General features: G+C 43.1%; 1 protein-coding gene, 1 non-coding gene and 1 pseudogene across 2 annotated transcripts; 1 reads left to right on the top strand and 2 right to left on the bottom strand.

The window, feature by feature from the left end:
- Positions 1-29152: 29152 nt before the first annotated feature.
- LOC124796077 (phospholipase B1, membrane-associated-like) lies at positions 29153-131518 on the bottom strand. The gene is made up of 7 exons (XM_047260166.1): positions 131247-131518; positions 112763-112976; positions 87296-87522; positions 70816-70978; positions 50989-51143; positions 37427-37583; positions 29153-29903 (listed from the first exon to the last, which is right to left on the bottom strand). The coding sequence occupies exons 1-7, from the start codon at positions 131457-131459 to the stop codon at positions 29767-29769; spliced, it is 1266 nt and encodes a 421-aa protein (XP_047116122.1). The 5' UTR covers positions 131460-131518; the 3' UTR covers positions 29153-29766.
- LOC124727360 lies at positions 50674-50791 on the bottom strand (annotated as a pseudogene).
- Positions 120886-120960, top strand: Trnat-ggu. Its single transcript has one exon. It is a non-coding gene; the product is annotated as a tRNA-Thr (tRNA).
- Positions 131519-144179: the final 12661 nt, after the last annotated feature.

Here is a 144179-nt window from a genome sequence, read left to right as displayed (position 1 = left end):
AAGATGTGAAGAACTTAATAAGACGATAAGTCAGGAGCAAGATATTATATAAGGCACACAATCCACAGTGGAGTGGCATACCACTCAACTAACGAAACTGGAACGCAATGTACTAAATAATATGAGAGTCATACTGGAAGTTGCTAAGGAATTCAAGGAATGTGCGCGCGGTGCAGTAGCAACAGCCAGCAACTACCTTACAGTCATTCAGAAACGACTGCGTTTCTTAGATGAGATGAATATCGCTAGACTGCTATAGATACTGGCACACGTTATTAATGACGCAAGACATCACGTTGCAGGAATGCAAGACGCTATATAGGATGCAGTACGTGGGCAATTAAGTTCGGCGTTGATACCGCTGCAACAATTGTTTGCAACAAAAAATTTAGCATTTAGTCAGTTTGACACAAAGGTATTAAGCGCTATTTTATAGCACCGCTATCGCCAAAGTTACAGTATATAAGCCACACTATTAATGCTACACCATTCATCCGTAGCTGAGGAAGTGGGCAGTCATGAGTAAATGTGTGCATCTATGGACCAAACACGTGCTGATAATTGCGGAACGAGGTGACGCGCATACTATCACGACAATAAAGGGCTTACAGTAGTGTAAAACAGGGTGTGTTACTATTTGTCCAGCTAAGATGAAACGAACAGGTTCACGCTCATGGGTGGTAAAACTGTTCAGAGGTGAACATGTCACCATACAGTGTCACAGAGAACTGTTGAAGCTAAATCACTTTTTCATAAATTAGGAACGCACTGAATTTACTCAGGCTGTTCAGTATACTTTAATGATCAATTGTTACGATGGGATATGGAATGGATGGAACTACAGAACCTGTGGTATTTTCATCAATGGCACAACTTGTGATGTAGCAGGAGGTCCTATTGTTTACTTACAACCATTACTGGTATGACCATGATTAAGTTGTCAACATTACTGCTGTACTAGTCAGACAAAACTTTGATTGTTCTACCCATTCCGAATCCAAACGTTCTTAATCACATCTTGAATCCAGAACTCCTACCCTCGATCGATGACCTAATCACAGAAGGAAAAAGTACTGTTACTACGGAACAGGTGTCCAGGTATAACCAACATCGTTTAGATGTTATTATCATAAGTGTTTTACTACTAGCATCGCCGTGTTTCTTATGACATCTTGTATGCTCTAACTATTCTTATGGCATTAAGCTGCCAAGAACTAGGCTTACTAGCCAAAATACTTGCCATAATACTTACTACCACGTTATAGCAATTAGAGATTAAAATAAGATTTTAAGAAAAGGAGTGGCAATAAGCAGTAAAACCCACCCTCCTGGGTCATTAAACAACAAATAATACATACAAACCTTTGTAAATATAACCTAATTATATGAAGTTGTTCTAGGATGACACCAACCCCAAAAATTTGGGGCGAATTTCTGGAAGAAGAGAGAGCTGTTGCGCAGCAAGTCTGTTCTTGGGTACATTAATAAATTTTCTAAGTTATTGCTCGACACAGACGGTAAATGAATCAAATCAGACTCAGACTATGTATCACAATCATAATCTAGATCATATTAATATTGCAAATATTGCAAAAGCAGAGCAATACTCCTCTTTGCCACACAGGGAGCAGAGGCACAGCAAGGAGTACAAACAGTGCAGTATGACAGCAGCCAGAAAACTCTACAGCACCTGCAAACCCTACATTATAAAGCAAGAACATGACACATCCTAGCTCCGCTGCTCCGATGTCTTCTAGTATTGATGAGAAATGCAGAGGCAGAAAAAACCGTCTGTAATTGAGACACCTTGGTGCGACAGGACATCTGACACTTCTGGTTAAAGGAGGGCAAATGGCCATCTGACCTACTTCAACGACGTGATGTCTGGCTTTAAATAACCCTACTTCGGAAATACCTACCTTGGTGTCTGGTCATTACGTGTGCGTCACTGATCCCGATGGAATGACAGTCTGGCTAATAACAGGTTAAGTCTACTGGCAAACTATGATGTGCTGCTTGCTGCTTGTTTGAGGACTTCAAGGCTGCATCCTGCCGGCTTTGGGTGGACTTCATCGCTCCACGCTGCCATTACTGACGGGTCACAGCCGTCACTGATAGAAGATGTGGACTTGCTCGCCTTTTCCAAGAGTAATAGGTTCCATCATCCCAACGTGTTTTTTCATATCGTCAAGTTGTTTTTGAGCACTCTGTACATATTTCATTGTTGAGCGACTGCTTCTGCTGCTCTGGCAAATGATCCAATAGTTGAATGTCCTAGCAGTTAGGAATGGGATAATAACACCTGATGTCTTGGGTAATGGTAGGAGCCTAGGTGTTTTAACTGACCGTCTTTGCGACCTTCTATCTGTAAGTGCTGTAACTGTTCGTTCGCACATTTTTGAGATGACTTTTGCATTTTTGGGAATACCATTTTTGACTATGTTACGATGATCTGAAATTGGGTCCTGGTCCGAAACTAGCCATCTAGTGAACAAAAAAAAGTGAAATTTGCAACTTCGTCTGGTTTTTCATTGTACTGATCCTCTTTTTCCTTTCTGCTTGGGGGCACCTTTAGCTGCTGACATTGCTTATTGCATGAAACTGTTTAAACATTCTATTGGCTGTTTATTTTTTATTGTAGGATCAGTGATATTCATAATCAAAATATCCACGGGTGTACTGCCGATCTACAGTGTCCAACGGACACAATATTTCGGCGATCATACATGTTGCCATCATCAGGTGAGCTGACGGCCTGAGCTCCTGTGAACGTGCCGGCACGGAGATCCGTACGCTATGGCTGCTCAGAGGGAACTGGGTTCGGTCGCGGTGGCGGCCAATTTAAATACCCTCCGCTGTCCGCGCCCCGCGCCACGGTCGCGCGGTGGAACAGATTGCGACGGTGTCTGAGATGACGTCGGAGTGATGGCTCTGTCCGCCGTGGTCGTCACAACTATACGTTTGCTCGATTTACTCTTGATTAACCCAATCGCTGGTTCCCAAGCCTTGCTAAGATTATAGCCACAGTCACGATTTATGAGGTCGTCATTGGTGCGAATTTCGATGGCCTCTCTAACAACGCTGTCCCAGTATCTCGACGTCTGTACCAGAATCCTCGTGCGTTCATACTCCATAGCGTGATTTTCCGTTTTTCGGCGTACGGATCTCCGTGCTGGCACGTTCACAGGAGCTCAGTCCGTCAGTTCACCTGATGATGGCAACATGTATGATCGACAAAATATTGTGCCCGTTGGGCACTGTAGACCGGCTGTACGCCCGTGGATATTTTGATTATTAAATACGCCGGGAGAAACTCAAGAATCACAGTGATATTCATAATTTGTCGTTAATTTTTTCCAGCAAGCAATTTAAGTTTTGTGTGCATTGTTTTGTCAACTGCAAATGCTGCAATACTCTGCCCTATGCCGTTGTTGCACTATAATAATACTGTAGTGCAACTAAATGACCGCGGCTTCTCGTAGAGCGTTTACACAACATTCATATCTATAGTAATGTCTATTCTTGTATGTATCTGCTGTTATCAGCTGAAATTCGATTTGTAGCATGACGTTCTGCCAACTTTTTATTATCAGCGTAAATAGTATTATGCTCTTTGCAAACCTCATTCAACAGGTTAAGTTCATCATCGGCACATCCTAGCCACTTTTCCTCCTTTGTCCCTGACCTGCAACAGTTGTATGTAAGAATGTGTAATTCTACAGGTAGCTTGCTGAGAATACTGCCTCTACCATGTATGATATGCATCCTACCAAATACTTTTTTCTACTGCGTTGTTGGAGTGTTTGCACGTCTTATCATATATATATACTACATCTCTAACAGTCACCTAGCAGCTGTGCCACGAAGGGAAGCGAAGCCATTCAACCAAGAACTAATTACCCGTTGTCTTACGAAATATTCTATGAGAAACATATATGGTTCACTGCATCACCACAATTCTTCTGTGTAAAAAGTAACAGCTATTTCGCTACCACCGTCCTTCGCCCATGTTTACATGGAAAGATCAACGCAACAAAAGTCAATCACCCAGTACGATATCACGGAGACTTCTAGGCAGCAATATCTTAGAGTTTCTTGTCTAATCGATACCTAGTTCATTTAGATATCCTACATCATGAAAATAGGATGTCCTCTAGGATGGCAGCACCACGATCACCACCAGGGTCATCATCACCACAGATTGTCAGCTGCTTTGCTGCCTCCTTAGAATGTATCTATAACACTTGCAGAAATAATTAACAAAGTATTTTGACGGTGAACTGATTTTGTGAGTCTTTATATCCTAGGTCAGAACAGAGTATTATCTAATTTGTTACTCTGTATACACCTTGAGTAAAGGTCATGTTATTTTGTCGATGATACATTGCTAGTCTTTCAAGACTTCGTTCAATTATAGCTGAACATCTGAACACGAATGGGAAGATTCGCAAATACACCAATGATGATTTTGAGCTGTGCTTCCTGCCTCGTGACGCATAGTGTTGAGCTTCTCCAGTAGTTGCGGCACTGATAACCTTCAGAGAGCTGATCCATTACCGTGAGGTAAGAGGATGGATCAGAGCAGTGCATGAGGCTTGTGACGGTACAAACTCCCCGTTACTAGGTGAATATTTCTAGTATGCAAGGACTGCTTTGTGGAGAGCGAGCGCGCTACATGGTGCGCGATTCGCAGAAAAGTGTGGCGCTCCTGCGCTAGATTTGCAACGGTCGGTCTCCGCGGCCACGTGGCCTGCAGCTTGGGGCATTGTTTGGCTTTTCGCGCATTACGCGAAAACTATGTAACTTACGGTGAAGAGCGATGCGGCAGTGGTTTGTGGTCAGCAATATGCACCTTCTGAAAGATCGATCTGTATTTCAAGTCACGAGACGCAAAAGTTATAGTGACCTCAAAATCGGTTAATATCACGAATGCTGAAAGATTAATAAAAGTAGTAAACACCAACTTACAGGGATGAGCGAGCATTCATTAAAAACGGTTCTTCATAGCGGATCGAGTACCGTAGTCATACGGATCGAGTGCCGTAGTCATATGTTAAGATTCATAAATAATTAAGCCCGTAAAGAGCAATAAACAAAGTTTGAGAGAAAATTGTTTATAAAATTCAATAGAAAATTCATGACGTAAAGAACGGCACTGTATAATATTTTGGGTAGCATCACACGTATTTTAAACCCGTTAAGTTCTACTATACATGTAACCTGCAATAGTTTTCACTGTTTGCAAATTATTATTAACATTTTTCGCCTGTAATTAATTAATTATTATGGATACAAAGATTTTGAGCAGCGCAATGTGTAGATCGCTATATATTACGTCTAAAAACAGTGCTATATGCAGTTCCATGTTAAAACTTTGCAGCACAGATGTAAACAAACAAATTTGCGCTAAGTGGCAAAATTTTGCAAAAACTAAAACTTGATTTACGGGTGACAGAATAATGCTAGATATTAATGTAAAATAGTAAATAAAATGTACTTTTTAGCGCGGTTCCAGTGGTTACTTATTTCTGTCGAGGGATGTATGAATCACCATTTTTAACCTTAACTGGTGAGATTGGTACTTAAATAACCAGGGGGGTTGACGTCCGAGCCTATATAAGTGAGCGGCCATCTTGGCCAGGGGGTCAGTCGTTGGTCAGTCGTTTTGGAGGGTGGGTGGCGAGCAAGCCCCACTTGAGGGTGGCCCATGTGGTCATTTGAGTAAGAATTTTTCGCGCCGATTTATATCGACAAAGAGTATTGTTTAATAATGCAAGTGTGCAAGCATGTATTTGGTGAACTGCAAGTGCTACGACTATTTGTGTGAGTGCGATTTACGAGGTATACATCGTCGTAAGTGAACATGTGGCGAACTGTGATTTCGCGCCAAAACTGTTAGAATAAAGAGGACAGTGGGACTTGTGGTTCTGTTCGAATTGATTGAACAACTTACGATCATAGCAGCCTACATTACTGCTATTGGGGGCTCGGAGTCAAATTATTATTAAAGTAAAACTGTAAACCGTCTCACCAGTGATAATTTCATTGTGTGAAAGAAAAGAACGACGCCAATAAATAGTGATTGAACTGTGTCATGAAAAGCTGATTTTAATATAATAATCGCCCAATTCTTGTTCCCTAGCATAAACTGTACTTATGTCTGAGTGAATAATTAATTCAAAACTGTAACAAATGCGCGGATGTGGAAGTGTAGTAATGCACCAGGTGTGGAAATCATCCCCTGTGACTCACGTGAGAGCCAAAAATTTGCAATAACATTTTTTAACCAACATTTGTATATGCACATTCGTGTGAAAACGTTGCAACTGCACTTCTTCTTTTTACCGTCCCGTCGCAGGCTCCTGAGTTATCTCGGCATCAACTCAGTTGGGATTAACTGCGCCATGCTGAGGTCAATTTTGTAAATAAATACCCATAAGTCAGCGGAATATTTACCCGCTTGTGTATCACTGTCAGAACTCATGTTTGTGAAGTAGCACTCCAGTCGAGGTTAACCATTTCCAATGCAGCTAAAGAAAATCTTTTCATCACCACTATTGGCCAACAAGGAAAGGAAGATGTTTGCTGAAATACCTCGTTATCAGTCTTTACGCTGGTGTCCAAGCTTAAATTCCAAACCTTTGCCTAATACATCATAAGATGATGGCTTATGTCACTGTTGCAGGTGATGGGACATGGGAACATTAAGCTCAGCCACCCACTTGGTGCTATTTGAAAAAGATCAGTTACGTGCCAACATCCTCTCTCTTCGGTTTCATTAGTGCAAACATTCCATCTGTAGTTATCGCTGTCGTAACATGAGACATTAACAATGCAATACAGGCGTATACCAGTCCATGAGCCATACGATTCATTAAAAAACTGGAGTGTTCATACACCACGTCGGTAGAATTAAGAATTAATGGAGCTTCGTAATCCGCTTCTGTAACTGGTCGGTCAGGATGTCTGACTGCCAGACTGGTGACCTGGTATCCGAAGCACTTAATGTCGATTAGAGGATTATAACGAGGTCCACTCAACCTCTGTAAGACATCTGAGGAGCAGCCTCCTGTACATTAACTCCAGAAAGACAGTACACTTACTATAAGCCCCCATCGTATCTCCCAGAGTTGGCATCTCAGCCACAGAATGAAGATTCTGACAATAAGGTATTCCGGGCGACAGCACCGAGAACTTCGTTACAACTTATTTTATTAGGATTCTTTTGCATAACTCAATTTCAGTAGCAAGCTGGAGACCAGCAAAATATACTCTTACCTAATCAGCCACCTGTGAGTCAGATAGCGTATAAAACATCGGTTCTATATCATGCCACCAGTAACATTTCCTACATAAAGATACCAATAGTAGATTAGACTATAACCTTATGAACAAATAATTCAACATCTCTGGTAGCCTTCAACGCACTCACTCTCTGTCATACCTATGTTACGCGCCGAAGCAGAGAGAGATACTCATGCGGTTTGGGTGTGGTGGGGGGTGGGGGATGGGGGGGAGGAGAAGGATTTTCAGTGCCCCACGTGATTCTGGATAGCGTGTTCTCTTCTCTTGTTGTTGCTCTTCGCATCTACAGCGTCTGGTGCCATTCTGCAATGTAGACCGTCTATTTTCTATTACAACTCTAGCCTACAGGTGACATCGCTTTATAGTCAAATGTTGTGACAGCTAAACTTGGTGGGGATTGTGATATGGTACCACAGTAGAGACATGAGATGGTGGCTAATGAAAACCTTTGTATCTGTACCACACTTCAGTACTGGCTGTCGATGATTCTAAACCAGTGTTATGGCCGGACTCATACGCGCAGAACCCTAAATCACCCGTTCTGCTTACGTTAGAAGGGTAATACTAGTGTGACGTCATGGTCACGTACGATAGTCTATTTCATTTGACGAGGTGACAAGCCCTCTATTCGTTCAACAGAGTGCTCTAACACATTTTCTCATCAGGATTTAAGTTTTGCCCAGGGAAGAGTCAGAGCATCAGGAAAATATTGCGCTGCACTGTCCAAATAATGGGAGATAACTTTGAAACCCTTTTCTAAATGATCTTCATCAAAAAACCCGAAGTGAGTTGCAACCTATATGAATAATTAAGGGGGACAGTTCATCCGAAAATAGTTATGTTGGTAGTTTGTTTAGCTATCTTACGAGGACTTCTGAATTTCCGAAACTAGGCACATTCACAGTACTCTGGAGGCAGGGCTCAATTTTTGTAGCAGCAGCCTAATGACACGTAAACTTTTCCTTGCGGTCGACTGCGTAGTTGAATAGCAACACAACAATATGCTTTAGCGGATGTCTTGGCAGAGCGAATACACTTACGTTACGATCTTAAAAGGTGTCAGAGTAGTGTGGATCCATTCGTAAAATCGGGGAGTATGGCTACTTTTTACTTGCAATTAAGAGTGATTTGAAAATGACATGAAATACAGATGTTGGAAATGTGCTTGACAACGACGAATTGTCGAAATTAGGTAATCGCACGACTGAACAAACATCGCATTACAACCTACATGTTTACATTTATTAATTATGATTCACCTACTTAACAATCTCATTTTCGCGACAGTAGGTTCTCCGATCACTGTCCTGTGTTTTTCAGGGTCTTCCCTTCAGGCAGGAGTATAAAGGTTCCTGACTCAGCAGTTGGCCTTCACCGAGAGCACTAAAAGAATCCAAACACCTTGATACCGTTCACATCTATACACTCGATCACTTAAGTGACTACGTGTATCTTTATAGGCTTATTTATCAGACAAATCTCTTGCAAATGTCTTCCTCTGTTTATGTAGCTATTCATTCTGATACCTGATGTCACATTCTACTGGGGCAGACCTAAATATCTATGACGGTACCAGCTGTCGACGTGCGATTTTCCGTCATGTATTCCCTTTTGATTCTAGTAACACACTTTTCTACTACTGTACGAGTTCTCCTAAAGCTGTTATTTGTTGATGAAACGCTCTTCTACTCGATGAATGGTTGTGCCTGAATCGGTCAAGGGCGCATGTTCCTAATTGTCAGTAATACAATACAAGACGTCGAGGCTGTCTCCGAAAATCGATCTGATCCCTACTATGTTTACCCATTCGCTTTATTCTCTACTCACTTTGGGATGCAGCATTTGATAGTAATAACCCAAATTTTGTACTAGGATCGTCCAGTAATGGTTGGTTTTATTCAAAATTGGAATGCACGATATTATTCCCCACTCTTTTGGCTACAATACCTGCTTCTGAACATAATCTCCGTTCAATGAGACGGCCTTACGCCACCTTACTGAGAAGGCCCGTATGCCCACAAGGTACCATTCTACTGTTCGACGTCGGAGTCAACATCTTTCTGCATTAGTAACCTCCAGGCACTGCTTCCCACGGAGTGCGTCCTTCATCGTACCCAACAGAAGGAAGACGCAAGGTGGATGAGGAATAACACTCCCATGTAGTTTCGTGAGCCCCTCTCTGGTGCGAAGACTTGTGTGACGCCTTGCATTGTGATGATGCAGGAGAAGTTCGTTTGCGTTTCTGTGGCGACTAACACGCTTCTTCAATTTTCTGAGGATAGCACAACATATTTTAGAGTCGATCGTTGCACCCTGAGGGAGGACATCAGAATAACCGCTTCAGAGTCCCAGATGACCGTTCCAGATTAGCGTCGCCTTGACTTTACCGGTTGAGGGTCTGCTTTGAAATTTTTATTCGGAGGAGAGGCGGTGTGGCACCACTCCATCGAGTGCCGTTTCATTTTCGGGTGAAAGTGATGAGCCTAAATTTCATCGCCTGTGACGATCTTCGCCAAAAATTGTAACGATCAGCCTCGTGACGCGCAAGCAATTCCGCACAGAAGGTCCTTCTTTGCTCTCTATATTTTTCTGCTAGGCGGAGAGGAACCCAGGAGGGCACACATCCTTGAATACTCCAACTGGTGGGCGAATGTGTAAGCCTACCAACAAAGACGTGCAGCTGAGCAGCGACGTATTTGATTGTAATCTGTCCTTCACCTCGAATGAGAGTGTCCGCACGTTCCAAGACTGCACGAGCGCACAACTGAATGCGACCAGCCCGCACACGGGATATCGGACAAGTTTGGGCGACCTTGTCGCGAAGACTGTAGACCCCTCTTCCAACGACTCAACGTGCTTTTGTTCACTGCCAGGTGTCTAGAATTTCTGCAAACGCCTATGAATATCTGCCACGATCTGGTCTTGCACCTCAAGAAATTCAGTGACGGCTTTGTGCTTGGAACGCACCTCCGTTAGAGACGCCAATTGGAAGTGTACGTATAGCGCCGCCACATACTGGAACTTCATGAAACTACAGGGGCTGAAGTGGGAATGACCCACGATATCCTACAAAAATGTCACATTTTTTCAGCGAAATTCACCGAGAAAAAAAATGTGTTGCATTACTTACAGAACACCACTCGTATATGCACTACTGGCCTGCTCTATAACGCTCATGTTTGTACATTCATACTGACCAATAACTTGCAAGATATCTCTGACTTAGCTTTGATGAAATTTTACAAGCAATGTCCTGTAGTTCCTATTATGTTGTTTACATCTCATAGTTAGACAGGAGTCTTGGAGGCACAACGCATTACAACGTTAGGAATGTGGTACAGCTGTATATATCATGGTTCTTAAATTTTATCATACAAATAATTCCAAATTGCGCTCCGCTACATTTCAGTGTCTGTTGTAACTCATAAATATTGACTTTCTTAGACTGCTTCCCAGGTATACAGGGTGAAACGTATTTAAACCGACAAGCTCTGGAGGTAGTAGGGGACATCAAAACGAATATTTTTCCCTAATATCATTTTTTCTTATGATGATTATTTAAACCAGTGGAGGCCGTATTACGCTCTCCAGTTATTAGAGCCCGTATTACGATCTGCAGTTGTCAGAAGGCGTATTACGCTCTTCAGTTGTAGGCAACTACCGTACACCAGTGTAGTAGTGCATTGTCTCTGCTTACTAATAGAGCGATACACCTGGAGTCAGTACACTGAAATGGTTGGTGTGTACTACGTAGCGCACCACAATGGACGAACTGCACAGTGGGTTTATCAACAACAATATCCTAATCACCGTATCCCTCATCATACGACCCTTGCTGCTGTGTACCAACGTCTGCGTGAGACCGGGTCATTTAGCAGATTACCTGGACAGGGACGCCGTTGCACGGTAAGAACGTTGTAATTTGTGGAAGTTGTCTTGCAGCGTGTGGAGCGGGATCCTTCAATCAGCACTCTTGCAATTGCACGTAACGTGGGGACGAATCAGATGAATGTAAGAACAGTCGAGAGCAATTGTTACGTCCATTTCACCTACAGCGTGTCCACAACCTGGAACCAGTTGATTATCCACCCAGAGCACAGTTTTCGCAGTGGTACCTGGAACAGTGTGAAATGCATCCTACATTTCCATCCTCTGTGTTGTTTACCGATGAAGCAACTTTCGGGCGTGATGGAGTCTTCAACATGCACAATTCGCAAGTTTGGAGTGAGGATAACCACATACCACAGTTACTAGCGCTCATCAAGTGCGGTTCTTCGTTAATGTGTGGGTCGGTGTTGTTGGGGACTGTTTAATTGGGCCGTTTCTGCTATCTAGTCCATTAAATGGCAAGCACTATTATAATTTTCTCGTCAGAGCATTGCCAGAATTGCTGGAAGACGTCCCGCTCCCTACAAGACAGCGCATGTGGTTCCAACATGATGGGGAGCCTGCACATTTCAGTCGTCGTGTGCGTCGATTCCTGGACCGACGGTTCCCAGAAACGTGGATTGGCAGAGGTGGTCCTGTACCATGGCCTGTTCGATCCCCAGATCTGTCCCCTCTGGACTCTGTGTGGGGAGAGTTGCGCAACCTTGTTTACGCAACTCCTGTTGCATCAGAAGAGCATCTGGTTGCCCGGATAGTAGCAGCAGCAGCAGGAACAATTCAGAACACTCCTGGAGTTTTTGCCCGTGTCAGGCAGAACATGATCCGACGGTGTAACCTTTGTTTACGTGTCAATGGAGGCATTTTTGAAAATCTACTGTAATTGAAATTGGGTTGTGTTAATGTGTCGTCTCTTGGTCATCAAAAAATGTAAGTGTTTGTTGGTTTAATTAATTTGCCGCCAGAGAAATCTTCCTGTACCGGTTTAAATACTCCTCATAGGAAAAAATGACATTAGGGAAAAATATTTGTTTTGATGTCACCTACAACCTCACAGAGTTTGTCGGTTTAAGTACTTTTCACCCTGTATAAAGTATTCTTCATTATCGACAGACGTCCGATTTACTGGTTACGTCAGGCGCTCGGCCATGAGTTCCTCAGGCAGTTTGTTACGAAAGTCTGTTCTTCTGGAATTTCTATCTCGGCTTGTGCTTTGATCGGTAAATGCATTTCGAAATATCCGTACCTCATTAACTACACAATAATGACGTAATTAGTAAAATATTGCAACTCTGTGAAGTATGTAATTATTGTTTCTGATTCTTTCTTCAGCATTTTAATACTGATAGTTCCCCATCCAAATGGTACGTATTTTTTATTCGCCATGAAATCTAGTACTAACCTATAGATCAGATCAAAAGTAAACATTGACTAACGCTGTTTCACGTCTGTCTTCACAGTAACCTAATCGACCCCTCACAAAAATGTATGAGTAATCGTATGGAATTGAAATCATATTAACTGATTTTTACCATACTTTATAGCAATAAGCACTATGAAAAATTTGTTTTCATGAAACCATCTCGGACTGCAGTCTGCAGGCTTTTTCCTTACCTCGGCTGTCACTGTTTCAACATAGTCTGGATTTTGTGATGGGTATTTTGCATTTCCTGATAACGCTTTTCGGGTACCAACACAGCTCGACTTTTAAATAACTGGTTTTTGGACAGTCCTTTCTCAAAGACATACTAAGGCTTGTCTGACTGGATGCCACGACACATAGAGAATCTGTAGGATCACAAAACACTGTTTCTGCACGTACTGGCGTGTTAATAGTCTGTCCGTGTTACTGTAGGACGCATATCACTTAAATTTCACTCACTTGAATGATGACTTTATGTTAGTTGTGACTTCTGTGTAACTGAAGATCTTCTATATCATAAGGTCTATTATCGTGTGCACACTAGATTTTCTTGTACATTTTCATGGTAATTTCTCACAATTAGAAGGTAATGAGGCTTTGTCAGTTTCTCCTCTTGTTACATTTACTTTGTATCTGGTACAGAATAATGCATAATTCTCTCTGTATGTTGATTTTTTTCTGGTCACACTGATTGATGTAATCTACGAACGTTAATGTTCTGTATATACACTTTATCTTACGTTTTCATGCAGTGCTCTTGTACTATTTCACATATTTGCTAGAAATAAGTCATTTCTCAGAGAGACAATGCTACATGTGCAGTTCAGATTTTTGTGCAATACTATAAAAATCATAAATTCAATGAAGTTACCAGGGATTTAACTAATTTTTGCACACTATCAGTCATCAAAGTGTCGTTAGTGATGGACATTTGAAAGGGTCCTGTTGCCACCTTTCATTAGTCCGGTAGCCCATTTTCACTAGCATTTCTCCTTCTTTTCCTTGTTTCTCGTTCCTCATAAATCTCATAACGGTGCGATTGAATGAATGTGGTTGTGTGTCACGTTGCTAGACGGTGGCGTAGTCAGCTGCAGAAAGTCTGCAATAGCTAACTATCGTAGTGGTCAAGTAGGCAAAGAGGATTTCGCTACTTGTGAGAAATGTACCTACGTTAGGTTGGTGGCGGAAATGGCATCTTTGGGTTTTCCGGGACACGCGGAGCGTGGAAGAGGCTGGAGAAGTAAAAGGGAGGCAGTCTGCCGCCGGTACGGGAAGCTTCCACAGCTGTGCTCTAGTCGAAGAAGGGTGAGTTAGACTGACCGCGTGGCGCGTTGTTACTTGGCGAGGGGAGAGCTGTTAGCTTTTGGTCTCGCTTTTCAACTCTGAAAGATTGCTTTGCCTTGTCGCAGCAAGGAATGCAAAACTTTGGCAGATTTTTCTTTTAGTAAATTTCTATAGCAGACTTAGATCCACCGGAAGAGTGCCACACGAAGGTGTCGATAAGAAGTGAGCACTCGCTTCTGTATGAATGTCTGTTTGCCTTCAGCTGTGCCTGTATAAGCTTCCATTTTTCTAAATATTAATAGCTTTGCCTTCTCGTAAATTTCCCTTGCTTTATGTGTCTTTCGTCCGTGGGGAACCGACCACGTGGTTGAACATTAAAGTGTGTTGGGCTACCATCATCACTAACTGTCCGGTCTCGTGTTTGTTTTAAAGAAAGTTAACTGTTCATGATTGTGTGATGAGATATTGTTGCAACTTGGCCACGATACCTAGAAATTGCGTCTCCACAAACCACGTGGGCACGCGGGTGTACTGCGAAACGTGTACCGTTTCACGAGTTATTGGAATCAGTTATCAGGCAACAGCAGTTGTATGAATGATTCACACCAATGATTTTAGGTGTAGATTTTAGCGGTGTATGTTTCGATGCTTCTCTTTAATGTTTTAGGAATTAATGTTATCAGGAATTGTGTACATTCCTCACATCCACATCTTAGGAATAAATGATTTTATACACAATTTTCTCTTGCACTCCGAGGTTACGTTTTTGCACCTAAGCCACTCACCTCGTAGCTTTCCTGTTAGCACATCCAACGCGTTTCCTTACGCAAAGGTCCAGTGATTAGTTTCCCCTTTTATTTTAAAACAAATGCTTTAGATTAAGTCTTATTTTCAGGTGTGTTGCTGGGAGCTGATCTTCTGCACAGTGTTCATGCATGTACTATTTTATTTTAAATGGTTGATTCTCGTGGACAGTGCACGGGAAATATTATTAATTACATCGCATCCCCTATGAGCGATATCATGACGTACGTATTTTTATGAGTTTTTGGTCTATGATCAAATTAATTTATTTTCCGACTCGGCCAAACCTTTGATTAGTTGTATGGTTAGAGTCGGTAGCGACCCTAATGTTCTCACGTTAATTTCACAATCAATAAGCATTTCCATTCCCACTCTTAACGTAATAACCCGTAGAAACAGGTTAGTTACACATTCAATTGCCTTACTGGCTGCCCCTAAGCCTGAAAGTTACCTTCTTCATACTAGTTGGCGTTGCTCACCTTTGAGTTCAGTACTGCTGAGTCAGCAACCTCATCGGTGGCCGTTCTAACGTATATGCAGCAAATATGTAACGTAGATGCTGGCCGGAGTGGCCGAGCGGTTCTAGGCGCTACAGTCTGGAACCGCGCGACCGCTACGGTCGCAGGTTCGAATCCCGCTTCGGGCATGGATGTGTGTGATGTCCTTAGGTTAGCTAGGTTTAAGTAGTTCTCAGTTCTAGGAGACTGATGACCTAAACAGTTAAGTCCCATAGTGCTCAGAGCCATTTGAACCATTTTTGTAACGTAGATGGAACAAATATAGCCTATGTTCGTCTGTGAAAATAGACTCTGATAAGCAACCTGAGCTGACAGTAAACGGAATCTAACTTGCATAACATTGTGTGCGTGTTGTATGAGTGTCATTTCATTGTCATTTAACCCCTCAACAGATCGTTACATGAAAAACTTAAAACATTTGGATAAGCTATCTGACTGCGTATTTGAATTTGAAAAACTACAGGAACAAGTGAACCTGTAACTATGAATATCTAAGCTATATGACTGCGTTTTTGACAAGAATTTTCAAGTGATACGGAATCTAACTTGTGCAACGGAATTTACTGGACTAGAGTACATGACATTTTGTGGTGTGTCAATGTCTCTGTTTTGGCCCTAAGTTTTGCACTCATCTCTTTAGATGACTGCCGTTTTCCAAGTGGTTTACAGCAATTCGCAGCAGCAGCATGCAGCAGCAGCGCTAAAGCTTATTGTTACTAAGAATGAATTTAATAAAAAGGAGTTTGCTCTTTTTCGGACGCAGCAGCAATCCGATGGGCGTAAACTGAGAAACCCTCATTATCCTCCGTGCTCAACATTTCATCAAACAGAATTCTCGGAGGTAATGTCTGCAGAAATTTCACTTTGTCACAAACCAACTGGAAACAGCAGTTTCGACCACTCATCTGTGAAGTGTCTGCAGATCACCACCCACGTTATTTCTAACAGTGCTAGGAAATACACATTACGTTAAGAAGTTTACATGAATGAATTATTTGATGATTTGGGGTACATTTCTTCTTCTTCTTCTTCTTCTGCACTTCCCGTATTAGGCCAGCTGTAGTCTGGTATCTGCTCTACCTTTTCTCGATCTCACAGCACCTCTTTTCCCTTTCGATTTAAAGTTCTTTATGTAGCATCATAATCTCTCTAGATTCACGCTTTGTAGACGTTCATTACATATCTTTATTTCGTCCAGTTTTTCTTTCACATTCCAGACTTTCAACTCCGTTCGAATATCTTCATTTCGTAATTAATCTGTTCCATGAATTTTGTTGTAAATAATCCACTATACTTCAAGAGGAACAATGGGGTACATGACTATAATGCCAGAAGGAAAAATGACATTCATTACTCCACATTAAGGTTGTCTTCAGTACAAAAAGGGCTGCGCAATGGTGCAACAAAAAGTGTTTTATCAATTACCCAGCGATATAAAATGTCGACAGGCAGCAAAGTAAAATTTGATAACGAACTGAGAAAGTTTCTCCTTGCGAACTCCTACCCCGTAGAAGAATTTCTGTGATTTTAGTGGGTACAAGGTGGTGGGTAGGAATTGTTAACTCACATTTGCATATCTTTCTTTTCTTTTTGTAAAAAAAAAAAAAAAAATTAGGAGTACCCAGAATGCAACCGTATGTAGAAATTGATTTATGATGTGAATGTCCAATGACTCGTTCCACGTCATTACCATTTATAGTGCAAAATGACACATGGAGCATGTTACTAATTATACTACAAAAAATTCATATACCTTAGTAGAGGCAACATAAAAATAAAAATTCTATAGAATGAAATATACCAACATTCCAGAACAAGAAATAATAGAAATCATAAAACAGAAGCTTTTACAGCGTAGCAAAACTTCTACTGCAGGAACTTACAAAATCAGAGGTCTCCTTAAAACTACTTTATCCCAAAATTATATTGAATTTACTGGAAAATTTACACCCATGCAGATGGAGTAGTTATGGGAAACAATGTAGCTGCCACAGTTGCAGATATATTTCTCAACGTATTAGAAGAGAATTTTTTCAGTTCTCAGTGGCCATTACTTAATAGAATCATCTACTATTATAGATACGTAGATGACACTGATGGAAACAATATTATCCATTATTATTAACAGTCTCCATCCCAATGTCAAATTTACTATAGAATCGGAAGTAGATGATTCAATAAACTGTCTTGAGGTGAAAAGTAGCAAACACATACAGTAAAGCTACCACAACAGGTAATATGATACGTACCAACTCTTGCTATCCTAAAACACAATAACATGCCTTCTCCAAATCAATGACTGACAGAGTAATCAATTTACCTCTAGAACAACCGGATATACGAAACTAACTAAAAACTCCCTGTTACATAGCCCACAAAAATAATTTTGATCCATATATGAGGAAAAACTATATAAAAAATACAAAATACCGGAACCCATCATGGTGTACAATGAAATACATCTTACTAGAGATACCTTAGCAAAACATAAAACAATCTATACACCTACAATTTACGTAGGACGAATATCAAATGAGATAAATGCACTATTTAAATCCACACACATACAACTGGTTTTCCCTATAAATAACAAACTTATCACGAAATTGCAATCAAGCGCAACCAGAATCTTAGAATATGCTTCTTATGGAGTATAAAAAGTCACCTGTGACGATTGCAACAAACTTTTTACTGCCCAAACTGGGTGAAACTTTAACACCAGATTTAAAGAACGCACTAGAAACAGTGATAGTAATCCATCAGTTTCCTATTTACATCTGAAATCTCAACATCACACAGCCGAGAAAACCGAAATGCGTTAGAAATATTACACAGAATACCTTAGGTACTTACCAAGAACATTCTAGAAGAGGTGGAAATATACATTCACACAAGGAAATACCCGAACGAAATGCTAAATGAACACACAGATTTTAAACATAAATACTATCTCGTAAACTTCATTGACGTAACAGAATACGAAAAAGGATAGTCATATGGAAAACAAAGCATACGCAGACAGTAGACAAAATTCATAAGAAGATAACACGGAGAAGTGAGGTGTTATTACGTCACAAACATGAAGCCGATGTCCGTCATCTTAACGAGCCCAAAACATTAGGTTCACCGCATTCATACCTCCATGGATCACTGAGGTGATACTTACCCGTGACGTCACTCTGACGTGCCCATGTCCAGTTTCGACAGTGTTGGGTGCTTTGATTGTGTGGAGATATAGTTGTTTCATCAAAAATGCCAGCTTGCGTTGTGTACGGGTGTAGTAATAGATCCGACAGTAATGTAAAGTTTTAAAGAGATCACATTTCATTCATAATTGGAGCAATTCGAGCAATATTTTCTTTTGTGTACATGAATTATTGTTACACTGTTTAGTTTTATTCTAATGGTTTTATTTCTGCCATTTTTGCCTTACTTTACGCGGTGTCCGTTCTTCATCTTCTTTCTTGTGTTTTTGATTGCCTTCCAAATCGCAAACGCTCCTACATCCGAGCCACACTGCATCAGCGGTCTCGCCTCAGCAGAACACACTGCTACCGGCTACGTAACTGCGCTGATTTTTGGGGTAGCATCTAATGCCCTAATTTCCTCTTGCCGAAAATTATGGTATTCATTGTTCACATTTCCTCTCCCCTCAGAAAAGATTTTGGCTAGAACTGCCTTAGACAGCGGTCATGTGTGCGTGAGTTTCGCGTGTATGATTGTGTGAATGAGATGTGCTGTCCTTTCCTTCTGAAGAAGGCTCTGGCTAAAAATTTACGTAAACACTCTTTTCATCGTGCTGCCTTGTGCTCTGCGTGTGAGTAAAAATCTATCCGTTTCACAGTATACGTATTTCTTTTAGAAGTTTGTTGTAAATAATCTACTGCACTCCAACAGCAACAATAATGTACATAATTATACTACCAGAAGTAAAAAAATGACTTTCTTTACACCACATTAAGGTTGTTTATAGCACAAAAAGGGGTTCACAATGCTGCAACCAAAAGTTTTGAACACTACCCCGTCGATATAAAATGCCTAGTACACAGCAAAGTAAAATTTGAAACTAAATTAAAATCGTTTCTCTTTGATAATTTCTCCTGTTCCGAAGAAGATTACCTATTAATGTAACGTGTAAATGGTGATGGGTAGGAATTACTAATTAACCTCTGTCTGTCTTAAATTGAAAGACTAATAAATGATCAGTCTGGATGTAGGAATATCTACAAAAAAAATTGATGTCAATGTATAATGACTCGTTCCACATCATTACGATTTATCGTGTAAATGATACATGGAACATCAGACTAACAAACTAAGTAAACAACTAGCTATTGGTACATCACAAAGCGTGATATAGGCTTATATATTTCGAAAAACTCAAAATGAAAATGAAAAGTAAAACCAAGCAGATGATCAAAGTAGACGTACATTTCAGTTGTGCTATATTTGGTTATCCCTGAAAAACTGATGGAGTTACTGGCCAGAAAAACAGCTAATAGGCTACTGTTTGAAAGGATAAACCTAATCTTACACGGGTTGACTATCATTACTAAAAAGTTACTCTCATACATGTGAAAGGGAAATATGCATTTTACGACATATGTTTGAGACCGTTCCCTTAACAACATTTACAGTATTCCGAAATGCTGTAAAATGTTTAATAAGTTATATCATTTCTTTTACCCTGTAAATTACTATTATTGGCCACACAATGAATTGTGCATAATAGATAGTATTTCAAAGAGAGAAGATGTGTGAACTACAGTGACTAATGCACTGACAGTCTACTAAAACAACTCTTACCTGTACGGAGTTGCAGTTACGTTTCTTTGACATGTCGATAACCGTTAACTTTGTTGACATGCACAAGACACGATAATATGTCTTGTTTCTTTCCTCATTGCAGAGGTTATGGGCTAACAAAGAACACGTAGGAAAGCATTTGCAAACGTGAACATTAAAAATGAGTACATCGAGTTTAAAGCTGAAAATATGACGAACAAGAAGCAAATACCAGTAACCAAACAACCATTCGTTTCGTTCAGGTTCATTTGTTATCAACACAAACATGGAGAAAGTGGAATAAAATGCAATATGAAAACATCCTTTTCACATTACATTCTTCTCTTATTGGTTATTCGAGATATATCTACCAAAATAAGTTACATTAATGGGACCTAATGTGTCGTGTTTCTAAAGGAAGTACTCATTCAAGAACAGAAAAACTTTCAAAATTGCCTTCCTAATATTATGTTATTCATTTTAGATCTACAATTTTTGATTTTTAAAGTAGTTACTGATGGCACACGACTAAAATAATGAACAAGAAGCAATCGTTAACAGTAGTCTGCTAATGTTTTGGGCTACTTAAAATAGCGACAGACCCCATCCATTCAGGCTTCAAAGCAACGTACAGTGTAAGTCTATAGTGCCATCTCCCTTCCTTTTTAACCTCCATGGAAAATAAGAGCAAAAATGCAACATCATACTTCGCAAACATGTAGAGTCATAGTAAAGAACTGTAAAAATACTGAACTGCCAAAAAGTATTTGTTACGTTTTGTAACTACAAAAAATATTATACTTACCAAAACTTGTCTGAACAGATTTACTATAAATTTAATACAATAGTTACTTCCAACTACACGCCAGTACCAACGCAAAAGAAAACATACACTGAAGAGCCAAAGAAACTGGTACACCTGACTAATATCGCGTAGGGCCCCCATGAGTACGCAGAAGTGCCGCAAGACGACGTAATATGGACTCGACTAATGTCTGAAGTATTGCTGGACGGAACTGGCACCATGAATCCTCCAGGGCTGTCCATAAATCCGTAAGAGTAAGAGGGGGTGGAGATCTCTTCTGAACTGCACGTCGCAAGGCATCCCAGATATGTTTAATAATGCTCATGTCTGGTGAGTTTGGAGGCCAGCGGATGTGTTCAACATCAGTAGAGCATTCCTGTAGCCACTCAGTAGCAATTCTGGACGTGTGGAGTGTCGCTTTGTCCTGTTGCAATTGCCCAAGTCCGTCGGAATGCACAATGGACATGAACGGATGCATGTGATCAGAGAGGATGCTTACATAGGTACCACCTGTCAGAGTCGTATCTAGACGTATCAGGGGGTCCCATACCACTCCACCTGCACATGCCCCACACCATTACAGAGCCTCCAACAGCTTGAACAATCCTCTGCTGACATGCAGGGTCCAAGGATTCTTGAGGTTGTCTCCTTACCCGTACACGTCCATCAACTCGACACAATTTGAAACGAGATTCGTCCAACCAGACAACATGTTTCCAGTCATCAAAAGCCCAATGTCGGTGTTGACGGGCCCAGGCAAACCGTAAAGATTTATGTCGTGCACTCATCAAAGGTACACGAGCGGGCCTTCAGCTCCGAAAGCCCATATCGATGATGTTTCGTTGAATAGTTCGCACGCTGACTTTTGTTGATGGCCCAGCACTAAAATCTGCAACAATTTCCAGAAGGGTTGCACTTTTGTCACGTTGAACGATTCTCTTCAGTCGTCGTTGGTCCTCGTTCTAACAGGATCTTTTTCCAGCCTCAGCGATGTCGGAGATTTGATGTTTTACATGATTCCTGATATCCACGGTACAGTCATGAAATGGTCGTACGGGAAAATTCCCATTTCATCGCTATCTCGGAGATGATTTGCCCCATCGCTCGTGCGCCTACTGTAACACCAAGCTCAAATTCACTTAAATCTCGATAACCCGCCAGTGTAGCTGCAGTAACTGGCTAACAACTGCGCCAGGCACTTCTTGTCTTATATAGGCGTTGCCGAACGCAGCACCGTATTCTGCCTGTGTATATATCTCTGTATTTGAATACGCATACCTATAGCAGTTTCTTTGGCGCTTAAATGTAAAACAGCCAGGATTTACCTATATATAATCTTACCAGTGTTATTTTCACAGGTCACTTGCTAATAGCAATAAACGAAACAGGCCTGTTGGGTAAAATACTGAAAGTATCACCTTATTGCAGCTAGTTTTGAAGCTTTCGTTTTCAGACTATTTGTGTCCTGACTTTAACACAACTCGGCAACATGAAGACGTTCTGTAAACGAGATCTGTCGTAACACAATTAATATGTAATAATACAGTCCAGGTGTTCTTCATTAATAATTAACATTGGTGTGACCTGTGGTGCTCTACATGATCAATATTATTTTTGCATATCATCTTCTCATTAAAAAATCGATGTAAAGTCATCAGCATATGGGAGCAATTTTAACTTTACCGAATTGTTTAGCTATACCCCACAGTTTAACCTATAACTCCATCGATGAGCTGCATCACACTAAAGAGGGTAGGGAATAAACCACAGCCATGACTCACTCGTTCATTTATTTGTATCAGCTATGTATATATGCCTTCTGTGTCTAAGATTACTTATGTTTCCTTACACAAACTTTTTTTTATAGATACTTTTTGATAACTGATATAGCTTTGGCTCCTATTGTTCGATCTGGACATCGAGAAAGCAATGATCGAAAGAAAAGAAAGGTTCAGGAGTATAATCAAAATTCAAGGCGAAAGGCTATCAATGACACGATTCACTGACGACATTGCTATCCTGAGTGAAAGTAATGAGAGGTAGCAGGAATGAGAACAGCGAGAAACTTAACATCAGGATTGATGGTCCCGAAGTAGATGAAATTAGGAATTCTGCTACCTAGGCAGCGAAATAATCAATGACGGACGGAGCGAGGAGGAAATCAAAAGCAGACTACCACTGGCAAAAAGAGCATCCCTGGCCAAGGGAAGTCTACTGGCATCAAACATAGGCCTTGATTTAAGGAAGATGTTTCTGAGAATATACGTTTGAAGCACTGCATTGTATGGATGTGAAATATGGACTGTGAGAAAACCAGAAAAGTAGAGAATCGAACCATATCAGATGAGGTGCTACAAACGAATTTTGAATATTAGGTGGACTGATAAGGTGAAGAATGAGGAGGTTCTGCGCAGAATCAGAGAGGAAAGGAATATGTGAAAAATGCTGACAAGGAGAAGGCACATCTATTAAAACATCAGGGAATAACTTCCATGGTGCTGTAGAGAGCCGTAGAGGTCGAAAACTGTAAAGGAAGACAGAGATTGGAATACATCCAGCAAGTAATTGAGGACGTAGGTTGGAAACGCTACCCTGTGCCGAAGAGGCTGGCACAGAGCAGAAATTCGTAGCGGGCCGCATCAATCCAGTCAGAATACTGCTAACTCAAAAGAAAAGAATGGTGACAAAATTGTTTGCAGTGGATATATAATGTATATTGCCATGATGTATCGAAGTGAGTTGTTTCCAGCGCCACATGACAACTGTAATCCAATTCCTTGAAAGAGGGGTGTGATTTTACAGACGAGGCTAAAGCAATAAGAAAGTACAACTATGCCAAGAGGATGATAGGCAGGTGCATGTTCTATGTGGGGGCAGCAGCAGATAAAACCACCATAATAAGTGGCCGAACAGAGGTCATTATGAAGAGTCAGAAAAAAATCAACATAGTCTGAAAGTCCCATTGAACTAAACAGCGTCTTAATAGGGTGTTTGGCTGAGACAAGGAGATGTGCAACATCAACATTACGAACAACATGGGCTAAGAATAACACAGATATGTGAAGGAATGAAATACAGGGCGATGATGTCACAGCTGAGTGTGGAGTGAGGCAGAGGCATCCAGAGACACTAGAGCGCTGTTGCTGGGGTATTTGAGCATGCCGGTACAACACAGAGACAGTGTTGACCTTGAAGCGTGGAGGTTCCACACAGCACCCATCCAAACATTTAGCAGTGAGAAGTTTGATTGCCACAGCAGGAATTCGACCCATTCCGATATTGTTGATGCGCTTAGAGTAGATAACACTGTTGGCATTGCTAGGATATTTACAACACTGGAACTGCATGTAGTTGGAACAGCAGAGAATAATATTGTGCATTTAGTTGGCGAGTAGGGGGATTGTGAGATCTTGAATGGCATCTTCGTAAGAATAAGGTTGGAAATAGTTCTGAAGTATACACAAACGAATATCAACGATCAAAGTGATTAAAAAACACACAGTGCCTCTGGGAGAAAGCGGCATTATCTCTAAATTCATATTCCATACAATTTCCGAATATGAACTGACCTCCCGCCGGAGGTTCGAGTCCTCCCTAGAGTATGGGTGTGTGTGTGTGTGTGTGTGTGTGTGTGTGTATGTGTGTGTGTGTGTGTGTGTGTGTGTTGTTGTTCTTAGTATAAGTTAGTTTAAGTTAGCTCAAATAGTGTGTAAGTCTAGGGACCTATGGCCTCAGCAGTTTGGTCCCTTAGAAATTAACACACTTTTTTATGAACTGACCTTAATGCTAGGTAATGATAATGCACTGCTTTTGGACTCACAGGCCATGTGCTGATAGCACAGAGCATATGTGGCTTATTGATTCATGACAGGATGCTTCATGCAGTTGTTTGTTTCCCTGTAGGAAGAGAGGAATGTGAAACTCCATGGGGTAAGCTGCAATTTGATGCCCATATTGTTATAGGAACTGAAAGCTAGCTAAAGCCGGAGATAAGTTCAGCCGAAATTTTTGCGAAGAACCTAACGGTGTTCCCAAATGACAGGCTAAACACAGTTGGCGATGGCGTGTTTGTTGCTGTTAGAAATAGTTTATCGTGTAGCGAAATTGAAGTAGATAGCTCCTGTGAGTTAGTATGGACAGAGGTCATTGTTTGCAATCGGAATAAAATAATAATTTGATCCTTTTACAGACTTCCCAATTCAGATGATACATTGCTGAAAGGTTCAAAGAAAGCTCGAGTTTGATTTCAAACACATACCCGACTCATACAATTAAAGTTGGTGATGACTTCAATTTACGCTAGATATATTGGCGAACATACGTGTTTAATTCCAGAGGTACGCATAAACCATCATCCGAAATTGTGCTAAACGCATTCTCTGAAAATTATTTTGAGCAGTTCGGTCATGATCCCACGCGAATAGTAAAGGGTTCTGAAAACACGCTTGAGCTCTTAGCAAGAAATAATCCTGAGTTAGTAACGAGCATCAAAACGGATACAGGGAATAGTGAACACAGTGTTGTCGTAGCGAGACTGAATACTGCAACCCCCAAATTCTGCAAAAATAAACAAAAAATACACCTATCCCAAAAATCAGATAAAAATTCACTTGACGTCTTCCTGAGAGACAATCTCCCCTCCTTCCAGGTTAACAATATAAGTGCAGACCAGACGTGGCTAGAATTCAAAGAAATAGTATCGGCAGCAATTGAGAGATATATACAAAATAAATTAACAAACGATGGAGCTGATCCTCCTTGGCACACAAAACAGGTCAGAAGACTGTTGCAGAAACAGCGAAAAAACACGCCAAATTTAAACAGAAGCAAAATCTCCGATATTGGCGATCTTTTACAAAAGCTGGAAATTTAGCGCGGACTTCAATGCGAGATGCTTATAACAGTTTCCACAACGAAAATTTGTCTCCAAACCTGGCATAAAAGACTCTGGAGACTCTGGTCGTGTGTGAAGCATGCTAGCGGCAAGCACAGTCAGTGTCTTCTCTACGCGATAGCAACGGAAATACTATCGAAGACAGTGCTACCAAGGCTGAGTTACTAAAAACAGCCTTCCGAAGTGCCTTCACAAAAAAAGATGAAGTAAATATTCCAGAATTCGAATCAAGAACAGCTGCCAACATCAGTAACTTACAAGTAGATACCATAGGAGCAGTGAAGCAACTTAAATCACTTAATAAAAGCAAGTCTTCTGGTCAAGACTTTACACCAATAGCTCCATACTTACCAGTCACATAGAACCGTTCGCTCGACGAAAGATCCGTACCCAAAGACTGGGAAGTTGCACATCTCACACCAATATTCGAGAAAGGTAGTAGGAGTAATCGACAAAATTACAGGCCCTTATCATTAATGTCGATATGCAGCAGGATTTTGGAACATATATTGTGTTCAAACATTATGAATTAATTACCTCGAAGGAAACGGTCTACTGACACACAATAAACATGGATTTAGAAAACATCGTTCTTGTGAAACACAATTAGCTCTTTACTCGCATGAAGTGTTAAGTGCTATTGACAAGGGATTTCAACTTGATTCTGCATTTCTGGACTTCCGGAAGGCTTTTGACACTGTATGTCGTAAGCGGCTTGTAGTGAATTGCATGCTTATGGATTCATGATTTTCTGTCAGAGAGGTCACAGTTAGTAGTAATGAGGGAAAGTCATCGAGTAAAACAGAAGTGATAATCCCCAAGGTAGTTTTATAGGCCCTTTGCTGTTCCTTATCTATATAAACGATTTGGGATACAGTCTGAGCAGCCGTCTTAGATTGTTTGCAGATGACGCTGTCGTTTATCGACTAGTTAAGTCATCACGAGATCAAAACAAATCGGAAAACTATTTAGAAAAGATATCTGTATGGTTCGAAAATTGGTAACTGACCCTAAATAACGAAAAGTGTGGGATCATCTACATGAGTACTTAAAGGAATCCATTAAACTTCCTTTACACGATAAATCGGTCAAATCGAAAGGTTGTAAGTTAAACTAAATACCTAGCAATTACAATTACGCACAACTTAAATTGAAAGGAATACATAGATAATGTTATGGGGCAAGCTAACCAAAGACTGCGTTTCCTTGGCAGGACACTTAGAAAATGTAACAGAACTACTGGGTGCCTACACTACGCTTGTCTGCCCTCTTTTAGAATATTGCTGCTCGGTGTGGAATCCTTACCAGATAGCATTGGCAGAGTACATCGAAAAAGTTCAAAGAAGGGCAGCACGTTTTGTTTTATCGCGAAACAGGGGAGAGAGTGTCATTGAAATGATACAGGACTTGGGGTGGACACCATTAAAACAAAGGCATTTTTCTTTGCGGAGGAATCTTCTCATGAAATTCCAGTCACCAACTTTCTCCTCCGTATGCGAAAATATTTTGTTGACGCCGACCTACATAGGTAGAAACGGTCACCATGATAAAATAGGCGAAATCAGAGCTCATACGGAAATATATAGGTGTTCGTTCTTTCCTCGCGCTGTGCGAGATTGGAATAATAGAGAATTGTGAAACTGGTTCGAGGAACCCTCTGCCAGGCACTAAAATGTGATTTGCAGAGAATCCACGTAGATTTAGTAGTAGATGATATAAAGGAATAATTAAAAATCTGTTGTATATCGGAGCCAGCGCTAACACTAGCCGACATTAGTCCTATTGTGTGGCTATTAGTAGGGGACAGCAGAATGAATTACATGTGAAAAGCAGTTAGGCAAGAAATCACACTACCTACAAAATTGAGTAACTAGTTAACTGAAAATAAGTTTTAATTATTCCTCAGCAAAGCGATAACAGGATCGTAGGGTTTTTTTATGTGTTGTTGTGATGTGAATATTGTTATGGGTTATGTACAGCTTTACATGAAGAAAAAGGGAGGTGGTGTCTTTTGTAAAGCAAAGGGATAAGGAAATGAGAACCTTGGATATTGTGTATTGAGAAGAAATAGATGGAGAGCAAATGAGAAAGAACAAAGGTGTGTGAGGACAGAGAAAGGAAACAGGTGATAGCAGGAGTAAATCTGTGTAGAACTGGAACAAGTCAGTTCCTTCGTATCATGTATGAGTGATTCTCGTGGCATGGCTGAAGTTAGCACAACAAAAATCTAAAATCGATTTATATGTTACTTACAGTAAGGCCTAGTAGAGATCCATTTATTAAAATAAATAGGCAATAATTCAAATGGATACCTTCAGTTGTTGTTTAGGTGTGTAGCTAGACAAGCACTGGAGATTCAGTGTCCCGTTAGAATATGTAGTCTAGAAAGGGAGTTGCATAATGAATAAAATTATTAATGTGGGACAAACGAGGTTTCGTTTGTCCCAGAATGTAATGAAATTGTATCCCGAGTCTGTATTAACTGAAATTGTGAGCTATGCTCCCAGTGTTTGACTGCAAAGGTTGTGACTGGTCAGACAAGCTGCTCCAATGAGGAAAGTACAGCGAAGAATTCTGCATAATGTTGTGGAGCCTTCAGTTCAGCCATTGCTGACATTAGAACCATATCAAAGGGACAGTGGACAATAGTCCTACAAACAAACAAAAAATAAAATAAAACGCCTGCCACATATGGCTGAAGAAGGAAAATATTAAAAAATACACGAAATTTTTGTGTAACCAGCAACAAATCCGTTAGTAATAAGAAATTTAATTTTTGCAGCATGGAAGCAGAGATATAATTTATCAGACACAGGAAGGAGAAAGTTTCAGTTTTCCTGAATCGCTTCAGACAACACATTTTAGATGAGTAGGGGACTGGTCCATTACCTTTCTGGTTATGGGCCATTTCTATAAATCTGAAGGGAACTTGTAAGAGAGCAACCATCAGCTACAACTGTGGCGAAATCAGCACACTAGATCATTCCTATGGGAATTAACGTTCCCTATTTGTAAATATAGCAAGGACTGCTAGGCTGTAAGAGGTAAAACTGGTTACGACATAATTACAGTAAAAGAGGAGTTTGATACCCTAAATCTTGTAGATGAAGCTGTCTCATAAAACGCGAGGTCTAACCACAGCCAACAAACATCACAGCAGAAACAAGCAAGGCCTGTAGATGACTATAGGGAGCGAGCATGAATAGTTACCAGATGAATCTGTGAAACATAAGCGATGCACTATGCTCGGCCGCCATGATGTTCGGAAGGAACACACAAGATAGTACATCGTTTAACTGTTGTCCAAGGGTTATTGACCGTCATAATGTTAGTGTTAGGATTAGTAACATAATATTCAATGGTAGCAGTTGCTGTTGAAAAATCAAAATGGTAGTAATAGGGGCTTTCCATACTTGTAGAAGTGGCAGGTATAAGGTTAATTGTAAAATTAGTCAAAATAGACTGAAATAACTAAAACCTATGGCTCTTTCTCTGACGCAGTAAAGGAACACCCGATCGTGAGTGTATAAGGTGCAATAGGAAAATCAGTGCAACATTTATGAAGTAAAAAAGTTGAAAAAATATATTATGAAGTTCTCATGAACGTAATTTTATATATAACAGTCCATTATTGTCATCAAGAAAGTGGACTACGATAAATAAATAAAACACAGCATGAATAGCATTGACACGCATATTGCTGTATTATAATCGTTATTATGTTCTAATATACGGATTTGTACAGAATGAAATAAACTCTTCATCACTGTATAACTGGTATCAGTCTTAAATACGTGCTCCATTGACGCTGCTACATATGAGCACATCCAAGTGAAATGAAATCATATTGCAACTAGGGTTCTCAACGGGCCGAGAAATGCCACATTGCTCCTCTAACACATGATGAGAGTTTGTGTCATATTAATTTCTTATGCCCTAAGGCGATAACTGTTTGAACCACATATGAAACAAATTGGCGTATTAGGCTAAAGAAGTGTGGCACCATTCTTTCATTCCGTTTTTGATTACTTGAATTAGCAAGCACCGACTAAGCGACGTGTGGTCACAGATCGCTGTTGCCGCCGGTGTAAATGTACGGCCGCTCTTCGGATGGGCACAGGAATCTCGTGAAGGGCTCCTCCCAATCAACAGATTTGTAGCCCACCGGCTCCAGCATGTTGTTCCAAAGGGCGTTCGCAGCTGTGGGCAGAAAATCACAATTTAGTAGGTACTTCATAAAATGGATACATTTGCAGTCGCTGAAAAGCATCACTGAACTATGTTTTATTTCTCACCGTAGGATGATCGCTCTCACACGGTTACAAATGTCTGGAAGTGGTAAACAGCGAGATATCGAGAATAATGAAAGCTGCTGTTACCATAGCAACAACTGCTCATAGCTGTAATGTAAATTGGGAAAATGTGCTACAGCTAGAGAAAAACTAGACGCAACCAAACTAATGAAAGAGGCAAGTCTGTCCCTTGTGCGATACACCGTTTCGCACTTCCCCTCTGCTACGTATAAATAATAATGAGATATGATATTGCGACGGTAATAAATGAAAATGTAATTTGATTAATTCTAGAAGTATTTGCTAATTACATACACAATACATTGGGGTGGAAATAGAAAAGTATATCATCTGAAACAAATCCATAAGCTAGTTCGAAAATTATTGTCTTAAGGTATTAACTTCTGCCTATAGACTGCTGCCAGATCATTACTGGTTACAAGCATTATCAGAATATAATGAACAACTAAAAGAAGACTGTACCGAAGATAATAAAACAATAACGATTACAGAGTTGAATCACATAGCAAAGTCGTATTATATAAGTTTAAATTAAGCCACAGCAACACCAAAATGTGATTCATTAAAAAAGTTCTTCGCTAACAGTAAAGAATGTAGTAAAAAATGAGGCAGAGAAAATAAATGACGGAAATGAAACATAACAAAAATATACAGTATTGAAAGTTTTCTCGTTCGTTTATTATAATGTTCTTATTACTGTGTTGCCTTTATTATCGTTCTCATGCTTTCCCAAACACAGACCGAGAATTCAATAAATGAAATCAAAATTCTTCAAAAGCAAATACTGAACACATCACTTGGTTTTCTTGAACGCTTATTATTATGTTCTTATCATTATGCTAGTTTATTATTGTTAGTTCTGCCAAACATAGATCGAGAATTCAATAAATGAAAACAAAATACTTCAAAAGTAAATAATGAATAGATCACTTATAGCCCCCAAATTACTGACATTTTTATTTTTTTCTGTCAATTACCAGGTAATTTACACTTTAATAGTTATATATTACTGGGAGCTTCTAGGAATGTATTCTTAAACGATAAAATTCAAAATTTTATTGTTTATGATCCCTTTTCTTAATGCTGACTCTAATAAGATGGCCTGGAGTTATTTACTGTTATTTGATTTCCTTCGTCGTCAAGTTGTTTGCCAGTAGATCATTTAAATACATACAACATAGGAATTTCAGAACTGGATACATGGAGTACTTAAGGGCACTAAAAAGTGACAGCTGTCACAGCAGATTTGCAGGGCAGTATATGGATATGGCCCACAAGCCAACAGACATTAATACTGAAATAAAAGTTAGTAAGCTATGTTCCACAGAAACTAATCAATGAGGTCAATACTCACCTACAAATAGCCGTAGTAGCAGATCAGGTCTCAGTAATAGAACTCTGTTCGTTGCTCTGAAAGAACTGTCAGTGAAAACAAAACTGAAGCTTGTATATAAAGGGTATATATATATATATATATATATATATATATATATATATATATATATATATATATGATGTATACACGGGATGTATATACAGGCCTTTTCCTCTCTGTTAATGCTGCCACAAATTCACGTCCAATTTTATCCGGTCGTCCGAGCGACTTTTATTTGCCGTGCCCTATATATAGACAAGCAGGGTGTTTCACAATTCATGTTATGCACTTCTGACGTTGTAGAGAGGACTGAATAGATCACGTTTTTCACAGGAACCCACGTCTGGAAACGACACCCAACGACCCTACAAAGCGTCAAAGCTTCAGACGAAGGTGCCTGTAAATGTATGTATATGCAGGGTAATTCTGTGTTGATGGAGAAGGATAAATGTATCAATTTGAGGGGAGGGTCCCTGTATCATAAACGAACTAATCGTAAGTTATAAGCAAAAACCGTTCTGATACCTCTGTCAGAATGGTACATGTACTGGTTCTGTTATTGCTAAGATTACAGGTTAGGAAACTTTCAGAGGTGGTAGAGTGGACCAAAATAAGAAAAATGTCTAGTAAACATGAGCCGTGTGCGGCTCGCGTTAATGCCGTTTGTTCTTTGGCATTTTGTCACATCGAATCTTGTTTCTTCCTTACTTACTGGCATTACAAAGTTGCTAGCTTGCCTCCATGAGTGGCAGCAGCAGCGCTTATCGATACTAGTACTGTCGTACTATCTTTGGTGCGACCGCTAGTATTTACGGGTGGTGGTGGTGTGTGTGGTGGTCAGTCGATTGGGACGGAGCAGCGAGGAAGTCTCTGCGGCGAGAGGCCAGGCTGGGACCGCTGGCGGCGTGCACGCGCTGTCGGATCCTGAGGCGCTAGCTGCGAGAGCGACAAAGTTCGTATCCCACCGAATCTGGATGCTGATGTTGAGTGATCAGTTAACCTGTTATGAAACCTCAACTAATGTGACATCTCTTCGTTCATTTGCGGGTTGTTGCTCCTTGGGCCATTCGGGATAGCAGCAACGTATGATGTGTTGGGGTCGGCGAAATCTTGCAGCCGTGTTCCTATATTGTGATTAATTATTAAATTGACTGTTACTTGCCAGTGAAGTGCACCAGCGGTATTTTCTGCCCTGTGGCCGTTAACGCCCAAGTTACCTGCCCTGGTCCTTAGCGTACTTTTCCAGCATTGTGCCTTTCCTCGTCGTGTTGATGCTGTGCGGCATGGCGTGTAGTTCGACAGCCTTTTAAGTTGTTTGGTTCATAGTTTCCTTAGCCTGGTTATTGTTCCCTTGGCTGTTTTTAGACGCCAATTTCTGAAGACATAGCGCTGTTCATATCCTCATTCTCAGCCGATAATTTCCATCGTTGTACCGTGGTCGGACGGAAGTGAATTGGTTAAATTAATGGTCGGTCTTTGGGCCGTCCCTAGTTTCGGATGCCATCCGATTATTTAACTCCAACTCTTGGCTGCCTGTCTCACCTCACCTTACGTTTGAGCTACCTTCTCAGGCCGACCCTTGGAACACTTCTGAGCACCACTTGTCCTGTTTGTTTTAGATTGTGATTTTCATTTTAGTTTGAAGTATTGTGCGAGACCTTCAGCTATGTATTAATTCAGTTCTTTTTAAATTTTACATAAAGGTTTCAGCCATGTTCAATTAAAATTTTGAATATTGATTTTATTTAAAAAATATTTTTTTCTTAAAATTTGTTGTATCTGAAATTGTTTGTAATCCAGGCCCTAAGCCGTTAGTTGTTCAATGTGTTATGTGTGGCCTTCAGTTGAGGACTTAAGTGAACCCTTTTTAATAAGACTTTCAGCCGTGTGTATTCTTTAAAGGAAAACTTTTTATAAGAAGGAAGGGGCTTATTTTAAATTGTTTCTCTGACTTGTTGTTCAGGCCTTCAGTCATTATTTCAGATTTTTTTGTGGCCTTCAGCGGTGCAGTAAGTTCATATTTCTTTAATTAAGCTTTCGGGCGTTCTGTTGTGAGTTTAAAAAGAAATTTCTTGGTTAAAAAATTGTTTATTGTGTTTTAATTATAGTTTTCCTTCAGATGTCCAGTGTAGGCGTTCAGTCGCTAATTTTTTTCAGTTGCATGTTTTTTTTAATTTACCTTCTAGTTTTAATTGCTTTTTGATTTCTAAGCCAGGTCTTCAGCCGTTTTTGTTTTTTGTGTGGTTTTGGGCTTTCAGCCTAGAAAGAATCTCAAGTTTTCTTTAACTAGGCCTTCAGCCGTATTGTCTAATTGTGATCTTTTAAAGCAGTGTGTAAATAAGTGGTTCTTAGAAAAATAAAGTTGTGTGCTTGATTGTGCAACTCACAGTAACTGTTTACGGTCCCATTCACAATCGTAACCTTATCCTGTGCGTGCTCTGAGTACCTGCCAACCTGGTTTGAAAACATTGGCTCTAAAATTCATACCTTAAGAGCAATGAGCACTTGTTCATTAGAGAAGACGTGTTTGACAGTAGCGAAGATGAACACGTGCTAATAGGTTAGGTCATTCATTATTGAGCCATCTACCGTCCATTCGTCACGTACCACGTCTCGATCTGCACCATTTAATTTTCATTGCAGTCATAATTACATCTTTCCCCGTATGCCTCAAGATGCATCTCTCCGTTAATGACCGAGTAACCCGTACCTTTCGGATAGTTTCCGCACCTACAGTCCATGCCTCATTGCCATGCGTAAAAAATGGTAATGCACATTAAATAAATGTCGTGTGACACCACGGCGAGGTGCATGTCTTTGAATTGGACGCCGCTTAGGTGAATTGCATGTCTTTTAAACCAACGGCACCCGGTTTTCCCTGGAGGGTCACCCATCCGAGTAGTAGCCGGCTCCATTGTTACTAAAGTTCGGTGATCGTGCGGGAACCGCTGTTACCAACATGACAAGGCAATTTGTTGTAATATATCTGCAAGTTAATGACAATTTCTGTTTTTTAGAATTATTTTGTTAGTTTATTCTCTTTCGTTTAATATTTGTATGTTATATGAAGGTATATGATAACAAAATAACTGTCTATAAAATACTGCAAGTGTCAAGCTTTTAAAATAGAAAGATGCATTACACAGTCTACTACAGGCAACAAAGGATTATGTCATGGATATCAAAGGCCCAACAACATTTTAGGAAATATTGTTATTATGCATTATCGTCGCAATTTAAGAGTAATTCTAGGCAACATAATGTTTCTGTCTGTCCGTTTTGTTAGGGGATGGCGGGAGAAGGGAGGGAGGGGGGGGGGGGCGCCATCTGCAAGGATAAAAAATTTTCAGTCATCTCTCATGCAGTTGGCCCAGAACAGAGCCCTGGGGGCTATAAGTTCTCATACGATCTTAATTAGACTTTCACTCTTGAGACAAACATTATGACAAAGAATATCTTAGGCGCAGCTTACAGGTTATTTCTAGAAAGATTATTACCCTCAACAGATGAGTGAATGTAGAAATTTTTAACTTTCTGCTCACTGAATCGTTATCGTAAAACGGTCCTTTGCCTTTCGAAGCAACGATCTGTAGCTCGATCGTCTCTGACGGTCGGTCTCAAAGCTTCGATCATCCACATCTCCATAGAAACACAGCGAACGAGTTGCAGCAGTGATCAGAAAGTGCACTCATTTTTTTTTGGGGGGGGGGGGGGGGAGGAGGACGAAATTCAAATTCCCGCAAGGCCACACAGATTTAAGTTTTCCCTAATTTTCCAAAATTATCTAAGGCGAATGCCGGGATGACGCGACACATTTCCTTCCCCCATTCTGAGTGTCCGCTCTGGCTGTAATGACTTGGTTCTTCTACCTTCCATCCTAAAAACTAACAAATTAAGCTACTTCATTCTTCTTTTCTAAATGTACAGGGCGATGCCATGATGATGTTACCAACTTTCACGCCGGCCAGAGAGGCCGAGTGGTCCTAGGCGCTTGTCTGGAACCGCGCGACAGCTACGGTCGCAGGTTCGAATCCTGCCTCGGGCATGGGTGTGTGTGATGTCCTTAGGTTAATTACGTTTAAGTAGTTCTAAGTTCTAGGGGACTGATGACCTCAGAAGTTAAGTCCCACAGTGCTCAGAGCCATTTGAACCATTTGAACCAACTTTCCGGATGATGCAGAAGGGTAAATGTATAAATTTTAGGTGACTTACCACGGTCTGGAAACGACTGAGTCGATAGTTATAATCAAATATCCTTCCGATATCTCTGATAGTAGAATACGTGTGCCGGTACTGTAGTGTAGGCAACTTTCAGAAGCGGTAGTATCGATCAACACAAGAAAAAAATGTCAAGTAGACATAGGCTCTAAAATTCATACCTTAAGAGCTTTCAGCACTAGTTTCATCTTCGTTAATGTGAAATATACCTCTTCCACTGAACAAGTATCTATACTTCTTAAGTATGAATTTTAGAGCCCATATGGTGTTCGGAAATTCCCGCTACAAATTTCTAGGACGTGTAAAGGGACATGAGTAGAAAATATTTTGGATTGGAATCCATGTCCAGAAACCTACCGTTTCCGTGCTACATCCATTTGAAAACATGTTGGTAACGCGACGAATTTTACAAGTTATTTATTAGGCGTGAACCAGACCATCACCTGTTGTACAATTCCACTCATTAATACCCAAAGAAACAAAAAGGAAAAGTGATGAAGCACGGTCTCTTCCAGTTCTGACGTACGGAGTCTCCTTCGAGCACCACAGTTACGCCTGCTGACGTTGGAGGTATCCTTTTCTCAAAGCCGTTGCGTAAATGTGGCACAAAGTGTATGCGATGGAGTTGGACGTTGTGGGTAACGATCTTGATTACTGTGAGCTTCCCCATACAGAAGAATCATGTCACTGTATTCTGCAAATGTGTACTCAATCTTGTTGCTCTAATACTCATAAACACGTGAATGAGGTTCGACTCAGATCAGAGAGGTAGGATGGACGTCGAATTACATTAGCCGATCCGACGTAAGAATCCCCTCCCACCATGACTACCCTGTTGCATATCTGCCTAGCAGCAACGTGCTTTTAAACGGCTGTAGTACGGAAACGATACGTTTCCGGACGTACGTTCCTAGTCAAAACAAAAATATTGAAACCAAAGAGCCTGCAGTAGAACAGTCGTGTTCCATAGTACTGAAGATGGAACATGTGATCATCTCTCTTCACTTGATGATGATGATGATGATGATGATGGTGGTGGTTTATGGGGTGCTCAACGTCGTGGTCATTAGATCCACTACAAGTGCCAATCCTGCCATTTCCAGTCTAGCCACTGCCGGAATGATTATGAGATAATGAGAACAACACAATCACTCAGTCCCCGGGCAGAGAAAGTCCTGACCCGTCCGGGAATCGAATCCGCGGCCCCGTGACCCAGGGGCAGCAACGCTAGCCACTAGACCACGAGCTGCGGACTCATCGATCTTGAGGTATGCATTTTACGCCCATGTTTGCTTGGCATTTTTTTCTTGTTTTGCCCCGTAGCACCGCTTCTGAAAGTTGCCTACCGTATAATCGTAGTAGCAGTACTGCCAGCTACATGTATTCCACTGTCAGACGTATCAGAACTATTTTTGCTTGAATGTTTCAACCCGGTCGTTTTTGGACCAGGGTCCCTTACCGAAAACTGATACATCTACCCTTCTCCATTATCCCTGAATGTGATATTATCACGGAATCGCCCTATATATGTCTTTCGTTTCCATTGGTAACTACGCGTTGATAGTTCTGTAATGTTAATTAGTTAATTTCAATGTTGTGCTGTCGCCTTACATCGTTGAATGTGCTCGACTGTAAGATATTGTATATTTTAGCAGCACTTGAACAGCTGTGACAAGGAATAAAACGTAGTCCTGTGTAAAAAAAAGATAGTCACACTGTCATGCGTGCTTCGGTTCTGGTGAAGTCTAGTTTACAGCTAGGTCACATACGATCTGGATATCTTAGTAATTAACGGGAAACCGATACTTTTCACTCACCTCTGGCATGCGCTTTTTGTATGAAGTGGAAACAGTCAGGCGAAAAGTAAGAGAAATCCGTGTAGCCAAGGCTGACCGTAGGAAATGTAGCGTTCTTCGCGAACGGCTGGCTCACCACGGCGAAGTCACTAAGCCCATCATATCTGCTGTCCGCCGCCTGCAGCAAAGATGAAACTATCAGAAGAGTACAGGAAAATAATGTGCTTCATCCGCTTTTTTTCAAAAATGAGTTATGTATGCAATGAGATGTAGGATCCCTTGTTGTTCAATATAGTTAACAAACCAGTCTGATAATATGAGTAGTGCACGTTCTACAAATTATTTTAGATAAGGCATTCCGGAAAAGAACATGCTTATGTCCCTCGCTACAGGTAATAAATGTGCTTTTTCCAATGTTGTGAATTCAATTTTACATTCCTTGTGGGTTGACAAGTAATGTTAAAGCAAGAAATAGAGTATTTTAGCTTTTTGTGCATTGTTGAAACTAGCGAAAACTTTGCTTTTTTTCGAGACATTCTGTTTAGTAATGCACGTGTTGTAAGCGATTCATTTCAGTTTTAATAGTTTATAATTTATACCGAACTATGAGTTCTTCATCTGGGAATGAAAGGCAGAGACCTGCAGATTCTAACAGTATTAAGAAAAGGCAAGTACGAGGACGAATGAGCACTATCATCAAAAAGGTGAGGATTCAGTCGCATGTACCAGGAGAAGACTGCAACAGTATTTTAAAGTGTCTTGAAGAAGTAAATGCAGAAGAAGGATCAAATAGTATAAGAAAATTTAATAGTATGAAAAACTGAAATGAACAATCACTGCATCTGACAGATTTTGTTGCAATACTTTCAGTTCGCAGAAGGCAATCAAGGAATAATGAAAATGAAGCATTGCTTCGAAAGCGTAATTACAAGTACAGACTGCGAGTGAAACATGATGACATTGCACATGAAATTCTTAGACGCGGAAAAACCTTCATCGTAGTACATGGAATAACAAGTTGACGATTAATGACAATTTAGAAATTTATGAAGCTGGACAAGTCTTCTCGTGACGGAAGTGGTAAGCATGGAATTAGGTCATGGAAAATTGAGGCAGTAGCAGGAAAGGAAGTTTATGATCACCCTGATTCATTTGAGGGTATATCAAGTCATTACAGCAATGACAAGACCAAGAAGTTGTAGCTCCCAGAGGAACTTTTGGTGAAAAGAAATTGTGAAATGCTCCAGGAAAAATAACAGAATTTCGATATTTCATACGAAAAGTATAGAACAGTACTCGACAGCAATCAGTACGGCTATTGTGGAGCCAAGGAGAGACCCATGTTCACCCTGGGATAAGTACACCGCTGATATGAAAGTGTTGAGTGCAAGATTATCTGAAATTTAGATGATGACATGAAGCAACAAGTCCTGAAAGAAGGTACACAAAGTCAGAGCTGAAACATTTCATTCCAGAAAGAGAAATGCTCGTTTAAGAAGCCTAAAGTGTAATGAAACAGAATCAAGCTACATGGATTCCCAAAAAAATTATACTTATCAACTATAAGTACTAATGGTGTCTATTATACAATATTCATCAGCTTTCAGACGCAACTTCAGTACATTTACATTAAACCTATTGGAAGAAAAGTGACCAGTGAAGTTATTTCCTTTTTAAATTACTTTGCGACAGGATTATTGCGCAAGAAAGTCGAACATCTTAAAGTCTCTTTTTTTTATTATTGTTCAGGCCAGAACAAAGTAACACATCTAAAATATCTTAACTATCTTGTGAGTGAGCTGAATCTTCTCGAGACGTTGACAGTAATTTACTCAATTAGAGAAACTCTTGTTGTACGAAAAAAATATAGAACTGTTTGACACAAAAGCAGTAACAAAACTTCCAATGTACTGGGTGTGAATCATGACTGAAGCTTGATGGAAACCTAAACTTTTCAGTTTTGTAGAGGCCTATCAAGATTAAAAAAATTGGAAGTTATTTCTGGACAAGAAGCAACTGAGAAAATGTCATCAGAAAAAAAAGAAAATTCCCAAACTCATTCGACATCGAAGAACTTACAATGGAGGTTGCGTTTCTTCGCTGGTGAGAGCCTCACAGTGACTTCAAGACCAGCAATCTTCAGAATACCAATTTCCTGCTTTACAGACGTACAATATAAAAATACAATACAATATTATTTTAGAATAATTTTGTATAATGCTAAAATAAATAATAATGATAATAACGTTGATGTCTGCCGAGTAGGCAACCCGGCAGACCAGGTTGTATTGCAGGAGGGCATACGTCTCAGGATACATCATAAACTAACACAACTGGCTCCCAGCTGTAGCCACCACAAGCTGGTGAGAACGTAATAAAGTAAACGTATAGGAGGTGAAGCCGAACTCGACCGACAATATTTCGGAGGTTGTTCAGGGGTACTTCCTGAAAATTCTGCTATGAGAAGTTAGTGGTCTCCGCTCACTCGTAACAGGATGCGTTTCGTTGGATTTCTCATCTTTCTATCTGTATTGCACTGAAAATATCTGCAAAACCGTGCAAATGTTGGCGGTAAGCATTCTGTGTCTCATTTGGGACCAAATTCGTTCCATTAACTTACGGGACTTGCTGATCACTACAGTAACGCCCACTTTACTTTTTGCCTTCAAGCTCGAATTCAGTATTGTTCGGTTCTGGATCGGGCCTGTTTGAAACGTTAGTTCTCGTCCTTACCCCTTCTGTAGTGTCGGGCGAATACCCAGCCGCAGCCAGGGCCAGAATCTAGCAGTTTGCGGCACTCGAGACAATTAACGCGACTTACTGCCCCGTAGACCTTCTCAGAACCGCTTCTTGGCGTACCTCAGGGTCGGCCAGAAATTCTGCACGCGTGCGGTGCTCCTGCACATGTGCAACTTCCGGGTCACAGCGTGCACGCCGCAGCCGTCAGCATTCATGTAGTGCATGTTTCTACGCACGGATGTCGCTTTATCGACTTGCTGGGATACTCTATACAGGCGCATTCTAGTGCTCTTTCCACAGCTTGCAAGCCAACCATGGGAGGATATTTCACGTATTAAACATTTAAAATACTGTCACAGTCTACTCATTGATAAGTCTACTCTTATGTTAACAGCTTAACCCAGTAAGATAAGTAATACAGTTAACAACTGTGGGCTTTTATTAAGGCAGCCTGACTGACGGCACGTAAATATGCGTAATGTTTTTGATCCAGTATTTAAGAAAGAGAGCACTTAGCAACTTCCAACGAACCTTATTCATGATTTCAAATAACATTAAACTAATGCAAGGTTTCCTATAACTAATTCTCGGTGCCCTCAAATACACCCACACAATTTCTGTCTCACTGACCTCTGAACAGAATGATAACCGCAGACCTCTCGATGATAATTTGTTATTTCAGTACCATTATTGCTATATCTTTCATCAGTTCCGTCTGAAATCTGCATAATAAACGACAATTAGATGAATGTTATGTTTTGTCGACTTCAACTGAGCGTAGCCATTCACACATTAAAAAGAAACCCTAAATGTAAGTATACATTGGAACAATCGGTTTAATGACCAATTTTCCTGATAATAATGTAACATGGAGCAGAATGAGGCAATAATGCACAGTTAGTAAACAATAATTTTTAATTATGAAAGGAATAAATCCAAACACGTTTATCATTGGTCATGAGAAATGATATAGTTAATATCGGGCACAATAACACGGATCATTGACAAATGCAAACAGTTGCGAAGATTTTCATCACTTATGATTGATCGAAACCTTGATTTATTCATTTTCATCGCCGAGAAAAATCTTTCACAAACATATGTCGACGCGAACGTGGACATAACTCTCGCGGCTTCTCGGTGCAGGTGTGGAAAATCATGTTGTGAAAAATTTTCGTAGAATTCTTTTGTACTTCGCACTGCAAAGAACTTGTCCTTCAGTCTCGTATTGCACTGTTGGTCGATCAGTTCCATATGTAGATCAAATGGTTCAAATGGCTCTGAGCCCTATGGGACTTAACATCTATGGTCATCAGTCCCCTAGAACTACTTAAACCTAACTAACCTAAGGACATCACACAACACCCAGTCATCACGAGGCAGAGAAAATCCCTGACCCCGTCGGGTATGTAGATCATTCGGAGCATCTTCAACTGACGACGAGAACGGCCGAGCAAAGAGGCGAATGACAGGAGACAAACTCGTAACATCTGAAAATCGTGCTCGAAATTGTTCCTTAATTTTTACAGTTATTGACATGTATTCTTGAAATCTAGCACCTTCATGGACCAGTCCAAGAGTCGGGAAATGTGCAGTGTTCTCTGTCAATAGTTGGCTCTCCCAAAGGGCAAGCTTCCTTTCAAAGGCATTTACTTTTTCCAACATGCCAGAAATTAAATTATTTTCACCTTGCAAACTGACGTTCAGGCTGTTCATGTGAGACGTAATGTCCACGGGAAATCCAAGGTCTGATATCCAACAAGGGTCCTCCAACATAGTTTCACTTTTTCCCTTCTCATGTAAGAATGTTACTATGACCAAAAGTAAATCAAAAAATATTTTCAGCATTTTACCTCGACTGAGACAGGGTACTTCGCTATAGTAAGGTATGTCGCCGTACTCCGCTCCTAATTCCTCCAAGAACCCCCGAAACTGGCGATGCGTAAGCCCATGTGTCTTCAGATAGTTTACAGTACGCACAACAATTTGCATGACGTTTGATAACGTTACTGATTTGCACAAACCGACTCTCGATGCAGAATGCAGTGAATTCCATACAACGTCTCGACTGTGCGCCCTAGCTTTTTGCGCATCCGTAGTATGAGTCCTCTCTGATGGCCTTGCATTGATGGTGCTCCATCTGTGGTCACTGAGACTAACCGATTCCAGTCCATATCGACACCATCAATCGCTTGCTCGACAGCTTGGAGTAAGTCCGCACATGCAGTAGTCCCATTCAAAGGTGCTAAGTCCAAAACATCCTCTGTTACACAAAGTGCGTTATCGACATCGCGTATGTATATCACAACCTGGGCTGTATCTGTAAGATCTGTTGCTTCATTGAGCGCAATAGAGAAAGCAACAAAGTATTTAGCCTTATTTAATAGCTGCCTGTGTATATCGCCGGCCATAGCACTGATACGTCTTATCACTGTTTGTTTGGATAGACTGATTTCTTGAAACCTGCTAACATTCGTAGGCCACATAAGTTCTGCAGCATCAATCAGACACCCTTTCACAAACTCCTCTTCGGAAAAGGGTTTCCCAGATTGTGCAATTCTTAATGCGATTTTAAAACTTGCTCGCAGTGAAGATTTAGTGTGGTTGTCATTCTGGAAAATTGAAAACAGTACATTGTACAGCGTACAGTAAAATAGACATAAATGTAACACAAGAAACTAAGAGTTCAAGAAGTATCAGTTACTTTGAGGTACAGTAAAATCGAGTTGATATGTCTCATCCATTTTCTTAAGGACATTTAATTTTGCTTGCCGTTCTTCACTGTTGAGTACACTACACTCGTCTTTGTGATATGTACTGTAGTGTCTTACAATTGAAAACTTACGCTGGCCACATATTATTCGGCGGCACAGGAACACTGTGAGTTTTCGCCAATGGCTAAAAAAAAGAATTGCAGTTCCCAGTCATTTTTAAAAGACTGAGAACATAGATCTCCTGTCCTTTGCTTTTTCACAGTACCTGCCATTTCTCAGTACTTCTCTGTTAAGGTTACGGTCACCAGGGGTAAACGAGACTGAATATGTTGCGCTCTTGCTTGTACCACATAAACAGGCAAGTGGAGCCGCCGCCGTTCATTTAGGACACATGTCTAATAACAGATGTCGCTGTCGCTCGCTGTCGCAGACGTGCGCACATGTGCAGCACTTCCGCACGTCTGCCATTGTGCAGCGTTTGGCTGGCCCTGGCGTACCTGGATTAATTCTCCGCACTGCTACACATATACTGTCACTTTAATTGAGGGACACTAGCCTCATTTTGACCAGCGAAACAGAGCTATTATTATTATTATTATTATTATTATTATTATTATTATTGCTTCTGTACCTCTATTCCATGCCCTGTACTAACCCAAATGCTCTCAGAAGATTCACAGTTCCAATCGGTAGACTGGTAAACAAGCATCGCAAACAGTCAGTTACCCAGACACTGGTCCTCTAATAAACAATAGGTAAATAGGACGCGCAGGCAAGTGCGGCCAGGAAAGGAAATGTAACATGTTTCTTTCCGATATTGTGGGAGGGACTCTAAGTACTGCGTAAATTTTTCTTTTGAAAGGAGGTTAGTTTTATTCGGGATTTCAACACATCATATGATTCCCTTTTATTTTGCCTCTGAACCCCCCCTTGTTCATTGTAATCTCCGTTCAATGCGACTGCCTTACTGGGAGGGCCTCTTCGCCCTCATAGTACTACTCTGGTTGACGTCGGATCCAACGTCTTGATGCATCAATATCCTCCCCATTATCCACGTACTGAGTCCCGCGAAGTGCTTTCCTCATGGCACCAAACAGATAGAGGTAGGAAGTGCGAGATCTGGACTGTAGGGGTGGATGAGGAAGCGCAGCTCAATGAAGCTGCATAATCTCCTCTCGGGTGCACAGGCTTGTGTGAGGTCTTGCGTTGCCATGGAAAAGGAGAAGTTCGTTTGCATTTTTGTGGCGAAGAACACGCTGACGTCGTTTCTTCAGTTACATGAGGGTAGCACAATACAGGATGAGCCACTAACTATTGCCACCAAGAATAACTCCGAAATTATGATAGGAGCTGAAAAGTTTGTGGGACAAATGTTGCATGGGACAACGGGGGCCATAGTATGACGTTGGTTTTTTGTTACTAGCTGGGGTCGCGTCAGAGATATGAAGGTCAACTTTGTTTTTCTTTGTAAATGGGATGCTATAGTTTGGTACCTATTTTCTGAGATCGGCTATCGAGACGAGTCCAATGATGTGTAACAGTAAGATGTTTGAAGTTCAACGAAGGTCAAAAAGGTGGCATGAACGTCCATTTACGGAAAGTGTTCGAAGTGATGGCCATTGGTATCAATGCAGTGCTGCAATCTTCCGTTCATGGATTGAGTGGTATTCCTTAGCATACCGGCACTTATCGAAGGACATGCTCTGTCAATTCTCTCTCGCAAATCCTACAATTTGGGAATTGTCTCTGCATGTCATTTCTAGCCATCAGCAGCCGGCCGGAGTGGCCGTGCGGTTAAAGGCGCTGCAGTCTGGAACCGCAAGACCGCTACGGTCGCAGGTTCGAATCCTGCCTGGGGCATGGATGTGTGTGATGTCCTTAGGTTAGTTAGGTTTAACTAGTTCTAAGTTCTAGGGGACTAATGACCTCAGCAGTTGAGTCCCATAGTGCTCAGAGCCATTTTGAACCTAGCCATCAGCGAAAAATGTGCCGGACACCTATCGTGTTGACACCACATCCTGTTCCTTGTTCCTGAAGGTATTTCTTCCAATAGCAGACCTAATGTTTCTTGCGGGAATGTGGTGTACTTCCGACCATTAACATTTCCTTCGATGAAATAGGGGCCTATAATTCTCTCCTCCAGAATCCCACACCATACATTCACCGACCACGGTTTCTGGTGCGCAACTTGCCGCAGCCAACATGGATTTTCACTTGCCCAACAATGCATGTTATGCAAATTAACATTTCTATAGTTCGAGAATGTAGCCTCGTTAGTAATTAAAATCAAATTAATAAATGTGTAATCCCTCTAAATCTGGAGTTGAGCCCTTCGGCGGAATTCAACGCGACGCATACAATCCGTACCAGTTAATTCTTGATGGAGACTGATATGGTAAGGATGATATTTACGGCGATGCAGAACAAGAACAACACTACTCTGGCTCATGCCAAATTCCCTTGCGATTTGACGTGAACTAAAACAAGGATCTCTAACCACAGTGGCAAGAGTACCAATTTCCGTTTCCTCATTAGTAACTTTCTTTTGCCAGATATGTTTCCAATGCGTTAAAGATCCAGTTGTTCTCAGTTTATCATATACATATTTTACACGTGCGATGTATAGGGTGAGTACGTTGACGATATATTTCAGCGTATAAGTCTCTGGCTCTCACTGAATTTCGTTGGCCTTCTCGGTAAATGAGAAGCATATCGACTTGTTCTTCGAAGGAATACATCATTCATATTCACTTGATTCGACGATACTTGTCTTACGGTTCCTGTAAGTGTTGTACTGCGAAACCGGCGAATGGTGTTTACATGTCAGTGGTAAGTTAGACGGATACGCCGTATTCAGCGAATATTTACTATTTGCACGATATACAAGAGAGAATTGTCAGAGCATGTGCTTCGATAAGTACCGAAGTGATTAGGAATACCACTCAATCCATAATAAGAAGGTTGCAGCACTGTATTGATACCAATGGTCATCATGTTAGCAGGCTGTTTAGGTTTTTATATTGGTAACGCCATGTAGCGCTCTGTATGAAAATCACTGGCTGTGCTGTGTGCAGTCTGTGACTGGGTGGCATTGTTGGAATAGTCGCTATTGTAGTGTTGGCCAGTTGGCTGTTAACAGCGCGTAGCGTTGCGCAGTTGGAGGTGAACCGCCAGCAGTGGTGGATGTGGGGAGAGAGATGGCGGAGCTTTGAGAGCGGATGATCTGGACGTGTGTCCATCAGGGACAGTAAATTTGTAAGACTGGATGTCATGAACTGCTATATATATTATGACTTTTGAACACTATTAAGGTAAATACATTGTTTGTTCTTTATGAAAACCCTTTCATTTGCTAATTATTCCTATCAGTAGTTAGTGCCTTCAGTAGTTTGAATCCTTTATTTAGCTGGCAGTAGTGGGGCTCGCTGTAATGAGTAGTTCGAGTAACGAAGATTTTTGTGAGGTAAGTGATTCATGAAAGGTGTAGGTTATTGTTAGTCAGGGCCATTCTTTTGTAGGGATTATTGAAAGTCAGATTGCGTTGCGCTAAAAATACTAAAAATATTGTGTGTCAGTTTAGTGTTGATCAGGATAAGTAAAGAGCGAAATGTCTGAATACGTTCAGTTCTGTTCAGCTGTTTGAAAATCTAATAACGTAAGGGGCTTACCAGCATAGTAATTCATTAATTTTTCTAAGGGGACGTTTCAGTCATTTCGAACACCTTCTTTAAATGGACGTTCATGCCACCTATTTGACCTTCAAATATCTTACTGTTACGGATCATTGGATTCGTCTCGATAGCCGCTTTCAGAAAATAAGTACCAAACTATAGTATCTCATTTTAAAAAAAGTTGACCTTTATATCTCTGACGCGACCCCACCTAGCGACAAAAAATGAACGTCATATTATGGCCCCTGTTGTCTCATGCAACATTTGTCCCACAAACTTTTCAGCTACCATCATTCTTTTGGAGTTATTCTAGGTGGCAATAGTTAGTGACTCGCCCTGTATACTTCAGAGTTGATCGTTGCACCGTCAGGGAGGACATAAAACTGGAGAACCCTTTCAGAGTACCAGAAGACCGTCGCAATGACTTTACCAGCTGAGGGTGCGGCTTTGAACTTTTTCTTCAGAGGAGGGGTGGCGTGGCGCCACGCCATCGATTGCTGTTTTGTTTCCGGCTCGAAGTGATGACCCCATGTTTCATCGCCTATGACGATTTTCGTTAAGAAATTATCACGATCAGCCTCGTAACGCAAAAGCAATATCGCGCAGATGATCCTTCGTGGCTCTTTGTGGTGTTCTGTTAGGCGGCGACGAATCCGGCAGGCCACACCTTTGAGTACCTCAGCTGCTGTGAGCAGTACCAACAGCGACGTCCAGTTGTGCAGCGAAGTGTTGTATTGTGACCTGTGGATCACCTCGAATGACAGTGTCCGCACTTTCCAACAATGCAGGAGTCACAGCTGCGTGCAGCGGGCCGGCACGTGGGAGATCGGACAGGTTTGCGCAACCTTGTTGCCATGGTAACAAATGCCTCTCCCAACGACCCACCGTGCTTTTGTACACTGCCAGGTCTCCGTATATATTTTGAAGCGCCTATGAATATCTGTGATGTTTTGGTTTTCCCCCAGAAGAAACTCAATGACAACTCTCTGGTTGGAACGGCCCTCCGTATAGCGCCGCCACCTATCGGAACTCCATGAAACTTTAGGGGCTGAAGCAGGGATATTCCACGATGGCCCACAACAAAATCCGCTTTTTTTAACCGAAACTGGCTGAGAAAAACTATGTTTCATTACTTATTAAACGCCCCTCGTACGTTTCCTGTGATACACAACAGGGTCGAATACTTTTAATGACGAAGAGTTGGCCGATATGAACCTCTCGTATAGGTTAACTAAACGCAGTGTAAAAGCGGCATAACGGTGCTATGCTGAGCTGTTCCCCCAACAAGGACAACAACATCACAGTACAGTGTTCTCATTACTCTGTGTTTCCTGTTGTACATTTTAATGATTGCATACTATAGTCTTTTCACTTGTAAAGCTATTTTTAAGAAACCGAATAAATCATAATTAAATTATAACGCTTTAATAATCCACCGGAGGCCATTGGTCCCTTATACCAAAGTATTTAGAAAATATCCCTGAACAACCATCGAAATTAGGTCGGTTGAGTTTAGGTTCATCCTTTAAGGTTACTTCCAAATAGCTGTAACTATCTCCATTCTAAAATTGTTCGATAACATCATTAAAATTTCATAAACTAATATGTCAAATGGTTCAGTATGTTTGAAATTCTGAGGAAAAATAGGGGTAAGCTTCAGGAAAAACGGGCCGGCCGGGGTGACCGAGCGGTTCTAGGCTCTACAGTCTGGAACCTCGCGACCGCTACGGTCTCAGGTTCGAATTCTGCCTCAGGCATGGATGTGTGTGATGCACTTAGGTTAGTTAGATTTAAGTAGTTCTAAGTTCTAGGGGAATGATGACCTCAGATGTTAAGTCCGGTCGTGCGGTAGCGTTCTTGCTTCCCACGCCCGGGTTCCCGGGTTCGATTCCCGGCGGGGTGGGGGATTTTCTCTGCCTCGTGATGACTGGGTGTTGTGTGATGTCCTTAGGTTAGTTAGGTTTAAGTAGTTCTAAGTTCTAGGGGACTGATGACCATAGATGTTAAGTCCCATAGTGATCAGAGCCATTTGAACCATTTTGTTAAGTCCCATAGTGCTCAGAGCCATTTTTCAGGAAAAGCGAGTGACGTACCGTATGTTCAAGAACCAAGACGGATCAATAAGACTGGAAGACCAAGACTGAAATGCAAGTGTTCAATCTTCCTCCAAGACACAGTAAGAAGCCTCATGCTGTTCTCTGTACCATCCATTCTCATAATGTGAAAAACTCAGGCGCAAAATTACAACTACAAAGAAGAAGAAGAGACCCAAAATGAATTTTCAGTGTGGAGCGAAGTGTGCGCTGAGTTGAGCTTCCTGGCAGATTAAAACTGTATGCCGCAGCGGGACCCAAACCTAGATCCTTTGCCTTTCGCAAGCAAGTGCTCTGCCGACTCCTCCCTATCGAAGCACGACTCACAATGCACCTCTCCTCTCCCCCCCCCCCCCCCCCCCCCCCCCCGCCAAAATGAATTTTCACTGTGTAGCGAAGTGTGCGCTGAGTTGAAACTTCGTGACAGATTAAAACTGTATGCCGCAGCGGGACTCGAACCTAGATCATTTGCCTTTCGCAGGCAAGTGCTCTGCCGACTCGCTATCGAAGCACGACTCACAATCCGCCTCCCCTCCCCCCCCCCCACCGCCCCGACAGCTTTACCTCAACTACCGTAGTATCTCATCTCGTACCTTCCAGAACTCTTAAAACTGCGGAGACATCGTTAGGAAACAGCCTGGGAAGTTCTTTCCTGAATAAAGCTAGGAGGTGAGGTACTTGTCTAAATGTAGCTGTGAGCTGTGAGTGTGTGTTTGGGAGGGGGGGGGGGGGCAGCTTGGGTAGGGTTTGGAGGGCGAAGAAGTGTGACTCGGCCTTCGATAGGGCAGTCCGCAGAGCACTTGCCTGCAAAAGGCAAAGGATCTAGGTTCGAGACCCGGTGCGGCATACAATTTTGATCTGCCAGGAAGATTTTTTATACGTAAGTAGACTATCAAATAATGAAACTACTTGTAGAGAAAACACTATGAAAACAAACAATACTCGCCAATGCGACAAGACAGGTAAGCAAACAATTAGAAATTATGGAAAAACAAATAAAAGAACTTGGACAAAAGAACACAGACTTGCAGGATCGTCTATCGCTGACTTACTTGAAATAAAACATTTTCAGAAAGCGGTTGAGAATTCTTTTTCTGACTGTCAACAACAAGCAGTTACGAAAAGGCAATGTGTTAAATGGCCATCTGAAGGATTGCGACTTTACACCGTCCATCTTACGAAGCGTTTTTAAACCAGAGCAAATATATTTCTTCATTTGGCTGATAATTAAGTTAATAATGATAACAAAAGCATAACATGGAAAACACCAGTTATATTCACAATAGTGCATGAGTGAGACGTATGCGTGCACGAGCGCGCCTTGTGCCTGTAAGCGTCTACGCGGTTCAGTAAGGCTGGATGGTCAGCAGTCACACCAGCCATTCCTCGCAGCATGTCTGTTGGTGATAACCAACCGTTCATTCCAGTAATCGTATCGTAACCTATAGGAATCATAGTCAATCATAATCGGTTTCAAACCCGACAGGAGCTGCTGATGTCTCTGAATGCAGGTCCATCTCAACCTGTTTCCGTCCGAACCTTGCGAAGAGGACTGCACGCATTGTACATCTGGAACTCGGAACCTTGCAAAAGGCTATTGCTACTGTGAGCTACTCTGAGCATAAAAATACATAGTTCTCCATCAGAGATGGCGAGAGCTAGTGGAAAGCGTAATGGTACAACAAACAAGCGACTCGTGAAGAAAATTTGTTTAACTGACTTTATTTATTTTGAGTGCGAGCTTCCAGTCTTTATGCCAAGTGCTGGCCCTCTGCAGGTCTTCGTGCATTCTAAAAATTTTACGTTCCTGAACTTCTTTGTAACAGCCAGGTCTACTTTATTTGCTACAGCACTCCGTCGTCAAGCAACGAGTTGCCCATCAGGACCATCCGACCGCCGTGTCATCCTCAGCTGAGGATGCGGATGGGAGGGGCGTGTGGTCAGTACACCGCTCTCCCGGTCGTTACGATGGTTTTCTGTGACCGGATCCGGTACTATTCGGTCGAGTAGCTCCTCAATTGGCATCACGAGGCTGAGTGCACCCCGGAGAACGGCAACAGCGCATGGCGGCCCGAATGGTCACCCATCCAAGTGCCGGCCGCACCCGACAGCGCTTAACTGCGGTGATCTGACGGGAACCGGTGTATCCACTGCGGCAAGGCCGTTGCCCTTATTTGCTATAAATGGCCCATAATGCCAATAACATTTATATCATCAGTCATGCAGGTGCTCGTTGTTTTTGTCCTAAGCCCTACTAAATGAGTCTTCATAGTGTTTTGTACTGCTTCTGTTCATAGCGACCTTACTCTAGTTTCCGTCAGATGAATTCTTAAAAGGAGTGCGTAATTAATGAAGAGAGGGCTTACCACGTCTACTTCGACTTGCTGCCAGCGACGCATCACCTCGATGAACTCCGGAAGGCGGTGCTGCTGCCGCGACTGGAAGATGCAGGGACACAGCAGTGCGACGAGCGCAGCGCATTCTGACGTCCGGCCCGTGAAGTTTCTCAGCAGTTCCAAATCTGCGGGAACGCATTCAGTAAATGAACCGCAACCCGGTACGTTCCGATAGTTTTAAGAGGAAATATGAAAGAACACAGCCTTCTCTGCTGCGCTTATGCGCAGTTCACTAGAGCAATAGACACAAGAATGAAATGATTTGTTGTAGAAATACTTCAGCACTCTCAAAAGGAGGGATATCAGAAAAAACAACCGTATGGAAGAAGACTCTCCTTGGGCTTGGTGGCGAAAGGAAGTAAATAAATCAATCACGAAATCTTCATAACATTTGTTCCATCTCCACAAACGTAATAGAGAGCAGTACAAAAACAGAGGAGTTGAATAACTTCGAAAACGAAATGGTGGTAATGAAAGTGCAACGTGGAGGCTGAACGAGCCATGTTAAGAAGGATGTGAGACCGATCTGTTTCAATCACTAATCCCTTTGCATAACTTTAGCGTGCTGGGTGTAATGGGACAAGACTCATTTTATATTTTGATGTGAAATGAGAAAGCCAGAAATGGATGTTCATTTAGTCAGGGATCGGTTTCGGGCTACGACAATTCTCAGACCAATCTGTTTACAAAAGACAAAATTACGATATATCAAAACACTTGTTTATCTTACATACGAGTGCAAAGCATAAATGGATAGAATATCACAACCAGTACATACCAATATTTGCCAAGTAAAATCTCTGTCCAAAGTAGTAGCAAAAAAAGTTGGTACATATGTGTATGGTCTCAATTAATGTTCTTTAAGAAACTTAACAAACGATACAGGTCAATATGGAAACTACCAGGGAACCTAGGAGACGTCACGCCCTCTTCGGGACGTGATTATTTTATTCCTGGAAAAGTTGTTTCCAGAGCAATCCTCAATCTTAAATAAAGGAGTGTAAAAAAACGATGACATGCTTATTAAGAAGATGTATTCCACCATTCCCACTGATGTGACTTTAGCATTACCAGGAGTAATGTATTACGTAATACCATCTTGAACAAGGGTGAAATTGAATTTCTGGAGCTACTCTGTTTTAGTTTATCTTACAATTACTCTAGCTCCGACGCTATGAATATTAGTAGCCATATGACCTGGTTGTAGGTAACTCTCAGGATTGCTCGCAAATATTTTCACGAATGATTTAGAGAACAGAGCCTTCGATTTGCGTTTGAAACCTCTCAGCGACGTAGTCTTCCATCAAAGGTAAATCTATTATGTTTTTATTATCGTAAAAGGTAACCATATTTTCAAAACTTCCATGAGGAGCATCCAGAAATCAGATATACATTAGAACTAGAAGAGGATAGTAAGGTCACTTTTGTGTTACTAGGACAGATCAGAGCCTTCGTTTTTCTATTTTCCGAAAAACTACTATGTCAGACGCGATCGCTTGCAATGATTCGAACCATCCAGTTAGACACAAAACTGATTATATTCACTCCTTCATTAAGCGTTTATTGAAGTCACCATTGTACTACGAGGGCTTTGATAGATAGCTCAATATTTTGAAACAAGAAAGCTTTAACCACTGGCCACGAGCAGTCTTTGGTCATTAGGCTTTAAAATAAACATAGGTAGGAAGGGCGCCACGGGATAATGGAGCTAAGAAATATCTGTTAATGCAATACAAGGGTTCATGTCAGATTCATTCGCCAGTGCTTTTCCAAAAAGACTTAAAGATGTGTTTCGTACAAGCCACCAACTTAAACTCAAAATAAAACACGAGTTGGATGCTCAGGGAAGGCGAAGAAATTTGGTTCCTCGGGGGTGTATCAGTTACAACTTCATTCTTGTGAGTCCTTGTACATAGGCCAAATAGGTAAAAATTTTATCTCCGTTATAAAGAGTATGTTAATCCGAACAATAAGACAGCATTCGGTCATCATCTTCAAAAGGAGCGCTATTCTGTCGGAAATATATATTCAAAATCCTCCGTTATACAACAAAGTGTTTGCAAATGGACATCTTGGAATAATTGGAGATTTTCAAGAACAAAATAAAAGAACGTGATAAAATTTTAAATGAACAGGTAGATTTTCATTTTAACAGATTCTTTTCTCTCTTTAGGAATGTGCTGTAATCCACACTTCTGCATTTATTTAGAATGTTGCAGTCTCTCGTCTCCCTCCCCCCCCCCCAATCATCGCTGTCCCCTCCCAGTTTTCCTTTCCCCTCCATTCCAAAACTTTTCGTTCTTGATACGCCCCCTCACCTTAACTGCAACTCCAATTTGCCCTCCCTTTCTATTTGTACTTGCCCCCTTCTTTCCTTTCTTTAATCTCATCCCTGTCCTTTCTCCACATCCTCTCTGCTCACCCCCTACTATTTTTAGCCAAGAGAGCGGTTCATACGCGTTGGGTTGCATAGCGGTCACTGTAGTGTGTTACTTCATCCAAATTACTGTTTTCATTGTATTCAGGTTGTAATTTAAGGGCCGGCCGCGGTGGCCGTGCGGTTCTAGGCGCTGCAGTCCGGATCCGCGGGACTGCTACGGTCGCAGGTTCGAATCCTGCCTCGGGCATGGATGTGTGTGATGTCCTTAGGTTAGTTAGGTTTAAGTAGTTCTAAGTTCTAGGGGACTGATGACCTAAGATGTTAAGTCCCATAGTGCTCAGAGCCATTTGAACAATTTTTTTTTGTAATTTAAGGTCCTTTATATTCCGTATGTTTGAAAGACTGATGATCTTCATCCTAAATGTCTTTTGCGCTTTAGCCTTCCTCACCCCTTCCCCTATGTCCACCCTTTCACGAATTACACAGCCGTGGTTGCCTCTCGGTAAGTCTGTTTTTGATAAGACTATTGCTTCTCTAAAAGATTTGTGTGCTTAGACTACTCATACAAGATTTGGCCGTTCACAGTATCGTTTGAAACGTTTGTCCTATGTGTCTCGAGAGTTCGCTACGCTTGATAAAGTTAATTCCCAGATCCTAGGTTTTCTAATTTTATTTTATGGTACAAATTTTCCGATAGCAATTTTCTGTATAATTATGGAAAATATTTATTGTAATGCAAAGCTTGTAATTTTTGCTCATCATTGGTTTGCACATTTGTAAATAAGCATTACAGGTTACTTTGCTATAGTTCTCAGTCTAGAGTCTCCTTAGCCTCCTATCATCCCCCTCTTCTCCCTTGCCTTTCCTTCTTTGTTGCTTCCCACCTCTCTCTACTCCTTTCATCCCATCGACCTCATCCACTTCCTTTCCTTCTGCTTTTCTTCAGACTACCAAATAAGTAATTATGGTCATTGTTGATGAGATAAGGATTTCATTCCCAATACTTTCAGTTTGTATGCGCAATTCTTCATTACATAAAATAATACTTTCACTTTTGTTAGCGTCATTCTGGAATACTGGCTGCATAAATCACGAAAATTTAGCTGAAACGTAGTATAAACCATTTACTGTTATTCATCATTCACACATGATTATTAACCGTAACCACTTGTGTCCCTTTAAACTCTAATGCCACTTTAAACTCGAATTTTACTTCCCTAATAACAAATTATAACAATTTTTTCCTCTGTATCACGAAGTGATAGTCTTTCATTCATCGCATTTCCGTTGATTAGTTATCGCCCATATAAATTTCACATTTTATATTCACAATGATTCAACGTAACTCCTCTCCTCATTATCCAGACTGCTTTCACTGACCCCATTGCTCGAATCAGAATCGTCGCACTGTATACACTACAACGCCCATCGTACATGCGTCCCCCAAAGCTATAACCCTGATAGATACGCTGCATTTAAACGAAGAAATAATAATAAAACCGAACAATAGTTTTCATAACAAAGCTTTTAAGAGGAGACATATTACCATCCGATACTTCACAAGTTTAGGAGCGACGTGGATTTCTAAGAGGTGGTTCAAAGGAGTGAAATTCCAGTCCTGAGGAGAGATGAGCAGAGGTCTAGGAGAAAGCTTGGTGACACTTGGCAGGCCGTATTTCGTATCTCCAGTGTATCCCAGGCATTTTCTATATGCTTCAAATTGCTGACCTGTCCGTGTGTTAGATAATTTCACCGGCGAAAACTTCATCCATTAGAGCAACTGATAGGATGGACATTATAGTCCATGAAGAGGACGTTTCTCGTCCTGACCTTGTTGCAAAGTTATAAGCATAACACAACCGGTAATTCTGATTGTACAAAATGATCATAACTACAGAATAAAAGCACTTACAACAAACAACACACTGTCATTGCATGCAAAAAGAATTAGAAAGAAACTAAACTGCGTAGTTCTAGTGTGTTGCTAACAAATGAAAAGCTACATGTCTGTGCAATAAAACAACAGATGATGAAGCTTGCATAAGGCTGCCCGGCATTAGACGGATGAAATCTTGGGTAACTCGTTACACCAATGAGCATGAAGTATTTACATAGAACGTAGCAAAACACAGTAAATGTGTTCACACATTGGGCGTGAACAACGAATTACTAAACATCGTGTTATCATTGATCATGAGGAAGACTAAAATAGCTAAAATGGATAATTTCAGTCTTGTGTTGACAATTAAAACCTGCCTGTGTCAAAACTACTACTATTTTGTTTATGTACGGAAACGAGATTAAAGAGCAGAAACACTTACACAATTAATCAAATCAACTGAAATATAGGTACGAAGAGAAGTTAACAACTACGCGCAGTAACAAGGGAACGGGTAACAGTGCTTACAACGAACTGCATCATCATTTGATAGAAGTGACAGTAAGTCAAGAATAAATATAAAATAAAGTGGCAAAGTAACGGTGTAAAGTCGGTGTAAACATTGTTTCCCGCTGTTGTTGTACGTAACTACGTTGTTAACCTTTGTTCGAATTTATTATTCAGTTGTTTTGGTTAACGGTGTAGCGGTTTTTTACTCTTTCACGTAAGTTCTGCACGTCAGGTTTTGTCATTCCTTATGAAGATTATAATCGCACAATCGACTTTCGCACTCGAAAGAGGCCAAGTACTCTGTTGTTAGCCAACATTTGGACCACTGCAGCAGGTGGCCTTCACGATCGGGATAAGCGCCGCCTTTTGATCTTACATAGTCATCCAGAAACGGCAACAATTTCCATCTGAACTGTTACCGACCTGATTTATCTCACAATCACAGTTTCGACATAGATGCCATTTGCTGATGATAACTTACCCTTAAGTGCGTCAAAACTTTATTCATTAGCGTTAAGAAGACATAGTCTTCGGGTTCAACAAAACTGATATATTTCACATGACGTGTGTAAAAATAAAGTTACCGTTTAAAGTTAAACAGATGTGTGAATATGTTTCGGCACGGGCACGATGTCCTTTTAACAGTTAAGAATATGTATCGACGTATGTCACGTTGAGTTGCCATTTGAAAATGTCACACGCTCAATTACCGCTTGAAAATGGCACATTCGTCGAAATCACGATTGTAATTCTAATTAATCTAGTAACAGTCCAAGCAGAACACGTAATTGCTAAGATTCTGTACGAGAGTAGATTTTAGGAAACAGAATTCTATGATACACAATGGGTGGCAAGAATTTATATGTCAAATCAACATACGGTTGAAAGCTAGTTACAAAATTTATCGAAGGTGAAATTACTTGAAAACTTCATAAATTAATCTGGCTAGCGATTAAGGCGTTTTCGTATTGTGTAACTTCAATTAGTTGTATGTGTGCTATGCGAATGCAAATGGAACAGAACTTATGTTACTGTTAGAAGAATTTGACAGAGCACTGAAAGACATAGGTCGAAACAAGGCCCCAGGTGTAGACAACGTTCCATTAGAGCTACTAATTGTTTTGGGAGAGCCAGCCATGACAAAACCGTTCCATCTGGTGAACAAGATGTATGAGACAGGCGAAATACCCTCAGACTTCAAGAAGAATATAAAATCCTAACACAAATTCTTTACAGAAGAAATTCTAAACGTGGTAGGGGTAAAACACAGGGAGCATTAAAATTAATGCTTCATGCTATCTGATATACAAAATCAGAATTAAATTGATCTTTCATGCAACTAATTAACTGTGAAGTAATCTCAGCCCCAACAACTGCATGCCTGTAGAAACAATATGGGTCGACGTATTTTCTTTTTCATTCTTATGTGGACGTCCTGTGTTCTTATTTCCGTTTTTTTCGCCCTTCCTTAAGGGGTGTGGTCATGTGTGAGTGATTTGAATGTAGTAGCAGACGAAATCGGGTGGGTTTCTTAATCTTCTACCAACCTAAACGGCGTCAGTGGAAGGCATAGAGCAGGAACAGGAGGATTTGGCCAAAGATGTGTAAAGCTAAACGTTTTCCTAGCAGAGGTTGGTCATGGGCCTCCACCACCATCTCGGGCTGCTCGGGAGGAGAGCTCCGCGCGACGGTTAGTCAAGAGTTTTTTTGAAGACAGGTAAGCGACCAGATGTTCCCTCAGAACGGCTGCGTCGAATACGGGATAAAAGGTATTTGAATATGTTACTTATTTATTACACTCAACAATTTTGCTCGTAGCTATTTTTGCAATGATAATTTTTAGTTCAATTAATCGGGTGCAGAAAACGTGATTTCCGTTAGGCGTGACCACGCGGTCTATAAATTCAAATCTCAACCCAAACCTTAAAAGTTACAGCTTGGCTCCTTATTTTTATTTGTGGTGAACATTTTTAAATTACAAAAAAAAACCTGTATCGAGTGTGCATGTTGCAAGATATGTCGATTTGTTTCCAAGCGCTTCACGCTAAAAATATGCCACCACCAAACCCTGCTCGATGCCAGCCACGAGGTGTATACAATTCTTGTGACTAAAAATGCTGTGGACATTCGCTTGCCCGTGTGAATTTAGTGTATGTGAATGTCTGTGTTTTAAAATAGAGCAGTGACCACGTGCTCCCCAGATCTTCCGATCCCTACAGGACTATGCAGATTAAAACCAACGTGGCTTGTAATTCTCAAGTGGGAAGACATAGGATCCCGTATAAAAATATCATGAATGTTTGTTCATCTGTTAAATGCAAAAAGGTTACTGTTAAAATTGCAAAAGATTAGTCGAAAATAAAGATTTTGTCATTTGAAGCCAATTTCCGTTGCGCTAATTTATTTCTCAACATGCCGGAAAAAGTGTCATATTAGTAGCATTTGATGAATAAGCTCCCCAAATCTAAAGTTCTTGGCACAAACTTAGTCCACAGCACGTAGTTTTCTCTGACTGCCCCCAAAAATATTTTTGCGTTATCCGTTGCGACCTTATATCTGTAGGTGAAAGGAACACCCAGAAATGATAAATTCAATCGGTATAAAGCTTGTTCTGAAAACTTAGGTGGGCCTAAACCTTAATCAAATAATGGGCAAAACATTCAGAGAAGACTACGTCGCCAAAAATAAGAATGTGCCAAGATGTTACATCACAGCAGACCGGTACAAAAAGAATAAAAGTAAAACCTACTAGCAAAAATAAGAAACCCCTTCACAGCCTGCCAATACGAATTCTATAATATTCAATACAGGTGAGTTGCAAGGCTATTTACAATTTGGCCGAAAAAAAAGTTCAAATGGCTCTGACAAGGGAACCTCCCCATCGCACCCCCCTCAGATTTAGTTATAAGTTGGCACAGTGAATAGTCCTTGAAAAACTGAACACAGATCAATCGAGAAAACAGGAAGAAGTTGTGTGGAACTATGAAAAATTAAACAAAATATACAAACTGAGTAGTTCATATCGAACATATGCAACATCAGGGAAAGGGGACCCAAGAGCGCCGTGGTCCCGTGGTTAGCGTGAGCAGCTAAAGAACTAGAAGCCCTTGGTTCAAGTCTTCCCCCGAGTGAAAAGTTTTAATTTCTTATTTTCAGTTTATGTGACAAACTCTTACGTTTTCATCACTTTTTTTGGGAGTGATTATCACATCCACAAGAAAATCTAAATCGGCAAGGTAGAAGAATCTTTTTACCCATTCGCCTAGTGTACAAGTTAGGAGGGTCGACAACATATTCCTGTCATGTGACGCACATGCCGTTACCAGTGTCGTATAGAATATATCGGATATGTTTTCCTGTGGAGGAATCGGTTGACCTATGAACTTGCGATCAAATGTTTTCGGTTCCCATTGGAGAGGCACGTCCTTCCGTCTACTAATCGCACGGTTTTGCGGTGCGGTCGCAAAACACAGACACTAAACTTATTACAGTGAACAGAGACGTCTATGAACGAACCGACAGATCATAACTTTGCGAAAATAAAGAAAGTAAACTTTTCATTCGAGGAAAGACTTGAACCGAAGACCTCTGGCTCCGCATGCTGCTCACGCTAACCACAGTGCCACGGCGCTTCTAAGCTCAGATTGTCCTTCATGTTGCCTATCTTCCACGTGAACTACTCAGTTTGTATATTTTGCTTATTTTTTAATAGTTCCACACAACTTCTTCCTGTTTTCTCGATTGATCTGTGTTCAGTTTTACAAGGCCTATCCACTGTGCCAACTTATAAATAAATCTGAGGGTGCGATGGGGAGGTTCCCTTGTGAGCACTATGGGACTTAACTTCTGAGGTCATCAGTCCCCTAGAACTTAGAACTACTTAAACCTAACTAACCTAAGGACATCACACACATCCATGCCCGAGGCAGGATTCGAACCTGCGACCGTAGCGGTCGCGCGGTTCCAGATTGTAGCGCCTAGAACCGCTCGGCCTCCCCGGCGGGCTTTGGTCGGAAACCAGACGGCAGTTTTAAGAATCCGGGAGCCACGAAATGGAAGCATTGATTGAGAAGGGAGTCAGACTGGCTTGTAGCCTACCCACGATGCTATGAAATCTGTATATTGAGCAAGCAGTTAAGGAAACAAAGAAAAAATTGGAGTATTAATTAAAGTTCCATGGAGAAGACACAAAAACTTTGAGGTTTGCCAATTGATATAAGATGAACATCAACAAAAGCAAAACGAGGATAATAGAATGTAGTCGAATTAAATCAGGAGATGCTGAGGGAATTAGATTAGGAAATGAGACATTTAACGTAGGAGATGTGTTTTGCTATCTGGGGAGCAAAATAACTGTTGGTGGTAGAAGTAGAGAGGATATAAAAGGTATACTGGCAGTGGCAAGGAAAGCGTTTCTGAGGAAGAGATATTTGTTAACATCAAGTATAAATTTAAGTGTCAGGAAGTCTTTTCTGAAAGTATTTGTATGGTGTGTTGCCATGTATGGAAGTGAAACGTGGACGACAAATAGTTAGACAAGAAGAGAATAGAAGCTTTCGAAATGTGGTGCTACAGAAGAATGGTGAAGGTCAGATGGCTATATCACGTAACTAATGAGGAGGTACTGAACAGAATTGGGGAGAAAAGAAATTTGTGACACTACCTGACTAGAAGAAGGGACCTGTTGGTAGGACACATTCTGAGGCATCAAGAGATTTCCAGTTTAGTACTGGATGGAAGCGTGGGAGGGTAAAAATGGTAGAGGGAGGCCAAGAGATGAATACAGTAAGCAGATTCAGAAGGATGTAGGTTGCTGTAGTTACTCAGAGACGAAGAGGCTTGCACAGGATAGAGTAGCATGGAGAGCTGCATCAAACGAGACTTTGGACTGAAGACTCCAACAACAACAACTGTATTATGTAATATACAACATGTAAATAGCATCAAATTGTTATGTAACGTTCGCTGAGAAAAAAATTTCCAAACCATTAAATAATTAATTAACGACATGTAGTTGTGTAAATTTCTAACAGAGACGTTATGTTACGTAACGTACTCAAGTGCGGATGTTGTCTACTTGGACGGATTTCATATGTGTTTTGCTTATTCAGTTTTACACCGAAGCCAAGATTATCAGCGGGAGTGCTATTTTATCAGCAGCAAAGACAATAAAGACAGTACTACAGTACTATTACAGACTGATTGAGGAGGTGATTGAGGGTGGCCACGCATTGCCCTTCGTGTGCACTTCATGCCACCACTTCCCGCCGACATCCGTGTGAAGTATGGTTTTACGCGCTATAGGGCTGCAGTAGAACACAGTTTTTCATGAATGTAAAATGATTTGCTTCGACGAAGCAATTTTTGTAAGTAGTACAGTTCTCTTTTAAGTGGACTTTAGTGAGAGGGCTTCAGAAAGAAAGCTTAAATTATGAAGGCAGGCCAAGTAATCCTGCATTACACTTCAGAGTAGCGCAGATACATGACACTATATCTCAGTATAGTCACGAAAGTCTCTGTAAGCAACGGTCGGAACGTTCTATGAATCGTTCAGTTCCTCGACGACAGAAAAGCTTTTCGCAGGCAGTGGCGTAACTGAAAACAATGGAGTTTGTTCTCACATCTGCTAATTTTCATTACTTCTGTCACTCTCGAGCCATATCCTGTGGTCATTAGACTGTACATTACATTCGTTTGGTTATTATTCACTCTCATTTTCAATAAGGATAATAGTATCATTAGCGAATCTTATCACTGATAAATCTTCCACCCTGACTTTTAATCCCAATCGCCGGCCGAAGTGGCCGTGCGCTTCTAGGCGCTACAGTCTGGAACCGCGAGACCGCCTCGGGCATGGATGTGTGTGATGTCCTTAGGCTAGTTAGGTTTAAGTAGTTCTAAGTTCTAGGGGACTGATGACCTCAGAAGCTGAGTCCCGTAGTGCTCAGAGCCATTTGAACCATTTTTTAATCTCAATCCGTAACCTTTATTTCCGTCAATGCTTTAACGAAGTACAGGTTGAACATGAGGGGAAAAGGACTGAATCCCTGCCTTAACTCCTTTTTATTTCTAATACTTGTCTCTTGACATTTCATTTCTACTGTCTCTTCTAGGTTCTTGTACATGCCCATGTTTCGTTAAAGCTTCTACAATTTTTTGAAACATATTTTTCAAATATAGTGTACTATTTTATGTTTTAAACACTTTTTCTGAGTGGATAATTCCTGTGAAAGTTTTTTTTAAGTTCTTATCCAGGAGACACTTATGATGATTCTGGACTTCTGTGCTATTACACTGCGCAAAAATTAGCGGACCACTTTTTCGAAACTCCATTACTCCCACCTGTGGCGACGCTTAAGTTTGAAAGTTTGCTCAAAGGTGCGTAGAACGTTCCTCCGTAACGGTACAAAAGCGTGGAGCCCCGTGCGACGCTTCAAACAGCAAGATGTCAACAGGTGAAAAAAAAGAGCCATACCTCAAAAGTTCATGTGATGTGTTAGGTTGGTTAATGATGTCACATTGGCCCCGAATTTCACCAAAATTCTTCCCAAAGCCACCTTGGACGTGTCATACAATGGGAAGACTGTCGCATCCCCTTTTACCCACATTTCACCCCTTCTTTTGACGCATCTCCGATGGAAGTCAGAACCACGACGCCCAGCCAAATCATTCGGTTTTCTTGTCAGTGGCGGAGGAAAATACTTCACACACACCGTGCTCAGAATCGCCACGCATAGACAGCAGCGGGTGGCATAAAGGGCATCAATGAGACCACCCTTACGACTGGGGCGTTAATTGCCACACATTTTGCTGTCGAAAACGACAGTTCGCAGTGGGGTGAGCACAGGAAGACGTTCTTTCAACCTTTGACACTGGTGACATCCTCGGGCTGCATCCCCACTGAACATGATCGCACCCGATTGGAGCACAGCTCCCTGTTCTATCTGAAGTTTTCTAAAGAATCTATATCAAACATCTCATGGAGCACTTGGACAGGGAAGGGCTGATCCCCGCAGAACAGTTCGGTTTCCGGCACGGCCACAGCACGCAGCACCAACTACTGCGTTTTGTCGAGGACGCGACGGGAGCTCTGGAGCGCCGAGAGCACTCAGGGGCGGTATTTCTTGACGGCTCCAAGGCCATTTACTGCAAGTGGCCCGAGGGTCTTCTATACAAACCTTTTATACTGGTGTTCCGACGCCGCACGTCAGACTCATGGCGTCATATCTGCGTGACCGGACGTTTCACGTTTGTGCCGAAGACGGCATCTCAACAAATAGGCCTACACGAGCGGGAGTGCCACAGGGGTCGGTTCTCGGCCCCCTGCTGTACTCCTTGCACACACCCGACGTGCCACGCACCAACAGGGTATCACTTGCACTATACGCGAATGACACCGCACACTAAGCGCATTCCCTAAGCATTAACGTCGTTCGCCGCAGCTTACAGGACGCATGCAACGTCCTCTGGGCCTGGGCTACAAAATGGCGGCGTAAGTTCAGTGCTAATAACAGCCAGGCCGTCATAATAACGCTACGTAGAGAGCCCATGGACCTTCAGTCTTTGCGAATCATGGGAGGCCCCATCCCCTGTCTCGCACGACTATATATCTAGGGATAACTGTCGACAGGCACATCACCTGGAAACCGCACATCCGTGACTTCTGGGGGAAAACCCATGGACGTTTTAAGGCGCTATATCCCCTACTCAGTCCACAATCGACGCTTCCTCCACACTGCTGAATTACGCTGTATCTGTCACTGATCCGACCAGTGCTACAATACGCGTCTACATTGTGGGGGAACGCAGCCGATACACACATACGTCGACTCCAAGGAGTGCTAGGAAGAGCTCTGCGACTCGCCTTGCTAAGGGTTCCTCTAAGACACATCATTTCGGAAAAACCCGCGGTGGCACCCGTCTAATTTTATTGAGAATCTTATATACCTGTACAGACAGAACCCGTCAAGAAGTTCTAGGCGCTGGCAGACCAGCAACTCCTTCGACACTCTTCGATTTGGGGTGGTCTACTATCAAGTGCAAGAGCAGCAGTCTGGTGGCGAAAAAGCCGCAGTGAAGCCTGCCTGAAAGCTCCTGGGACTTTCGCAGCTCTACGTTTATAAATTCTCGTTAAAGGAGGGCGGGTGCCACTGGAGTTTTGGCGATCAGGGGGTGGGGGGTGGGGGCTTAGAGAGTCCTTCTGCCGTTTTATTCACGCTAGTGTCAATGTCGCATCCCCCTGTGATCACGCCACAGCAGGACACAAAGTAGAAGCGCTGAAAAAGTAGAAGTGCTGAAAAACTATAAGTGCTCTTAGCCGCTTCGGCTCAGGTTCAAATTTCGTCGAATATACAGTCCCTAGTGGTTCCAACCTGAACACGATAGTAAAAAATGCGGTCGCGCTGCGCTCCAAACAGGTGTGATTACATCCAGTGTGATTACATTTAGTGGGAATGCACCTCCACAATGTCCTCAGAGATGGGTTGAAACGCCCGAGGGCGTCAGCAGTGTCAAAGATTGAGTAGAAAGTCTTCCTGCGCTCATCGCACTGCGAAGTATCACATTCGACAATGAAATGTGTGGGAATCAATGCCGCAGGGAAAGAGGTGGTTTCATTGACGCCCTCTTATACCACCGCCTGCGATCTTTCCATGCCGAGTATGGGTGGCGGTGTATCTGGAATATTTCCATCTGCCACTCATAAGAACACTGAGTAACCGAGTGATTTGAACGCTGGGCGTCGCGATTCCGACCTCCGTGATGGAGACGTCAAAAGAGGGGGTGGAATGTGAGCAAGAAGGCTGTGTGTCTTCCTATCGTGTGACACGTCCACGGTGGCATTGGGCAAAATTTTGATGACATATGGTGCCGACGTGATATCATTAACCGACCTTACACGTCAGTCGAACTTCTGAGCTATGTCCCATTTTCGCATGTAACAACACCTCGCGGTATAAATCGTCATCGAGTCCGAGGGTGACGTAGCAGAGCCCCACGCTCTTGCACCATTATAGAGGAAGATTGTTCGCATCTTTGAGCTAAGTTTCAGACTTAAGCGTCACAATGGATTGGAATTATGGGTTTTGCAAAAGTGATCGTTTTAATTTTTTTAGGCTGTGGCGTGCGGTAGTACGCTGCGGCTGTTGGTAGCGGAGCGTTTGTTCACTGGGGAGTGTCGTTTGTATGCAGAAAGGTGTCAACTGAACTGTACGTAATACGTCTTCCTCGAGGAGGGAAACCTTGAAATTTAGTTTTGAATGGAACACCGGGAGGCTGATCCGTCTCCCAGTTCGGATATGGAGTATTAATAATATGGTTTGATCGGAGAGGAAGTGACATTCTAATTAATAATGTAGTGAATAGTGTATATGCCAAATGTATAAATAACGACGTTTGTGAGAGAATAATCAGGAATAACAGTGGTAGCGTCAAATTTAAGTATAATGATGGTTCTGTCAGCACAGAATCAATAACATGGGGACAAGGAAGGAGCCCCCTCGCAGTCCTTATTTCAGATTGTTAGAAAACAGTCGGCAACCCCCGGGTGATACTTGTCTACTCCTTACAACACAGGAGCATCAACTGCATCAAAAATAGCTGAGCCTGTTACAAGAGCCGGCCGGTGTGGCCGAGCGGTTCTAGGCGCTTCATGTCTGTCACCGCGCGACCGCTGAGGTCGCAGGTTCGAATCCCGCCTCGGGCATGGATGTGTCTGATGTCCTTAGGTTAGGTTTAAGTAGTTATAAGTTCTAGGGGACTGATGACCTCAGATGTCAAGTCTCATAGTGCTCAGAGTCATTTGAATATCTTCGTTAGTGGCAAAATCAGTGGCCAGACCTAAAAAAATATGGGAAACTCGTTCCTACGGACGCAACACAGACCAATAAATTGCGAATTCATTGCTGCTGTCAGATCCGAAGTAGTTCCCTCTAACAGATGCTTTCATTTTTAAAAAAGCAAACTGACTGTGTTTTATAGAAGAACTCGACGTAGAAATCATGCAATTGGAACCACGTACTGGCTCTTACGACAACTTTGTTGTGGCGGCAAGGCAACAAAAAAAGAATTTCAGAAAGAACATAGCGATCGATGTACGACTCAGATAACACTGTTCAAGCAGGCGGGGTGCTGACAGGTCTTGGTATGAAGCACTAGTGAAACGATTGAATTCACGACACCCAGGGATTTATGGTACTATATGGCACTATCGTTTATTTGGAGAGCTGTATATGGGTCCTGGAGATGGTGTAGTGAAATGTCGAAACTGGTAGCCTTCAAAATAAAATAAAATAACATCTCAGTTACACGGCTGTTGGAGAGTTTCATTGATACTGACGATTACTTAACTAGCCGATGTCCCCCGTCCATGATGGATCAAGAAAGACTAGACAAATAGGTCCAACGTTTCAGGGGACTAGTAAAAAAATGACAAGGTTCTCTGCAGAATCGGCAAGAAAAGAAAGATGTATAAACACTAACAAGAACGAGGGACAATATTATAGGACATTTGTTAAATCATCAGGGAATAACTTCCACGACACTAGAAGGAGCTGTAGATGGCGTAAACTGAAGGGGAAGACAGAGACTGGAATACTGGGTGGTTGTAATAATACCGACAGTGTTCAGAGTGCTGCAGTGTGGGCTGTGTATAACGCAGTCCGCTGAAACATCATAGGTACGTTCATTGATCGGCGCACTCGCTGTGTACCAGTATGCTGAAAAAAATAACTCCACTTTCTTCCTCGAGGTGAAAATATGACGATGTAAGCAGTCATAATGTACTGTGGATGCAGGAAAAGGGGAGGTACGATCAAACACACAACGGTACTTCTGGCTCATTTATTAGGATATAACCATAAGGTACAACATGTGTTAAATTTATCTCCCGACTCTGCAACATGCTGCAACCGTAATACAGTATGGTCGACAGTTGCCCGCAGTGTATCCGGTGTAATCAGAGCCATACGACGTTGTACGTGTCCTTCAGATCAGTAAGAGACCGGACACATCCCAGATAGGCATGATGCTTCAGGTACCTCCACAAACAGAAGTCACATACATTTAGATCAGGGGGTCTCGGAAGTCACACTCTTGAAATTACCTCGAGACGATGCAGTCGTTACGGCAAGTTTCTCGAAGAAAAACTTTCACCTGCCGAGCGAAGTATGGTGTCGCCCCATCTTGCATGAAAATCTTGCATGAAAATAGTAGTTTGGACACAGTTGACTTCTTGCAAATCTGGAATCACATGTTGCTCAAAAAGGTTCTTATAACGTGTAGATGTTATTGTACACCTAACATGCCTGCGAGTTGGCATCTCCTCGAAGAAAAACGGACAGAGAAATGAAGGAGCTTATGAAACCACACGATACAGTGACGCAAGCTGTGTGTAGTGGTTATTCCTGCACAACATGTGGCGGAGCAGAACCCCATATGTTCAGGTTCTGTGCATTTATGGCACCGTGCAGAGTAAAATGAGCCTCGTCCGTCCAGAGAACATTCCCCAGCCACATGTCGTCCACTTTCACGTTTGCCAAAAGATGAAGGGCAAAGTGACTGTGGTATAACCTGTCTTGAGCCTTCATTTGGTGCAAATACTGAATCTTGTAGCGATACCAGTGTAAAATGTACCGCAAAACCATTTTAAATGTGTAATATTCACTCCTATATTGCATTCAAAATAATATTCAAAACAGCATTGTATGTGGAATGTGACGGAACTTTGATCCTATTCTCATAACACCAATAAAAAGGACTTCATGGTTATAACATAATAAATAATTATTGTCAATGACATAATTTAATATTTTGTAAAAAATTGTATGTCAGACAATGCCTATGTAAAAAGATAATGAAAATCGTAATCTTTTTGTCATCTATGATTTTGTAGAAAATTCTTTTTTCTTCTTGTTCGAACTATCGTATACATAGGATGTGGTTGACGTGTCGTAACATAGAGGTCTGTAAAAATCTGTACTCAAATATTGTTATGTTGCTAACCGATATGATATGTTATTGAAATGAATCTTCTTTGTCTGGAGTTTTATTTCATTGTAATTCTCGTCCTGAATAAATGTTAAGTTTTCTGCTCAGCTACCATAGGACGCAGCCATTAGCGCTATTGATCTACAGCACAGTTTGCTGGTATATGGTGAACATTAATGTGACAATATTTTCAGATATTAATGCATATAGTTACGAGTTACGAGTAAAACACAGTCTGAAGCAGAGTCGATACGTGATTGTCTTCTGTTATCCACTATCTTAGTGAAATATTGCAGCGGCAGTTTTAAATTGATTTTCTATACAGACTTAAATGTTCTTGGTTATAATTACAATAATAATTGTGTACTAGTGGCCGAGGACCCACTCTGAGGTAATAAATTCCAGTTAGACTGTGAATACATTCAACTTAAATGAATGCAAACAGGATCTTACGTGATATAAATTCTTATCTGCTGGTGTATGGAGCCTGGTAATTTCGTAACAACTGTTATGAATTGTGTTGACAGGAAATACATTAGTGTTGTGTACGTGTGGTATTGTGTGACAAAACTGTTCATTTTGCTTAAACAAAAGTGTCGCCACCTCAAGGTAACAGTTGCGTTAATTTTGATAAACGATTTGCAACTAGCAAAGAGTATTTTAAATAACAGCACTGAAATTAGTAAAAGTCATTAATCTTGTTTAGTTCAGATTACTTATCATACATTTAGCTAGTTTGTTGATTGTAAATGATTATTTTTGTGAATGAACTTCGTGACATTTATACTGCTTGACAGACAACATTGCTACATTTTCATTAGCCGGGAAAAGCAGTGATTAAATAACACCTCGTATTACATTAATAATAAGTAACTAATTTTATAGTAATCTTGCTGATCTTGTTCAAAACAACACACGCACAATTACACTACACCTCACAAGTGGTGACCAGAGGAGAGAAAATTCCCATGACACAGGTCTAGAACTGGCTACGGACACGAGGCATGAGCTGCATGGTCTGATGCACTTACAGCAATTTCATCAACAACTGCCATGGGAATGCGCCACCTCCCTTTCCCTCCTGCACCACCCATAAGGTTTCTTGATCATATTCTTCAGCCCATTTATCAATACAGGTCCACTTCGCAGCTGTTTCTGCCGGCGATATTCCCGTAGTCCAGCGCTGCTGTTGCTGCCGTTCTGATAAAACAGCTTTACCTTTGCCTTTGCCTTTCTTATCAATAGCCACTGCATTTCGTGCGGAAGTCTTCACTCTTATTAAATCTTTTCACCAATATTCACTTCACAAAAGAAACCAACACTCGTCGCCAAGCGACAAACATTGTGACTGCTTGCAGCGCGATATTTTCATCTCGTAGCAGAAAGCGGAAATATTAATGTTTTCAGCATACTCAGCGGGCGCACGGGTTAATAAACGTAACTACGATTTGAGTTGAGCTCCATCAGAACTACGGTTTGGTCCTAGACGTAGCAAATGATAGGATCACCTGTAGTACTGGTAGATTGGGTAGGAAAGAAATATGAATGAATGTGTGAGAGACAAACTTGGAGCCGATGACTTCTCTTTTTTGTTTGTTTTACCCATAATTAGCACTGCACATCGCTCAGTGTTAGTTCTCTGCGTATTTTATAGCGTCACGAAACATAAATTGCATTTTTTTTTTTTTTTTGAGTAATCAGTCTTCTGACGTGTATGATGCGGCACGCCACGAGTTCCTCTCCTGTGCCAACGTCTTCATCTCAGAGTATCACTTGCAACCTAAGTCCTCAATTATTTGCTGGATGTATTTCAGTCTGTGTCTTCCTCTACAGTTTTTCTCTCTACAACTCCTCGTGTAGTGGAAGCTATTCCATAATGTCTCAACAAATGTCTTAACATCCTGTTCCTCCTTCTTTTTGTCAATGTTCTTCATATATTCCTTTCTTCTCCAACCCTGCGCAGAACCTACTCATTCTTCACCTTATCAATGAACCTAATTTTCTACATAGGCCCGTAGCACCACATGTGAAATGCTTTGATTCTGTTCTGATTTCCCCATAGTCCAAGTTTCACTGCCACACAATACTGTACTCCAAACGTACATTCTCAGAAATTTCTTTCTCATATTTGATGCAAGCATTGTTTACATGTACAAACATTAAAAGAATCTGTATTATTGATGTCTTTTTTTTGTATTCAACGGAATGTTCTTCACCATGATCAAAGGCAAGAATTTCCTGTTATTCTTGATAAGCGCGAAAGTTGTTTATGAATAATAGAAATATGTCTTATATAAGCTAGATGAAGTACTGAACCAATGTTTGATGTGCTTTTTTTAATTTTACCTTTTTTGGGAAAATGCATTTTCTAGCCCTGTGTGATAAATTTGTATTTTTTTATTTTTGCTACAATATCTCTCTCTTTCACGTCAGAAATAAACAATTTTCGAATATAACCTGAATTAAAAATTGACAGTTTCAATTTTGTTATAAATACTGTTTGTTGTTAAGTAACAGGTAGGAGGATATCTATGTAGAACAAAAATGTACCGTAAGTTATGAAATCCTTTGCACATCCTCACTGAGTTTCTATATGTTCACCATTTCCGGTTTCGAAGAGAATCTAATAAGACACTGATCTCATACGCAAACAAAGCGCCCGAAATGAGATAACGCCTAATCGGTATGCAACACGCTTAACGTACATGTAACGCTGTTACCATCTTAAGTGACGAAAGCTGCTGGGAAAACTACCACAGTCTGCACTCACTTGTGACAGTCTACAGTAGCCTACGGTAATTTCACACTTATACCTACGATGTATCAGTGTCCTGCCATGTATACAGCCGGCACAGCAGCCCTCGGATCACAGTTTAATTGCAACCACCCTGTATCTTCAACAAATAATTGAGAACGTTGGGTGCAAGTGAGACTCTGAAACGTGGAAACTGCCACAGAACAAAAACTGATGGCGAGCAGCCCCAGACCAATCAGAAGACCACTGAACTGCTGAACCAGATGAGTACGGCGGCTCGCCACTTACTTGGGACGACAACGACGTTGACGAGCGTGCGCGGCAGCTGCTCTCGCAGACAGTCCACAGCCGCCACCAGGTCCCTCCTGTGGTCCTCCACAGCGTGGCGGGCCGTGTCACCCACACACAGCTCGTTACAGAAGTCGTTGGCTCCGATTAGTATTGTTACCAACTGCAACCATAGGAACACTGTGAAGAGGAAGCTGACAGCGTGGTATTGTGTTGTATTGTATGGAACCACGGATCTAGAAACGACGGAGAGGCTTCGTCCCCGCCATAGCCCTCAGTGGTTCACAACCCCACAACAGGCTACAGCAGTCCACTCACCCCACCGCCGCCCCACACCGAAACCAGGGTTATTGTGCAGTTCGGCCCCCAGTGGACCCCCCTGGGAACGTCTCACACCAGACGAGTGTAACCCCAATGTTTGCGTGGTAGAGTAATTATGGTGTACGCGTATTTGGGGAAACTGTCTGCGCAGCAATCGCCGACATAGTGTAACTGAGGCGGCATAAGGGGAACCAGCCCGCATTCGCCGAAACAGATGGAAAACCGCCTTAAAAACCATCCACAGATCCACAGACTGGCCAGCACACCGGACCTCGACACTAATCCGCAGGGCGGATTCGTGCCGGGGACCGGCATGCTTTCCCGCCCGGAAAGCAATGCGTTAGACCGAACGGCTAACCGGGCGGAATACGGCGGGGTATTACTATAGCGGCCGTTACGAAAATAGGCACATCGATTCATTCCACCGTCTTACAGCACTCCCATTTAGTACTGATTCCAAATCTTACTAAAAATTCCAAAAAAATATTAAGTAGCTCTATTTTTAGTCTAGAATAAGATGGAATACAAAAATTCACATCAGCTGCTACGAAAAAAGTAAAAACTAACGCTACAAGACATTTTGAAGGAAATCTTCTTTTACTTCGACATGTGTAAAAAACAGAACCATGACCATATTTGGATTGAAAAAATATGGAAACATCCTCAAACTTTATACATGTAAGTGACACATATTTTATCTTTAAAACGTAAAATATTCCATGTGCAAAATAAAATTTCGTAAGACGTGTGAAAGTGCCATGCGCATGTGTAACGAAAACTGTCGCCCCTGATGAATTTGCGTTCTGTTGGACCATATACAAACTTCCAGCGAGAAGGTTGTTAAGAAAACTATAAAATTTAATTTTCGTAACATATGAGACATCATTATTGTATCGTGTCATCCACGAACGCATTTTACACTGAAGTGCCAAAGAAAATGGTATAGGCACGTACATTCAAATGCGGCGGTTGCGGTCGGCAATGCCTATATAAACAACAAGTGTCTGGTGCAGATATTAGATAAGCTACTGCTGCTACAGTGTCAGGTTATTAAGATTTAAGTTAGTTTGAACGTGGAGTTATAGTCGACGCACGTTCAATGGGAAATAACATTTCCGAGGTAGCGATGAAGTGGGGATTTTCCCGCACGACCAATTTGCGAGTGTATCGTGAATATCAGGAATCCGGTAAAGCATCAAATCTCCGACATCGCAGTGACTGGAAAAAGATCCTGCAAGAACGAGACCAACGCCGACTGAAGAGAATCGTTCAGCGTGACAGGGGTGCAACCCTTTCTCAAATTGCAGCAGATTTCAGCGCTGGGCCATAAACAAGCGTCAGCGTGCGAACCAAACGAAAATCATTGATATGGGCTTTCGGAGCCGAAGGCCTACTCGTGAACCCTTGATGACTGCACGACACAAAGCTTTACGCGTCGCCTGGGCTCATCAGCATCGACTTTGGGCTGTTGATGACTTGAAACATATTGCCTGGACGGACGAGTCTCGTTGGATGGACATGTACGGGTAAGAGACATCCTCATAAATCCATGGGCCCTGCATGCCAGTATAGGCTTTTAAAGCTGGTAGAGGCTCTGTAATGGTGTGGGGCGTGTGCAGTTAGAGTGATATGGGACCCCTGGTACGTCTAGATACGACTCTGACAGGTGACACATACGTAAGCATCCTGGCTGACCACCTGCATCCATTCGTGTCCACTGTGCATTCCGACGGACTTTGGCAATTCCAGCAGGACAATGCGTCACCCCACACGCCCAGAATTGCTGCAGAGTGCCTCCAGGAACACTCTTCTGAATTTAAACACTTCCGCTGGCCACCAAACTCCCCAGACATGAACATTATTGTGCATATCTGGGATGCCCTCCAACGTGCTGTTCAGAAGAGATCTCCACCCCTTCGTACTCTTACATCCCTGCTGGATTCATGCTGTCAGTTCCATGCAGCACTACTTCAGACATTAATCGAGTCCATGTCACGTCGTGTTAAGGCACTTCTACGTGATCGCGGGGGCCCTACACCATATTAGGCAGGAGTGCCAATTTCTTTAGCTCTTCAGTGTATTTACGAGTCCGTGCGCGACAGCACGCGAGTGTTTGTATACCGCCGCCAGGACTGCATTTCTGAGTGCTCTCCCTAATACGGCCTAGAATGTTCCCTACCTCAAGAATTTTTTTATTTGCAGCCGTTACGTCCCCTTCGTCGCTGCACCCATCAACCAGATCGCCGACATACGCTGTACAAAAGTAACTGCAGATATCTTCAGCGTACTGTTTCCGTTGAAGTCGAGTAAAGTATATTTGTCTATATGGTTTCATGAGACCTCAGTTTTATCGAGTATACTACAAGAATATTGTCTGCAGCACGCAGTAAGTGCACTGCACACAATAACGTCGCTCTTGCTGCTCCAGTGTCTCTGCATTCCATCTATCCGTCGGATGCTCTCCTCTGTACACTTCTGAGCAATAAATTTTTGTTAAAATAGCCGAATTCCCAAGTTTTCCGTTTTCTTTTGTATCCCTTTCTTGGGAGATCAAAGTACGTGCTCACATCTGGAGATTCTGTCGATGTTTCTGCGCAGTTAATACGGAATATAGTCGATTCGAAAATACCAAGAGATATTGCAATAAGTTTATGAATTTGCACGAAATTTGTAATATTTCTGGTTTCTTCAATGTTGGGTGGATCAGCAAAAAAACCACAGTACGTTCGATACGATAATCTTAGTTTATTTTCGAATGCCTTCTCGCCCTTTACCCTCATCGGCCAGTTGAGACCCTCGTTCCTCCATTATCCTCATTACAAAATATAAGCCAATACACCTTTCTACGAACGACTGAAACTAGACGTGAACACACGATATCACACGAGAACACTGAAAATGCAGCGGGCGCTGACCTCCATCGTTGCTGCAGTGTGTATATGGCAAATCTGTGAAGCGAACAGATAACACTGCTTCACGCCTGACGACGCAGTGCTCCATGACCTTGGGGTATTTACCTCGGTGACGGGCACTTTAGCGAGGTGAGTGAAGTGCTCCAAGAATTTCGGCACGTCATCGTCATGAACTAGACGTCTCTCAAACATATAATACAGTTACGCAACAAGAGTGAGGCATCGCCAGAAAAGAGTAAATGCACTGAGTTTGCTGCAGCACAAATAACAGATGCATCACAATGTGCGACTGAAATGACGCGGCAGCTGAAAACGTACTAGCTAGAAGCACGCTGAACAGTACGAATCTTGTGGGCAAAAGTCTAAATTGCACTCAGAATGACGCCGAAATTCTGGTGATAGGTGGAGCAAATGCAATATCGCGACCAACTGTAGTGAAACGGTGCCAACAATCTGACGAATGGCGTTACATGGATGATCCAGAAGCGCAGATCTTACACTGTACGATTTCTAACCTGGAATGACACCTCCTTATGACGGGGAGGGGGGGGGGGGGGGGGACAGAGTTTTTCCAACGATAAGAACGTTCACCCAGCGGTTTTCGAATGGTTCTGTGAGCAAGGAGCGGATTTCAATAGTGGAACAATTGAATAATTCGTAGAACGTTACGACTATGGTTTGCAGAGTGTCGTTAATTATGTTGAAAAAATGATTATTCAAATAAAAAAGCTTCATAATATACGGTAACACCTTTTTTTGAAACGGAATAATGAAAAGTATAAAATAATTTCTCCTAGACTCATACAGATTCCTAACCTCGTGTTTACTTGCGAATTTTTAATAGCTGTGAAAATACTTGCAAAATTCAAAACGAAAACCCTATGGCGCATACAATAGGCAGCTGAAGCTTCAATAGTTCATCTAAATAACAAGCAATTTTACTGCACGGACACTGATGTGAACTGTTGTGTGAGTTTTCTCAACGACAGCTTCTCTCTACACCTATCTACTGCATGCACCCCACGTTATCGTTTTAAATTTTACAATTATTGTCATACCTATTAAAAATTCACAAGGACAAATTTTCAAGACTCTATAGCGTTAGGAATGTGGATAGGGCTAGGAGAAATTATCTTATATTTTTATTACTTTCTAAAAGTGTTATATTAATAAGCTTTGTATTTAAATGATTATTTTCCCTTTTTGATCTCGTGTGTGTGAAATGCTTCAGTCAATATGAAACATTTTTTGTGGGATTACAAGAAAGACATCTGCGGAAGTTCGGGTTTATTTCAATTTCTCGTCACCTGAATCAACCAATATATTGGTAGCTCCCACGTATACTTTGCGAAAAGACCGTGAAGACCAAAATTAGTGAGAATTGAGCTTATATGGAGGCTTACCAGCAACCGTTCTTACCCCGAAATATTCACGACTGCAACAGGAAAAAGTGCAGTGGTACACGAAGTACCCTCCGCCGTGCACCCGACAAGAAAGAGTCTTAATATTTGTCATCCGGTTCCGAGCTCTGTTGAGAGTTTCCAGTTTCTTTCTCATCATTAAGTTAGTTTAAAATCAATACTGCAAAATTTGTACTAAACAGACGAACAGCCAAGAAAGCCATAAAAAAAAAGCGTTAAACAGTGTCATGTGTCTGTGTTACTTTGAAAGGTCATAGGTCATGCAGAATTCAACAGATGTCACTTGGCCTGCCATTACAAAGTGTAACTAACTTTTTGAAGTCATCTCGTTGTATTATAGGCAGTAGACGATTGTTGCCATATTATGTCACAACCATTTTATTTCGGTTTTTCTACCTTGATTTTAAAATTTGACGTCGTAGAAATCTCAATCCAGAAAACCTTTAAGTTATGGCAGATGCTTTCATTCTAACACTGATCTGGTTTTTAACTCGAAGATTGGATCGATGGAGCTCTCTACACTAATCTATCCTCTGCAAGGTTCTTCATCCCTGTAGCCAAGCCTCGGTCTCCCTCTAAAATTTTTACCCTTTCCTTAAAATTCACACACTTCCCTCATCACCAAAATAACTTTCTTGGTGTCTCAAGATACTACCGATCAATCTATCACTTCCTTTAATCAAACTGTGCTACAAAACTCTCTTGTCAGCAATTCGTAGTAATTACAACCCCATGAGCACGTTTACAGGTGTTGTCTCTCTCTCTCTCTCTCTTTCTCTCTCTCTGTCTCCCCTCCCTCTCTCTCTCTCTCTCTCTCCCTCCCTTCCTCCCTCTCTCCCTCCCTCTCTCCTCTCACTCACTCACTCATTCAGCCTGCCAACCACAAAGACTCCTGTCCTCCACAGGTAGAGTCTTGGATCAACAACCAAAACCAAACGTTTGAACGACGCCACTGCTTAAATTTTGAATAAAATCTTCAACAGTGGCAGCCGAGGACTTCCGGCGTAGGAAGTCACCCTCGTTCAGCTTACAGCCTTGTCAAAGAGGGCGGAAGAGCAGGCAGAAGTTCAAAGCACTCTCTTGCCCTTGGAGTGAGAAACTGTCCCTACGGAAGAATCAGCACTGAACAACGGCATGGTGATTCAGAAAACGGTGCAAACCACTGCATTAAAGACACATAATGTGGTGTCCGCAGGATATGTGGCATGTAACTGAAATCCCTCCATTGGCAAAAGATTTCGGAATAGTCCCCCATTCGGAACTCCGGGAGGGGGCTGCCAAGGGGAGGTCATGTGTGAAAAATACTGAAGAACGAAAGAAAAGATAACGTTCTACGAGCCGGGGCGTGGAATGTCAGAAGTTTGAACGTGATAGGGAAACTAGAAAAGCTGAAGAGGGAAATGATCTCAATAAACACACATCAAAAAAAGTTTTGCATCACCCAAGTTCCCAGAACTCCTGAAGATAGATGTTGACTGTGGATATTGTATCACAGACACAGTCCCTTTGACTGTTCAGAGATGTCACTAAATCCGCCCAAAGATGAAAAGAACCATGTATGACCAGCTCCTGTTAGACGGAGGGGGTCTGACAGCCGATCACTTCCAGTCATTTCACCAGAAAGAAGGTACACGGCTCGTGTTGTCTGTAGTTCAACCATGCCTAGACGGTCAATACCGCGATTCGATCGAGTTCGCATTGTTACTTTGTGCCAAGGGGGGCTCTCAACAACAGAAGTGTCCACGAGTCGCAGAGTGAATCAAAGCTATGTTGTTCGGACATGGAGGAGATACAGAGAGACAGGAACTGTCGATGACATACCTCGCTTAGGCCGCTCAAGAGCTACTATTGCAGTGGATGACCGCCACATTCGGATTATGGCTCGGAGGAACCCTCACAGCAACGCCACCATGTTGAATAATGCTTTTCTTGGAGCCACAAGACGTCGTGTTACGACTCAAACTGTGCGCAATAGGCTGCATGATGTGCAACTTAAATCCCGACGTCCATGGCGAGGTCCATATCTGCAGCCACGACACCGATTAGTGTCACATATGCATTCAACCAGATAATCGTCGGAGAAATGCTTGGAGGCAACCCGGTCCGGCTGAACGCCTTAGACACACTGTCCAGCGAGTGCAGCAATGTGGAGGTTCCCTGATGTTTTGGTGTGGCGTTACGTGGGGCCGACATATGCCGCTGGTGGTCATGGAACTCACCGTAACGACTGTACGATACATGAATGACATCCTCCGCCCGATAGTGTAACTGTAGCGGCAGCATATTGGGGAGGCATTCGTCTTCATGGACGACAATTCGCGCCCCCATCGTGCACATCTTGTGAATGACTTCATTCAAGATAACGACGTCACTCGACTGAGTGGCTATGTTCTCCAGACATGAAACCTACCGTACATGCTTGGGATTGATTGAAAAGGGCTGTTTATGGGCGACGTGACCAACCAACCACTCTGAGGGATCTACGCCGAATCGCCATTAAGGAGTGGGACAATGTGGACCAACAGTGCCTTGATGAACTTGTGAATAGTATGCCACGACGAATACAGGCATTTATCAGTGCAAGAGGACATGCTGCTGAGTATTAGCGGTACAGCAATCTGGAACACCACCTCTGAAGGTCTCGCTTTATGGTGGTTCATGAGCAATAAAAAGGGCGGAACTCTCGGAATCGAGGTGATGCCAAGCTTTTCCAGGTGTGTAGATATAGTAGGGGTCAGTGAAGTGAAAGGGAAAGAAGACAAGAATTTATAGTCAGATGAGTACAGGCTAATATCAACGGCGGCAGAAAGTGGTTTAATGAGAGTGAGATTCATTATTAATAGGAAGGTAAGGCAGGGAGTGATTTACTGTGAACGGTTCAGTGACAGGGTGGTTGTTATCAGAATCAACAGCAAGCCAACACCAACAACGATAGTTCAGGTATGCATGCCGACGTCGCAAACCGGAGGTAAAGAGATTGAAAAAGTATATGAGGATGTTGAACGGGTAAATTAGTACGTAATGATAGGTGAAAATCTAATAGTCATGGGGAACTGGAATGCGGTTGTAGGGGAAGAAGAAAGGATTACAGGAGAATATGGACTTGGTACTAGCAATGAGAGAGGAGAAAGACTAATTGAACTCTGCAACCAATTTCAGCTAGTAATAGCGAATACTCTGTTCAATAATCACAAGAGGAGGTGATATACTTGGAAAAGGTCGCGTGATACGAGAAGAATTCAGTTAGATTACATCATGGTCAGGCACAGATTCCAAAATCAGATATTGGATTTTAACGTGAACGCAGCACTGCTGCTCAGATCACAAATTAGTAGTGATGAAGAGTAGGATCAAGTTTAGTCAGAGAGAATCAATACGCAAAGAAGTGGGTCACTGAAGTACTATAGAATGAAGAGGTTCGCTTGAAGTACTCTGTGGCTATAGATACTGCGATTAGGAACAGCTCAATAAGCACTTCAGTTGAAGAGGAATGGGCATCTCTGAAAAGGGCAATCACAGAAGATGGAAAGAAAACCGTCAATACAAAGAAGGGAAGTGCGAAGAAATCATGGGTAACAGAAGAAATACTTCAGTAGATGAATGAAAGACGGTAGTACAAAACTGTTCAAGGAATACATAAATAAAAGTCACTCAGGAATGAAATAAATCGGAAGTGCAGGAAAGCTAAGACGAAATGGCTGTGTGAAAAATGTGAAGAAATCGACAGCTAAGTGATTGTCGGAAGGACTGACTCAGTATATAGGAAAGTCAAAACAACCATCGCTAAAACTAAAAGCAAGGGTGGTAACCTTCAGACTGCAATGGGAATTTCATTGTTAAATGCAGAGGAGAGAGCGGATAGGTGGAAAGAGTGCATTGAGGGCGTTAATGAGCGGGAAGATTTGTCTAGTGTGACAGAGGAAGAAACAGGAGTCGATATAGAAGAGATGGGGGATCCAGAATCAGAATCAGAATTTAAGAGAGCTTTGGAAGATTTAATATCAAATAAGGCAGAAGGAATAGATAGTAAATTATATCAGAATATCTAAAATCACTGGACTGAGAGTAAGTCGAAGAAATACGAAAGTAATGAGAAGTAGCAGAAATGCGAAAAGCGAGAAACTAAACATCAGGATTGGCGATTACGAAGTAGATGATGTTAACGAATTCTGCTTCCTAGGCAGCAAAATAACCCATGACCGACGAAGCAAGGAGGACATAAAAGCAGACTTAACAGTGGCGAAAAGGGCATTCCTGGCCATTAGTATCAAACATAGATCTTAATTTCAGGAAAAATTTTTTTAGAATGTACGTTTGGAGCATAGCATTGTATGGTAGTGAAAGATGGAATGTGTGAAAACCGGAACCGAAAAGAATCGAAGCTTTTGAGATGTGGTATTACAGAAGAAAGTTGAAAATTAGGTAGACTAGTAATGTAGGGAATGAGGAGGTTCTCAGCTGAATCGGTGAGGCGATGACTGTATGGAAAACACAGACAAGAAGAAGGGACAGCATGGTAGCTAGCACATTGCTGGCCGCCAAGGGACCGTCCTCTGTCGAAACCCGTGCTCTCCTCAAATACTGTTCCATCTGCGACGCGCAGGCGTATGCGTAAAGGTGAAACTTCATGTCAGCCCTCTATCGAAACGTGCGTCCCGCCAAAACTCAGAAACGAATTCCGGGACGAACAAGGGAGTTACGTGGTATGGTAGCCCCCTGTCTCCCATCCACGAAAAAGGTTCCCGTTTTTGCCTGAAGGGCATGGTGTTGAAGCTATGAGGACTGGAAAGTTTAGCCGTCTAATAATTTCTACAACATTCGAGCGTATTCGAGAGCATTCAACAACATTCAGAAATGTTCTACAGTGATCCGGGATGTTCCGGAACGTTCGGAACAGCATGGAACATTCTGGAAGGTTCCAGAATGTTCAGGAACATCTCAGATCATTGTGAAACATTCCAGAACAGTCTCGAATGTTGTGGCATGTCCGCAGCTCGTGGTCGTGCGGTAGCGTTCTCGCTTCCCACGCCTGGGTTCCCAGGTTCGATTCCCGGCGGGGTCAGGGATTTTCTCTGCCTCGTGATGACTGGGTGTTGTGTGATGTCCTTAGGTTAGTTAGGTTTAAGTAGTTCTAAGTTCTAGGGGACTGATGACCCATAGTGCTCAGAGCCATTTGAACCATTTGTTGTGGCATGCACCGGAAAATTGTCAATCATTCGAAGCTGTTTTGGGTATGTTCTGCAATTCACCACCGGTGGGGTTACCCATTGGTAGAGGTATATAAAGCAAGATACATAGTGGGTTCGAACGTCAGTTTCTTATCAGTGTCGATGTGAGGAACCGGAAAAGTAGTGCAGTGAGTCAATAAAAATAAACAGTGAAATGTGAGTAGTCGAAGTAATGCGGTGATTGAATAAAAATGGAGAATAAAGTGTGAATTTACAGTCAAATTACGCTACAGTTTTACAATTAACAAAGCGCAAGGACATTCTTTAAAATATCGCGGTATCAACCTTAAAGACTCCTACTTCTCTCACGGTCAACTATACGTAGATTGCTTTCGAATAGGAAATTCGAAAAATTTATGTCGGATAACAAAAAGAAAAATGTTGTTTATAAACAAGTATTGTAAATAGTTATGATATATTTTCAATTTTTTTTACCTCTTATACTTTATAATTTATCCTTTTACTCCAACTACCACACAGTCTCATATCAACACCGTGAGAGAAGGCGGGTACCCCAGCTAGTTATTAATAAAATGTTTTCTCTCAGAAGAAATTAAAGAGATCACTGGATCCTAGGATTTGTCGAGTTGGCTGTACGGTTGTATGCCGAAATATTGTGGCAACAAGTCAACATGAGCCGGCTGCAATCCCGAAGTCTCATAGAATATCCAGTACGCCGGGAAAACTTCAATAATCATATCTCAATACAAGTTTACTGTTGGACACTGTGGCATTTAAGCATAGAACTGGGACGCCAACGCAACGTTCGTGTGGCTACCCAATGTCTGTTTTCAAAGTGAGTAATTTGCTGGCATTTTTGTACATACGATTGCTAGTAGCACATGTCTTATTGTTCGAGATTTATAACAGTACTCACAGTGTACTGCCTACATGGACAAATAGGCCGATAAAATTGTAAAAATAAATCCCGAGCAGCTGATGTCGACTTCCAGTCATTAAGAACGACGTTCCTGAGTTCGAACAACGTGCCGTTTGTTTTGTTAACGTTCTCGCTGGATTTTGATTTCGACTTTTAAGACTATAGTTACCAGGTGTTGAATCATTAAACCTCGTTAATGAACCCAAATGTCCTAAGATGTTTCACGGCTAATGCCCTACGGCTTAGTTCTGTAGACCCGCGCCGTGGATTTCATTGGGGTAAAGCGTTAAGAACACCTTCATTGTAGCCCGATGGGCTTCTTGTAAAAGGTGAATCGCTAGCGTCAGTGCTGCCATTTCTGAAAGTACTTCATTGTAGTGCTCTTTACAAGGCCACTTTCTCTGTAGGCGGAACAAATTTCAAAGCAGTTATGAATGGTCTCGTCCTTTGTGGAATAAGTTCATCAAAAGCCATGTTGAACACATGGATCTTCTAAATAGAGTGTAGATTAAATGTTAAAATACACATGTATCACACAAAACAACACATGTGACCACGATGGTTGCTTTCTGCGAGTTGTCTGTTTGCAAAATCATTGCCGTTCTGCTATGTATTTTCTATTTAACACAACACGTTCGTTATGCTTTGCGCTTTTTCAATGTATCTGTAATTTAGAACGGGTATTATTCTTTCCATAGTTCCGTATTTCATATTTAAACACGGAAATCTTATACAAAACTTTCTGTAAAGCTGAAAAAAGTACAAATAGATGAAACTTACAGCAACTGCCACCAAATTTGAGCGAAGCGTTAACACAGTAGCACTACCCAAAATCAACAAGAGCAAACCAGCCGTACACACTCGTAGACTCGCTTGTACCATCTGTCCACAGCAGTACAGTACAGTTTTCAAAACAGTATGCCAGTTGCATCAGAGAACGTGAGATAAGAAACCTGGAGTAAAAGCTTGGTCGAATAGCACTGAGGCATCATTTATTGAACGACGTGTGATGGCGGATACCACTGAACCAGCGTAGACAGGTCCGACTCTCGTCAAACCACCTGTCCAAATGGGTGCTTTTAGTGATATTGTTAAAGGACTGTCCGAAATATTTCCAACCATAGATATCAGGAGGTTCAACCAAGAACACCCAACAGCTTCGATGCGAGTTGATGACCAACGTTCATTTTTATGCACTTGAAGCAAAAGACGCCTGGTCTCTTTCGAACTGCAGTCTGCCGTTGTTGGAAAGGACATAAAATCGAGAAACCTGATATTTGTGCGTTCTGCACGAATCGTCACAGGACGGTACATTCGTACTGCCCCATCTATGGGTTTTATGCAATCCGCAAAGCCTTCAAATACCATGGGTAAGATTTCTACTTTCTCTGGCTGGCTATGTGCAAACTGTTAGCCCTAAGAAAAATGAACAGGACCTTTATATAGGAAATTTAACGTAGTTACACGTTGTAACCGGATATGTTTCCGATAGAGGCCGTAATTTTCGAATTATTCGAGGAAAACGTACAATAGGGATCTTCAAATGCGTTTATCTTGAGTAACTCGAAAACCTCAGCATCTAGCAAAAAAGTATGAAAGTACAAATTTTAACTACATTAAATTTCCTACGAATGGTCCTACTCATTTTTGTGTAGGACTAACATTTTGTTTGTAGCGTGTGGGAGACTATGAAAATCTCCCATGTGCTGTTTTGAAGATGTTGCGGGTTACATAAAACCCAACGGTAGGGACAGCTGAATCACCCTATGTACTGGACTGCAAATCTATAGACGACTCTTATCTTCTCTGAAGAGCCCCTTTCAGCCGTGCTCCGGCTCGCCTTCGTGCTATTGACAGGTTGTCGTCGTGTAATGGGATTGTCGCCTCTCGTTTTCTTAGTCTGTTCACTGGCGCCACTACGTTTGCGCGCTTTGTCTGTCCGTCAGTGGCAACAGTAGCTCTTATCCTTAGCAACTACTGTGGTACTACCTTTGGAGGGACCTCTAGTACACTACTGGCCATTAAAATTGTTACACAACGAAGATGACGTGCTACAGACGCGAAATTTAACCGAGAGGAAGAAGATGCTGTGATATGCAAATCATTAGCTTTTCAGAGCATTCACACAAGTTTGGCGCCGATGGCGACACCTACAACGTGCTGACATGAGGATAGTTTCCAACCGATTTCTCATACACAAACAGCAGTTCGGCGTTGCCTGGTGAAATGGTGTTGTGATGCCTCCTGTAAGGAGGAGAAATGCGTACCATCACGTTTCCGATTCTGATAAAGGTCGGATTGTAGCCTATCGCAATTTCGGTTTATCGTATCGCAACGTTGCTGCTCGCGTTGGTCGAGATCCAATGACTCTCAGCAGAATATGGAATCATTGGGTTCAGGAGGGTAATACGGAACGCCGTGCTGGATCCCAACGGCCTAGTATCACTAGCAGCGAGATGATAGGCATCTTATCCGCATGGCTGTAACGGATCGTGCAGCCAGGTCTCGATCCCTGAGTCAACAGATGGGGACGTTTGCAAGACAACAACCATCTGCACGAACAGTTCGACGACGTTTGCAGCAGCATGGACTATCAGCTCGGAGACCATGGCTGCGGTTACCCTTGACACTGCATCACAGACAGGAGCACCTGCGTTGGCGTACTCAACGACGAACCTCGGTGCACGAATGGCAAAACGTCATTTTTTCGGATGAATCCACGTTCTATTTACAGCATCATGATGGTCGCATCCGTGTTTGGCGACATCACGATGAACGCACATTGGAAGCCATACTGGCGTATCACCCGGCGTGATGGTATGGGGTGCCATTGCTTACACGTCTCGGTCACCTCTTGTTCGCACTGACGGCACTTTGAACAGTGGACGTTACATTTCAGATGTGTTACGACCCGAGGCTCTACCCTTCATTCAATCCTTGAAAAACCCTACATCTCAGCAGGATAATGCACGACCGCATGTTGCAGATCCTGTACTGGCCTTTCTGGATACAGAAAATGTTCGACTGCTGCCTGGCCAGCACATTATCCAGATCTCTCACCAATTGAAAACGTCTGGTCTGGCTCGTCACAATACGCCAGCCACTACTCTTGATGAATTGTGGTATCGTGTTGAAGCTGCATGGGCAGGTGTACCTATACACGCCATCCAAGCTCTGTTTGACTCAATGCCCAGGCGTATCAAGGCCGTTATTACTCCCAGAGGTGGTTGTTCTGGGTACTGATTTCTCAGGATCTATGCACCCAAATTGCGTCAAAATGTATTCACATGTCAGTTCTAACATAATATATTTGTCCATTGGATACCCGTTTATCATCTGCATTTCTTCTTGGTGTAGCAGTTCTAATGGCCAGTAGTGTATTTCCGGGTCGACGTGTGTCAGGGAAGTGGCTTAGGACGGAGGAGCAGTGAGATCCGCACAGCACCAGTACTCGCAGGGACAGCTGGCGATACATGCACTGCCCGATGGATGGATGTGGTCGCGAGAGTGCACGACCACGTCGAGGTCCGGCTTTAGCGAGTTTAAGTTGAATGGATCGTTATATTCGAGTAGTGCAACCTTCACTTGTATGTGTATGTCCGTCCGTGGAAGTGACCTCAAGGCGATAAGCTGTCAGTCGACGATTCATACTGGCACGTTTCCCTTGTCTGACTTGAGCGGGGACGACCGATGGTTGGTCGTTCGGTCGGTCGTCTCAGTGGACGACGCGTATCTGGTCTTTCGACCGTTTCTGTGTTTTTAGCGTTCATGTCTACGTGCAATTCGTTTTGTTGCTGTATAGTGGCTATTTAGCATTGTTTGAGTTGTTCGTGGAATTGTGTTTTGCAGTTCCATGTGCATCTAGTCAGATTTTGAATCGGCAGTTTGGTCTTAACCCTGTCTGCGTACTAGGATTTGGTGGAGCCAACCTTTGTAATTAAATGCTTGTCATCTGACCATGTTAACTGTTATTCTATTGTGGTATTTGTTATCGCATCTTAGGTAGATTTTGCGAGTGTGTTTGTGGGTGTTTAAGCTGTCCCTAGTTTGAGTTGCCATCCTATTAAGTGAGAATATCTTTCGGTTGCCTGCCTCACCGCTTACGTAGCTGTAGGGACTTTTTCTCAGGTCGATCCTTCGCGCACTGTCTGTGGATCACTCCCTTGTTTATTTGGTCCGATTGTGTCAATTGTTTAAAAATAATATTTTGTTTAAATTATTCCTATTGCTTGTCGCCTTCAGCTGACAAATAATTTGATTTTTTCTTAATAAGACCTTCAGTCGTCAGTGGAGCCATTGTTACAGTCAATTTTTTAATTAGCTTTTCAGAGCATTCACACAAGGTTGGCGCCCGTGGCGACACCTGCAACGTGCTAACATGAGGAAAGTTTACAACCGATTTCTCATACACAAACAGCAGTTGACCGGCGTCGCCTGGTGAAACGTTGTTGTGATGTCTCGTGTAAGGAGGAGAAATGCCTACCATCACGTTTCCGACTTTGATAATGGTCGGATTGTAGCCTATCGCGATCGCGGTTTATCGTATCGCGACACTGCTCGCGTTGGTCGAGATCCAATGACTGTTAACAGAATACGGAATCGGTGGGTTCAGGAGGGTAATACGGAACGCCGTGCTGGATCCCAACGGCCTCGTAACACTATCAGTCGAGATGACAGGCATCTTATCCGCATGGCTGTAACGGATCGTGCAGACACGTCTCGATCCCTGAGTCAACAGATGGGGACGTTTGCAAGACAACAACCATCTGCACGAACAGTTCGACGACGTTTGCAGCAGCATGGACTATCAGCTCGGAGACCATGGCTGCGGTTACTCTTGACGCAGCATCACAGACAGGAGCGAACCTGGGTGCACGAATGGCAAAACGTCATTTTTTCAGATGATTCCAGGTTCTGTTTACAGCATCATGACGGTCGCATCCGTGTTTGGCGACATCGCGGTGAACGCACATTGGAAGCGTGTATTCGTCATCGCCATACTGGCGTATCACCCGACGTGATGGTATGGGGTGCCATTGGTTACGCGTCTCGGTCATCTCTTGTTTGCATTGACGGCACTTTGAACAGTGGACGTTACATTTCAGATGTGTAACGACCCGTAGCTCTACCCTTCGTTCGATCCCTGCGAAACCCTACATTTCAGCAGGATAATACACGACCGCATGTTGCAGGTCCTGTACGGACCTTTCTGGATACAGAAGATGTTCGACTGCTGCTCTGGCCAGCACATTCTCCAGATCTCCCACAAATTGAAAAGGTCTGGTCAATGGTGGCCGAGCAACTGGCTCGTCACAATACGCCAGTCACTACTCTTGATGAACTGTGGTATCGTGTTGAAGCTGCATTGGCAGCTGTACCTGTACACGCCATCCAAGCTCTGTTTGACTCAATGCCCAGGCGTATCAAGGCCGTTATTACGGCCACAGGTGGTTGTTCTGGGTACTGATTTCTCAGGATGTATGCACCCAAATTGCGTGAAAACGTAATCACATGTCAGTTCTAGTATAATGTATTTGTTCAATGAATACCCCTTTATCATCGGCATTTCTAGTAGGTGTAGCAATTTTAATGGCCAGTAGTGTATTAAGCCCAATGTAGCGAGAAGCAACAAAAGAATTATTTGCCGAGTTTTGTTACACACTTGAGATGGCGATTAGAAATGTGATGTTCATGTAAATAGAGAACAGTGAGGAGTACCTTCCAGTGCCGCTGAACGTCGACATCGGGGTGGGCGCGCATGCGCCGTACGAGCAGCTGCGCCTGCCACGGAAGGTCCCGGCTCGTGGCGTATATCTCGCCCACGTTGAACTGCGACGCCTTCTCGTGGCCCGAGGAGTCGTTCAACGAGAAGCCCACAAGCCGAGGGTTGAACTCCTTCAGAATGTTCGGCAGCGTCAGAAACTGCCTCCAGCTGCCTTCCCCACCTACAAAATAACGGCATATTCCGAGTTGCAGCGGCAATCAAGGTGACAAAATAGTCTGTACCGGCAGGAACAGTCAAATACACTCCTGGAAATGGAAAAAAGAACACATTGACACTGGTGTGTCAGACCCACCATACTTGCTCCGGACACTGCGAGAGGGCTGTACAAGCAATGATCACACGCACGGCACAGCGGACACACCAGGAACCGCGGTGTTGGCCATCGAATGGCGCTAGCTGCGCAGCATTTGTGCACCGCCGCCGTCAGTGTCAGCCAGTTTGCCGTGGCATACGGAGCTCCATCGCAGTCTTTAACACTGGCAGCATGCCGCGACAGCGTGGACGTGAACCGTATGTGCAGTTGACGGACTTTGAGCGAGGGCGTATAGTGGGCATGCGGGAGGCCGGGTGGACGTACCGCCGAATTGCTCAACACGTGGGGCGTGAGGTCTCCACAGTACATCGATGTTGTCGCCAGTGGTCGGCGGAAGGTGCACGTGCCCGTCGACCTGGGACCGGACCGCGGCGACGCACGGATGCACGCCAAGACCGTAGGATCCTACGCAGTGCCGTAGGGGACCGCACCGCCACTTACCAGCAAATTAGGGACACTGTTGCTCCTGGGGTATCGGCGAGGACCATTCGCAACCGTCTCCATGAAGCTGGGCTACGGTCCCGCACACCGTTATGCCGTCTTCCGCTCACGCCCCAACATCGTGCAGCCCGCCTCCAGTGGTGTCGCGACAGGCGTGAATGGAGGGACGAATGGAGACGTGTCGTCTTCAGCGATGAGAGTCGCTTTTGCCTTGGTGCCAATGATGGTCGTATGCGTGTTTGGCGCCGTGCAGGTGAGCGCCACAATCAGGACTGCATACGACGGAGGCACACAGGGCCAACACCCGGCATCATGGTGTGGGGAGCGATCTCCTACACTGGCCGTACACCACTGGTGATCGTCGAGGGGACACTGAATAGTGCACGGTACATCCAAACCGTCATCGAACCCATCGTTCTACCATTCCTAGACCGGCAAGGGAACTTGCTGTTCCAACAGGACAATGCACGTCCGCATGTATCCCGTGCCACCCAACGTGCTCTAGAAGGTGTAAGTCAACTACCCTGGCCAGCAAGATCTCCGGATCTGTCCCCCATTGAGCATGTTTGGGACTGGATGAAGCGTCGTCTCACGCGGTCTGCACGTCCAGCACGAACGCTGGTCCAACTAAGGCGCCAGGTGGAAATGGCATGGCAAGCCGTTCCACAGGACTACATCCAGCATCTCTACGATCGTCTCCATGGGAGAATAGCAGCCTGCATTGCTGCGAAAGGTGGATATACACTGTACTAGTGCCGACATTGTGCATGCTCTGTTGCCTGTGTCTATGTGCCTGTGGTTCTGTCAGTGTGATCATGTGATGTATCTGACCCCAGGAATGTGTCAATAAAGTTTCCCCTTCCTGGGACAATGAATTCACGGTGTTCTTATTTCAATTTCCAGGAGTGTAAATTTCCGTATTACATTCACTAAGTCTAGAATGAAGGACCAGCTTCTATAACTCAGGATTCTTCTCTGCCAACAGATCACAGCATGTTGAAAGCACGACAGTCCAGATTTAGTCTCAAGGAAGCTTGGAGCGAAGGGAAATCCATCGAAGGGAAACCTCCCAATAGTCTTGTCCGGAACGGAAGATTTGAGATCCATGTTAACTGTGAGTAAGTACTGTTCCAGACAAAAAACCGTATGTACAACTTACGAGGGGGGATCCAAAAGTAATCGGAATCGAACTGTTACACGTTGTCAGTTTGGGGTCTCCCACGTCACTCAGCAAGCTGGCGTTACTCGTTTGTGATGCTCTTGTGTGATTTTTAGTTTTATATCATGTGACTGCTGGGATGCTTCGGCAAGTCTTTAGTAATGCTTTGGGAGTATCACAGGTTTACGAGCGGTTTTCTCGTTTCAAATCTTGCAACATGTCAACTGAACACATGCCACGCCTCGGTCGTCCTTCGACAGGAAGAAATGACGAAAACAATGCCACAATCAAATCTGCAATTGATGAAGATCGTCGAATGACCATTGACCAAATTTCTGAAGGAACGACAGTGTCTTGAAGCACGTTCCACTGACTTTCAGGCGTAGATTTTCGCGTGAGACGAGTGTCTGCAAAATTTGTTCCTAGCTTGCCTATAGATGAACAAAGAGAAATCCGCGTGAATGTTTGTCGCGATCTCAAGAGTGAAGTGCAGACCGATCCACATTTTCTTAAAATAATTGTCACTGGGGATGAGAGTTGTTGCTTTGGGTACTATCCGCAGTCCAAGCAAGCACCGAGCTAGAGGAAAACTCAAACGTCACCACTACCCAAGGAAGAACGTCGAGTGCTATCCAGTGTGAGTTTCCACACTGCTGATTCGTTTTTTGGATTTCAGTGACATTGTTCACTAGAAGTTCGTTTCCCCAACACAAACAGTCAACCAATATTATCTGGATATGTTACGAAGATTATGAGAGAGAGTGCTACGAAAATGACCACGACAACAATGCTCCAGCCCGCAGAGCTCTGACAGTTCCACAGTTCATGGGAAAAAAAACAACATGGTGCTTGTGCATAACCACCCTTGGTTCAAATGGCTCTGAGCACTATGGGTCTTAACATCTGAACTACTTAAACCTAACTAGCCTAAGGACATCACACACATCCACGCCCGAGGCAGGATTCGAACCTGCGACCGTAGCAGTCGCGCGGTTCCGGACTGATCACCACCCTTCTCACACAATCTGACTCCGTCTGATTTCGTTTCTACGGATGAAGCAAAGCGTGAAAGGAAACCGATTCGGTGATGTTGTTGAGGTCAAAGAAAACACGCTAACGCGTTTGAACGATGTCCTGCCTCAAGAGTTCCAGAACTGTTTTCAGCAGTGGCGCAAGGACTGGGACAAGTGCATTAATGCTCATCGACAATACTTGGAAAGGACCTGAAGTATTGTGAATGTAGAGTTCAATCATAATGCAAAATAACAAAAATTCCGGTTATTTTTTAGTCCCCCCTCGCATAGTAACGTATTCCTACATATCATGGAGTACCAATCAAACGCTTCCTATTGCTTAAAATGGTACTGCAGCCTAGTAATTAAGTTTCACATTACGCCCTGCAGTTGACACATTAGATAAATTTTATCGTTCCACTTCGTTCACATTCCAATGGCTAACTTAGGATTTCAATTGCATTAAGTTGCTGCAAATCGCCTACGAAAGAATTCGCAGAATAACAAATTCCACTATGAGATTTTCACTCTGCAGCAGAGTGTGCGCTGATATGAAACTTCCTGGCAGATAAAAACTGCGTGCACTACCGAGACTCGAACTTGGTACCTTTGCCTTTCGCAGGCAATTGCTAGAAAGGCAAAGGTTCCGAGTTCGAGTCTCGGTCGTGCATGCAGTTTTAATCTGCCAGGAAATTTCGTAACAAATTCCACTTTAAAAAGACGACATTAGTTCCACTTTAGTTGCGTCGTTTTATTATCCGCAGGCGGACAAGTTTCGGAATTACATTCCTTTTCAACATTTATCGTGTCGGAAAATAAAGACACACTGGAAGAGAAGCACACAGTCGTAAATTTTGTCCTGGTATGGCAAAGTCCATTAATAGACTATTTACGTACAGCACTGTCTTTGAATTTCTGAAGGATTTTACATCAGCGATGTTTTGGTGGCTACGTTACACTAGCTACCGGACTTCAGGTTCTTTAACCCTTTCGTGGTTGATGGGTCATATATGTCCCACTAACTTTGAGCGACAGTTCGAGTGTCGGGATATATGTTACCCAGCTCTGCACGGTGCTGCCCTCTAGGGACGACTGTACTGAACCTGAGAAAAAAATCGGTACTGCACTGCAAAGGCAGGAGTACTAGTTCTGCAAGGTTCGCAGAAGAGCCTCTGTAAAGTTTGGAAGGTAGGAGACGAGATATTGGCAGAAGTATCGCTGTGGGGATGGGGCTCTACACAAATAAAAAGATTACATGCATGTATAATTTGTAGTTATTTTATTCTCCACAAACTCCAGTTTATGGCTAAAAAAATAAAATTACAAAATCAGTCAGTCAGCAGAAAAGGTATCTCGCGTTGGTTGATGGGACATATATGTCCCACTTCCTGTTGTGAAAAAATGGAAACTTAAAAAATATTTTGGTGGTGAAAATATAATAATGGGACTGAAAAGAAAACATTATCACCTTAATATTTTAAAAATCTGTAAAAAATGAATTTTATCCATGAAAGGGTTAAATAGGCATGCTGTTGTCGTTACGTCGCTTTTGCTTGACAAATGTACTACAATACAAGTGTCAGTGATGACGAGGTAATACATTCGTTCAAAGACCCTTACTTTAAGAGGGCTGCGTTATGTAAAATAAATAACGGTTTTTATTCAAGTAAACTCACACACGCTATGTTCATTTCTCGGAAGCTGATGGAATTAGTGTACGTACAGTCTACTGTGTTTTCGTTCTTCGACAGGATGAGTGTTGCAACCATTCTCAGACATGTCCCGCTAAGAGTAACAAATTACTGACGCAGCTTAATCGTAACCAAAACTGACATAGTTCAAATTTGTTAGCTGTGAGAGATAGTGTCAGAAATAAATGTAATAGATTCTGTGTTCTGAGCTAAGGCATGTGTAATATTGCGGCGCAGCAGGCAGGAGAACATTACTGAAAAAAGCGGGCACATGTGAAACTCAAGACCAGTATAATAAGGCACCGAGGATATTTAAGGATAAATCCAGTGAAACACTTAAGGTAATTTCTAAATGCTTTTATCCGTCTGGGTATCAGAAAAAGAACATTCATTTTGATAATATTATCAGCAATAGGGGCATCGACATACCTTCTATTGTAGAGTAGCATACTCATTAGCGTCCCTTCCAGGTATGTACTGCGATCTAGGAAGAAAATATCTTTAGCAATTAGCTTCCTACAAAAATCTTTGAAATCCACGCCATGTAACACTTCGGCATAGCCCACTGTAATATACACTGTTGAGTCACAATGGGTTGACAAAATGCCAAAAGATTAAATAACAACCTTTTGCAGCGTGGACCACTCTAGACGTGTAGAAAGGGAGTCAGTACGAGATTCTGGAAAGTACAGACTGGGATGTGGAGCCACGAAGACTGCAGTGCTGTGGCCCACCGCACTTGGTTTCGCGATTGAGGATCCACGTTGCGAACAGCTTAATCGGGGATGTCCCATAGATTCTCGATTGAATTTAAATCCAGGGAATTTGGCGGCCATGGGGGTACGTTAAGCTCATCCAGGTGCAATTCAAACCACATATGTTCACTGCGAGTTTTGTGACACGTTGCATTGTCCTGTCGGTAGGTGCCGTCGTTCAAGCGAAAACAAACAGCATCTACGGGTGGACGTGATTCCCAGGGATAGATGGATACTTGTTTTGACCCATTGTGCCTTCCAGACTGACGAGATTGCCCAGGGAATGCCGCGGAAACATTCGCCAGACCATAACGCTTCTTCGATTGTTGGATGTCCGTTTGCTTTCTGACGTTTCACGCAGTACACGTCAACAACTGTCTGTTTGAAGGAGCATAAAACTTAACTCATTTGAAAAGCCTTCTGTCGCCACTCGTTGGACGTCGAACCGCGATACTAACGTGCAAATTCCAGCATTCATCGCCGATGAACAGTAGTCAGTAGGGGCGCATGAAACAGGCGCATCAATGTTTGCTGAACGGTCGTTGAGTTGCCCCTTGGCTCATCTGTGCTGACAGTTACTCAATATTGAACGTCTCAGTAATATCACAAATTGAGCCCGCCTTGATGCAAAACACCTTGTTATTTGTTTATTTCTTTATTATCCCAGACTAGATTCGGCGACAAATATCAACATCATCAGTGGTTTTTTTTAAACCTAAAACATGCAGAAAATGGTATTGTTGTACAAACACAGTAAAACATTATTACATTTTTACAGATCTTCTTTTGAAATATAGTTTTATATTGATACTCCCATACTACCTTATTTATTGTATGCTACAGTATATTTTAAGCAATTATTGGCGCTGTAAAGAGCAGCCACACACCAACCAACCAACGTGAGTACACGACTAGCTAAGCAACAGCTAACTACACACCAAAATAACTGGTTTTCACAACACTACCACAACCCCAAGTATATACTGCTGACATACGAAGTTCACCTTTGAGTATTTGTTTACTAACAGCCGCTCACATAGTTGCAGATGACATGATGTTCGCTAAGCAAAAAGACGGAAACAGAAAAAAGAGCACAGAAAATATGTCACAAACAGCGCCAATAATTGCTTAAAATATGCTGTAGCATACAATAAATAAGGTAGTATGGAAGTATCAATATAAAAGTATATTTCAAAAGACGATTTGTAAAAATGTAATAATGTTTTACTGTGTTTGTACAACCATTGTTTTAGATTAAAAAAAACACTGATGATGTTGATATTTGTCGCCGAATCTAGTCTTGGACAATAAAGAAATAAACAAATAACAAGGTGTTTTGCATCAAGGCGGGCTCAATTTGTGATATTACTGTTTTTCTATGCAAACACGGACCAAATGGAAGAGTACCAAGATAACATTATTGGACATCTCTTCGCCCGCACGTATCTCTGTCATGTCTTCTACTGTTAGTGCTGCCAACTAGTGTCTGTAAGTTACTATTATGCGTTGACGTCGAACATAGGCGGCGGTCACGTTAAAGTGACTGGACTGTGTATGTCTCTACAGTTAGGGCACACTAGTTGGTTACCTTTCCGTTATAATGATATTCTCACACACCTATCTGGTGACATAGCCGAATTATGCTACGAACACTGCACTGACATTAGTGTTACAGGTTTCCACTCCTGCCTCCAAAGTGGTGTGTATGACGAGCTGTGGGAAGTGATATTCCAGTACGGCGGCAAGTGGTGACTCGAGAATACTCACTCAACAACAACGTTTTTTATTAATCGATGCTTACACACAGGAAGTCGATGACTGAATCACTGGAGCCGGCCACGGCTAGTGGACAGTCAGCAGATGTCCCTTGAAGTGGAATGCTGTGACAGAAGAACAGCGGCTGGCGGCGACGGCGGCCTTGCTGAAGCGAGGCAGGTGAAAGCTCTACAGTGGAGCAAGCTTACGGCTGGACAGGTGTACACAGGCAGGCGGCCTACGGCAGCTGGCAGTGACCTACAGACACCCCGAGCTGACTGCAAGACTCTTGGAGACTATCTGGAGCGTCAGCCGATGGCATCCAATAAGAGGTCTCGCCTTGGCGGCTCCAGCTCAAAAACCTGGAACCGCCAGAGCTAGGCGACGGCTTCGCATAATTGGTGATGCTGCTTGATAATACTGCAGCAGTTACGCCACGCATTCGACCTGTGATTGGTGCAGAGACAATGCCGGCCAAGTTCAAGGGAAGACTGAGCAGGAAAGGTTTATACTCGTTCCGGCCACGTGTGCTATGATGCGAGGTAGCCTCCCATCGTTCATTGTGCTACATGTGCAAGTAGCGATCCAGTCCACCGTTGGCGGTGGGTTTCAGAACGCTACGCCAACATTACTTCGGCACCCAGCTGCAGAATTACGTAGGTGGGCGGCCTGCTTACCCTTGCTGGTTGCGGCGGCCTGCCCGAGGACGATGCTGCAACACTGTATACCATTACTGTTTTGTCATACATTGTCAAAGATAACAGGATCATCCATTTATGATCAAAAATAATAACCGCGATGCAGTCCTTCAACAAAGGGAATTGCTTACAATACGTTAGTTCGTCCAGTCTTAGCGTATTGTTCGTCTGTTTGGGAACCTTACCAGTTGGGTCTGATTCAAGAGATTGAGAAGGTCCAAAGAAGAGCGGCAATATTCATGACTGGTACATTTAGCCATCGCCAGAGCGCTACAAATCTCATAGAAAGTTTGAAGTGGGACACACTTGCAGATAGACGACAAGCTAAACGGAAGGGGCGGCTCACTAAATTCCGAAATCCGATCTACGCCGAGGATGTAGTGCATATATTATCACCACCAACTTTCAAATCGCGCAATGATCACCATTCAAAGATAATGGACGTTAGAGCTCATACTGAGGCGTTCAGTCGTTTTTCCCTCAAGCGATCCGCGAGTGGAACAGAGGGGAGGAAATATGACTTTGGCGTGAATTGTGCCCTCCGCCGCACACCGCTTGGTGGCTAGCGGAGTATATATGTAGATGTAGATGTAGATTCGTATTGGTGTAGCGCCGACGGACATCCCTACAAGTTACGCACGATGCTGGGTCGCTGACCAGGCGCTTAGTGGCTCCGGCGTCGGACAGCTGGTACAGTGGCTGCATTCCTGCCGGCCCGGGTGCATGTGCTTGGCACAGAAACCAGTGTATAGGCGAGAACTGTGGTTTGGCGGCGGAGCGGCACGGCGACCCGAACTCTGGATGATTGTGGCCGTCCAGTGGCTGCCGGAGGTTCCAGCAACAGGATGGTCCTCTGGCTACGGTAGCCACCTCTAACCTCCATCGTGGCTTGATTGGCGTGTATAAATAACGCCCCGGTGGCTATTTGGCTGTCTGGCGGCAAAGGAATGCGCCTCCGGTTGACACGTTGCTGCGTCGACGGATCGGTACGAGAGCTTTGGCACATATCGAAGTAACGTGTGAGGCGTTTTGCAGGTCGGCTGTGTAGTCAGCCGCGTGTCTTCAGGACAGTAAGTGGAACACTGTGTCCTGAATTTCCTTAGCGTCATAGTACTGTATCCATATCACAACAGTGTTAAGTTTAAAGCCAGGTTTATGAGTACTTCATGTAGTAGCAAATGCTACAGTGGAACTACCGGTTGGTTATAACTGAAGTGAGGCTACTCGAGGAGGTCTAGAGTGGGCTGCAATTATCGTATGGTAACGAAACCTGATAGGTAAACTGAGCTTACAAAAGTCTCGGATGAGCTAATACAGTACATCAAATGTATTCGTAGTTGCGAATAAGGAAAATCGTCAGCTGTAGAATAGAATGACGGCAATGAAAATTTGCGCCAGACCGGGACTCGAACCCGCATTTCCCGCTTATCGAGACCGGTAACCTTACCAGTCGTCAATCACGCGTCTACGAACTGTATTCATACATCCATTATATATTATTATACAATTATTATTATAGTATACATATATATACTCATGCTCATAAATTAAGGATAATTGCAGAATTTGGTGCCACACAACGTGGCACTACACTAAACTGCCGCTAATAGCATAGGCACACAGGGAATACACAAGACACAGATCTGTAAGTCCACGGTATTGGTGATAAGTTGAGAAAACCGACCCGAAACACATGTGCTACAAAACGCCACTGTTACCTGGGCATGTAGCCCGACATCAATATGTATCACCACGCACACGTACACAGGCCGCACAATGGGTTGGCATACTCTGGATCAGGTTGTCGAGTAGCTGTTGGGGTATAGCCTCCCATTCTTGCACCAGTGCCTGTCGGAGCTCCTGAAGTGTCATAGGTGTTTGAAAACGTGCAGCGATAGTTCGACCGAGAGCATCCCAGACGTGCTCGAGGGTTTTAGATCTGGAGAACAGGCCGGCCACTCCATTCGTCTGACATCAAGGTACTCCTTCACGATGGCAGCTCGGTTGGGCCGTACGTTATCATCCATCAGGAAGGAGGTGGGACCCACTGCACCCCTGAAAAGGCGGACATACTGGTGCAAAATGACGTCCCGATACACCTGACTGTTACAGTTCCTCTGTCAAAGACATGCAGGGGTGTACGCGCACCAATCGTAATCACACCCCACACCATCAAACTACGACCTCCATACAGAGCCCTTTTAAGGACATTAAGGGGGTGGTATCTGGTTCCTGGTTCACGCCAAATGAAAACCCGCCGAGAATCACTGTTCAGACTATACCTGGACTCGTCTGTGAACATAAGCTGGGACCAGTGTTCCAATGACCATGTACTGTGATCTTGACACCAGGATTTACGGGCTCTCCTCTGACCAGGGGTTAGTGGAATCCACCTTGCAAGTCTCTGGGCGAATAAACCATGTCTGTTTAGTCGTCTATAGACTGTGTGTCTGGAGACAACTGTTCCAGTGGCTGCGGTAAGGTCCCGATCAAGGCTACCTGCAATACTCCGTGGCCGTCTCCGCGCGCTGATGGTGAGATATCGGTTTTCTTGTGGTGTTGTTCACTGTGGACGTCCCGTACTGTAGCGCCTGGACACGTTTCCTGTCTGCTGGAATCGTTGCCATAATCTTGCGATCACACTTTGTGGCACACAGAGGGCCCGTGCTACGACCTGTTGTGTTTGACCAGCCTCCAGTCGCCCTAGCATTCTACCCCTAACGTCATCAATATGTGTTCTTTGAGCCATTTTGAACACACAGTCACCATTAGGATGTCTGAAAACGTCTGCACACTTACTCGCTGCACCGTTTTCTGACATGCACCAACACACCTCTCTGTATGTAGACTGCTGCTAGCGCCACCATGCGACGACCGCAAGCAAAATGCACCGCATGGTCGAATCCCGAGGTGATTTAAACCCGCAAACCGCCCACCAGAGGGTTGTTTCACCATGTATCAGTATTATCCTTAATTTATTAGCAATATACACTCCTGGAAATGGAAAAAAGAACACATTGACACCGGTGTGTCAGACCCACCATACTTGCTCCGGACACTGCGAGAGGGCTGTACAAGCAATGATCACACGCACGGCACAGCGGACACACCAGAAACCGCGGTGTTGGCCGTCGAATGGCGCTAGCTGCGCAGCATTTGTGCACCGCCGCCGTCAGTGTCAGCCAGTTTGCCGTGGCATACGGAGCTCCATCGCAGTCTTTAACACTGGTAGCATGCCGCGACAGCGTGGACGTGAACCGTATGTGCAGTTGACGGACTTTGAGCGAGGGCGTATAGTGGGCATGCGGGAGGCCGGGTGGACGTACCACCGAATTGCTCAACACGTGGGGCGTGAGGTCTCCACAGTACATCGATGTTGTCGCCAGTGGTCGGCGGAAGGTGCACGTGCCCGTCGACCTGGGACCGGACCGCAGCGACGCACGGATGCACGCCAAGACCGTAGGATCCTACGCAGTGCCGTAGGGGACCGCACCGCCACTTCCCAGCAAATTAGGGACACTGTTGCTCCTGGGGTATCGGCGAGGACCATTCGCAACCGTCTCCATGAAGCTGGGCTACGGTCCCGCATACCGTTAGGCCGTCTTCCGCTCACGCCCCAACATCGTGCAGCCCGCCTCCAGTGGTGTCGCGACAGGCGTGAATGGAGGGACGAATGGAGACGTGTCGTCTTCAGCGATGAGAGTCGCTTCTGCCTTGGTGCCAATGATGGTCGTATGCTTGTTTGGCGCCGTGCAGGTGAGCGCCACAATCAGGACTGCATACGACCGAGGCACACAGGGCCAACACCCGGCATCATGGTGTGGGGAGCGATCTCCTACACTGGCCGTACACCACTGGTGATCGTCGAGGGGACAGTGAATAGTGCACGGTACATCCAAACCGTCATCGAACCCATCGTTCTACCATTCCTAGACCGGCAAGGGAACTTGCTGTTCCAACAGGACAATGCACGTCCGCATGTATCCCGTGCCACCCAACGTGCTCTAGAAGGTGTAAGTCAACTACCCTGGCCAGCAAGATCTCCGGATCTGTCCCCCATTGAGCATGTTTGGGACTGGATGAAGCGTCGTCTCACGCGGTCTGCACGTCCAGCACGAACGCTGATCCAACTGAGGCGCCAGGTGGAAATGGCATGGCAAGCCGTTCCACAGGACTACATCCAGCATCTCTACGATCGTCTCCATGGGAGAATAGCAGCCTGCATTGCTGCGAAAGGTGTATATACACTGTACTAGTGCCGACATTGTGCATGCTCTGTTGCCTGTGTCTATGTGCCTGTGGTTCTGTCAGTGTGATCATGTGATGTATCTGACCCCAGGAATGTGTCAATAAAGTTTCCCCTTCCTGGGACAATGAATTCACGGTGTTCTTATTTCAATTTCCAGGAGTGTATATATTACCGCACAGGACAGACGTTTTACATAAAAGTCTTTTGCCCGGTATCGGCAGATAAATACGATATTACAGTGACTGTGTTCTTGTGATTACGATGCAAGGATCCTTTGGACATGCATGCATGTCCGAAGGAACAGGCACTGTGACGACCACAGCCGTTAGGAAATACATTAACTGAATCCGCAGTTGCGAAGGAGGACTACCATCAGCTGCATGCATATCCAATGGAACTTTGCATCCTAATCAGAATAACACAGGCACTGCAATATCGCATCGTACACCTAATAGAGTGTCATACCTCGTTTTACCTAGTGTAGTGCAGCAACTCGATGTGGCGTGGACTCAACAAATCGTCGCATGCCCCCTGTAGAAATATTGAGCTATACTGCCTCTATAGCCATCCATAATTGCGAAAGTGTTTGCAGGATTTTATGCACGAACTGACCTCTCGATTATGTCCCATAAACGTTCAGTGGGATTCATATTGGGCCCTAAAATTGTCCACAATGTTCTTCAAAGCAGCCGCGAACAATTGTGGCCGGGTGAAATGGCGTATTTTCATCCTTTTAAATTCGGATCATGATGGCTGCAAATGGTCTCCATATAGTTGAACGTAACCCCAGTTAATGAGCGTTCCAGTTGGACCAGGGGACTCAGTCCATTCCATGTAAACTCCGCCCAGACCATTATGTAGTCACCACCACTTTGCACAGTGTCTTGTTGACAACGTCTACGCCACATTCGAGCCCTACCATCAGCTCTTACCAACTGAAATCATAAGTCATCTGACAAGGCCATGGTTTCAAGTCTTCTACAGTCCAACCGATATGGTCAGGAGCCCAGGAGAAGCTGTGATTTTTTGTATGCATAACAGCAGTGTTGTAAAGAAGGCTGTGGAGTCATTTTCTGGTTCAATCAGTGTTGTATAGAAGGCTGTGGAGTGTTGTAAAGAAGTTTTGTGCTGTTCAGTGGAATTCGAGTAACGCTTGATTTATTGTGCCATTCTTTGTGCAAGGTTGAATCTGTTGGTCCCTTTTTACAATGCCTAGGCCTGGTAAAGTATTTAAAAATGTAGTAAGTCCCATATTTCCAATATAAAGCGAAAAACTGACATTGAAGTTAGGGTCGGGCCTGCAGATGCAAACATTAACTTGTCTCCAAGTGCATCTAAAATAAAACTTGGGACAGGCATTGTGTCAGAAGAAACAAATCATGAGAAAAATACAGGTTTCAGAATTGTGGATCCGGAAATGGTGGCAGAAGCATTTAGAAAAGCCTGCAAGTGCTCTGTTCGTGGAGGAAATGTGGATTTGGTTGATGATGGAAGGATAGAAGGTTTGCTTTGCACATTGCACATTTTGTGTCAAAACTGTGATGCTGACAGACCATTCAAGGCATCAGAGGTCAGTAATAGAATCTATGAAGCCAATATGAGATTTGCTTATGGACTAAGATGTATAGGGATTGAAAGATATGGTGGAAATGTTTTATGTTGTATTACGAACATGCCTGGTGCTCCCCTAAAATTTTCTGCAATGAATACTGCTCTCCCCAATGCAGTTGCAGAAGTAATTGAAAAGAGCATGAAAATGGCAGTCCTGGGGGCAATTCAAGAAAATTGTGAAGCAACTAATAGCAACGATATAGCAGTTTCCTGTGGCAGTTCCTGGACGAAGAGGGGTCATACTTCACTACATGGAGTTTCAACAATCATTAGTGTCAACACTGGAAAAGTATTAGACTTAGAGGTGATGTCTAAATATTGTTCTGCATGTTCCTTCCACAAGAAATAAATTGATGCAGGTATAGAAACAGAATGGCAAGAAGCCCATAAAGCTGTTTGTAGCAGAAATTATGCAGGCTCCAGCGGTGGGATGGAAGCTGCAGGTATGAAATTCATTTTCCATAGATCTTTGCAAAAGTATGGAGAAGGATACGTACAGTATTTACGAGATGGAGACTAGTGCTTTCAAGACTGTAGTTGAAAGTCAGCCCTATGGAAAAGATTGCACTATTGATAAACTGGAGTGCTTAGGCCATATTCAGAAGAGGATGGGTGGACGACTCTGAAGACTTGTTGCAGACAATAAAGGCAAGCTACTGGAGGATGGGAAGTCACTGGGTGGTAAAAACAGACTAACAAAGAAGAGAACTTGACAGCCTACAAGTCTATTATGGTGCTGCAATTAGAAGTAACCTCACAAGCTTGGACGGTATGAGGAAAGCAGTGTGGGCCATTTGGTTTCATTATTTGTCGACAGACGCTACACCTCAACATGGCCTCTGTTCTAATGAATGGTGCAAATTTTTGAAAAGTAAGGAAAGTGGGGAAGCTTATACCCATAAAAATAACCTTCCTTATGAGGTTTCAATGGCCATTAAACCAACATTTAGATCACTAGCTTCACCAGAACTGCTAGAAAAATGTCTGCATGGGAAAACACAGAACCCAAATGAGACTTTCAGTGCTCTTATTTGGAAAAGCCCCCCATGAACCACAGACCTTGCCATTGGTAGGGAGGCTTGCGTGCCTCAGCGATACAGATAGCCGTACCGTAGGTGCAACCACAACGGAGGGGTATCTGTTGACAGGCCAGAAAAACGCGTGGTTCCTGAAGAGGGGCAGCAGCCTTTTGAGTAGTTGCAGGGGCAACAGTCTGGATGATTGACTGATCTGGCCTTGTAACACTAACCAAAACGGCCTTGCTGTGCTGATACTGCAAGCGGGAAAACTACGGCCATAATTTTTCCCGAGGGCATGCGTTTACTGTATGGATAAATGATGATAACGTCCACTTGCGTAAAATATTCCGGAGGTAAAATAGTCCCCCATTCAGATCTCCAGGCGGGGACTACTCAAGAGGACGTCGTTATCAGGAGAAAGAAAACCGGCATTCTACGGATCGGAGCGTGGAATGTCAGATCCCTTAATCGGGCAGGTAGATTAGAAAATTTAAAAAGGGAAATGGATAGGTTAAAGTTAGATATAGTGGGAATTAGTGAAGTTCGGTGGCAGGAGGAACAAGACCCTTGGAGAAAAGAGAACCACTTGTATGAATATCAAGAGCTCAGATAGAAATCCAGTTCTAAGCAAAGAAGCGAAAGCAGAAAGGTGGAAGGAGTATATAGAGGGGCTATACAAGGGCGATGTACTTGAGGGCAATGTTATAGAAATGGAAGAGGATGTAGATGAAGATGAAATGGGAGATATGATACTGCGTGAAGAATTTGATAGAGCACTGAAAGACCTAAGTCGAAACAAGGCCCCGGGATTAGACATCATTCCATTAGAACTACTGACAGCCTTGGGAGAGCCAGTCCTGACAAAAACCTACCATCTTGTGAGCAAAATGTATGAGACAGGCGAAATACCCTCGGACTTCAAGAAGAATATGATAATTCCAATCCCAAAGAAAGCACGCGTTGACAGATGTGAAAATTACCGAAATATCAGTTTAATAAATCACGGCTGCAAAATACTAACGAGAATTCCTTACAGACGAATGGAAAAACTGGTAGAAGCCGACCTCGGAGAAGATCAGTTTGGATTACGTAGAAATATGGGAACACATGATGCAATGTTGACCCTACGGCTTATCTTAGAAGCTAGATTAAGAAAAGGCAAACCTACGTTTCTAGTATTTGTAGACATGAAGAAAGCTTTTGACAATGTTGACTGGAATACTCTCTTTCAAATTCTGAAGGTGGCAGGGTAAAATACAGGGAGCGAACGACTATTTACAGTTAGTACAGAAACAAGATGGCGGTTATAAGAGTCGAGGGACATGAAAGGAAAGCAGTGGTTGGGAAGGGACTGAGACATGGTTGTAGCCTCTCCCCGATGTTATTCAATCTGTAAATTGAGCAAGCAGTGAAGGAAACAAAAGAAAAATTCGGAATAGGTATTACAATTCATGGAGAAGAAATAAAAACTTTAAGGTTCGCCGATGACATTGTAATTCTGTCAGAGACAGCAAAGGACTTGGAAGAGCAATTGAACGGAATGGACATTGTCTTGAAGGGAGGATATAAGATGAATATCAACAAAAGCGAAACGAGGATAATGGAATGTAGTCGAATTAAGTTGGGTGATTCTGAGAGAATTAGATCAGGAAACGAGACGCTTAAAGTAGTAAAGGAGTTTTGCTATTTGGGGAGCAAAATAACTGATGAGAGGATATAAAATGTAGATTTAAGTATCAGGAAGTCATCTCTGAAAATATTTGTATGGAGTGTAGCCATGTATGGAAGTGAATCATGGACGATAAATAGTTTGGACAAGAAGAGAATAGAAGCTTTCGAAATGTGGTGCTACAGAAGAAGGCTGAAGATTAGATTTGTAGATCACATAACTTTTGAGAAGGTATTGAATAGGTTTGGGGAGAAGAGGAGTTTGTGACACAACTTGAGTAGAAGAAGGGATCGGTTGGTAGGACATGTTCTGGGGCATCAAGGGATCACCAATTTAGTATTGGAGGGCAGCGTGGAGGGTAAAAACTCGTAGAGGGAGACCAAGAGATGAATACACTAAGGAGATTCAGAAGGATGTAGGCTGCAGTACGTACTGGGAAATGAAGAAGCTTGCACAGGATAGAGTAGCATGGAGAGCTGCATCAGACCAGTCTCAGCCGCCCGGGGTGGCCGATCGGTTCTAGGCGCTACAGTCTGGAACCGCGCGACTGCTACGGTTGCAGGTTCGAATCCTGCCTCGGGCATGGATGTATGTGATGTCCTTAGATTTAAGTAGCTCTAAGTTCTAGGGGACTGATGACCTCAGAAGTTAAGTCCCATAGTCCTTAGAGCCAAACCAGTCTCAGGACTGAAGACCAAAACAACAACAACATTTGGAAAAGATGTCCAAAGACTGTGTTTGTTTCCAATTTTGTGGTGAAGATTTCTGCTTTGGAAGCTGCAGCAGTGTTTAATGATGGGAATGTGGCAAGACTTCACATCCTCAGCAAGTTGGGCTTTACACCTGGAGTCTTCACTGAGCAGATACTGCATATCAACGATAAGCAAAGAATCGCGAAGGTAGAGACTTCAGTCCAAAACATACAAAAAATTGCTAGGCAAAGGAGCAGAGAAGCTAAAAGAGCTATAGAGGATGATGAGAAAGAAATGAAATATGGATATGAGCAGTTTTAGCTAAGGTATGATAGATTTTTTTTTTTTTTTTTTACATTTCATGCAAACTTTAAAATGATTTTTCTGCAACTTAAGGTTTTCTGCTTTCAGGAACACATATATCAGAAACTACTAGAATGATTGCAATAGAATTTGGGACACGTATTCTTTTAGTTTGAAGCAATATATAAGTGGAACAAAATTTTAATCGAGATATTGTACACAGTTTTGTGGTTGATAAAGTATTGAAAAGTTTGCTTGTAAAAAATATTCGAATCCAAAAATCACAGAAAATAATAGCATTAATTTATCAAAAAGTTACTGCACTTAATTGTACACCTATTAGTGTAGATTATTATACCATTAAAAAAATTTGCATCGAAATTATGAAAAAGTGTACCTTAAAATAATAATGCAATAAAAAATACAAAATTATCTCACTGCATTAGATTGTTATTAAAAATTCTGAATTTTTTTAAAAAATTGTATTAGATCTCTATACATAAATGTGCAAAATTTCAATGAGATTGAACAAAAAAATGGCAAAGATATGGATTTACAAAAATATCAGTGCCACCGTCCCCCCTTAATCCATTACATACGGAAACATTTATCTACGTCTTTCTTGCATTCACAGCGCCAGATTTGCACCTGGTGATCACAATTGGGATTAATTTTTTTCAGCATAATACGGTTTGAGATTAACGCATTAGACTAGTTTCGCTGCCAAGTTTCGCTGCCATACGATAATTACAAACTACAGTGGACCGCTGTGAGTAGCTGCACATTAATTACACACGTCAAAAAAAGTTTTGAATCACCTCATTTACAAGAGTTCCGGAACCTGAACAGAAAATTTGAATAGAGATCAACATAAACATCATTTTCACCCCTTTTCTTGCTCATGAAAATCACATATTGCATGCTCTTGAAAACCACACATTGCATGTTGTCCACCATACGACGAGATCTTCAGAGGTGGTGGTCCAGATTGTTATACTCACCGGTACCTCCAATACCCAGTAGCACGTCCTCTTGCATTGATGTGTGCGTGTATTGGCTATGGCATACTATCCACAAGTTCATCAAGGGAGATTGTCCCACTCCTCAACGCCGATTCGGTGTAGATCAAATGTGTGTGGAATCTTACGGGACTTAACTGCTAAGGTCATCCATGCCCGAGGGAGGACTCGAACCTCCGCCGGGACCAGCCGCACAGTCCGTGACTGCTGCGCCTCAGGCCGGTCGGCTAGTAACGCGCGGCTCAGTATAGATCCCTCAGAGTGGTTGATGGGTCACGTCGCCCTTAAACAGCCCTTTTCAATCTCTCCCAGGTATGTTCGATATGGTTCATGTCTGGAGAACCTGCTGGCCACTCTAGCGATGTTAAACTGAAGGAAGTCATTCACAAGATGTGCACGATGGTGGCGCGAATTGTGTCCATGAAGACGAATGCCTCGGCAATATGCTACCAATATGGTTGCACTATCGATCGGAGAATGGCATTGATCTACCATACAGCCGTTACGGTGCCTTTCATGACCACCAGCTGCGTACGTCGGCCTCACATAATGCCACCCCAAAACAGCTTCGCTTCACTCGCTGGACAGTGTTTCTAAGGCGTTCAGCCTGACCGGGTTGCCTCCAAACACATCTCCGTCGATTGTCTGGTTGAAGGCATATGCGACACTCGTCGGTGAAGAGAACTGGTGCCAATCCTGAGCATTCCATTTGGCCTGTTGTTGGGCCCATCTGTACCGCGCTGCATGGTGTCGTGGTTGCAAAGATGGACCTCGCCATGGACGTCAGGAGTGAAGTTGCGCATCATGCAGCCTATTGCTCACAGTTTGTGTCGTAACACGACTTCCTGCGGCTGCACAAAAAGCATTATTCAACATGGTGTCGTCGCTGTCAGGGTTCCTACGAGCCATAATCCGTAGGTAGCGGTCATCTATTGCAGTAGTAGTCCTTGGGCGGCCTGAGCGAGGCATGTCATCGACAGTTCCTGTCTCTCTGAATCTCCTCCATGTCCGAACAACATCGCTTTTGTTCACTCCGAGACGCCTGTGCCCTTGTTGAGAGACCTTCCTGGCACAAAGTAACAATGCGGACGCGAACGAATCGCGGTATTGATCGTCTAAGCATGGTTGAACTACAGACAACACGAACCGTGTACCTCCTTCCTGATGGAATGACTGGAAGTGGTCGGCTATCCCCCCTCCGTCTAATAGGCGCTGCTCATGCATTGTTGTTTACATACTTGGGCGGTTTTAGTGACATCTCTGATCAGTCACAGGTACTGTGTCTGTGGTACAATATTCACAGTCAACGTCTATCTTCAGGAGTTCTGGGAACCGGGTTAATGCAAACCTTTTTTAGACATGTGTGTAATCACCCAGTACATCTTGCATCTCGTTAAGGTTTGTGCAGTGCTACTCAAGTGTAAATAGTAGATGCCGCAGATCTCAAAAGTGGTGCGTAAGAGAAAAAAAATATTGACAAATTACGAATCTGTGCGTATCAGTTTGAGCGGTACGCGCCTTCAAGTCTAATCGAAAGCATAATGTGACCTCTCTGCCACCAGGCGACATATGCGCGATACGGCACGATGACTTCACGCCCGTGAGAGTCGACTCGCTTTCAGTTGTTGCTCACTGCTGAATGGAGTAAGGTCATCGGGCAGCTGTCATGTGGGCGCGGAAGGCTACAAGCGCGTGCCAGAATCGGGCCGTATTTCGAACGGATATCTACGTTGCCAAGCCTGTGTTGATGGGAAACACGACGCTCGAATTGCATGACGTACTTAGGACGACCCTGCTTTTTTGTTCCCTGCGGATGCACGGGCAGGGTGAAGTGGTGGAGACATACGGCTGTGTTTGATGGGCATCTCATTTTCTGCTGTCAGGTGCCGGTACTCTGTGCTTCACTTATTCCACTTGCTAAGAAATATTTACCGGCAGCTACGTTCGTGAAACTGACTTGAACATACGCTTATGTGCCTCAGCGTCATTTGCTCTCGTGTATTGTGGATAATTTACGAAGATTGTGAGTTGGTTACAGCACGTGTTAGCGTGCAGACAAGCCAGATTTTCTTGTTTTAATTTAGCCCATTCGAGCATTCTGTTTTCGATCGTATTCCTATAATTTTAATCAGACTGTCCAGAGAGCAAGTATATGTTACTAAGAATCTTAACTGGTTGTATTTTACACACTTTTCTCGACTGGGGTTACTTGTGCTGGGTTAGATAAAAATATTCTGTTAGTGGAAGCCAGCTGGCGCTTTTGGTTTCAATTTATTGACATGATTGCTCATTGGCTTAACATTTTTCTTACTTAATTGGAATGTTAATTACAAGTTTAATCGTAAAGTGAATAGCCATTACTCGGTTGGGCACCAGTCCTTGAACATCTGTTGTATGTGTTTCATCATTGTGGGTATCTCGCTCAAGTTAATATTTGTGCCCATACATGTCGCAGCAGTCAGTAGGATCTTACATCTCGAATTACACTTGTAAATGTTTTTATTTGTCACTGTTTGTAGTATTCTGTAGTTACAGCTCACCGCGTGATCTGAGCGAAGGTCAAACTTTCTCTTACGTTGGTTTTATTGGTATGTAATTCGTGTAATCAAGATTCTTTCCTCTGTTGTAGTGCAGATGTGTTTATCTAATACAGGCGGGAGCATAGTTACTGCAGAGTTTAAAGTCAACCAGTTTTATATTTTAGTAATTAATTATTATACTAATTATTGCACTGACTGATTATACCGAACTTACTGAAGCTCCCACACTTGTCATATTTGCTAAAGTTATGTTAAACAAGAAAATATATTAGTTCAGTAATGGCACTGATCTGTGTATATAAATAAATATCTTTCAAGGTGTAGATGTCACATTTTATTAACCAACACCTTACTTCCCCCAGTAAGCTACACCGTTTCATGTTGTCCTAGGAAGTTTTTGTCTATCTGTGTCATATTCGTCGCTTGAAATACCATTCGAACTTCCCGATTTCCCGATTATATGCACATATGGAGTACTGGGTGAGAGGACAAAGAGCACTAACTCATTTTATTCCTCTTGGGCAGTATTTCTGTGGACGTTCATTGCTATTATCATCCTCCGTCCTGCAGATAATGCATTAAATGTATAAATGTATCGGTCGATAAGCACGTGTCGAGCCCGTGATTGCGTTTTTGTTGTTCATCCAGTCTCAGGACTGGTGCTAATAGTTATCCCTTGTACCGACATTGTCGACGAGCTCAGCATTTCCCTCCAACGGATGGATCACATTCGACAGCGTTAATAATATTGCACTAGAATATTGTGCAATATTATTGATGTTCTCGCGAGACTACTGAATAACATCATCAGCTACATTTTCAATATTATAGTGCCATAATACTTTGGTTGGAATGTTGAACAATAAAGACGCTGCTTATGTGATAATCGCTCTACTTTGTCGCAAGCGGGAAAGAAAAAGAGGATAAAAAATTGGCTCAAGAAACGTCAAATATCATTCATGAAAATTTTTTCAGAGAATTGAGGTTAAAAAAAAGTGTGCTGATAATCCAACATTTGATTCATTACTGTAAATGTTTCTCCCCATAGATTCACCTCCTCACACACAGGCACTCGGCCTCCACCCCTGCTTAGATAAATGGACGCCTATATATCGATAAAAAAAAATGCCGTTCCAGCAAGTCAGCACTTATCTATCACGCTACGATACCTTGCTACAGGCAATTGTTTCCAAGACTTGAAATATAGAATTACGATTTCACCTTTCAGAATTTGAGATATACTTACGGACAAGTATCATGCAATAGTACGTGCATCATTCTTAAAATTCGGTTTTTGTACTGATATGCCTTAACATTCCACGATACCAACAATAATTTACTCATTTCGATGCACGCTAACAATAATGCTCTTTCCACACCCAACAAACCTAAACTAATCTAACCTGCTTGTCCTACGTAGCACACGAGGGACTGTGGAAGACAATGTCAGTACTTCGCACAGACGACACAATATGTCAAGGCAGCGCAATACATTTCAATATATTTTCAATATTACTGCACAAACTCTCAGTCTACCCCTACATGATCAATGTTATTACGCATTAGGAAATACTGAGAAGTACAGGGTGTTTATAAATGAATATCGGGGTTTTAACGCTTTATAATATTTATTATACTAAACTTACAGCTATAAATGATATGTCAAATGAAAGATCAACTCAAACAGTTTTGCCAAGAACCTTATAAATGTTCAATGTGAGCACCATTTGTCACACGGCACATCAACTCTATAGCCGAGTTCTTCCCAAACGTTGATAAGTGTGTTTTCAGTGATTGTAGCAAAAGCTGCTTCAATCCGGTTTCTCAATTCAGGGAGGTCTGCTGGTAGCGGAGGTACGTACACACGATCCTTGATGAAGCCCCAAAGCAAAAAATCGCATGACGTTAGGACGGGTGAACGTGGAGGCCATGCAAAGCAAGCCCTGTGATTGGGCCCCTTGCGGCCTATCCAGCGCTTCTTCCAACTGAGGGAAGAGCCATTGCTCTAATGTAACAAGGTAAGAAGTGCCAGTTACGGTAGGTTCACCAAAAAAGAAAGGCCCAACTCGGCAATAGACTTGATGTGTGCCTTGTGACAAATGGTGCTCACATTGAACAAAATGGTTCAAACGGCTCTGAGCACTATTTACGACTGTGTGCGTCTCTTCCAGTGTGTCTTTATTTTCCGACACGATAAATGTTGAAAAGGAATGTAATTTCAAAACTTGTCCGCCTGTGAACAATAAATCGACGCAACTAAAGTGGAACTTGTAGTGACGTAACAAGACTGTTACGCCACTTGAGGTAGCCGAAAGAAAGGCACACGTACACACACGCCGACGGGCGTCAAGTCTGGAACAGGATAACTATTGAATGGTAGCAAGAAAAGTACGTAGCTGCTTTATACTTAACTTTAATAATCCTTGTGATACATCTCTCTTGACTATACAAATGCGACTCGTAAGATACATGCACTGTTACAATTGGCGCCTTGCTAGGTCGTAGCCATGGACTTAGCAGAAGGCTATTCTAACTGTCTCTCGGCAAATGAGAGGAAGGCTTCGTCCGTATTGTCGCTAGCAATGTCGTCCGTACAACTCGGGCGAGTGCTATATCGTATCTCGAGACCTGCCTTGTGGTGGCGCTAGGTCTGCGATCACACAGTGGCGACACGCGGGTCCGACATGTACTAAATGGACCGCGGCCGATTTAAGCTACCACCTAGCAAGTGTGGTGTCTGGCGGTGACACCACAGAACTAAGGTCTTCTTTTAAAAGTGAAATTTGTTATTCTGCGAATTCTTTCACAGGCGATTTGCAGCAACTTAATACAACTGAAAACCTAAGTTAGCCATAGGAATGTGAACGAAGTGGAACGATAAGATTTATCTAATGTGTCAAATGGCTCTGAGCACTATGGGACTTAACATCTGAGGTCATCAGTCCCCTAGAACGTAGAACTACTTAAAGCTAACTAACCTAAGGACATCACACACAACCATGGCCGAGGCAGGATTCGAACCTGCGACCGTAGCGGTCGCGCGGTTCCAGACTGAATCATATAACTGCCCACGTCGTGTTGTGCCGACTCCACTGTAGCTTGAATGGATTTTTAAGTTTGTTTTATATGCTCGACTTCTAATTTCACCACAGAAGTCTCCAGGGTTGAGCAGTTATTGCCCGATGACGACACGCAATACAGTTTGTTAAAGCGGAGTTCGCCGTTATTATGTTTTTAGATTTAATTTTATTACTCGTACAGAGACTCAACGTTCCTTTGTTTAACAGCGCGTCGTCAAAATAAGTATGAAATGCTAATGTGTTTGCAATACATAATGTCGAGTATTGAGTTAAAGTTCGTACCTATTTTGCTATTTTAGAGAAGATAAACTTTAAGCGCTTCTGCTTCTATAATCTCAGTATCAAATGTTCACTAATTTCAATTTACTTCCTATCTCAGTTCAGTATTTAAAACAAATTATATATCAATGTCATTTCAGAGATATTACGTCGGTTCCACACTAACGGAATTGTCATTTAACATCACTTTTATTAATAATTATTTTTCTTATGACGTAAATGTTAATGAATGATCACTATCTAGGAGGAAAGAGGGATTGATCCTAATCATGAGATAATAGCTTTTAACGAGCCCGCAATCGTTAATTAAATAAAAAGTCACGTTCAAGGATGATACGCGAACAACTTTCGTTACGTCCGTTTTCACGTATCTGTCAAAACTAATCCTGTCGCCCACAATTCAAATTAACACTGACGTTAACCCCTTTTGTCGGAACATCGAATCGTAACTATTGTGTGAAAGTTTATTCCAGTCCCTGAATTATTTCCTTTCAGATACGCGCACGACCGAACAGCAGAACGGAACACAAACGCCTTGTTTTAACAACCGAACAACGCAATGTCATTACATTACGACAATGTCCGCTCAATGAACATCCCTTTGGCTTTATGTTCTCTACTCTGCTTGGTTAAATTATTCCTAATTACAATTTATTCAGCTATTTAACGAAAACATCTAACAAAAAAATATATCCCCCAACGTAAAAGATCCGTTATAAGCGCCTATATCCGATCGGCCACCACAGCCGACTCACATTGGACATTTATCAGGTTCTTGGTAAAACTGTTTGAGTTGCTCTCTCATTTGACATATCATTTTTTCACTGTAAGTTTAATTTAATAAATATTATAAAGCGTTACAACCCGATATTCATTTATAAACACCCTGTATTATTGACTGTACTCGGGGCGCTTCAGAAGATCACGTTCCATGAGACTCTGCGTGCAGGTATGGCATTCATTCCAAGAGAACTGTTTCCTATCAGGTGGACAGCAATTGTACCTCTGAGGGCCAGTAAACTGAATGACAGAAATTTCTGTCAGTACCAGGATACAAACTTGCTACATTCGTCACAGACGGCCTTAACTACATCACAGAGAGAGGAGTGCTTACCAATAGACCAGGAGGCGCCCCTGTTCTCCGCGAGTACTTGCATGATGTTGGCAGCTAGTATACCGTTGCCGGCGGTGAGGCTGTCGCCCAGTGCCGCGATGACGTCGATGTCTCCGGGCCTCAGGCGGTGCACAGAGTCCGGCGGGGAGGGCGAGCGGCCGAGGCGGGTGTCGCACGGGAAGGGCCGGTCCGAGGGGACCTCCGGCTGCAGCGCCTGCGGCAGAATAACGCGGCAGTCAGTCCCAGGGGCACTCCAGCGCTCACGGCATGGGGTAGCATATGAACCTTCTCGTCAAGCTGCGGCAGCAGTTCAGATCTGGTCGTTTCGTGGTGCATTTGCCGACGAGATAACTCGCACAAAAATTGAGAAATTTGTTAAAAAAGTAAATCGAACAATCACTCTCTTAAGTTTCTCTTCAGGCGATGCCCTACATAGTTCTCTACAGAAACAGGCTTCTGTTTATTCATGAAACAGTTTAGATTTTTTATATATAGTTAAGGAATTCTGCTACCACAGAAGCAAAATAACCCATGACAGACGAAGCAAGGACATTATAATCAAACACGCCTGCAAGGAGAGCGATCTTGGCCAAAGAAATATGCTAGTATCAAACACAGGCCTTGATTCGAGGAAAGAATTTCTGAGAATGTACTGCGTTGTATGGTAGTGAACCATGGGCTGTGGGAAGAACACATCAAAAGACAACCGAAGCATTTGAGATGTGATACAACAGAGGATGAAAATTAGGTCAACCGATAAGGAACGAGGAAAGTCCCGCAGAACAAACAAATAAAAGAACGTAAGGAAAACACTGACAAGAAGTAAGGACAAGATGACAGGGCATGTGTCAAGACATTAGGGAAAAGCTTCCTGATACTAGAGAAAGGTGTAGAGAGTTAAAACTGTAGAGGAAGTCAGAGATTGGAATACATCCAACAAATAATTGGGGACGTTGTGCGGAAGAGCTTCTCTGAGATGAATAGGTTGGCACTGGAGAGAAATTCGTGGCGGGCCTCATCAAACCAACCAGAAGATCGATGCCTGAATATAAAAAACAGTGTTAGAGCCTATCCACATTTTCTTCCAAGCTCGTTGATCACTGTCGATCATTTCTCACTATCATACGGTAGTTTGCTTCCACACTTTCCTCAAGCTTTGCCAGCTACAAGATGCATCTTGAGGTGCTGAGTGTTCTGCCAGAAAGCAATATCGTCGACGCTGTGAAGATTGGTAGTATCCGCTTAGGTGCTTGAATTTAATAGAGACTGTCCCCCTTTGGACTTCAGGTACGTCACGATCACGTTAGACGTTACTTAATGTCGTATTCCCGACTCTTATTATGTTCTTTCGCCGTTCGGGAGTGGATGCTTATTCCAGTGAATCTTCGGTGGGTTACCATGTGTTGCTCGTTAAATTGTGAAGTGCACGCATTAGTTCCTGTGCATGTCGGAATACCACCTCTCCTTGAACCACGATTGAAACATTTGTTTGCGCCACATCGTCTTAAGTTGATTCAGTCACGATCTCTGGAGGTAACACCTCTGTTATGCTATGTTTTCTGGTATCTTGCAGTCCAGTCACGTATGTATTAAGCATAACTGAAACAGTTTAATGCGTCATGTGCCATTTGTTATTTTGAACGAATACTTTTATTGTGTTCAGTTTTCTTTTATGGGTGTAGATTCTTCTGAAATAAATATGCAGTTACTGAACTCCTTTGCTACCATTAATAACCACTGCCACTCTTTGACTATGGATTAATCAGGACCATGAGCCATATTTGTATGTGAGGGAAATATTTCTTTTGACAGTTCTTTTGTGCATACCTTTATCCAAATGACAGATAGCTAAGAGGATCTAGAATAAAATTTTCACTCTGCTGTTCGCTAATCTGATACTTCCTGGCAAATTAAAACTGTGTGCGAGACGGAGACTCGAACTCGGGACATTTGCCTTTCCCGGGCAAGTGCTGTACCAAGTGAGCTACCCAACCATGACTTACTACCCGTCCTCACAACTTTGCTTCCGGCAGTACCTCGTCTTGCACCTTCCAAACTTCATAGAAGCTCTCCTACGAGGGACGCGCTGTGTAGCCGTGCGGTCTTAGGCATCTTGTCACGGTTCGCGCGGATCCCCCCGTCGGAGGTTCGGGCCCTCCATCGGGCATGGGTGTGTGTGTGTGTGTTGTCCTTGCCGTAAGTTAGTTTAAGTTAGATTAAGTAGTGCGTAAGCTTAGGGATCGATGACCTCAGCAGTTTGGTCCCACAGAACTTACCACAAATTTCCTCTCCTGCGAACATTGCAAGACTAGTATTTCTGGAAGAAAGGATATTTCGGAGACATGCTTAACCATAGCCTGGGGGATGATTCCAGAATCAAATTTTCATCCTGCAGCGGAGTGTGCGCTGATCTGAGACTTCCTGGCAGATTAAAGCTGTGTGCCGGATCGAGACTCGAGCTCGGGACCTTTGTCTTTCGCGGAGAGCTGGAGAGCTTCTGTGAAGTTCGGAAGGCAAGAGACGAGGTGCTGGCGGAAGTGAAGCTGTGAGACGTGCCTGGGTAGCTCGGTTGGTAGAGCCTTTGCACGCGTAAGGCAAAGGTCCTAAGTTCGAGTCTCGTTCCGGCGTACAGTTTTAATCTGCCAGGAACTTTTAGTCAACGGGGTGTCCATCCTAATAGTCGTTAGACGCTTTCTCTCTGGCGTTTCGGGAGATATCTGCAATTTCGCTTTTTTAAAATGTAATTGGAGTTGTCCAAAGAAATACTGCTCATCACGTCTTTCATCCGATGCCCAGTATCGACGGAAAACTTCGAGTTACTTCGTGGGTATGTATTAAAAGGAACAGTAGAACACGAAGAACATCCCGTACACCTGCAGCAACGGCACCGCCCTGGCCCGCGGTGACCGCTATCGCCATGCAACAGCGCAGCTCAGTCGCTACTGGAGTGCTGGTTATTCTTTGTGTTACTGCCCTTGTTAATACAGACAGATGAAACGAATTTCTCACTTGACTAATGTGCGACACCTTCATCTAATGGGCATTTAAATTTTCCTTTAAAAATCAAGAGAAGACACTGACTATTTCCATCGACTGTGTACGTTGCATGAAAAACATTATGTGTTCGTTGGGACTGACTCCAGCTACACATTGCAAGCAAGAAATTCCTGAGATCAGCCCGAACACAAGAGAAAATGTTCCTGGCGACTCTTAGGAGAGACAGTCTCTCTCACTCTCTCTCTCTCTATATATATATACATATATACACACACACACACACACATATATATATATATATATATATATATATATATATATATATATATATATATATAGGGTGGTCCATTGATAGTGACCGGGCCAATCATGTTACCAAATAAGCATCAAAATAAAAAAACTACAAAGAACGAAACACGTCTAGCTTGAAGGGGCAAAACAGGTGGCGCTATGGTTGGCCCGCTAGATGGCGCTGCCATAGGTCAAACGGATATAACTGCGTTTTTTTTTAAAAATAGGAACCCCCATTTTTATTATATATTTGTGTAGTACGTAAAGAAATATGAATGTTTTAGTTGGACCACTTTCTACGCTTTGTGACAGATGGCGCTGGAATAGTCACAAACGTATAAGTACGTGGTATCACGTAACATTCTGCCAGTGCGGACGGTATTTGCTTCGCGATACATTGCCCGTGTTAAAATGGACCGTTTACCAATTGCGTGCCGGCCGGTGTGGCCGAGCGGTTCTAGGCGCTACAGTCTGAAACCGTGCGAACGCTACGGTCGCAGGTACGAATCCTGCCTCGGGCATGGATGTGTGTGATGTCCTTAGGTTAATTAGGTTTAAGTAGTTCTAAGTTCTAGGGGACTGATGACATTAGAAGTTAAGTTCTATAGTGCTCTGAGCCATTTGAACCATATGAACCAATTGCGGAAAAGGTCGATATCGTGTTGAAGTATGTCTATTGTGACCAAAATGCCCAACGGGCTTGTGCTATGTATGCTGCTCGGTATCCCAGACGACATCATCCAAGTGTCCGGACCGTTCGCCGGCTAGTTACGTTATTTCAGGAAACAGGAAGTGTTCAGCCACATGTGAAACGTCAACCACGACCCGCAACAAATTATGATGCCCAAGTAGGTGTTTTAGCTGCTTTCACGGCTAATCCGCACATCAGTAGCAGACAAATTGCGCGAGAATCGGGAATCTCAAAAACGTCGGTGCTGAGAATGCTACATCAATATCGATTGCACCCGTACCATATTTCTATGCACCAGGAATTCCATGGCGACGATTTTGAACGCCGTGTACAGATCTGCCACTGGGCACAAGAGAAATTACGGGAAGATGACTGATTTTTTGCACCCGTTCTATTTAGCGACGAAGCGTCATTCACCAACAGAGGTAACGTAAACCGGCATAACATGCACTATTGGTCAACGGAAAATGCACGGTGGCTGCGATAAGTGGAACATCAGCGACCTTGGCGGGTTAATGTATGGTGCGGCATTATGGGAGTAAGGATAATTGGCCTCCATTTTATCGATGACAATCTAAATGGTGCAATTTATGCTGATTTCCTACGTAATGTTCTATCGATGTTACTACAAGATGTCTCACTGCATGACAGAATGGCGATGTACTTCCAACATGATGGCTGTCCGGTACATATCTTGCGTGCGGTTGAAGCGGTATTGAATAGGATATTTCATGACAGGTGGATCGGTCGTCGAAGCACCATAGCAAGGCCCGCACGTTCACCGGATCTGACGTCCCCGGATTTCTTTCTGTGGGGAAAGTTGAAGGATATTTGCTGTCCTGATCCACCGACAACGCCTGACAACATGCGACAGCGCATTATCAATTCATGTGCGAACACTACGGAAGGCGAACTACTGAGTGTTGAGATGAATGTCGTTACACGCATTGCCAAATGCCTCGAGGTTGACGGACATCATTTTGAGCATTTATTGCGTTAATGTGGTATTTACAGGTAATCACGCTGTAACAGCATGCGTTCTCAGAAGTGATAAGTTCACAGAGGTATCACATTGGAACAACCGAAATAAAATGTTCAAACGTACCTACGTTCTGTATTTTAATTTTAAAAACCTACCTGTTACCAATTGTTCGTCTGAAATTGTAAGCCATATGTTTGTGATCATTACAGCGCCATCTATCACAAAGCGAAAAAAGTGGTCCAACTAAAACATTAATATTTTACGTACTACACGAACATGTAATAAAAAATGGGGGTTCCTATTTTAAAAAACGCAGTTGATATCTGTTTGACCTATGGCAGTGCCATCTGGTTTTCCCCTAGACAAATTTCGTTCTTTGTAGTTTTTCGTGTGACGCTTATTTCGTGAGATATTTGGCCCGGTCACGATCAGTGGACCACCATATACATTGCCTTGTGTGCCGTGGGTACGGTAAGCCTCCGTGTGAGCTCCAATCTCTAATGTTTTTTCGCAAGGTGTACGTAGGAGCAAGAAATATATTTGTTGACTCTTCTAGGAACGTACTCTCACGGAACTGGAAGAATGAACCACACCGTGATGCAGAACTCCTCTCTTACAGCGTCTACTACGGGCGTTGGTTGATCATATCTGTGATGCTTTCATACTTATTAAATAAGCCTGTAACGAAACGCGCTGCTCTTTTTTGGATCTTCTCTATTTCCTCTATCATTCCTATCTGGTACGGATCCCTCCTGACGAGCAAATTGTAAACCATTTCCTTTGTCGATAGGCTACATTTCCTGAATTTTCTTCCAGATGAATCTCAGTCTGGCATCTGCCTTACTCGCATTTATTTTTATGTGGTCGTTCCGCTTCACTCCTTAGATATTTAATTGAAGTCACCGCTTCCAATGATTTTTCTGCAGTTATGCGATCACACAATAAAAGGTATTTCTGCTATGTATAGTTTCCCCCATCAGTAGGTACGTCTCATTTAGCTAAGTCTGTCAGGATTACTTATTCACTATTAACTGGTTCATTTTACTTGTCAATGCCTTCCATGGTAGTCCCTGTACATATTCAGCTCCCCCTCCCACTCCGCCAAATTAACAGGCACGCTTCACTATCTGCGTGGCAGTGAGTTGTTTCAGCTGCGAAACATGATAGCCCACAGGACTGACACAATGGACAGGATAGGAGACACGCTGGTTTTTCTCTGCTGTTTCCTCAAATGTTCAAATGTGTATGAATTCCTAAGGGATAAAACTGCTGAGGTCATCGGTCCCTAGACTTACACACTACTTAAACTAACTTATACCAAGGACAACACACACACCCATGCCCCAGGGAGGACTCGAACCTCCGGCGGGAGGCGCCGCGCGCTGTTTCCTCATCCACCATAAGGAAGGCCTGCTACCACTCTACAACAGTGAGGCCACAGTGGTGACGGTTCACACTGACTCAGGCGACGTCACTTTCGTCTCGGCATTTCACACTCTGAAGACTGAACTGGAAGTCCTGACGACGCTCTCTGATGCGAGACTTAAGAGTGGAGAGCTGAATGTGAAGCATCCGATTTGGGACAGTCTCCAAACTTCTGCAGGAGATCTTGAAGTGGAAGTCCATGGGCCACAGAACCCTACTTACCTGCTTTTCAATCGCCAGCAGGAAACTGACGTACTGCATATCGTCATTTCTAAGAACACACCGGTCATCATACTTCTCACTACAGTCAGCGACATTCCAAAAAAAAATGTTCAAATGTGTGTGAAATCTTATGGGACTTAACTGCTAAGTTCATCAGTCCCTAACCTTACACACTACTTAACCTAAATTATCCTAAGGACAAACACACACACCCATGCCCGAGGGAGGACTCGAACCTCCACCGGGACCAGCCGCACAGTCCATGACTGCAGCGCACCTAGACCGCTCGGCTAATCCCGCGCGGCTCCAGCGACATTCCATCAAATCATCTCCCAGTCGCCATTGCCCTTCGCCGCATTTCACTGTAGCACGCCAACTAGACTACAATTGCCATCAGCTGGGTCTGCTACCGCAGGATCTCAACAGCAGGGGGTAAATGGTGTTCGCGCTCCGAACTGAGGCGGAAATCATGACCGTTATCAATTACCTGACAAAAAATATCCAGAAAATCATACAACGGGCTACAACAACCATAATCATTGCCTCTCCATAGCGTGTGGAACTACTACCTCTGCTCCAAGAACTGTGCCATCAGAAGAACAGATATAGACGGCATCGGCAAGAATTCAGGAATCCCCATGTCCGCGAGAACTTCGATACCGTCTTATGTAATGGAACGGCGAAGCGTGGGAGGACAAGATGGAGCAATTTCACTTCCATCTGGTCAAATCTCTGCAATCACTGGTTCAGCCAAAACGACAGCTAACAGTGCCGTGCGCCCGCGTTTAATTCTGCATAATTCCCGCGGATTTAGAATTCCTCTGGCCGATAGAGCGCATTGAGCGTTACTGTCACCGGTAGAGGGCAGGTCGGAGGAGAAGATAGTTAAGGCTGCGGTGACCGAGTGGAGATAAGAGACTGACACAGACGGCGAGGAGCGCAAGTGAGGCGGCGTGCTGTGGCCAAACGTCTGCCGTGGTCCGTTGACAAGAGTGGTGCCTACATGCGTTGACATAAGACAACGGGGACAGATGAAAATGTGTGCCCCGACCGGGACTCGAACCCGGGATCTCCTGCTTACATGGAAGACGCTCTATCCATCTCAGCTACCGAGGACACAGAGTATAGCGCGACTGAAGGGATTTATCTCTTGCACGCCCCCCCCCCCCCCCCCGCGAAACCCACATTCTCAACGTATTGTCCCGCACTACATTCGTAGTGCCCCCGCCCATTCTTTCGGACAGATACCATCTTACAAGAGTTCGGGCACTGTTTGTGCATTCGCACAGAAGTAGAAGATGGTCAAGTTAAGGCTCACCGGCCACTTGACCATCTTCTTCTTCTGTGCGAATGCACAAACAGTGCCCGAACTCTTACGGGAATCGGCAACGCGCCGCGAGTAATGAGTATAATGGGCGGGGGCACTACGAATGTAGTGCGGGACAATATGTTGAGAATGTGGGTTTCGTGGGAGGCGTGCCAGAGATAAATCCCTGCAGTCACCCTATCCTCTGTGTCCTCGGTGGCTCAGATGGATAGAGCGTCTGCCAGGTAAGCAGGAGATCCCGGGTTCGAGTCCCGGTCAGGGCACACATTTTCTTCTGTCCCCGTTGACGTCTGTCAACGCCTGTAAGCAGCTAAGGGTGTTCATTTCATTGTAATTTCATTCTAACGAGCTGCGTGGTCACCGATGGTATCTGTTCTTTCAGGCATGTCCGAAAAGATACCATCTTAGTATATATAAAGAGTGGTGCCTTTGCTCACTGCGAGTGTTGATCGCAGCCGTGAACGTGGCTCGTTAAAAGCTACTTCGACAGGACGCACAGTATTCGTCGTGTCCTAGGCTATTGAAATTGTAAGCAGTTTGTGTCCGTTGAGGTGCCGGGCAGGAGTACAGTGTGACCTTTGCAAGTACTGGATGCGGGGGCATCTGCTGGATGATACCCGTGGGTTTCAGACTACAAGTAATCTTCGATACATCATTCTCTCCGCGCTCTCTGAGCAAGCGTTTGTCAGTGGGCGCTGGATTTTACGAGAAGTCACGGTGAGCATCCGATTAGTGTGCTCGTCGCATGGTGGCTATTTTGATTCCGTATCCTGGTTGCCTGTTCTTACGTATGTAAATGTGTTGTTTATGAAGTTTTTTCCTGGTACTACTTGAGTTCAGTTTTGTCAATGTGTGTGGGCTTGTGGCTGTCACTATTCCAAACTGATTTTAGAATCTAATGGTATTGAATGCAGATGTAATTCTTCTGATTTACGAATTGTACTTTATAGCCAGTGAAAATTGTTCAATTTGGCTAACTTATTTCTGAGGCATGTCTATAGTTACCTGTTGGCTAGTATCACGAGCTCGAACTGTTTGCTAAATTGTTTTTGCTTCTACAAAAAAATTAAAGAAAGGTATCTGCATTTGTAGTATGTTAATTTCTACCAAACAATTAACGAGTTCTCTCTGTGTTACAGGATAAGTGATTGTATCTCTTGTTAACTGTGATCTTGTTAAAGATCCCTGAGTACCATGATTGACACTGTTAATGAAGGTTTCTAGTACTGTGGTAACGTCAACCGCCGTCCTGTGTTAGTAGAGAAGGAGGAATTATTGCTACTGCCGTCGCCTCTGCCACTGCCTCTATCATCATAAATTTGAACCAATTTTGTCAGTCGTTTTGATAATTACTGGCAATAGACGATGTTTGCTATTGTAATGTAAATGTATTTCTTTTAAATACAAAAAGGAGGTGATTTTATACTGTTGCACTTTTGAGGCGTTTGCCATCAGTTGTTCACTGAACTTTAGTCTTTTCAGTCAGTGCTATTCTTGGATTTTTGCTTTAAAAATAAATTCATTGGTGTTTTTAGAATAATAAATTTATTATGGCTCAGTACCCTTCCACACAACCCCTGCTGCCTACCGCATTTCACTAACCACCGATGAAGGAGTTATTTTCGACGCGCTGCAGATTGCAAAGACTTTCACGGTGGCGTACAAGTGCCGAAACGACCTCCCAATATATGGTCTCAACGACGAAGAACGCTGAGACGGACAACTGATGTCGCAGTTTATAACAGCTCTAGGCGGCGGTCAGCGATCGTAACACACACCAAAATTAAGAACGTTCTAAAAAAACGGAAAGGCTCTTCTTCACCTGGCATCGACTCCGTTACAAACAACCAGTTGCCCCCGCAGAAGTCACTGATCTTGCTGGTGATACTCTTTAATAAGTTCCTTCAGTTGCAGTAATTATTGCAGCAGTGAAAACAGTCCGGATCTTCCCAGTGCTGAATCCGTTGAATTGCACGTCCTCCATCCGGTGGAGCACACTCTGGCAACCTCAACACCTCCAAAGCCAATACTGCTGATTTTTGAGGTTAGGACAGTGCCTATGTTGGGGCACGGCAGGAAAATATGATTCAGAATCTGGTGGTGCAAACATGGCTCCCAGAAAGCTATGTCCATCTCATCGAAAGCTACTTGCAGGGCCAACGGATCATAGTCTCTGTCGAGGGAAAACAGTCCAGCACGAAGACAATCGCAGCTGGAATTCCCCTGGCATCGGTTTTTTCGCCAGATTTCCTTAACATCTGCATCAATGACTTTCCCTGAGTTGCCAACGTTCTCCCGGCTCAATATTGCTGCAGGTACAGTGTTCTTCACGAACAGAAGACAACACTCCGTTAAACCCTTCTGTATTCAAACTGAATATGGGCCAACCGCATGCAGCCAAGATGACAACGATCTACTTTACGCCGCGACAACCGAGGGTGGACCCCGTCCGGGTGAAAGGCCGCAAAATATCATGAACGAAGACTTCCGTACCTCGGCGTTAGCCTGGTCTCTGGATTCCTTTCCCGCGCCCTCAGATAGGACAAATGGAGTAATTGCCTCCAAATGGTTAGGGCACTGACTCTGGTTTACCATCAACAATGAACTACATCAGTTCATCAGATTGCGGCTTTACAAGGCGATTGTTCTTGCAGCCTTTCCGTACGGGCCCACTTCATGGGGCATAGAGTCCGCCACACAGTTACGATACCTCCACGTTCTTCAGAACAAGGTACTCCGTTGCATCGTATGTGTAACCCCCTCCCCCTCCCCTGGGAAGGTATTCAGGATATGCACGCGGCTCCCAAAATGGACGCCATCAGAATTGTTGTTCAAACGACATTTAGATTCTGTGCCAAATCAGATCTTCGGCGACAGACATTGCCCCATGCTCAACATGTAAATATCGCCTGTCCTCGCAGAGAAGATGGGTTTGAGATCCCACATTCCATCATAGAGGATGACTATTAAATAATATTTTTCATCTGGAAGTAACCCAAATGACTTCATCGTAGTAGGTCGGCCGTGGATCTCTGAAGCCTGTTATTGCCCGTTCTTACACGTGCAGTTCTTGTCTCAGTAAGGAATTAAAACACACATGCTTGTTACCTGTGCATAGCAAGTCGCATGGGCGATGGGCCTGCGCATACACACGAGGGAAAGAAATGTCTGGTGACAGAAAAGCGACACACTGAAGCACACATTCCCCAGCTAATTCATTAGGTGGCAGCGCAGAAATGTATCTAATGTCTTCTGGTAGCCAAGAAACACGTTATTAACCTTGAAGTCAGTATTTACTGTTTCCTGGGTCTCGTGGACGACCAGAGTGAGTTGGGTATCGTACGATCTTTGCTTTCATAACCGATGTTGATTCCTGCAGAGGGGATTTTTGGTTTCCAGAAACAGTAAAATACCCGAGCATAAAATACATTTCTAAATACTGCAACAGATCAACGCCAGAAATATAAGCCTGTAGTTTTGTGCGTCTGTTCGATGAAGCTTCTTCAAAATGGAATTGACCTGCGTTATATTCCAATCATCAGGAATGCTTTGCTCCTCCAGCGACCTATAGTAAGTTGCTTCTAGAAAAAGGGTAAGTTCTTTCGCGTACTCTATGTAATACGGTATTGGTAGGCCGTCAGATCTAGTGGCCGTTCCTCTGTTCAGCGATTTCAGTTAATTTTCGTCCTATGGTCATTATTTCAATATCTGTCGTTTTGACATTCGTTCGACAATTTGAAGGAAGAACTTTGCTTTCGTAGCAGCTGTCTCACGCGGCTGTCGACCAGGGCTGTCCTCTCCCAACTCTCACTACTCTGCTGATCGATTGATTGATTGATTGATTGACTGAGGGGGGCGGGATTAAGGGACTAAACGGCGAGGTCATCAGTCCCTCATTACTTTGCTCAGCACGTACCTGTCTAATGGACATTGTAGAATAGTCTTGAATAGAGTAGTCTGAAAGCTAACGAGAACACAGCACGCGTCATAACCCAGTTTCCCAGAAGCTTCTCTCAGTGCAAGACGGGTCAAAATAAACGAACACATGTCTCGGCTTATCCGCATATACTCAACAGCCGACTGTTAATGTTTCAGATGTACTTTGAACGCCTTGTAGGGAGCCATCGATTGAATCGAAGCCGTAGCACGGTCAGAAGCGTCGCGGCTTCAAACTTTTGCGTCCCGTATTGGAAACTCATTATTGATTTTGTTTTACTTTACTTTATTTTCATTTATGAATTCATGTCTGTAGCAGATTAGTACACAAGTGTTTCATATTTTTATTTTATTTTTTATTTACCTACCCATGTCTGTAGAAGATTAGTACACAAGTGTTTCATATCAAGTCAGAGGAGACAAGGGCATTAAGTTAATTGCAAAGTTACAACTTGGTGTCACAATAAGTGTCAGACATTTGTTATATGACTTACAGAAATACAAGTCGCTGAGGAATGAAATAAATAGGAAGTGCAGGGAGACTAAGGCGAAATGGTTGCAAGAAAAATGTGAAGAAGTCGAAAAAGAAATGATTATCGTAAGGAATGATTCAGCATGCAGAAAACCCTAAAGAACCTTCCGCGAATTTCAAAGCAAGGGTGGTAACATTAAGAGTGCAATGGGAATTCCACTGTTAAATGCAGAGGAAGAGAGAGGATAGGCCTTTATTACGGGGAAGATTAGTCTTATGAGATAGAAGAAGAAACAGGAATCGATATTGAAGAGATAGGGTGTACAGTCGTTCTCGCAAACTGACAAAACAGCCGGGAGAGCGGTTTGCTGACCTCATGCCTCTCCATATCAGCATCCAGTGACGCCAGTGGGCTGAGGATGACACGGCGGCCGGTCGTTACCGTTGGGCCTTCATGGCCTGTTCGGGCGGAGTTTAGGTTAGTATCAGGGGATCCAGTATTAGAATCAGAATTTAAAAGAGCTTTGGAAGACTTGAGATCAAATAAGGCAGAATAGATAGCATTCCACTAGAATTCTTAAAATCATTGGGGGGAAATGGCAACAAAACAATTACTCATTTTGAAGTGTAGAGCGTATGAGACTGGTTATATACCATCTGGCTTTCGAAAAAATATCATCCACACAATTCCGAAGACTAAAAGAGCTGACAAGTAAGGAGAATTATCGTACAATCAGCTTAAAAGCTCATGCATCCAAGTTCTGACAAGAATAATAAGCAGAAGAATGGAAAAGAAAATTAAGGGTGTGTTAAATGATGATCATTATTGCTTTAGGAAAGATAAAGGCACCAGAGAGGCACTTCTGACGTTGTGGTAGATAACGGAAGCAAGACTAAAGAAAAATCAAGACACGTTCATCGGATTTGTCGACCTGGAAAAAGTGTTCGCAATGTAAAATGGTGCAACATGTTCGAAATTCTGAGAAAAACAGGGGTACGCTATAAGGAGAGACGGACAATGTACAATATGTACAACAGCCAAGAGAGAATAATAAGAGTGGACGATCAAGAACGATACACTGATGATATTGCTATTCTGAGCGAAAGTGAAGAAGAATTACATGATCTGCTAAATGCAATGAACAATCTAATTAGTACAGAATGTGGATTGAGAGTAAACCGAACAAAGAGAAAAATAATGAGAAGTAGCAGAAATGAGAATAGCGAGAGACGTAACATCAGTATTTATGGTAACGAAGTAGATGAAGTTAAGGAATTCTGCTACATAGGCAACAAAATAACCAATGACAGACGGAGCAAGGAGGACATCAAAAGCAGACTAGCACTGCCGAAAAGGGCATTCCTGGCCAAGAGAAGTCTACTAGTGTCAAAGATAGGCCTTAATTTGAGGAAGAAATTTCTGAGAATGTACGTTTGCAGCATAGCATTGTACGGTAGTGAAACGGACTTTGAGGAAACCGGAACAGAAGAGAATTGTAGCATCTAGATGTTGTGCTACAGATGAATGTTGAAAATTTGGTGGACTGATGAAGTAAGGAATGAGAAGATTCTGTGCAGAATCAGAAAGTAATAGAATGCATGGAAAAAATTGACGTGAAGAAGAGACAGGGCGATAAGACATCTGTTAAGACTTCACGAAATAACGTCCATGGTACTATAGGGATCTGTAGAGGGTAAAACTATAGAGGGCGACAGAGATTGAAATATATCCAGAAAATAACTGAGAACGTAGGTTGCAAGTGGTACTCTGAGGTGAACAGTTTGACACATGGGAGGAATTCGTGGTGAACCACATCAAATCATTCAGAAGACTGATAACTCAAAAAAAATTTAGATGTGGTATTTTCAGGGGTTAAATATTTTTAAATTCTCATAGTCTTATACTTCATCTTTATATTTACTCGTATATTGATTCTTACTTTTTATTCTCATATTTATTCTTCAGGCAGATCTGGTGCATTCATTCTGCGGAAATGCCTAGACAAAGCAAAATAAAATTAAAACAATTTGTTTTCAAACACGGGCCGCAGTTATGAAAAGCCGCTACGCTAGCCACTGCGGTACAGCTTCACTCTCTTTCAGCAGGCGCTACAAGGTACCTTGAATACTCTGGCATTATCTCAGAAACGACCGAGAATCTGCGGAGAAGCCGAGACACGTGCTATTTTGACTCCTTTTCCACCGAGCGAAGTTCATGGGAAATCGGTTTATGGCAATTTTTTTTTTAACTGCGTTCTCCTCGTAAGTCCAATTGAGCTGCTTTAATTGTCGTTTCGTTCCTCCTTTGTTTTCAGCTACAGTCAGCTAAATTCAGCGAATTTAGTGATCAATAGTTTTAATTCAATATCATTTGTCTCATCAGGCACTTGGATTTCATTTATTGTGCTGTGACCATTCATTCCATGCCTAATGCTCCGTATTAGCTTTGCTCTTTCCTTGGAATAATTATTTCTGTACAATGTCTTGTCGTATCCAGTATGATGTCAAAGCGAAAAAATTTGCAGTCCTGCTTGTAGTGCACCTCTGCATTAAATAAAGCTTTCTATAGCTGATACAAGATACTTTTTTATCAGATACGGCGGTTTGTTTTAGTATTTCAAGTACATTATAAGACGCACGGCAGTACAGCCAGAGTGTTTTTACAGGTCTCGGATGCCTACAAATTCATATTTCTCGGGATAGTTTGCGTGTACATTCAAGTGCCTGCCAGTTCATTTTCTTTAGCTTTTCCCGTGGGTCAAACAAGACTATGACAATTCGTCCTGCCCTTCTTTGTATATGCTCAATATCCTCCATTACTTCTATGTGGTGCAGGCCCCACACACTTGTACGGTATTCTAGGACGAGTCACCCTAGAGTTTTGTATGCAATCTCCTTTATAGACCGATTACATTTTCGTTGTACTGTACTAATCGATCGAAGTTTGCCACTTGGTTTCCTGCTACTGAACAACGTAATGGTTCCATTTAATATCCCTATAGACTGTTACATCCGGGTATTGATTGACTGATTCCAGCTGTGACTTGTTGAGATTGTAGTCACAGAACATTACTTTTTTTCGTTCTCTGAAGTGCAGCATTTTATATTCCGAAATACCTAAGGGAAGCTGCAAATTTATTTGCTTCACTTTGAAATCTTTTCACTATCCTATTGAATGCAATACTCTTTTGGGGTTTGCCGTCACATCATGTTGCGCAAATCTGATAATATTTCGTCAACAGAACTTCGACATCTTTAGGTGTGGATAGCTGCTGCCGTCGCTGCTAGAAGGCGCGACTGGTAATCATCACGCGGCCGCGTGGAAATGTGTGGGCCAGGAGCAGGCAGTGCGCGTGCGCGGGAACACGCTCGCGGTTGGTGGAAAGCGGCGCTCAGGGAAGCGCAGAAAGGCGATTCGTGCGTGCGCTGTGGACAATGACTGTGCTTCTGGACGCTCCTATGTTTAAGAATTAAATTAAATCTCAGCAGTGCGCCGCGTCGGCTCTTGAGTCGGAAGTTCTTGTTCCTTCTGTTTTGGCTTAAAGACAGCCAGTACTGGTTTCCAACTATTTTATGAAAGTCCTTGAGGAAAAAGCACTGCAGTTGGCATGTCTCCAACATTCTTGCTTCTGGCGGTGTGTAGACGACATATCTGAGGCGTGGTCGCACGGAATAAAGACATTACGTACGTTTCTGCAGCTTCTTGAACTTGCTCCATCCGAATACAGATTTACCATGGAAGTGGAAAAAGACGGCATGATTAAAAGAAAAATTTTCCGTCAGTGTACACTGATCAACCAGTACATTATGACGAACGACCTACCATCGATATAAACCCGGCGCAAGCGCCAGCAGCGACACTTGGCAAGGAATGACTGCTAGTGAGACACATACGCGGCACATGTAGGAGCAGTGAGCGAGATGTTCGTGTGTAGAATGTGAAAGGACGCGATTTGTCTGAGTTTGACCGAGGGCAGGTTGTGATGGCCCGGAGGCCCGACATGGGAACTGCACGGCCTGTCGAGTGTTCGAGAAGTGCTGTGGTACGGGTCTTCAACGCTTGGCGACACCAAGGTTTGGGCGGCTACATCTCATTACAGATGTCGGACGACGTAGGCTGGGCATACTGGTAAAACAGGGCAGGCGGCGAACTATGACTGAACTAATAGCAGATTTTTTATTCTCGGCCGAGTACAAGTGTGTCTGAACACACAGTGCATCGAACACACCTAACGATGGGCCACCGGAGCCGACGACCCCTGCATGTGTCAATGTTAATACCACGACATCCGCAACTACGACTAAAATGGGCACGTGGTCATCAGCTCTGGACGTTGGACCAATGACTCCCGATACCTTCTTCATCATGCCAATTGGAGAGCGTGAATCCGTCGTCTTCCAAGGGAACAGCTCCTTCACACCGGTACTGCTGGATAGAGACAAGCTGGCAGCGGCTCCATTATGCTCTGGCCATCCATGGGTCCAATGGAGCTCGTGCAAGGCACCATGACGGAGCATCGTACACTGATTGCAGATAAGGTACGACTCTCCATGACGATCATGTTTCTCGATGGTTCAAATGGTTCAAATGGCTCTGAGCACTATGGGATTTAACATATGTGGTCATCAGTTCCCTAGAACTTAAGAACTACTTAAACCTAACTAACCTAAGGACATCACACGCATCCATGCCCGAGGCAGGATTCGATCCTGCGACCGTAGCGGTCACGCGGTTCCAGACTGAAGCGCCTAGAGACGCACGGCCACACCGGCCGGCTGTTTCCCGATGGCAGTGGCATTTTTCAACAAGACAATGCACCATGTCACAAGGCTAGGAGTGTGATCGAGTGGTTCGAACAACATGGTACCGAGCTCCAATTGGTATGTTGACCCCCCCCCCCCTCCCCACTAGCCAGATCTGAACCTGATCGAACACATTTGGGATGTGACTGAACGTGACGTCAGAGTTCATCGCCCCCCACTCCGGAATTTTAGGGAGTTAAATGACTTGTACGTGCAGATGTGATGCCAGGTCCCTCCAGCGACCTACCAAGGCCTCATTGCTTCTGTATTATGACGCGTCGCCGCTGTATCAGGCCAAAGATGGACACACCGGCTGCAAGGTAGGTGGTTATAAGGTTCTGGCTGATCAGTGTGTGTGCGCAACGAGAAAAGCTGTGGGTAAAAAGCTCCTCCTAAAACCCTGGATCGATTTCAAGCAAACTTGGTACATATATCATTTGTTAGCTGGAAAGAAATACTGTGGGTGTAAGAAATAGCAAACCTCCCATTCAGGTGGGAGTGATAATGCAGAGAATGATTGGGGGGGGGGGGGATAAGAAACGGACAGTCAGACAGGGGAATGGAGAAGATGGACAGAGATATGGGAAAGGAGGAAATGAACAGAGAGAGAGGAGATGGAAATGGACAGAAATAGAGAAGAGGAGGAGGCGGACAGAGAGAGAGGAAGAGAGATGGAGAGACAAAGGAAAGAGGCAGTGAGAGACAGAGAGAGGGGGGAAGGAGGAGTTGGACATAGAGAGGGTGGAGAATAATATGCACTAATGGAGGTGGAGGAGAAGATGAAAAGTGTAAGGAAGAGACAGAGTGGACAGGATGTGATGAACAGAGGGGAAAAGGCGAAGTTGGACAGAGGGGGAGAAGCAAATGTACAGAGAGGGGTGAGAAGGAAATGAACAGAGAGAGGGGAGAGTAGCAGATAGACAGAGAGAAGGGCAGAAGGAGATTAAAAGAGAGTGGGGTTGGAGGAGGTGGACAGAGAGAGGAGAGAGAAGGCGATGGTAGGAACAGGGGATAAGGAAATGGACAGAGAGAGGGGGAAGAAGGAGAAGGACTAAGAGGGGAGAGGAGGAGATGGCCAGAGATAGAGGCATAAGAGGAGATGGACTAATAGAACTGGAATAAATACATACGTCGTATACTCAGCTAGTTAAGTTATATAAGGACTTCCAACTAGCATCATAACATCCCGCAAAACTAGTAATGATAGCAGACGTCTGCAAATCTTATCACATAAACGAAAATGTAGACTGCCTGGTTTCTCGTAAATGTGAACAGGCGAGCACTAATGACAACACAACAGTTCCCCCCTCATCACCAGTCATCAAATTCAGAACTAACCTTCCGCTGTCGCAGTGTCTCCAAGAACTTCGCCCGGTCCTTCGGCCTGAGTGTCCTGCTGAGAACATTCTTGAAAGACTCGTAGAAGGCAATCAAGCTGGGCGGGTCTATCTGGAAAGCTATTTGACCGGCGTAGCTCAGTACCTGCCCCGGACCGGCAGGCAGGCTCAAGAAGCAGTACGCGACGGCCACTACAAGCGAGAGCGTCCGCATGATGTCTGCCCCGACGCACGACGCCGCCGCACTGAAACCGGTTGCGAAGCGCCGGAGAACGTCCACCACACTGGTCGACCCCGCGCCGGCTCACATAATATCAGGGCCTCGTGGCCCGGCCGTGACCAGGCCAATAGCGTGCGAGTATTCCGCCGATCCCTAATCTGCACACTTTCTCAGCTGGCGTTATCCGGCGCAAGATCTTCTCGTTACAGCACAAAAGCTCGAGACCTCCCGAGAGCATCTGCGTATGTCTTTAAGAGGGGTAGGACTTCAAACGGGCCGACTTGGAGCAGGAGAGGCACCACACGACATTTTAATTTCCACTGTCTACACTTTTACAAGTAAATTCATAAAACTTTGCCAGCACGACCAGGAAGAATTCAGGATTCACACTCGTAGCAGCGGAAGTTCGAAAACATAACAAAATAATTTTTTTACATGTGAAATTCCATCATTTTTCACTTACTATTGGCTGCATTTGTTGCTATAGGTACACTTTTCTTCATAAGTAAGAGAACTGTTCGATGAATTTTGAACAGCATACAAACCATACTTACAGGTGTCTGAAACTCTAGAATCTATTTAATTTATGCCGGCCGGTGTGGCCGTGCGGTTCTAGGCGCTTCAGTCTGGAACCGCGTGACCACTACGGTCGCAGGTTCGAATCCTGCTTCGGGCATGGATGTGCGTGATGTCCTTAGGTTAGTTAGGTTTATGTAGTTCTAAGTTCTAGGGGACTGATGACCACAGCTGTTAAGTCCCATAGTGCTCAGAGCCATTTTTATTTAATTTATGAAAAAATGAATGAGCTCTTACGTTTTAAACTTTATGTTTAGAAAAAAATCATCTTTTGTAGTTAATTATCTCAATTTTTACCACAGTTTTTAATAGATTTGGAAAATTCTAGAGTATCATACACCTGTAAGTATGGTTTGTATTCTGTGCAAAATTCATCAAAGAATCTCTCTTACTTGTGAAGGAAAATGTACCTAAAGCAACAAATGCAGCCAACATTAAGTGAAAAAATGATGAAATTTCATATCTAAAAAAAATTATTTTGCTATGTTTTTGCACTTCCACTGCTATGAGTGCGAATCCTGAATCCTTCCTCGTCATGCTGGCAAAGTTTTATGAATTTATTTGTGAAAGTATAGACAGTAGAAAATAAAATGTCCTGTGGTGCCTCTCCTGCTCCAAGTCGGCCCGTTTGACGTCCTACCCCCGATAAACGTGGCCATTGCATAAACGCTGTGAGAATACCTAGTCGTCGCTGTCTGCATCGGCTTCTACGTATTCTCTCTATTAGCGTCATTCCGCAGCTAATGCCTCCTGTTTCTTTTAGTCTTCACTTGCCTGACTACGCTGATGAAACAATTTTTTTCGAATCTTCTACTGTCCTGTTGCTCTCATTGTCCTACAACAGATAGGAGCAGCAAGGGAGCTTACCAGATGAACGTCTCAGATTAAAGTGCGTGTGAACCAGAAATCTATATATGAATCTGTTCTTTCGGACATGTCCGGAAGAACAGATACCATCTTTATATATATATAAGGCTCACCGGCCATTTGACCATCTTCTTCTGTGCAGATGCACAAACAGTGCCCGAACTCTCACGGGAATCGGTAGTAAAACCGCGAGTGATGAGTATAATGGGCAGGGGCGCTATGGATATAGTGCGGGACAATAAGTTGCGAATGTGGGTCTCACTAGAGGCGTGCCAGACATAAGTCTCTGCAAACGCACTATCGTCTGTGTCCCCGTTGGTTCAGATGGATAGAGCGTCTGCCATGTAAGCAGGAGATTCCGGGTTCGAATCCCGGTCGGGGCACACATTTTCAACTGTCCCCATTGACTTATATCAACGCATGTATGCAGCTAAGGGTACACATTTCATTGTAACCAGAAATCTGTCGCTGAATTTCTCACTTCTGAACAAAGTGAATCAACTGAAACCCACAGACCCTTGCTAAAGATGTGTGGACATGACATAGTAGACGTGCGAACCTGAGGTGGTAGGCACAGTTGCGATAGTGGTGAAAGAGGATGAACACGACGAACCACGCCCCAACGGACACTGCTCAGTTGTTATCACTCAAAGTAGGAACAGAGGGGAAGAGATTAGTGGTTAACATTCCGTCGACAACGAGGGCATTAGAGACACAGCAAAGGCTCGGTTTGGAGAAGGACGGGGAAGAAACTCGGACGTGCCCTTTCAACAGAACCATACTAGCATCTGCCTGAAGCGATTTAGGGAAATCAATGAAAACCTAAATTAGGATGGCTAGACAAGCGTTTGAACCGTCGTCCTCCCGAATGCAAGTCCAGTGTGCAAAGCACTGCGCCACCTCCCTCGGTCACTTGTAATAAATACCGCGTCTATAAACTCAGCCGTGCTGATTTTCGAATTACGACCAAGGAATTGTGTATATTTTACAGAGCATCGAGTGGCGACACTTCTCCAACAAAGAAGAAATTCAAGGGAGAGATATCTGCAGCCAAAGTGGTGGCGCATCCTTCTGAGTTAGGCTGGGTGTGGGTTACTCGGATGCCTTGACTTCTAAAGCAGTTGTCGATTCACTACGCTACAAGACGGCCATGAGCAGGCTGGAAGCACGATTTTTTAGAGTTGCTCAGAGAAGAAGATTAATTTCAACATTCAGCACGATAGCAGAACCCCACATAACAGTTTTGTGGCAAAGGAACTTATCGTCAGATTTGGCTGGACTATCCTAGTACATTCGCCGTGCAGTCCTGATTTAGCACCTGCAGTCTTCCATCTGTTTGGGCCCATAAAAGATGGACGACGTGGTCAGTATTTTTCAGAATCAGATGCTGTCCTCAAAGCTGCCAGACATCGGTCAGCTTCAGCTGGTTCAGGTTTTTATGAACACGGTATAGCTCTTGTTCCACGTTGATATACCCGCATAACGAATCGTAGTGACCATCTGGAAAAAATGAATATCTAAATGAAATCTTGCGCTTTTTAATGCGTAATTCGGCTTTCTGTATCTGTTGCAGTTTCCTTGAAAGTAAACGGGAGGCGTTAGTTTCTAAATGACCCTCATACTGATTTGTTGTCTTCGTCCAATAGCCAACTCGTGCCAGTGTCTGCGTCTTGCACAACTAGCACTGCTGGAAGAAAGGATATTCTGGAGACATGGCTTAGCCACAGCCTTCTAGATCTCCGCAAAAGACAAAGGTCCCGAGTTGGAGTCTCGGTGCGGCACACAGTTTTAATCTGCCAGGAAGTTTCGTATCAGCGCACACTCCACTGAAGAGTGAAAATTTCATTCTGAAAACAAACAAAAAAACAACTGGGCGATATATTTTAAGGCTTATACTGTTTCTCTCACTCCCCACCACGCCGCTACTGCTCTGCTCGCGAAGAAGGACGTCAGTAGGCGAGAGTGCTAAGGGTCTTCATCGAACTGTTAAGCCCTGTTCTAGAGAGAATCGCATAGGTGTCCCCTTTGTACATTCTTCGGTACCGGTACCTCTTCACTAGGTTTCCCGGTTTGTGAATTCGGAACACACGCGACGAGGCAAGCTCAGTTGCCCAGAGAGGTGAGACCCTTATGCACTGCAGGACCTGAAGCTGCAACCTTGCACGACTCTGCCCCTCGACCCCGCGGGCAGGTGTAAGCTCGTTTCCAGTCTCCCAGACCTTGGCCGCCTTAAACCGGAGCGATCAGTGTCGCGAAACTGGAATTACGTCTTTTCGAATTTTAAGACAGCATGGAACTACGAGACTGTAGAATTCTATACGTCCTTTGCATGGGGGCTTAATTAAATAAAGAATGTAAATACTTTTAATTTTTTTTAGCTGAATGTCCGGCTACGCAGTCTCGTAACCAGTTGGCCCTGACTGGTATAGTACGTAATCTGACTGCATAGAATAACAACAAAGAATGAAAGAAAATTTCCGTTAACACAATTAATTAATTAAGTCCCCAGCAACTATAAAACCTAGGAAACAACAAAACACAAGTGTAGCTGTTCTGTGTGTGGAAGTGTGATTCAACGTACACATCTGGCACGGTTCTTCCTCAATATGACCAGATATTTTAAACACCATTTATACTGAAGTAATTTAAAAAAAAACAGAAATACTATAATTGCACATAGAAACCAAAAATACAGTCTAATACAAGAACACGAGCCAGATGCTTTGTTGACTGAATCTGTGACCAAGAGGCATTATTGTTTAAGACATTGAAATAATAAAAAAAAACACCAATTTTTTTTACCTTCATATATATTGACGAAAAGCACATTACAGCATCCCCAATCGAACATCTGGGGTCTAGCCCATCAAAACAATACTACAAGTTCTGAACAAGCACTCTCCACGGGAACTTCTCAACAACGACTCACCACTGCTACATCTCAATAAGCACTGCCTACTGCTACATCTCAATAAGCACTCTCCACTACGACTTCTCGATAAGCACTGCCTACTACGACTTCTCGACAAGAACTGCCAGTGGAGGAGGCTGAATAATACTCTTTGGCGCAATCTCTGGCGCTGTAGCTCAGTGTAGCCACCTATCACCTTTAATGTCGTTTATCTCTCCTCGTCTCCACAACACAGAAACATACGATTTGGTTGTTAAAGACCGAATTAATGTGCTGCAATACTATCTTGTTTATGTGTTCCAAGTCTCCCGTCTTGATGCAAGTATTGGAGATACTGCCGTGACTTATCAGTTTTTTTCCATTTATATTAGTATTTAAAGTGATAGAACCACTTTTAAATAATTTTCGAATAGTGTTCGCAACGATGCAGAAGCAGCAGACTACTTGAACTTACAGTCTCTGTAGGTCTGTCGTTGTGTGTTGCTTAGTATCGTAGGAGCTGTAGGAAGTGGTAAGGTGCCGGGCTAGCATTAATTCAGGCATGTCTTTAAAAATAAATTTATTAACGAGAAATTCCTACTAAACATTTGCAAAAAACACTTATTGCCGAAACCTTTTTTTTAAAAAAGGTAACCATTATAATACGCTTGATTAAACATCAATCTTGATCCAATGTTGATGGCAAATAGCGGTAATAAAAAGATGTCAAATCTAAGTTCAAGAAGCCGGCCGGAGTGGCCGAGCGGTTCCAGGCGCTATAGTCTGGAACCGCGCAACCGCTACGGTCGCAGGTTCGAATCCTGCCTCGGACATGGATGTGTGTGATGTCCTTACGTTAGTTAAGTTTAAATAGTTCTAAGTTCTAGGGGACTGATGACCACAGCAGTTACGTCCCATAGTGCTCAGAGCCTTTTGAGCCACTTTAAGTTCAAGACAATCACAACATCACATGGTTTAAATGGCTCTGAGCACTATGGGACTTAACTTCTGAGGTCATCAGTCCCCTAGAACTTAGAACTACGTAAACCTAACTAATCTAAGGACATCACACACACCCATGCCCGAGGCAGGATTCGAACCTGCGACCGTAGCGGTCGCGCGGTTCCGGACTGTAGCGCCTAGAACCGATCGGCCACCCCGGCCGGCAATCACAACATCAGTCAGAAGTTTCAGCTGATAGCAGGTAACTACTTGGCATTAAAATTTAAATCCTCAAACCTATTCTAAAAATATATATATATTAAATCTTTAAACAAAATGTATAATCAGCAATTGCCATCAATTCAGATTTGAAAACGATCTTCAGATAAAATCAGTTTCGCTGCGGAACTTGAAATACGCGATAGCAATTACAGCGTACCCCCTAGCCACAAGTTTTAGGCACACCATTTTCGCCTGTGGCACAAATTAAGATTTACTTGAGTACTGTACAGAAGTGCTAGACAATTTGAAAACAAGCTTAGATGCAGAGCACCTTCAGATGAACGCCAAATGAGGAGATACGAATTGTTCAAAGCTGATTGCGTAACTCAAAGATTGATCTGCAACATTAGAATTCATCCACTGCTATCTCAGTCGGTTTACAGTGCAGTAAGCTTGAAATCATAATTTATTTCACATCTCAGTCTTAAGTACATTTCTTGAAGATACAATATACGTGTCATTAAACTGACATGATGAAACCTGAAACATAAATCAGTTACCGCCGGTCCCACACAGACACATAACACAGATGGCGCCCTCAAGGGTAGACTCAGTGACAATCTTTACAACATGAACAGATAACACGAACGGATCACCAACTATTGAATAGTAGAACTACTTGCCTCGCACGAAACGGACAGTTCTCGTCCATAAATGCTACCATGGTGCAGCGACGGTGTAATGAAGGCTGTACAGATCTTCCCGCTTTGCTTTGACCGACAATCTCTTCCGGACAACGGATATAGCGTCTGAAAGAGTAGAAACCGTTCACTGTCCAACACGTCTACGACCACCAGTACAGTGTGACCAGCGAACACTTGAACCTAGAAGAGGTGGGTGTTTTCAAACAAACAGCCCTCAACCCCAACGGGACCGCGCTTCAGTCCAGGTCCAGACTAGACATTTTGCGACACAAATAAGGGTCTGTTCCCAGCACCGGCCCGGGTTGCCTCCTTCGTCGTGCGCCTGCTACCCCAAAACCTCCTCGCTGAACTGCACGCGGAGCCTATCGGACGACGTTCTCACGACGAGTTACCATCTGACCATCACACCAACGGCTCCACCAGAGGAGCACAAAATCGGGAAAATACTGAACAAATTTCGGAAGGATTCCGCGCACAGGACATTGCTGTCGGCAATTTTTTATCGCTGGTCTTAGCCAATTGAGTGATAACATAAAGAAGCTGTTATACCGGAGCCAGGGTAGCCGCTGAGGGCCGGCAACCTATATAACACCACAGAGGACGAGGTTGTCCATAACCAAAGGCGTACCCAAAAGCATCATGGTAAACACTGGCTATTTACACACAAGTTAATGGAAACAGACATTCCGAGCACTACTTCCTGCAGGGGGAGCTAGAACCAAGGCCTGCAGAAAATATCACTACGCCGGCTGGAGACAGCAACTTAGTGGCTAGGACGAGACCCGGAGTTCATACCAGATGCCGACCTCGTGTACTGCAACCGTCGAAGATTACGTCTTCGTCTCGGACGTGGACTGTTACTCTTGTGTGAGTGTGTTACCACGAACCTTTGTGGAAAATAAGAAGTGAACTTTTGTTTGCCTCAATTAGGAGACTTTTTTTCGTTATTGTTATCTTTCTTTTGTATGTTCAGTCATCAACGTTGTGAACTTACATCAATAAAAGTTGTGTTGTGAAAAATTGCGAATTGTCGGTCACAAAGGAAGCCGACGAGACTCTCTGGATCCAATGATTGCTTCTGGTGGAAGATACGAATTGATTTCTTTTGTTTTAGTACTTCAGTTACAGTAACACCTTTTTATGTCTATTTGTTAACATTCATAGTCACGTTCCGCATCCCGGTATACCTTGGTTGTGGTGACAACGTGACGTGCAGCGTATCCCGACGTCAAGATTACGTTGAAATGTTATAAAATGGTTGTGAGTTGGCTAAGCCAACGAATGTAAGCATCATAAAATGATTGTGGTAACAGGTTGATCAGCAGCGTAGCCCGAGGTCTTGGATAGGTTGAAACGTGGTAAACTGAACGTGAATTGACAAAGCCAAAGAATGTGAACACCGGAAGTTAATTGTGATAAATTAACGTGTAGCGTAGCGCGAGGTCTACGCTCGTCACTGCAGTCACCTATTTGTGGGACTTACTTCCGAATCTGCCGCAAATTCCAAGGATGCTGTTAACTTGGGGCTTGGTAGCACAAAATACCAGCTAACTTCATTTTCGAAGCACGCGGTTGTGATCGGCTACTCACATTCGTCTCTTTACTCGTCGCACTGACTTCCCCTAACTCATCACCCACGCAACGGAAGAGTCGTGGACGCTGTAATTACATTTTTACCGAAGTAGTACGTACAAAAAAGGTCGAAGTTGTGTCTGGAATAGTAGGATAATGAATTCATCTTAAGGAATGATGAATAGACTGTGCCACAATTATGTGACAGGAAGAGGGAATGACACAATATGATCAGTGTAAACACAGATAAATTAACGATTTTGTAAAAATTGATTGGTTCCCGATAAATAGCATATCGCCTAACTTTTAACACAGTTCATTTATATCTGTAGATGGGAGGAAGTGTAATTTTCAAAATTTCTGCATTCGCTCACATATAGCACGAACTGATCTCATATTCTCGCGGTGATGTCCATGTAAAACACTTTCTAGTTGCTCAATCTGGGTCATGTTTGAGTAAAATTTAAAACTTGGCTTGGTCTGTACACCGATAAAACTTAATACAAAATCTCGATCAGACATGATATATCATAGATCTCAAACTCTTGAGTTCAACAAAATTTTCTCTACATGTTAGTGCCGATTTTGGCGACCAAAATATCAGTTGGCTTATGCTGATTTTGGCGACCAAAATATCACTTGTATCACTTCGCGTACTTCCTTTCGTTAATGTCGATTGCAACAATTTTCTGTGGCAGTTCCACAATTAGACACGAAGCATTCAATGCATAGAAACGTATCCATCCTCCAATGTCATACACGTAACTGTTTAAAATTACTCGGAATACTGACAACGGTTTCACAATACGTTTACTCTCTTATGAATTGTTTTGTGAAGAATCCGGAACTAACACATGCGTTAATAAACACAACAATAGGAACTCAAATGGCCTTCTCCCTTCCCAATTAAGCCTTTCTCTTGCACACAACGTTGCGAAGTATATACCTATAAAAGAATCTGAGATTTTCATTTGTGAATGAAACAGACAATGAAACAGTTTTTTTAAAAAATTGAAATCATTTCTGTTTGACAACTTATTACACTCTGCAGGTGAATGTGTAAGTAGATTATACACGTGTGTGGTTAGGTAACGTTTGCTAAATTTACTGTAGATCACAGAAGGAATGGAATATTCTGTCGATGTCGAGCCCATTGAGACCAAGCAATCACTAAGATTACAGCAGTAGTACACTGCTGCATCGGATGCCAAGATATTAAATCTTTTGACCTTTACTACGTAATGAAAAACCCAATCAGGAAACATGCAGTACACGTTGCAATATGGTGATAATCTAAAACCCGTTATAGTCAGGTCAACACGTGGTCCAGTATTTTCATTTCGAAATGTATGTCCGAAAGTTTAACCATTACATCCTATGTGACAAAACGTTTGTGTTGCGATTCCTGTAACAGATAGCAGCCGACGTCAGCGATGGTATAGTTAAATTAAGGTCATACGCCACGAGGGCACAGAAACGAAACTGTATGAACTTAGGTCCCATTTTCTACGGCTCGCTTTGCTCTGCTGTACTTTTATGCCCGTGCAAAGGAAAGTCAGAGAAAAACGCAAGCATGTAATCGCTGTATAGCAAAATACTATTTGAAAATTGCAGCGAAATGCGGGAAGGTCTGCAGCGGATAGGCGCTTGGTGCAGGGAGTGGCAACTGACCCTTAACATAGACGAATGTAATGTATTGCGAATACATAGAAAGAAGGATCCTTTATTGTATGATTATATGATAGCAGAATAAACACTAGTAGCAGTTACTTCTGTAAAATATCTAGGAGTATGCGTACGGAATGATTTGAAGTGGAATGATCATGTAAAATTAATTGTTGATAAGGCGGGTGCCAGGTTGAGATTCATTGGGAGAATCCTTAGAAAATGTAGTCCATCAACAAAGGAGGTGGCCTACAAAAAACTCGTTCGACCTATACTTGAGTATTGCTCATCAGTGTGGGATCCGTACCAGGTCGGGTTGACAGAGGAGATAGAGAAGATCCAAAGGAGAGCGGCGCGTTTCGTCACAGGGTTATTTGGTAGGCGTGATAGCGTTACAGAGATGTTTAGCAAACTCAAGTGGTAGACTCTGCAAGAGAGGGGCTCTGCATCGCGGTGTAGCTTGCTGTCCAGGTTTCGAGAGGGTGCGTTTCTGCATGAGGTATCGAATATATTGCTCCCCCTACTTAAACCTCCCGAGCAGATCACGAATGTAAAATTGGAGAGATTCGAGCGCGCACGGAGGCTTTCCGGCATTCGTTCTTCCCGCGAACCATACGCGACTGGAACAGGAAAGGGAGGTAATGACAGTGGCACGTAAAGTGCCCTCCGCCACACACCGTTGGGTGGCTTTCTGAGTATAAATGTAGATGTAGACTGTACTCTTCGCACAAACTACTATAACATATATTCGTTATCGGATGTCATAGGTACAGTAGGGATCTACACTGAAGTAATAAAAGTCATGGGTTAGTGATATGCACATATACAGATTGTGGTAGCATCGCATATCTTATTTATAAAATGGCGAACCTATCATTTGTACTCGCGTTAAAAGGTGTCTGACTTGATTATGGCCACGCGACGGGAATTAACAGACTTTGAATGCGAAATGGTCTTTGGAGTTACACGCCTGGGACATTCCATTTCGAAAATCGTTAGGGAATTCAGTATTCCCGGATCCACAGTGTGAAGAGTGTACCGAGAATACAAAATTTAGCCGTTATTTCTCGCCACGGACAAGTCGGTGGCCGACGGCACTCATATAACGACCGATAGCAGCAGTGTTTGTGCTGACACACAAATAATACTGCGTGAGATAACCGCAGAAATCAGTGCAGGACTTACGACGAACGTATCCGCTTGGACACAGCGGCGAAATTTGGCGTTGATAGGCTATAGTAGCAGACTACCGACGCCAATGCCTTTGCTAACAGCACGAAATTACATACAGCGCCTCTCCTGGGTTTGTGACTATAGCAGCACATAACTGAATAACAGTGACATGGTCACATGAGTCCCGATGTCAGTTGGCAAGAGCTGATGGTAGGGTTCGAGTGTATCACAGACCCCAGGAAGCCATGGGCCCAAATTGCTAACAAGATATTGTGCAAGCTGGTGGTGGCTACATAATGGTGTGGGTTGTATTTACATGGAATGGACTGGGTCTCTGATTTAACTGAACCGATCATTAACTGTAAAAAGTAATGTTCCGCTACACGAAGACCATTAGCAGCCATTTATGGACTTCATGTTCCCAAACAACGTAGCGCCTTGTCACTGGACCACAGTCGTTCACTTCTGGTTCGAAGAACATTCCTGACAGTTCGAGCGAGTGATTTGGCCTCTCAGATCGCTCTCCATGAATCCCAATCGAACATTTGTGGGATCTAATCGAGAGGTCAGTTCGTGCACAAAATCCTGCACCGGTAACATTTTCGCAATAATGAATATCTGTAGAGGCAGCATGGCTCAATATTTTTGAAGGGGACTTCCATCTACTTGATGAGTCCATGCCATGTCGAACTGCTGCACTACCACGGTGAAAAGGAGGTTCGACACGATATTAGGAGGTTTAGCGATTCGAAATTCGGTTCGAAAATTGTTAATGAGACAAACACAAATCTATTTTGTCATAAAATTACAGTACCACTTGTCAAATAAAATGTAGCCTATCTCTGGCAGTTAAAATACTTTTCTTGTTCGGTCGTCCTTTTCCTTCCGACCTTCTGTTGCACCTACTTGGGTAACAGGCGGACCTGCGCAGGCCCACCGTGATGTCAGCGGCGGCCGTGGAATTTAAAGCAGAGGCAGACGGAGATTGTCCGTACAGACACTTAGTTTGACCTCGCTATTCATCGTGTACATCATCTTAAGAACTGTTTTCGTGGGAGAGTGGTCGCTCGTTTTGCAGCAGCATCAATGCCGTACTATATCTGGACGTGACAACTATGGCTACAAGCAATATGATGTCCTTCCTTCGGTGAAATAATGTCATTTCTGTATTCAAACAGTCGTATCGTTCTAACTCCACCGTGTCATTTGATGTATTTTATTTTACGAAGGAGTGCGTTTAGGAACAAGAATGACGCCCTTTGTCTCCATGAAGACCTCGGTGACTCATAGTGACAAGAAAATCACAATAAACAGGAAGAGTTTGGAAGTAATGCTGATCCATGACCGCTCAGTAGTTTCCCAAAACTCAGAGTTTGGTCAGAATAGCATACAGGGCTATGAACCCCTCAACAAGTCTCGCAAGTCGCTGAGCTTAACTAGTTTTGAAGGGGCTTGCTTAATGGTTTGTGTGGTATAGCAGCTGTATGGGTTTTATCTGCAGTGCGTTAATCTGCAAATCGTCTAGCGAATTTGAAAGTTAAACCCCCCCCCCCCTCCCGGCTCCTCCCTCCTGCCACCATCCCAAAAACAAAGTCACACACATAGGTAGCAGATTTATCAGGTAGTACGAGTGGAAGGCAGTGCAACTCTACAAGCTGTTTTAATTTGTTATCTAGCCTTCTACCCTTGAGCACACAGACCAGTCGACATACGTCGGAGTAACATTTGACAGGTCCCTCACATACAAACATCACTGCGAAAAAACCCGAACTACGTTAGGTGCAAGTAACAATATGCTTTAAAGGTAACTGGCAGTAAATGGGGCGCCAAACCTACTGTGCTTAGAACCATCGCTTTAGCACTTTAATTTTCTTCAGCATAGTACGCGTGCCATGGCTGGTCTAGATAGGCGCATGCAAAGAAGATCAATACAAGCCTTGACGAAACCTGTAGGCTAGTCGCAAGATGCATGAAGTCCACTCCACTGGAAAAGTCTACCAAGCTTCAGGTTTCAGCAGTTCCAACTGTCGTAGGGTAGCTCATGACCGAGCGGTCCAAAAATACATTTGACGAGCGCCATCCACTATGCGATAGCCTTTATGG

The sequence above is a fragment of the Schistocerca piceifrons genome, chromosome 1, assembly GCF_021461385.2.
Source record: "Schistocerca piceifrons isolate TAMUIC-IGC-003096 chromosome 1, iqSchPice1.1, whole genome shotgun sequence".
NCBI classification, from domain to species: Eukaryota; Metazoa; Arthropoda; class Insecta; order Orthoptera; family Acrididae; genus Schistocerca; species Schistocerca piceifrons.
Note: the sequence above shows the minus strand (reverse complement) of the source record. Positions and strands in the feature narration are given on the sequence as shown.

Bases quoted from the DNA above. Each gene is read 5' to 3' on its own strand.
- LOC124796077 (XM_047260166.1), bottom strand. From the start codon at position 131,459: ATGCGGACGCTCTCGCTTGTAGTGGCCGTCGCGTACTGCTTCTTGAGC. The intron at 87,523-112,762 runs GTAAGCACTCCT...GTTATTTTGTAG, and splicing joins GGGCGCCTCCTGGTCTATTG to GTGGGGAAGGCAGCTGGAGG. The intron at 51,144-70,815 runs GTAAGTGGCGAG...GCGTTCCCGCAG, and splicing joins CAACGTCGTTGTCGTCCCAA to ATTTGGAACTGCTGAGAAAC.